This window comes from Oncorhynchus mykiss, chromosome 11 (assembly GCF_057628025.1).
Source record: "Oncorhynchus mykiss isolate SJ-2025 chromosome 11, ASM5762802v1, whole genome shotgun sequence".
NCBI classification, from domain to species: Eukaryota; Metazoa; Chordata; class Actinopteri; order Salmoniformes; family Salmonidae; genus Oncorhynchus; species Oncorhynchus mykiss.
Window position 1 is genome coordinate 41,402,941 of NC_143032.1, and position 130,539 is coordinate 41,533,479.

The 130,539-nt window shown below is 41.3% G+C and overlaps 2 protein-coding genes and 1 long non-coding RNA gene across 59 annotated transcripts; 2 read left to right on the forward strand and 1 right to left on the reverse strand.

Annotated features, from left to right (window-relative positions):
• Positions 1–4,668: 4,668 nt before the first annotated feature.
• On the forward strand, positions 4,669–14,574 carry LOC149979584 (uncharacterized). Of its 3 annotated transcripts, none has more exons than XR_016484301.1 (5): positions 4,669–8,113; positions 8,209–8,434; positions 8,608–8,752; positions 14,062–14,190; positions 14,343–14,574. It is a non-coding gene; the product is annotated as an uncharacterized LOC149979584 (long non-coding RNA). The 3 variants fall into 3 exon arrangements; XR_016484303.1 differs by having other exon boundaries at positions 8,321–8,434; XR_016484302.1 differs by lacking the exon at positions 8,608–8,752.
• A 9,055-nt stretch (positions 14,575–23,629) lies between these two features.
• LOC110535687 (ataxin-2) lies at positions 23,630–61,564 on the forward strand. 50 transcript variants are annotated; one of them, XM_090190106.1, is made up of 26 exons: positions 23,630–24,151; positions 34,938–34,971; positions 35,253–35,312; positions 40,108–40,179; positions 41,342–41,492; positions 42,705–42,719; positions 43,442–43,575; positions 43,718–43,809; positions 43,985–44,191; positions 45,823–45,989; positions 48,477–48,692; positions 50,201–50,380; positions 50,585–50,758; positions 50,968–51,075; positions 51,200–51,270; positions 54,756–55,063; positions 55,274–55,340; positions 55,472–55,618; positions 56,522–56,539; positions 57,116–57,188; positions 57,452–57,517; positions 59,444–59,637; positions 59,749–59,902; positions 60,176–60,510; positions 60,673–60,832; positions 61,411–61,564. In XM_090190106.1, exons 1-26 carry the CDS (start codon positions 24,072–24,074, stop codon positions 61,428–61,430), a joined length of 3,303 nt encoding a protein of 1,100 aa, XP_090046232.1. In that variant the 5' UTR covers positions 23,630–24,071; the 3' UTR covers positions 61,431–61,564. The 50 variants fall into 50 exon arrangements, 48 of the variants coding, with proteins under 48 accessions (XP_090046232.1, XP_090046240.1, XP_090046234.1 ...); XM_090190114.1 differs by having other exon boundaries at positions 59,776–59,902; XM_090190108.1 differs by having other exon boundaries at positions 57,452–57,511.
• Positions 61,565–61,566: 2 nt separating this feature from the next.
• LOC110535686 (SH2B adapter protein 3) lies at positions 61,567–121,553 on the reverse strand. Of its 6 annotated transcripts, none has more exons than XM_021620855.3 (8): positions 121,437–121,553; positions 105,512–106,495; positions 73,462–73,563; positions 73,148–73,239; positions 66,527–66,618; positions 65,815–66,029; positions 65,505–65,670; positions 61,567–65,237 (listed from the first exon to the last, which is right to left on the reverse strand). In XM_021620855.3, the coding sequence occupies exons 2-8, from the start codon at positions 106,466–106,468 to the stop codon at positions 64,909–64,911; spliced, it is 1,953 nt and encodes a 650-aa protein (XP_021476530.1). In that variant the 5' UTR covers positions 106,469–106,495; positions 121,437–121,553; the 3' UTR covers positions 61,567–64,908. The 6 variants fall into 6 exon arrangements, 4 of the variants coding, with proteins under 4 accessions (XP_021476530.1, XP_021476531.1, XP_090046282.1 ...); XM_021620856.3 differs by having other exon boundaries at positions 121,291–121,545; XR_016484479.1 differs by lacking the exon at positions 66,527–66,618 and having other exon boundaries at positions 121,437–121,545.
• Positions 121,554–130,539: the final 8,986 nt, after the last annotated feature.

Sequence of the window (130,539 nt, forward strand, 5' to 3'; positions counted from 1 at the left end):
GTGTGTGTGTGTGTGTGTGTGTGTGTGTGTGTGTGTGGGTATGAGAGAATGTGATGTTGTGGCTCTGGTTATCTCTTTTTATGTCCAGAGAGTGGTACCAGGATCTCTTAGATCATGAGAACACACCATGTGGCTGAGGACAGAGGAAGACACACACACAGATACACACGCACGCACACACACACTTCCTCAGAGACTTATGGAGTGTGTGGTCATTGACCAGTCGGAGCAGGTGGAGTCAGACCTGGACCACTGTAGACAGATCTCGGTGTGGCAGGAGTGACAGTATGGACACCAATACCTCACCAGGAAAAGACAGCCACTGTACACTGCCCCCTACAAGCTGGGGGCAGCGAGTGGACAATACAAATTATTGCACAACAGTCAGTGCACCACACTCAACTATCACAATACTCACATACATAACCACTGCTCAGCTGTTTGACTGTATAATGGTCAGAAATTAAATATGGTACTCTGAAGGATGCACTTTGAGACCCGCCGGCACAGGAATATTGTTTGCATTGGTATTCACCGCAGTGCCTGAAGATAAACAAAATTCTTTACATTAGACATGAGTGATAGAGACACAAAACATCAAAGCTTCACCATCATTGCACCATTTCTGCTTAATTTTTTACAAAAAAAAAAAAAAAAGCTGTGTGTGTGTGTGTGTAATGAACACGATGGGAGACAGAGAGCTGGTTTCAAGCGTAGGGCGCAGCAGGTCTAAAATCGGCTTCCAATTTCGCAACAAAGCATCCTTCACTCATGCTGCCAAATATACCCTCATAAAAATGACCATCCTACCGATCCTCGACTTCGGTGATGTCATCTATAAAATAGCCTCCAACACTCTACTCAACAAACTGGATGTAGTCTATCACAGTGCCATCCGTTTTGTCACCAAAGCCCCATACACTACCCACCATTGCGACCTGTACGCTCTCGTTGGTTGGCCCTCGCTTCATACTCATCGCCAAATCCACTGGCTACAGATTATCTACAAGTCTCTGCTAGGTAAAGCCTCGCCTTATCTCAGCTCACTGGTCACCATAGCAGCACCCACTCGTAGCACTCGCTCCAGCAGGTACATCTCACTGCTCACCCCCAAAGCCAATTCCTCCTTTGGTCGTCTTTCCTTCCAGTTCTCTGCTGCCCATGACTGGAACGAATTGCAAAAATCTCTGAAGCTGGAGACTCACATCTCCCTCACTAGCTTTAAGCACCAGCTGTCAGGGCAGCTTACAGATCACTGCACCTGTACATAGCCCATCTGTAAACAGCCCATCTATCTACCTACCTCATCCCCATAATGTATTTATTTATTTATTTTGCTCCTTTGCACCCCAGTATCTCTATCTGCACATTCATCTTCTGCCGATCTACCATTCCAGTGTTTAATTGCTATATTGTAATTACTTCGCCACCATGACCTATCTTCTGCCCATCTACTTGCACTCACTGTATATAGACTTTTTGTTTTCTTTTGTTCTACTGTATTATTGACTGGATGTTTTGTTTATTCCATGTGTAACTCTGTGTTGTTGTATGTGTCGAATTGCTGCGCTTTATCTTGGCCAGGTCGTAGTTGCAAATGAGAACTTGTTCTCAACTAGCCTACCTGGTTAAATAAAGGTGAAATTAAAAAAAATTAAAAAGGTGTTTATTTGTAAAGGACCACAGGAGGAGGCAGGTAGCTGGGTCCAGGGGCAGGCAGAAGGTCATACACAGGGGGTCCAAAAAGGCAACGGTACAGGCAGGGAAAAAGCTAATAACATTGTCCGGGAGATCAGGCAATAGGTTGATAACAGGAAACCCGATAGGCTAAAGTACAGGCAGGGAATAGGCATAAGGAGTCGTTAGTTTTTGCCTGCCTCACTATCATACACAGGAGGATTAAATTACAGGAAAAACAGCACTCCAGATAGAAGTGTGTCACAAAACAAACAATACCTCACATTGATGGGGTGCAAAGAACTGAACTAAATAGTGTGTGATAATGACATACAGGTGTGTGAACAGGTGATCAGAATTTGGGTGATTGGGATCTGGAAAGTGAGCTGCGTTCAGGGGATCTATGTGACTGAGAGTGTGAGCTGGAAAGTGGGCTGGAAAGTGAGCTGCGTTCAGGGGATTTACGTGTTTGAGAGTGTGAGTTGGAAGCAGACGTTACAGTGTGTGAGTGTGTGGGAGGGAGGGAGGGCGCAAGTGGGATCTCTTTCTGTCTTAATCCGGGAAGAGTCTTATGACTAGGTTGTGAGGGTCGAAATTAATTTCAAACCAAGATCTTGGGTTTTCCCAAAAACATAACATGTATTATTTGAGTTCTTCAACCTTTTTTGCACTGCATGACATTTTGTGCATGATTCTTGTATAACTTTACAATCTAAGGAACTGGATTCTGTAATGACTGGTGACTTTCACTTAAAGTTAGAACAAGAGTGGTTTATTTAACTTGTTAATGAATTACTGTGCTAGAAACTTTACACTCTATACTTCATAAAGGGTTTTAGAACTAGTTTATTGTTTATGAATCAGTGATTATTTAACTTGTGAGTCATCTATTAACTACTCAATAATAAAGTATCTATAAACTAAACGAACTACTATTTATTCTACAAAAATGTCTTATAAACCATTTACAAACTCTTTATAAAATATAACCTAATGTAAAGTATAACCGTTAAGATATATTCTTAAAATCACAAGTAGCCACCAACAAGTCACAAATCGTGACAATCCATCTCACAGGTTCCACATACAATTTAATTTGCATCAGTAATCTAGTGTAGGAGTTGTTCTCTGCTCACCCAGAGGGGGCTATGGGGTTGGTCTACATCTACAGCAGGAATGTTCAGGTAGGGACTTCCGTTTAGACACTACACCTGCTGAGTGGGGAGCTGGCAGCCAAAGGAGAAAATATGTCTGTCTACAGTATCTCTAGAGGTCAGGCCAGCAGTATATTCACTAGGAACCAAATGGAATCAAATGGGCCAAAACGGGCAGGGACTAACCTGAACTTGTCCAATAAGAAATGCCAGTTTTCACTGCAAAATGTTTTCTGTTGCAAAAATGTTTTGCTATGTGTAGCACAGGAGGTTGGTGGTACCTTAATTGGGGAGGATGGGCTTGTGATAACACATTCAAATGCCCCCCCCCCCCCCAAAAAAAAAGGTTGGCTTGGAACAACAAGCACCACCAGCGCCGGCACCGCAGCTGCCTGTTCTGGCTTATGATCTGTTAGACCGGCCAATTCCATTGAATCTCGGAGCAGCAGACATGTACATGGAAAATAAAATATGGATGGAATCTTATTTCTCTGAAATTGCCAGTGGAACCGGAGGAGCCACGAGCGCGGTAAGACAAGCTACATTGCTACGTTGTATTGGAGCACCAGTGCAGAGAATATTCGCCAATCTACCGGGAGAAAAGGTACAGACTGTAGCTGTGCTTGATGCCTACTTTACACCACAGAGAAATGTGGTGTTGGAAAGGCACAAGTTCAGACAAAGAGTACAGGCTCAAGACAAACTATTGATGCTTATGTGAATGCATTAAGAGAACTGGCTAAATCATGTGAGTTTGATGTACTGGAGTCAGATGTGTTGAGGGATCAGCTAGTGGAAAAATGTGCATACAAAAGACAGAGATAAATTGCTGCAGGAAGAAGAGTTAGCACTACAAAGAGCTCTCACCGTTGCTAGAATATTTGAAGCAGCACAGGCAGAATCAAAAGTGCCTTCTAATCATTTTGGCAGGCTAAAGACAGTCTTGTTTATTATATTTGAGGATGTGCAAATGCTAATAAACAGAGCGGTAGAGCACGAAATGGAAACAAAAGCACTGATACAGAGGAATGCAATAGCGGCACAAAATGTTTCAGATGTGGACTGACAACACACAAAGCAGTTGAATGTGGAGCTAATGCAACTAAATGCTTGTCTGTAAGAAAACAGACAATTTTGCCAGGGTCTGTAGAAAAAATAAATAGAACAAAAGAACAAAAGAAAGGTGACAAACATAAAGACAGAGACAAAGCTAAAACTGACAAACCAGTTAGAGCAGTGAATAAACCTGAATCCGACAAGTTTGTGTATTCAATCGGTCATGAGGGGAAAGAAACAGTGAAAGTCAATGGACAAAGCTGAACATGAGCATTGATACAAGCAGTGGAAGGAATTCCATCGGAGAAGCCCTGTTCAAGAGAATCGTTGCCACACAGGAATGAAACTTAAAGAGACTAAGAATAAGTTATGCTTATGCTCAGACTACACCACTACAGTGTGTAGGTTACTTCGATGCAGAGTTAGTGTGGAATAAAAGAGAAACAAAAGGCCAGAGCTTTGTGATCAGACAAAATGCAGAGGCATTGCTACTGTTGGATTTGAAATTTTGAACATTGAGATATTAAAAACATGATAGATCAGACCAGATCAGAGTGAGATCTGTAGAAAGACAGAGTGGCTGAGGAATGTGCTGGGTGGACGGGAGGATCCCAAAGGATTGCTATAGGGGAGACAGATGGACATCTGTGGACTAGGTGAAGGAGGGGTTGAGGTCAGGAGGTGAGGTCAGATCCCCTGAAGGGAGTAATAAAGGTGTACTACCCTTTTCCTGTGGAACTATAACATGTAAGGATTGGAGAGAAGGAGGAGTGTCTTAAGGGGAATATATATGTCTGTGATGGAAGAAATGTTGGGTTGTCTGAATTACAGCTGTACCGATCCTTTGGGAAGAATTATACTTGGTTAAAGCTTCTCTAGTGTCCGTGAGTTATTTACTCTGAAAAATAAGAACCTAACACTTGTAAAGGAAAACATGTTTGACTTGAAAATACTGAGCACAAGAGATAAAGTCAATTCAGTAGAGCAATCACCAGGCAGATTTCTGCAGCTAGCACAGGAATATGAGTAATTTTTCCAAGGACTTGGACATATCATTGGAAACAGTCACAAAGTTATGGTGAATAAGCAAATAGCCCTTGTAGCTCAAGGCCTGAGATGCGTTCCTTATCCAATGCTGGAAGCTGTCAATCAAGAACTAGACAAGTTGTTAGATGATGATATCATCGAAGAAGTGAATGAAGCATCAGAATGAATTTCCAATATTCTCCTCATTCCAAAGAAAGACACAAAATAAGTCAGAGTTTGTGCTGAGAACCGAACAAAGCTGTCATACGAGAACGACACCCAGTTCCCACAGTAGACAGTATACTGCAAGCAATGCAAGGAGCGAAAGTGTTTGCAAAACTGGGCGCGAGAAAAGGATTTTGGCAAATTGAACTAGAATCAAGAAACCCAACAACAGAGGATGCTACAGATTGAACAAAGTTCCTTTCAGATTATCAATCGCATCTGAGGCCTACCAGAAAGCCATGGACGTTATGCTATGTGGATTACAGTTGTAGTTTGCTACATGGACAATGTTGTTGTCTAGTGAACTGGAACAGAGACTGAGGAAAGTCTTCCAAGGATTCCAAGAGAGGACTGACACTTGTTGAAGACATTGTGTACAGTACATTGCAAGTATGGAGAATGGAAAGTTGTAAACCAAGTTCAGAGACAAACGCTATGTATTACTGGGACAAACCTCAGACAACTAATTTGAACTAGTGAGCACAGAATATAGCTCACTATGGCTAGACCCATAAGGAATGTCACCTTCGACACACTCCTTTCCGACTTGAGTTTAGCATTCCAGAACCTGCAAATGACTTACGTGTGAATAATGAATCTTTAGAAGCTGAGACATCTCAGTACAGCCCATCTGTGGAAGTATCTCATGGTTCTTTGGAAAACGTTGAATCACAAGTGACTACCAGAAGTGGTAGAGTTGTGAGACATGGACATTATCAAGGACATGGTAATGTAAAAATGTCTGAAATCAAAGAACTGATTAAAGATTAGTATCAAAAGAGTTACAGAAATGTTCAATTTGACTGTTAAATTTTATTCATATAGAATCACAGAAAAATTGCTGTTGAAACTTTAAAACCTCTTAACTTCTTATGGCTGGGGGGCAGTATTGAGTAGCTTGGATTAATAAATTGCCCAAAGTAAATGGCCTGCTCCTCAGTCTCAGTTGCTAATATATGCATATTATTATTAGTATTGGATAGAAAACACTAACGTTTCTAAAAACTGTTTGAATGATGTCTGTGAGCATAACAGAACTCATTTGGCAGGCAAAATCCTGAGTTGAAATCAAAACAGGAAGTCAGAAATCTGAGCTTGTATGTATTCACCACAGTTCCCAATGAAATCCCCTTGAGATATTAATGATATTGCACTGCCTAGGGGTTCCACTAGATGTCAACCATCTATAGAAATGTGAATGAGACTTCTACTGTGTTGTGGGAGTGAATGAGAGCAGAATCTATCAGGTGTCTGGCAGTCAGCCATTTTCTGATCACGCACATTCCTCATGGTATCCACTTGCGTTCCATTGCTCATCAAGACACAAAGGAATACTCCGGTTGGAACTTTATTGAAGCTATATGTTAAAAACATCCTAATGATTGATTCTGTACTTACAGTGTAGTTTGAAATGTTTCTTCGACCTGTAATATAACTTTTTGAAGTTTTTGTCTGACCTAACGCTGACCAGAATGAGCGTTTGGATATGTATACCAAACGCGCTAACAAAAGAAGGTATTTAGACATAAATAACGGACATTATCGAACAAAACAAACATTTATTGTGTACCTGGGATTCCTGGAGTGCTTTCTGATGTAGATCATCAAAGGTAAGGGAATATGTATCATGTAATTTCTTGTTTATGTTGACGCCAACATGGCGGCTATTGTGACTAATTCTTCTGAGCGTCGTCTCAGATTACTGCATGGTTCGCTTATTTCTTAAACTTTTTTTGAAATCAGACACAGCGGTTGCATTAAGGAGAGGTATATCTATAATTCCATGTGTATAACTTGTATTATCATCTACATTTATGATGAGTATTTCTGTTAAATGATGTGGCTATGCAAAATCACTGGATGTTTTTGGAACTAGTGTATGTAACGCGCCAATGTAAACTCATATTTTGATAAATAGGAACTTTATCAAACAAAACATACATGTATTGTGTAACATGAAGTCCTATGAGTGTCATCTGATGAAGATCATCAAAGGTTATTGATTAATTTTATCTCTATTTGTGGTTTTTGTGACTGTGTTTTTCTGTGGCTATGTGGTGACCTAACATAATCGTTTGTGGTGCTTTTGCTGTAAAGCATATTTTAAATCGGACACTATGGTGGGATTAACAACAAGATAAGCTTTAAAATGGTATGAGATACAGTACATGTATGTTTTAGGAATTTTAATTATGAGATTTTTGATGTTTTGAATGTGGCGCCCTGTACTTTCACTGGCTGTTGTCATATCATCCCGTTAACGGGATTGCAGCCCTTTTTTTTCAATTTTTGCCTAAATTTATATAAAATATAAGTAGTTATCTTTTGAATGTAAAAGAAAATTGCTATTGTAACATAAATGTTAGAAACAGGAATATAATTGTATTGTGAAAGTGGATTTTAAAGTGGATTTTCAATTTAACAAGGTAAGGGATGTAGTATAGTGATTGGACTATCGTGAGATTACCTACCTGTTATAGTGATGAAGATGTGACTAGAACGAGAGAATGAAAATGACTTTGAACTGTGAAACCTAGGAAAGTATGAGTTGTTATTAAAGCCAGTTAAACGAGAACCACAACTACTTCTTTAATTCAACAACACAACACTACAGTTTGCTATGTGGTGGTCTAATGGGGTGGCAGGTAGTCTAGTGGTTAGAGTGTTGGGCCAGTGACCTAAAGGTTGCTTGATTGAATCCCGAGCTGACAAAATAAAAATCTGTCATTATGAACAGCGTTGTTAACCTTGTTAGCCTTGTTAACCCACTGTTCCTAAGCCGTCATTGGAAATAAGAATTTGTTCTTAACTGACCTTCCTAGTTAAATTAAGGTTCAACTAAAAAAATACACCCCTGCTGCTGTCTTTCTGTGTAAAGGTGCTGTCCCGCTGACAGACTACAGAGGGCAGTGTAACTCCATGTGAGTGATACTCACCACATGGCTATCTCTCTTGCTCTTCGTGGAATCAAAAAGGTACCAATACTCACTTATATTTCACCATTCTTAATTTGATGTCATTGATTGCTATTAATACAAATCCAAGTAACAACCAATAACTTATTCCTCAGTTACACACAAACATATTGGTTGTTTGAGAGGATATTGACGTAAGTATGATAGATGTTACCGTGGTAGCACTTCTCAGTGAAGTATGACCAGGAGAGGCTTGACCTTTCCCAGAACCTCGAGGAACGACTGCAACCTTTGATACGAGCCTTAACCACAGACACCAAATTGACCTACGCTGCTCTTGGGCTGCAACACTGACCGAAGACAAAGAAAGAACAATATTATGTAAGTGCTCTATGTGCTGACTGTGTATGTCATCAGTAGGTAAAGTATGTGTTATGTATATAATGCATGTATAGGATAAGGATCCTTTATTAGACCCATACTTCTGCTGTTCTTCACTTCTGAATTCATGAATAACGCACTTCTCCCCTCATTGGGGATGTTCTGGTGGACAGGTTGCTCAGCGACCAGCAGCTCAGCAGGAGCCCTCACAGATCGTTTAGACATATCAGTCCTTTGGTCCGCAGGCAGGGTCATGACGTCAGCAGGTGCTTGGTTCTGCCCCTTTCTGAGGTGGTCCAAACAGGACACACACTGCAGGTACTCCTCATACACACTCATGTCCTCTGATACCTGGCCGCTGGCTCCCGAATCTAGACGTTCCCCTCTAGCATGACACTGGATGATCCATCAGGTATGATACTTCTAGTTCCCTCAAGGCCTTTTCTAGGGTCCTCATCCACCACAAAAAAATCTATCCTCTCTCTCTCCCCAGGCCCCTTCGCTTGTATCAGGTGAAAATATGAGGTCATGGACTCTGGATAAAGGATCATACCCAGGCAGCCGTAGGATAGTGTCTCTGTCCACTGAGGTGTTTCAGGTTCTGTCACTGCTGTCTGTCTTTCAAACTCTCACTGATGGAAGCACCATCTTTCCCCACAGGATGAGGAGGTATTGATAGTCTGTGCTGCCTGAAGGTTGTCAAGGCCAAGCAACTGTGTTTGGTCATTGGGATCCTCTTGTGGCTCAGGGGATAGCACCAGCTCCATGTGAAGGCAGGGCAGTGGGGTGATGTATGGAAGCCTGCTCAGAGGCTCTAGACAGGGTTCAGATCCAGAGACGTCCACCCAATAATACTCCCTGTTAGACCCTGCAGTACCACACACTTCTTTGACCCTCTGGTTACACCATCTGACTCTGTGGCCACATTCTGTGTCCTGTGAACTACAACCTCTGACCCTGTCTCCATTCCCCCTGTCCCATCCTTACTCTGCTCCTGTTTGGCACTGAAATCACACCCAATGCAGAAATCAAAATGCCAGAAAGTGAGATATGTACTGAATCCTAAATAGATTATACACATGGGCTATCATCCATGCAAGTCACAATGCACTGGTTTGTGATGCAATTAGTCATTCCTATCATAAACTAGCAGGAGGAAGGATATCCAACAATGGGAATATTTTATAAACCAGAACCTACACTAAGACTGACTGCTATGTTGACATTACCATCAATCAAGACTACCTAAACCATTTTAACTGGAACAACCATCTCAGTAGCGGGTGCAATAAATCCAACCCCTTGCAGATTGGATTAGTTTAAAATGTAAGTTCTTTATCATAGTATAGTATAAGATCAATTAATCAATCATTGTGCATGAGGAAACATAGATATTAAAACAAACTATTCAACACAAACCTACCTACAACAAAGCATGCTGAGAGATATAAGCTCCCTAAAAAGGCAGGAACCTAGGAAGAAACGCAGAGAGGAACCAGGGTCCTCTTCTGAGGTGGCCAGTCCTCTTCTGGCTGTACCTGGTGGAGATTATAAGAGTACATGGCCATTAACGCTATATCATAGACAGAACAATCAGCCAGATATTTCCCCGGATATATAAATGTGAAGCATCCGGTTGGCGTTTTCACTCACTACCAAATATGGTGATGAGAGGAAGCCCAGTGGCTGGCAGTGGGAGAAGATGGAGCGAGTGTCACGCCCTGACCATAGAGAGCCTTTTTATTCTCTATTTTGGTTAGGTTGGGGTGGGGTGTGACTAGGGTGGGTGATCTAGTGCATGTATTTCTATGTTGGCTTGGTATGGTTCCCAATCAGAGGCAGCTGTTTATTGTTGTCTCTGATTGGGGATCATATTTAGGCAGCCATTTCACCACTGTGTTTTGTGGGATCTTGTTTTTGTGTTAGTGCCTGTGAGGACTGCATTTGCGTCACGTTACTCTTTATTGTTTGTTTCATTTAATAAACATGTGGAACTCTACGTACGCTGCGCCTTGGTCCGACATTCATTATAACGATCGTGAAAGCGAGATGGATTTTGGCTGACATTCTGCAATTTTTCTCCCTGATGAAACATTTGATTTCAATAGAGCTTTCTGTTTCCAATACTAGAATCTGTAACAAAAAGAGTAACTACGTTTTGAAGACGTTACCCTTGTCAAGACCCGGTTACGAACTCGGGTCTCCGGTGTGAGAACCAGTCACGTAGCAAACTGAGCCACTAATAGTCAGCAGAACCCAGAAGATGAGGCAGACACAGCAGTACTTGAGACGGTGTTTTAATAAAGTAAAAAGGAAAGTTCTTCAGGCAAAAATATAAATCCACAAGGTCTCAAGTACAGCAGAAAAGGCCTCAAAAGATAATCAAAAAATAAATAAACAGGAACAAAAACAGAGTACCACAAGAGAGTCCAACTGGAGCAACAAATGTTCACAGCATCGCTGGGTGCTGACATTCAAACACAGAGCAAAGAACTGAGGAAAACTAAGGGTTTAAATACATTCAAGGGAAACGAGGCACAGGTGCAAATAATAACTGGGTACAAACGAAAACAAAAGGGTCAAAAAGCACAATGGGGGCATGTAGTGGCAAAAACCGGAACAACCCTGGCAAAATTGTGACAACCCTTTGCCAAAGTTTTTTTTAAATTGCGTTGTTTATAAGAAGTGCAAGGGCGAATTTAGTTATTGGACATGCACACTTCACAGTGTAGGCATTCCGTAACGCCAATAGGATCTTGCTAGATCGTGCTTGGCTCTGCCCACCTCCTTGCTTGTTCTGCCCACTATGATTAATTTGCTCCCATTGGAAACGACAGGCTCTGGTCTATCTTGGGTTAGTTATGAAAATCTTTGGCTAGATCGTTCTTCAAGATGTTCAAAGGTTCATAGACGACCAGCAGGGTCAAATAATAAGCACAATGGTTATAGAAGGGGCCACAGGTCAGCAGTGTGAGAGTGTGAGTGAAACAGCAGGTCTGGATAAGGTAGCACATCCATTGAAGTGAACTCAGTCAAGTAACAATAACACCATGCGATTGAATAGATTTTTACAATTAAATATCCTGTTCTGTTCAGTTGTGCTGAAATATAGGTAAGGTGTCAGACATTCCTAACACTTATCTGAATGAAAGGCATGGAAAGTCACATCTATTTCTAATGACTAAATGCACTATGAAAAGGATGATGGGAAAGTAAACACTAGTGTTAAATTAAGCCCCTAGAGTTGATGTCCATGAGGAAATCTAATTAGCATAATAAAAACATCCCCAAAAAATCTGTTTATTTAAGATAGAGATATGTTTTTCTTTGCATGGGCTGCATCTAAATCCACTCCATCCGCCCATAGCAGTGAAGCCAAATTTGATGTTTCTTCAAGTGTTTCACTCAAATCAAATGTATTTTTCACATGCTACGTAAACAACAGGTGTAGGCTAACAGTGAAATGCTTACTTAAGGGGCCATTCTCAACAATGTAGAGAAAGAGAAAATAGAGAAAGAGAAAGTAATACAACTTAAGTATGATTCTCAATCAGAGACAACTAACGACACCTGCCTCTGATTGAGAACCATACTAGGCCGAACATAGAAAACCAACCTAGAAACACAAAACCTAGAATGCCCACCCAACTCATGTCCTGACCAACTAAAACAAACAAATAATACAAGAACTAGGGTCAGAACATGACACAATACCCCATAATGACCGAGCAAAAAAAGGTTAAGACATTTTTGCTAATTTATTAAAAATAAAAAACAGAAATACCTTATTTTCATAAGTATTCAACCCTTTGCTATGAGACTCAAAATTGAGTTCAAGTGCATCCTGTTTCCATTGATCATCTTTGAGATGCTTCTACAACCTGATTGGAGTCCACCTCTGGCAAATTCAATTGATTGGACATGATTTGGAATGGCACATACCTGTATAAGGTCCCACAGTTGTATGCCAGAGCAAAAACCAAGCCACGAGGTCGAAAGAATTGTCTGTAGCGCTCCGAAATAGGATTGTGTTGAGGCACAGATCTGGGGAAGGGTCCCAAAACATTTATGCAGCATTGAAGTTCCCCAAGATCACAGGGGCCTCTATCATTCTTAAATGGAAGATGTTTGGAACCACCAAGACTCTTCCTAGAGCTGGTTTCCCCGAGATGAGATGACCCAATGGTCACTCTGACAGAGCTCCAGAGTTCCTCTGTGGAGATGGGAGAACCTTCCAGAAGGACAACCATCTCTGCAGCACCCCACCAATCAGGCCTTTATGGTAGAGTGGCCAGACAGAAGCCACTCCTCAGTAAAAGGCACATGACAGCCCACTTGGAGTTTGCCAAAAGTCAACTAAAGACTCAGACCATGAGGAACACGATTCTCTGGTCTGATGAAACCAAGATTGAACTCTTTGGCCTGAATGCCAAGCGTCACATTTGGAGGAAACCTGGCACCATCCCTATGGTGAAGCATGGTGGTGGCGGCCACATAATGCTGTGGGGATGTTTTTCAGAGGCAGGGACTGGAAGACTAGTCAGGACAGAGGCAAAGATGAAAGGAGCAAAGTACAGAGAGAGTGTAACTGGTACACTTTTTTTTTTTTTATGCCAATTTTATGCCAAAACTAACGTAAGTCATTTTGAGCCTACCCCAAAAAAAGGGTGAGATTTGTACATTTGAAGTCAGAAGTTTACATACACTTAGGTTGGAGTCATTAAAACTTGTTTTTCAACCACTCAACACATTTCTTGTTAACAAACTACAGTTTTGGCAAGTCGGTTAGGATATCTACTTTGTGCATGACACAAGTCATTTTTCCAACAAATGTTTACAGACAGATTACTTCACTTATAATTCACTGTATCACAATTCCAGTGGGTCAGAAGTTTAAACAGCTTGGAAAATTCCAGAAAATTATGTCATGGCTTTAGAAGCTTCTGATAGGCTAATTGACATAATTTGAGTCAATTGGAGGTGTACCTGTGGATGTATTTCAAGGCCTACCTTCAAACTCAGTGCCTCTTTGCTCGACTTCATGGGAAAATCGAAAGAAATCAGCCAAGACCTCAGAAAAAAAATTGCAGACCGCCACAAAATCGTATACCCTGTATATACAGTAATACATGTGGGGGGGTCAAACGACATCAGGAGGGCTAACTTGAAACATTTCAAAATTGGTTTTAAAGAACTGATTTCAGCATTAAAAGACTACAAACAACGGTCAATCATTATAGGTCCAGTACCATCGTTGGGCCGCAGTTGTGAAAGATTAATCAGACTGCTGGCATTACACATCTGGCTAAAGGACTACTGTAGCTCAATTAGAGTCACTTTTGTAGATAATTTTGACACCTTCTGGAAACAGAAGATACTCTACAAGAATGACGGAGTCCATCCAAATCATCTTGGCTCCTGGACTCTGTCCACGCATTTCAAGGGTGCGTTGAAACAATGACTGTTCAATGATCTAAGACCAGCTCAGTTAATCCCTACAATTGTGACAATGAGTCATCATAATGTTGCATCAAATGTACATGATCCTAGGGGCATTGGCAAACACAATGTAAATAACTCAATTTATGTACCCCTAATTGCACCAAATACTTCTGTTTTTCCTACAGCTATTGTATGCAGTAATCATGAGCCTATGATCCAGAGTTACACTGTTAGCACTGAGGCGGTGTGCCCTAGTAGGAAGACCACTTTGTGCAGCTCACCCTGCACAATCAGCTCCAATATAAATAACATGAGTAAGTCTACTTCTGATAATCTCCCCAGCAAAGCATTAAAAACAATCAAGCATCCCATAAAAGTGTTAAAAAGCACATATGCAGCCTGAGAAACAAGGTCCATGAAGTCAATAACTTGCTTGTGTCACGTGTGCTCCCTCTTCGGCCTCTAGGTCACCAGGCTGCTCATTATGGCACACACCTGTCACCATCGTTATGCCCACCTGCGCATCTTCTGACTCACCTGGACTCCATCACTTCCTTGATTACCTGCCCTATTTATGGCACTCCTTTTGGTTACTTCCCCTTCCTAATTGTTTCTTCTCCAGTGTCATGTCTGTGCGTTGTTTGTGTTTCTTGCTTTGTATTTAGTTGAGTTTATTAATAAAACACACACTCCCTGAACTTGCTTCCAGACTCTCAACGCACTCGTTACAGCTTGTAACAGATGACATTCATATTCTGATTCTCTGAAACTCAATTAGATAATACCTTTGATGATACAGTGGTAGCACTACATGGTTATAACATCTACCGAAAAGACAGAAATGCCAACAGGGGCGTTGTTGCGGTCTATATCCAGAACCACATTCCTGTAAAGCTTAGAGATGATCGATCTAATGTTAAATACTGTTGAAGTAATATGGCTACAGGTTCATCTGCCTCTGCTAAAGCCCATTCTTGTGGGAAGCTGCTATAGACCACCAAGTGCTAACAGTCAGTATCTGGATAATATGTGTGAAATGTTTGATAATGTATGTGATATCAACAGAGAATTATATTTTCTGTGTGATTTAAATATTGACGGTCTATCATCAAGCCGCCCACTCAAGATAAAAACAATGCCTGCAACCTGATTCAGGTTGTCAGTCAACCTACCAGGGTAGTTACAAACAGCACAGGAATTAAATCATCAACATGTATTGGTCACATCTTTACTAATACTGCAGAACTTTGCTTTAAAGCAGGATCCACATCCACAGGATGTAGTGATCACACTATAATACCCATATCTAGGGAAACCAAAGTTCCAAAGACTGGGCCTAATATAGTGTATAAGAGGTCATACAAAAATAAGTTTTGTAGTGATTCATATGTTGATGATGTGAAGAATATTTGCTGGTCTATGGTGTGTAATGAGGATCAACCAGACGCTGCACTTGACACCTTTATGAAATTGCTTTTTCCAGTTACTAATAAGCACACAACAATGAAGACAATTACTGTAGAAACTGTTAAATCCCCTTGGATTGATGAGGAATTGAAACATTTTATGGTTGAGAGGGATGAGGCAAAAGGTATGGCAATTCAGTTTGGCAGCCCAACTGATTGGCAAACGTACTGTAAATTAAGAAATCATGTGACTAAATTAAATAAAAATAAACTCTACTATGAAATAAAGATAAATTATATAAAGAATTATATAAAGAAATGTTGGGGGAAAATGCCATCATTCATTGAATCAGATCAAATCAAATCAAATCAAATTTATTTATATAGCCCTTCGTACATCAGCTGATATCTCAAAGTGCTGTACAGAAACCCAGCCTAAAACCCCAAACAGCAAGCAATGCAGGTGTAGAAGCACGGTGGCTAGGAAAAACTCCCTAGAAAGGCCAAAACCTAGGAAGAAACCTAGAGAGGAACCAGGCTATGTGGGGTGGCCAGTCCTCTTCTGGCTGTGCCGGGTGGAGATTATAACAGAACATGGCCAAGATGTTCAAATGTTCATAAATGACCAGCATGGTCGAATAATAATAAGGCAGAACAGTTGAAACTGGAGCAGCAGCACGGTCAGGTGGACTGGGGACAGCAAGGAGTCATCATGTCAGGTAGGAATCATAGATCATTCTTCACAAAGCCCACTGATATTGCCAAGTACTTTAATGACTTTTTCATTGGCAAGATGAGTAAACTTAGGGATGACATGCCAGCAACAAACGTTGACACTACACATCCAAGTATATCGGACCAAATTATGAAAGACAAGAATTGTACTTTTGAATTCCGTAAAGTCAGTGTGGAAGAGGTGAAAAAATGATTGTCTATCAACAATGACAAGCCACCAGGGTCTGACAATCTGGATGGAACATTTTTGAGGATAATAGCAGATGATGTTGCCACTCCTATTTGCCATATCTTCAATTTAAGTCTACTAGAAAGTGTGTTATCTCAGGCCTGGAGGGAAGCTAAAGTCATTCCGCTACTCAAGATTAGTAAAGCCACCTTTACTGGCTCAAATAGCCGACCAACCAGCCTGTTACCAACCCTTAGTAAACTTCTGGAAAAAATTGTGTTTGACCAGATGCAATGCTATTTCACAGTAAACAAATTGACAACAGACTTTCAGTAAGCTTATAGGGAAGGACACTTAACAAGCACATCACTCACACAAATGACTGATGATTGGCTGAGAGAAATGTATGATAAAATTTTTGTGGGTGCTGTCTTGTTAGACTTCAGTGCAGCTTTGACATTGTCGATCATAGTCTGCTGCTGGAAAAACATATGTGTTATGGCTTTACACCCCTTGCTATAATGTGGATAAAGAGTTACTTGTCTAACAGAACACAAATGGTGTTCTTTAATGGAAGCCTCTCAAACATAATCCGGGTAGAATCAGGAATTCCCAAAGGTAGCTGTTTCGGCCCCTTGTTTTTTTCATTTTTTTTTACTAACGATATGCCACTAACTTTGAGTAAAGCTAGAGTGTCTATGTATGCGGATGACTCAACACTATACATGTTAGCTACTAAAGTGACTGAAATGACTGCAACACTTAATTGAAATTAGTTTCAGAGTGGGTGGCAAGGAATAAGTTAGCCCTAAGTATTTCTAAAACTAAAAGCAGTGTATTTGGAACAAAACATTTACTAAACCCTAGACCTCAACTAAATCGTGTAATAAATAATATGGAAATTGAGCAAGTTGAGATGACTAAACTGCTTGGAGTATCCCTGGATTGTAAATAGTCCAGGCATTGTAAACTGTCATGGTCAAAACATACTGACACAATAGTAGCTAAGATGGGGAGAAGTATGTCCATAACAAAGTGCTGCTCTGCCTTCCTAAAAACACTATCAACAAGGCAGGTCCTAGTTTTGTCGCTATATTACATAAGGGTTGCGATACATAACTTTAACCCATTATACAAGAAATTCCCTAAAATGTAAATAGTCCAGGCATGTATATATATCTCCAGTGTATCATCCATGTAAAAAGGATGGTGCCCCATTAATTTATTAAGCAGACTGTCATTAGTCCAAATACAAGATGCTGAGCAACACCTCTGGCAATCTAGGGACGGGCTTACATTGGGCCAACGAAAACAAGAGAAATGTAAAGCTAACATTAGAATATATTTCAACGGTATTGTTATATTACTCTGACATTAAGTAATGATAGAGATGATTTGTGTTTATGTAGCACTCACCTCAAACACAAAGCACTTGTGTTGGAGTAATAACTGCCCGCTATAACCCCATTGTGTAGTACCCACCTGCAGTGTTGCTGCTAACTGAGCTTTGTCTCCTCCAGAGAGCACAAACTCTAGAGACGTACGGAGTGGACCCTCACCCCTGCAAGGTAACTCCCACCACCTCTCCCCCAAACGCTCACCTTTATTTTCAATGAGTCCCACCATAACGCTGGTATGTTTGAGCTACAGACTTCTGGGCTGTACCATTGGCTTTGTCTATGTCTTCTGCATCCGTAGATACCAATCAGTAGTCTGTTTGATTAATGGGAGCTGAGCTAGAGCTGCATTTGTGAGACAAGGGTGGATGGATCCTGAAAGGGCCCGGGGCTTAAAAAAACAAACATCTGTAGTCCGAATGGTTTGAGCTAAAACTATTAAAATCTATCTATGAAAAGCTGGACAATGGGTTCTTCTACATAGATAATAGGAATTCCCAGGACGTAAATGAAAAGCCCATTTTTGCTTGGGTCTTGGGACTGATAGGTTTAATGAGTAGAACGTGACAGTTGTGATGGAGACGGTGTTCCTCTGCTTCCCTCTCATCCTCTCTGTGACTCACTGTTTGAACGGGTAACAGCCAGGGTATCAAATCGACCTAAGCTGATTAAAGGAGATATTTAATTTATTATGTTTGATTATTCACTTATTTGTTCTGCTTGTGTCATAAAGACCTTTTAATTCAGGAATGAACTGCAGCTGTGGCTTAAGCCTGAGTCAGTGTGTCACCATGCATTTACAGTACACTGTACAGTACTGCAGAGTGAGATTGGATGTAATACAGTAGAGTCTTGGCAGGAGTCTACTGGATGAGCTGGTATGGACCATGAATATTGGCATTGGTTCATAATGTTGTCAAGAGGATTATCATACAGTCTGTCATCATGGTTTTGGATTAGCTGTATGTGTTACACAAATATGAATTTTGTTCCAGTAATTTGAAGTTTGAAGGGAAAACGTTCTATGTCATTGGAATTCAGAAAGAGGTAAATCACAAACTTGCTTTGTCTTTGCAAACACAAAAATACATTTTCAAGATACATTTTCAACAGGAGATTTTCTCAAACATAATTCCCAGCTCTCTGTTGAGACTGTGTTGTCCTATCTGTAGCAACCCTGTTGATGGGTTTCTGTAAGTATAGTTCATGCTTCATTACCTGCAGTGTTCTGTGTTAATCAAATTGTTCCTCTGACTCACCTAAGGGTCGTTCCATAGGACTTGTGTTGTGGCAGTGTTGTGCCTCAACCGATGACACAAGCCACTTTCTGACCACTTCCACCATGGGCAAACATGCATTTAAGGTTTTGTTTAAATCAAAAGGGTTGCAGTCAGAAAGTGATTGAAATCATGTGGAACAAACGCTCAAGCTAGTTTTCTATTACACTGTCAGTCTTTCCTTTGACTAGTAGAATATGAGTCACTTCCTGTGTCTCAATGTTCTACTCTGTGTGTATGTGTATGTATGTGTGGGTCCGTGCGTGCATGTGTATCCATGTCCGTGCAGTCGTCTGTTTCTGTATCAATGCTATGGGAGACATGAGTATGAGAGTAATTGTGCTGCACTGTTTGGGATTTCTCTCACGGGTAGGATGCACTGTAACACTATAGTGGGTGTGTAATGTCTAGCCCCTGACATCTCTCATCCAGGTAGCCTAGTGGTTAGAGTGTTGGGCCAGTAACCAAAAGGTTGCTAGATTAAATCCCTGAGCTGACAAGGTAAAGAACTGTCGTTTGTCCCCTGAATAAGGCAGTTAACCCACTGTTCCTAGACTGTCATTGAAAATAAGAATTTGATCTTATTTTATGCCCTGAAAAATCTAGTTCCTCCACATTAAAATGGATGGGGGCCAACTTGAAAATAGGCTGTTGTGACAGATTTGACATTAAATCTATAATGACTCTATGAAACTTTTCCAATGGGTCTCTGTGTTCTGTGGGAAGTTTGATGTAGATATCATCTATGGTACGATGTGATAATAAAGCACATCCCAATGCTGCCCATTCTGTCTCATCAATATACCCAAAAATGCACACAGGTATGACCTTTGATCCCCCAAGATGGACCCATGGAGATGTCATTAACATTCCAATTATGTTATACATTATTTCATACCTCAAGTTAATAACATATCAATTGCCTTATTTTGCTATGATTGTTCCCTTATAATACAACATTACATTGCATATCCTCAGTTATGTTGGTCCAAATAACCAATGCCAGTGAAAAACACTTTAGGTAGCTAAATGTGGTTATCAGACCAAAACATAACCCACAGACATGGGCCTTAATGAAAATTGTCATTAGATTTTTCCACGCCAAAATGTGAAAATGTGTGAAAATGTGAAATTTGGCCCTCTGGGCCATGGACTCATTTGGGATGCATACTGTGTCTTTAATCATTGTGTAATCCATATTTGGCTCTTTTTGTGTTTGTTTTTTTAATGCTATTTTTATTTTGTTAATTCAGAATGTATTATTAATATTTTTTATTGTGAGTAATAAAACCAAATTCTGTTGTCATTGACATCAGAAAAGGGTCCAACTGACAAACTGCGCTACAGGCTCCCTTTGATGACAAGTAAATGCCATTCTAGAGTTCAACGCCACGAATACAGTTGATCTTTTTTAATTTCTATACTTCAACAATTTTGCCTCTGAAGTTACAAGCTATAAGGCCATGTGAAAACAAATCCCTTCCATCGTTTATTCATTATTTTATAGAAACAATATGTTCCTCCAGCTTGAATAGTGATTTCCTACTCATTCTAATGACACTATACATCCACTAGATGGGGTTGTTTTGACTAAAGTACCTACTTTTCCAAAACCACATCTGTTTCATTATATTAATGTTTTAATAGTCACTACCCTTTCCAAGACACAAAGCCTGGATGAAAATATTGTTTTTACAAAGGAATTAATAAACTGTTGAGGAAGCTGCAGTGGAGGAAGAACTTGAACCAAAGCCCATTTATTCTGGAACAAAGTAATAAATCAAATCAGGCTTTATTTATAGAGCACATTTCAGACATGAATGCAACACAATTCACTTACTTCACAGGAAATAAATATGAAACTAAAAACAGAAATATTTACTACGCAAGAAACATAATAGGATAAAAACAACAAAAGAATAACCATTTAAAACTAAAAGACTAAAAAAACAACCTAAGGTAAATGCACACCTGTTCAGTGTTCATTTACAGGTGATTAGAACGTGTGTTAAGGGCACATTGTTACATGCATTCATTACACCTGTTCAGCTTATTGGGTAAGGAATGGTGTTTTAGGAGTTGTTTTTGGATAATTGCCGAGAACAACTTATTTGGTCGCTAACGTCACATTTTATGATAAAAACAAAATAATTATGTATTGAAAAAAGGCATATAAAGGCTTCATAATTCATAAAGGTATTTTCTTATTTTAATTATCTGTCCATCATTTTTCCTTGTCTGAAGTATCAAGCTCTAAGTCCATGTGTAGAAAAAAATTACACTTTACATCCACCAGATAGGATTGTTTTGAGAAAAGTACCTACTTTTCCAAAACCCCGTTTGTTTGATAAATAAATCAAAGCAATAATAGTCGCTACACTTTCCAAACCACAAAGGCTGGATTAAAAGGTTTTATAAAAATGTATAAACTGTTGAGGCAGCAGAGGAAGGATGCAACACTTGAGATAAAAAAAAATTGTGGATATGGAAATGTCTGGCATCTTTTACTTTGTTTAACTAGGCAAGTCAGTTATGAACAAATTCTTATTTTCAATTACAGTTTAGGAACAGTGAGTTGACTGTCTTGTTCAGGAATAGAACAACATATTTTTACCTTGTCGGCTCAGGGATTTGATCTTCCAATCTTTCAGTTACTAGTCCAACAGTCTAACCACTAGGCTACTTGCCTCAGCCAAAGAAACCAATACTTTACGTGATGCATTTATATTTTTGTTCAGTCTATATAAATGTGCTGCAAACTGAGACTTCACCGCTCAAATTGGTAATCCAATATTTTGAGAATAGCTGGCTAGCCGTCTGTCCGGTACGTAACATGCATATATCTTATGTTATTTTAAGGCTACCTCTGCACCGTTTCTTTTGGCATTGATAGGCTGTGAACAATTACATATACAAATCACAGCATCAGGACCACACAGTCCAGAAACTGGTCAATGGCTCTACCCCCGCACATTGACTCGGTACCGGTGTTGATTCTGTCAGGGGTAGATTTTCGGCACAACACCACACTCAACAACAACACAACACAACACTCGTATAGCCTGTCAGTATATAGCCTCGTTATTATTATTTTATTTTCTTAACTCTTTATTGAACTGCGCCGTTGGTTAAGGGCTTGTAAGTAAGCATTCCAAGGTAAGGTCTACACTTGTTGTATTCAGCGCATGTGACAAGTTAATAAAATAAAAACCTGATTTAATTATGTCAGTGAGTGGGCATCGGTACGAAGGTTCGCTCTATATCTACAGGCGTCCGTCACTGACAGACAGAAAACGCTGAAGCAACATCCTGGCCGAAAACAGGGAACACTGCAGCACCATCTCAAAGAATCCCCCCGTTCTTCATTGCTGCGACTTGCTTGCTAGTTGAGATTTCTGCTCTTCACCCCGTTGTCAGATTAGCCTACATTTCACTGATCTTAGTAGCAGAAAGCATTTTTGTCTGCAGTTTTCGTTTTCTATTTGTTTCAAGTGTATGTGGCGGTTCTAGCTTGCCTGGCGCCCTGGGCGAACCCCACCTCTTCAGCGCTCTCCCGCACCCGGGGTCACCCAGGTGCCGTCCCCGGCAAAGTGCCGCCCTACTCCCTCCTCTATGTTTAATATAACACACATACATTAATTATAAATATCGGTTCCCTATCCTGAAGTTTGTTCTTTATAAAGTATTTGACTCTGATGTGTGCCACACAAAGTATTTGAATAGCCACAAAATTAAGGAAATTAGATACTACTTCTGCTGCCTTGCTTCAGCCTTTTGGGTGTTGTGCCGAAAATCTCCCCTTGACAGAACCCCTTCTGTCAAGGGGAGATTTTCGGCACAACACCCAAAAGGCTGAAGCAAGGCAGCAGAAGTAGTAGCAGATATTTCAACCAATGCACAATCCAGGGGAATGTACAGATACATGTGACACAATAAGTAGCCATAGCTACGTCAGCTGTTGGTGGATAACAACGCGAATGTATGGTTTAATTTATTAAAATCAGCTCAAATGAAGGCCATGGATTGTCTTTCTTTTGTCTGAACTGTGTCCTGACAAGAGAGCACATTTTTTTCTGCCAGGCAAAGTCGCACATCATAAACTCATTGTTATGGATGTTTCCAAATAAATCTTAACTCGAAAACAGCTTAAAAAAATCAAATGCGCCTACTTTGCTGTTATTCTGGCTGCACTTTTTGACATGATTGTAAATTAGCCGTAGTTGGCTAGTTAGCAAGCAAGGGATAAGAACGTTGCCAGTCAGTCAGTATGGCAACGGAACAGTTAGAACGAACGACTGGGTCGCGTCTATAGATACAGAACAAAAATAACGAACGACTGCGTCGCGTCTCTTTTTATTTACCAAACCTTCATTTTTTTTAACTAGGCAAGCCAGTTAAGAACAAATTCTTATTTACAATGACGGCCTACGCCCCTAGATTTGTGTCGGGACTATATATTGTGGAAAGATGAACTAGTGCGAATAAATTGAGAAAAATAACGTTTAATGAAAATATGTCGATCATCATTTGAATATGTTGGTAACCCGTTGCATAAAAGTGATAATGCCCTTGAAGCCAGTGTTTGTTGGATATATTGTCACGGTTTGCCCTGTAACAATATATCCAACAAACACCTGCTTCGAGGGCATGATCAGAGTTAATCATGACATGCGCAAGCAAATGGCGTAGGTTGTGTTTGATTTAACAGGTTGTGCCTGGAAAGTAGGTGTATCACATCTTTTGTTTTTGGGGATGTTTTACAACCCCGTACAGTAGGTGGCGACAATACGCTGAGCGGAGTCTGCCAACAAACCTCAAAGAAGAAGAAGCCGGCGTACGTTATACCTGCTCCTTTCGCTGTTAGCAACGAAGAGAGAATCGGAGATAGCTGAAAATCCCGTTTGAGCAAATCGAAAAATAAATTGACCGGAGGTTCAAGTCATTTATTTTTAAAGAGGATAGCTAACTGTTCTATTTTAATAGGCATTACACATACGTTAGCTAGCCTGCTGTTTGCTAAATAAGCTAATAGCTAGCAAGGTCCTCTAAGGTTTTGAATCACATGCGCGAGTAGCTAAACTAGCAAGTTGACGTTAGCTTTTTTTAATGACCGCTATCTAGCTCGCTAACATTCTTTTCATAATTTGGTTACAGTGTATAGTGTTTTTGAGATATTAGGAACACACCGCAAACGTTGTCGTTTATGGGATAATGTCAATGAAGCAGGCCGGTGGTAATCGCAAACTCGGCGGTGGTGCTGCCGCTGGGGCCGGACGACAGAATTTGGGCAGGTCGGTGATTTATTGTCGACATTTTAGTTAGCAAATATAATGCCAACGTTTGAAAATGAACATAAGCTAATTATGCTCGTAGTTACAGGAGCTGACATTTCCGCGATAAACGTCAACGTGTGTTATGTGAATGCACATTTCAGTGGGGCCTGACTGCTTACTACGTCGTTGGTGGTGGTCAAGTTTTTAGCCAGCCAGCTAGCAAATTAGGCCTACGAATCATGCTGACACACAATCCAGCAGTATTGCGGTACTTAGTTATTTTGGTAGCTCCATCTGTTTGTTAGTAGCGAACGAGTATTGAGAACATTTAGTAAACTAGCAGTGGTTGCTGGTTTGTGTCCTGTGTCAAATGCTTCACAGAATAACCCTGTGACAAGACGTTGTATATACAGCAACTAATCAAACGTATATACTACATAACTAACTTCTTCACTAGATTTAGGCTACGTTAGCAGACTACCATTAATTCATGCCATTGTATCAGCATCAAATGGTATTATTGGATAAGTCGGCTATTTCAAGCTACAAATTTGTAAGCCAGGGGTGTAATTCATTACGGAAACTGTTTACCATTTCAGAACCATAAATAAAAGGAGCAAACGAAACTGGGAGGGACCTACCTGATTTTGTCCAATAGAAACTCTGAGTTTCCGTTTTGAGTAAATGGTTTGTTGCAAAACGTTTTGCAACAATCAGCAATGTGATAATTATACAGAACAAAAATATAAAATGCACATGTAGTGTTGGTGTCATGAGCTGAAATAAAGGGTCCCAGAAATGTTACATCTGCACAAAATATTTTCTAAAATTGTGCGCACAAATTAGTTTACATCCTTATTAGTGACATATCACCTTTGCCAAGATAATCCATCCACCTGGCATTATACACAATAAAAGGCCACAATGCCACAGATGTCTCAAGTTTGTCCACCAGAGCTGTTGGCGGATTAAATGTTCATTTCTCTACCATAAGCTGTCTCCAACATTGTTTTAGAGAATTTGGCAGTATGTCCAACCTGCCTCACAACTAAAGACCACGTGTAACCACGCCATCTTAAGACCTCCACATCTGGCTTCTTCACTTGTGGGATTGTTTGAGACCACCTGGTCAGCTGATGGAACAGGACTATTTCTGTCTGTAATAAAGCCCTTTTTTGGGGGAAAAACTCATTCCGATTGGCCTTGCCTGGCACCCAAGTGGTTGGGCCCTTGCCCAATCATGTGAAATCCATAGATTAGGGCATAATTGTTTTAATTTAAATTGACTGAATACCTTATTTTAACTCAGTAAAATTGTTGCATATTGGGTTTATATTTTTGTTCAGTATGTGTTTTCATACTGGGTGTTACAAGAAAGCCCTATACATACGCTGCCATAGATTTTAAAACTAATCTGTTCTTGGTGATGCCGCCTTTGTTCTCGATTTGGCAAAAAAAGTATCTTCGAAATGTCCTTGGTTCAACAAAAACACAAAGATATGAAATCCATGTTTTGTACAGAGTGAGATATGCTTCTTGCATGTGGGTAGATATGTTTTGTTTGCACTGTGTAACGTGCTGTCATCTACAGTGCCTTTGTAAAGTATTCAGACCCCTTGACTTTTTCAACATTTTGTTAGGTTACAGCCTTATTCTAAAATGGATAAGATAAAAAATTGTCAGCAATCTACACACAATACCCCATAATGACAAAGTGAAAACAGGTTTTTAGAAATGTTGGCAAATTTATAAAAACATTTAAACAGATACTTAAATAAGGTTCAGACCCTTTGCTATGAGAATCGAAATTCAGCTCAGGTGCATCCTGTTTCCATTGATCATCCTTGAGATGTTTCTACAGCTTGATTGGAGTCCACCTGTGGTAAATTCAATTGTCTATATAAGGTCCCACAGTTGACAGAGTAAAGACCAACCCATGAGGCCAAATAATTGTCCGTAGAGCTCTGAGACAGGATTGTGTCAAGGCACAGATCTGGGGAAGGGTACCAAACAATGTCTGCAGCATTGAAGGTCCCCAAGAACACAGTGGCCTCCATCATTCTTAAATGGAAGAAGTTGGAACCACCAAGACTTTCTAGAGCTGGCCTCCTGGCCAAACTGAGCAGTCGGGGGAGAAGGGCCTTGGTCAGGGAGGTGACCAAGAACCCGATGGTCACTGACAAAGTTCCTCAGTGGAGATGAGAGAACCTTCCAGAAAGACAACCATCTCTGCAGCACCACCAAATCAGGCCTTTATGGTAGAGTGGCCAGACATAAGCCACTCCTCAGTAAAAGGCACATGACAGCCTGCTTGGAGTTTGCCAAAAGTCACTTAAAGACTCAGACCATGAGAAACAAGATTCTCTGGTCTGATGAAACCAAGTGTCACGTCTGGAGGAAACCTGGCACCGTTCCTACGGTGAACCATGGTGGTGGCAACATCATGCTGGGGGATGTTTTTCAGCGGCAGGGACGGGGAGACTAGTCAGGATCAAGGGAAAGATGAATGGATTAAAGTACAGAGAGATCCTTGATGAAAACCTGCTCCAGAGCGCTCAGAACTTCAGACTTGGGCGAAGGTTCACCTTCCAACAGGGACAATGACCCTAAGCACTCAGTCAAAACAAGCAGGTGTGGCTTCAGGATAAGTCTCTGAATGCCCTTGATTAGCCCAGCCAGAGCCTGGACTTAAACCTGATCGAACATCGCTGGAGAGACCTGAAAATAGCTGTGCAGCAACGCTCCACATCCAACCTGATAGAGTTTGAGAGGATCTGCAGAGGTGAATAGGAGAAACTCCCCAAATACAGGTGTACCATGCTTGTAGCGTCATACCTAAGAAGACTCAAGGTTGCAACTGCTGCCAAAGGTGCTTCAACAAAGTACTAAGGGTCTAAATACTTATATAAATGTGTTTCAGTTTATAAGTAGGCCAGATCTAACTGCTATCACGTTGGTGTCTACTGAAGGGTTGGTTGGTTGTTTAACAAAACCGAAGCCTGCTAAACTATGGGGCAAAACAGACTGGGCTGGCTTAGATGGTTGCCAACATGTAAACTATATTTCTCCAATGTTTATTGAAAACATAAATACATTTTCACAATGAGAACGTCTCTCATACATTGTTAGCTAGTGATTTTAGCCATATTAGCATTGACATGAAATCAGTCAAAAACAAGATGAATCTAGCTGAAATGAGTCACTTAACAATTTTCCACGTGGCAGTTTGTCAATGTTGGTAGTTATCTGGCCATCCAGAATAACATCAACTCATGGACTAATGCCCCATTGAAGCTTGCGCATAATTTATGACGTCACCTAACCCATCTATGGAATAGCCAACGTTAAGCAGACAGCCGGAGTGTGCCAAGATGGCTGCTTGAACAGACGCTTTTTTTACCGAGCTCCGTACCAAACTTCAGAAAGATTGTGAAAAAAAAAGTTTAGTCATTATTATTTTTATTTGTTCAAGATATAAGACTTTTCCTGTGACTGGAATGATAATTGGATCATTTATTTCAGCATGCCCAAGCAAAGTCGTGACAAAAAAAGAAAGGAAGAAGTTAGCCGTTCTATTGCTAATCAACAAGAGAGAAACGTGCTTATAGACAACTGCCATAACTACGCTTCGCCTATGGATAATAGCATGCTTTCGAATGCTGAAGATGACGAATTCTCCTCTTCACCGGTTACTCCGTGCAAACCTCCACCCTCCAAAAAACCCAACATGAACTCTGACATCATGGCTACCCTCTCCTTACTCGTCAACTCCAGGTGTGACGCCATTGAGAAAATGGTAAGCGCGAACACCATGGTTATCGAAGGCTTGAAAAAGACTGTGGAGTTTGCATGTGGTGAAATTAATGATGTGAAAACGAGAGTGGCAAAAGTTGAAAAAAATGTGGAAAGGGTGGAAAAGAATAACAATGTCTACCATAGACGTCTCACTGATCTGGAACAATACACAAGAAAATGGAACCTGAGACTCTATGGCTTGCCAGAGGTGGAGAATGAAGATGTGCGAGGAGAGGCTATCCGTATCTGCCAAGAAGTTTTGCCTGCAGAAAAGAACAAAGTTGGTGATACCATCGACGTTGTACATTGCCTCGGCAAGAAGCAACAGCAAAACGATTCAAGACCCAGGGGTATCATCATCCTATTCACTACCAGATTCTACAGGGATGCTGTCTGGAAAGCTGCTAGGAAGAACGCCTTCCTTCAGAGCCATGGTATGCGTTCCGACGAGCATCTCAGCCCGGAAGAAGGAACAAGTTGTGGCCAACGATCAAGATAGCACGAAGTGAGGGGAAGGCTGCTTACTTCGTCGGAGGACGAGGTTTCATCAACGGTTCAGAAATCCATATTCCTCCCTAAAATATCACCAGAAGGAACAGGTTGATGGTTTCAGCCATGGTATTCTCATTTTCCTTATGTGGTTTACCTAACAAGCATCAGGTGACTATTTTACAGGAATACTCAGGAATTTCATTTCATTAGTTTGTTCTTGTATGACCAGAAGACCTATTTTGTTTACAAAATTACGAAGAAGATTGAAAGCTGAATTTATGTTTTATGTATACAGTAACCAAGATACTGTTTTAAATGGCATACAGGTCTGCTCTGGCTTTACACGGTTATTGTTCTATTTAGTTATTAATACTTATTTCCAAAAAAGGTCTTAGGAACGTTTATATGTAAAACATTTTGTTATTCAATTATTTTATGATCAGTTTTCATATGTACTTAAAATAGTAGGTACCCTTTTATTTAAATTATTATTTGTTTTATTTCTCAGAATAGTTCCTGATTACACTAAAGAGGGTTTTTAGTCTCTCTTACTACAAGAACCCATGGTTTGGTCTTGAACATAATTTCCAGTTGAGTTGAATTTCAAAGGTTATGGAATAAGCTATTTTCACTTTAAATTGACTTAAATGGTGCAGATCTCGGTTCCTTATCGTTTACGTTCACTGCTCCTGCGTCTTTGACTCATCCTACTACAGTTTGTACTTTTATATCATCTTTGCTGTTTTGTCTTTGTCTATATTATCTCTTAATGCTAGGGGGTTACGAAACAGTGTGAAGCGCAAGGCCTTATTTTTATTTGCTAAACAATTTCGAACAGATTTTTGCTTTTTTCAAGAGTCTCACTCAATTTTGGCTGATGCCAACTTCTGGAGGTCACAGTGGGGCAATGATATTTGGCTTTCCCATGGATCTGAACGCTCTGCTGGTGTCACTACAATGAAAAATACCTTTGGTGGTAATATTCTACACTCGGAATGTGACCCCTTTGGTCACTTTATTTGTCTTGTGATCAGTTACGTTACATTACACTCATTACTGTAACTTCTACGGGTACAACACCAAACATGAGAATGATGAGTTGCTTGAATCTATAGAGAAACATATACTTCATTGGTTATCTAAATTTCCCAATTCGTTATTACTGATAGGAGGGGACTTTAACATTACAATAGATAATTCAACTGATAGATGGCCCCCAGGTAGGCCAACCAATCAGAATTTGGGTTTAATACTTTTTATGGAAAATTTTGATCTGGAGAGAGAGGTTTCCGGCCGAAAGATCATTCACTCGGAGTAACAAAACAGGCTCCAGACAATCCAGAATAGATTTTTGGCTTATATCCAAATGTATTGATAGTGAGTGTGTTACTACAAATATTTGTACTACTCCCCTCACAGACCATAAGGCTAAGGCTTACATTGATATCAAAATATTTACCCCTGATACGAACCTTGGTAGAGCATCCTACTGGAAGCTAAATAGCTCATTATTAAATAATGATATAGTTACATTTGAGGTTAAAGATCTACTCTCACACTTTTGGGAAAAGGCTTGTGAAGAAAAATCTTATTGCAAGAACTGGGAGCTCTTTAAATTTGAGGTGTCCAAATACCTTAGAAAATATGGTAGTAATCTTGCTAAGACCAGAAGAGCTGAGGAGGAAAAGGTGATCATTAAGATAACTTTCCTTTCTCAGAGGTCCCCAGCCGACCTCTCGGGGGAGGAGAAGATGAAACCAATTGAGTTACAAAATAAACGGGATAATATATATAAATTAAAAGCAGAAGGAGCCTTTATTAGATCTAGGAAAAAATGGATTGGGGGAGAACAGAATTCATCCTATTTCTTTAGACTTGAGAAATTTCACAAAATAACACTATCCATAAGTTAAACATTGATGGTGTTATTACAGATGACCAAAAATTAATCACTAAATAGTGTAACAATTTTTACAGAAAATTGTATAGCTCTACGTATTGTCAGGATTCCACAGATATGTTTTTTAATGTTCACTCTCTCAGTGATATAGAATCTAAACAGTGTGGTGAATCCATCAAAGTTGAAGAGATTATAGTCTATCAAACATCTAAAGAACAATAAATCACCAGGTGTTGATGGAATTACATCAGAATTTTACAAATTATTTTCTGAACAAGTAGCTCCCTTCCTATTTGAAGTCTTTTTAGAGAGTATTAAAAACAATGTTCTCCCTCCTACAATGAGTCAGGGGTTAATAACACTGATACCTAAGCCTAAAAAATAAGTGCTGCTCATCGATAACTGGCATCCAATTTGTCTTCTTAATAATGACTATAGGATAATAGCCTTACTACTTGCAAAAATAATTAAATAATTCCTGGATGCAATCATTGATGAAACACAGTCTGGCTTCATGAGGAACAGACATATTTCTAACAATTTCAGACTAGTATTAGACATACTTGACTACTCAGACCTAATAACTGAGGATAGCTTCATATTATTTTTTAGATTTTTATAAAGCATTTGACACAGTAGAGCATCAGTTTCTCTTCCACTCCCTTGAGAGACTTGGCTTTGTGGATTTTTTCTGTAAGGCTATTAACACTCTATGCAAATGGTAACAGCTCTATCAAATTGAAATATGGCACCTCACCTAGATTTGAGTTAAAGAGAGGAATTAGGCAAGGTTGCCCTATCTCTCCGTACCTGTTTTTATTAATCACCCAACTTCTTGCAAATTCTTTAAATAATAGTCCTGTACAAGGTATCTCCATAGCTGGTAAAGAAATTATTATAAGCCAGCTGGCTGACGATACTACACTTTTTCTGAAAGACGCTAACCAAATTCCCATATCGATCAATGTGATACAATCCTTTTCCAAAGCGTCTGGTCTATATCTTAACATTAAGAAATGTAAACTCATGGCTGTCAAAGATTGTGCGACACCTTCATATTATGGTATTCCAGTAAAAGAAGAACTTACATATTTAGGCATAACCATTACAAAGGATCAGAAGTCTAGAGGCTTACTAAATTTTAACCCTCTTATTAAAAAAACACAGAAGAAACTAAATCAATGGCTACAGAGGGACCTATCTTTAAAAGGTAGAGTCCTAATAACCAAGGCTGAAGGTATCTCTAGACTAACATATGGTGCGCTATCTTTATATCTTGACCGTAAAATAAGCAAGGAGATAGACCAGATGCTTTTCAACTTTCTTTGGAGAAACCATACCCATTACATTAGGAAAACTGTTGTAATGAACACTTATGAGAATGGAGGACTGAATTTTCTGGATTTTACTACTTTAAATAATACTTTTAAGATCAATTGGATAAAACAATTTCTAAGAAGACCCACTTCTATCTGGAATTGTATTCCTCATCATGTCTTCTCTACTTTTGGTGGCCTTAACTTCATGTTGTTTTGCAATTATAATATTGACAAAGTTCCAGTGAAACTTTCTGCTTTTCATCGGCAGGTTTTCTTGTCATGGTCCTTAATTTATAAACACAATTTTTCTCCACACAGATATTATATATGGAATAATCGGGATATATTGTATAAAAATACCTCTCTGTTTTTAGAATATTGGTTCCGAAATAATATCCTATTGGTGAGCCAACTGGTAAATGCAGAGGGTCTTTTACTCAGTTATAAAGAATTTTTATCACTTTACAAGGTCCCTGTAACACCTAAAGATTTTGCAATTGTTTTAGATGCCATTCCCTCAGGTGTTGCTATGTTATTCAGGAACCTGTCAAGACCTGACCCTCAGAGCCTACCTTCTGTTGACCCTGTTTACTCATCAGTAGGAAAGATTTGTTTCTCTTTTGGTCCATTCAACAACAGAGCTATACGAACCTTGTTTCAGCAGGATGTTGTATGACCTTATGTCATGCCTTATTGGAATGGATTTATTGAGAATATCTGTTTGAAAAAAGTTTGGATGTTGCCACACACATACCTACTTGTTAACAAAATTAAGGAAGTTTCCTTTAAAGTTATTCATAAATATTATCCTGCCAACCACTATATGAAGAAGTTTAAGGAAAACATCAACTCAAATTGCTCCTTTTGTAATGACCACCCAGAAACAGTTGTGCATCTTTTTTGGCATTGTATGCATGTAAGAAAACTGTGGCAAGACATCAGTAGGTTTATAATTGAACACATTTATGAAGATTTTACACTATTGTGGAGAGATGTACTGTTTGGATTCTTTACATACAATAGAAATAAGCGGAATAATTTTTATGTAATTAATTTCATTATTCTTTTGGCCAAATTTCATATACACAAATGTAAATTTACAAACAGAAAACCACATTTTCGTACCCTACAAAAATAAATTGAACTGTATTTTAATACAGTTAAATGCTCTACTAACAAAAAAGCTGTTAGAATTGTAAGTATATGCATGTCCCTTAAGGTCCTTGTGTAATTGTAATGTGATATTGTACCCCCTAGCTTGATTGTCTATTGTTTGTAGTCTATGTATGCTTGTGTTCCCTCATGTGCTTTATGTATTGATTTGAAATAAAAAAAACCAAAAAAAAAAAACCGTTAAGCAGACAGTAACTGACCATTTTTTTTCAATGGTTATTGGCCTGAGTGAACTGTCTTCATTTATCCACCATCTTTGGCGCAACATCGCAATACTTTCAGGGACATGTCACGAGAAGCGCACTCAACAGACCAGACGGGTTTGGAAAGTAAATGGGAGAAGTAAAAATTAGTCTCTAGTTCATATTTTCTCTAATTCAATAGGCAAAACCTAGATTCGAGTAAATGTCTTAAGTAACTGAACCTGTCAATACAACGACCTTGTGAAAGTGACAAACGCATGTTTTCATTTTTTTGTCAAACTCATTTATATTGAAAGAGTGCCTTTCATTTGATGGCCTGCACATGCGCAGCTCAGCACGAAATGACCGCAAGACCCGTTGATGTGTTTTTGCCTATGCGCCATGCTTGCTAACGTTGCCATGACATCGCTTCTATTGAAGAAGCAGTTTCGTGATGTCTTCATACTGTACTGCAGGGATCATCAACTAGATTCAGCCGCTGGCCGATTTAAAAAAATAAATAATAATCTTATTTTTCCTGGAGAGGATAGTCAGGGGGTCCGGAACATGATTACAAATAATATGTAGACTGCAAATTGAACGTAAAAATTCCCAAACAAAAAACAATCATTTCAAACCTTGCTTACATTTGTATACAAGCACATATGTCTCTATTATGCATGGGAATACGTTGGAACAGATTTCCAAAATTCTTATCACTTCGAGTTGATTTGCTGGTGTTTTTACACTCTTATGTCCAATAGAAAACTTGAGGGGCCTAATAAAATGTGGCCCGCCAGTTGGGGAACCCTGCTGTATCGTCTTTGATGTGTCCACATCATCTGGAAATGACTAGTTCCTGCAAATATGTTGGGAAATGCAAGTTGTCTGGCAGCTAAAATGGTGAGGGAACTTCACTCTGTGCAAAATGTGGATTTAATATCTTGCTGAGTTTTCACTGGATTTTGTAAAACCAACTGCAACTGGTCACCGAATCGGGAACAAAGAAAGTATCGCCAATAACAGTTGGAAAACAGTTGCGAGGCTTTTCATTAGTGAACCTCTAACACGGGTGTCAATCTTGTCCCACGGAGGGCTTACTGTCTGTGGGTTTTTGTTTTTAAGACCTTGACAACCAGGTGAGGGGAGTTCCTTTACGAATTAGTGACCTTAATTCATCAAGTACAAGGTTGGAGCAAAAAGCAGTGGACACTCGGCCTCTGTGAAATGAGTTTGACACGTGCTCTAACGGGTATGGAGAATCACAAGTCCCGTTACCAATTATGTAGCAAGGCTATGTCTGGATACCACCACCTTTCTAAGCAATGTTTTTCTTTTACATCTTGTTGCAAGATGGAGGCTTTGGCACCGACAATTGCAGGAAAAAAATTGCCTTCAATAGCTTGCTACCTTTTTTGTTGTGAAGCCACAATCACAGCAATAGTGTTGCAATCATTCTGAAGTTGTAATATAAGTGGGTGCGTGCGTGTGAGATGGGGGTTTTGGGTCAAAGATAATTTAGAGTCTGACGACGGGCTTTCAACCTTGGCGTTGTCGCTGCTGCTTATGTACAATTGTGCCCTTGAAAGATGACATTTGTAAGAACTACCGTTAACCCGATGGGCTTGATTTCAGCAGCATTTCAGTCTATTTTGACTGAACTATTGGCAGGACTACAGTACGTCCCAGCGATGCTTGTGTTTTTGGTCATGTTTCACTTTGGAGTCCAGACCCATGCATATAATATACAATGAAGCTCTCATCATATGCGGGGGTCTAGTATGAATGTAATTCAAGTCACATATTTCCTAATCCAAAAGGAAATGATTGTGTGTTTGTTCTAAAGTGAAGTAACCACTGCACACCTAGTGAGCAGGCCATATTTCTAGTAAAACTTGCCCTAATGACAAATTATATTGACCATTATGTTTTTCTTTATTCAGGGGACGGCATAGTACCAAAGGTACTTCGGCAGCAGTAAGTTAAGTTTAATAATTTATTACATTTTTCAATCCCATTTATTTGTATTGGGCAGGTGAAGTTGGGGGAGAGCCTAGATTGTGAAATTGAACGGTATCTTATTTACTATTGGTTTCTTTCCTAATGAGAGAAAAAATAACAGCACAGTGGTACGTACTCGGTTGCTCGGTTTGTCACAGGCTTTGTCCACAATGAGTGCAGATGTTTTCTTTGGAGTTATTTTGTTTTGGACTCTCAGGTTTGAATTCTATGATAAAAAAAAAAAAAATGTCTTTCAGGTTGTCTTCAACGGTGTATATGCAAACATGAGGATGGTCCATGTCTTGACATCAGTAGTGGTATGTACCCTCCTGTTCTTCTTATTCTTAGCTACCCCCCATCACTTTATACATGATCAAGGCTGGCAAAACCAAACTGAGGACACATTTCCATAGACAGAGGAGGCAGAGCAAGCTATATATGGAAGTTGTCCCCACTCCTCAGCGCAGGGGAAATACTGGACATAGTTTTAGTTAATGGTTGCTGGAATCCTGATGACAGAACGCTACAAGAGCTGTCGAGTCACTGAAGGGGTCACATGCATTGTATTGCATATCAAGCAAGAAATAGTCACATGTTTGTCCACCAAATCTGCACTTGCGATAATTACGCCATGTGTGATTACTCATTGTTTTAAAATGATTCTCTGGTACTTTTGTATAGTTTTTAGTCAGTAGTTCTGAAAGTAACGCTCATGAAACAAAAGGGTCCTCGAAAATTGCGTACTACATCACATACAGTTGAAGTCGGAAGTTTACATACACCTTAGCCAAACACATTAACTCAGTTTCACAATTCCTGACAATTAATCCTAGTAAAACCCCCTGTCTTAGGTCAGTTAGGATCACCACTTTATTTTCAGAATGTACTATTATTCTGACATTTCAGTGATTTCAGCTTTTTTATCTTTCATCACATTCCCAGTGGGTCAGAAGTTTGCATACACTCAATTAGTATTTGGTAGCATTGCCTTTAAATGGTTTAACTTGGGTCAAATGTTTCGGTTAGCCTTCCACAAGCTTCCCAGAATAAGTTGGGTGAATTTTGGCCCATTCCTCCTGACAGTGCTGGTGTAACTGAGTCAGGTTTGTAAGGCCTCCTTGCTCGCACACGCTTTTTCAATTCTTCCCACAAATGTTCTATAGGATTGAGGTCAGGGCTTTGTGATGGCCACTCTAGTACCTTGACTTTGTTGTCCTTAAGCCATTTTGCCACAACTTTGGAAGTATGCTTGGGGTCATTGTCCATTTGGAAGACCCATTTGTGACCAAGCTTTATCTTCCTGATGTCTTGAGATGCTGCTTCAATATATCCACATTTTTCCTATATCATAATGCCATCTGTTTTGTGAAATGCACCAGTCCCTTCTGCAGCAAAGCACCCACACAACATGATGCTGCCACCCCGTGCTTCACTGTTGGGATGGTGTCCTTCGGCTTGCAAGCCTCCCCCTTTTCCCTCCAAACATAACAATGGTCATTATGGCCAAACAGTTGTATTTTTATTTCATCAGACCAGAGGACATTTCTACAAAAAGTACAATCTTTGTCCCCATGTGCAGTTGCAAACCGTAGTCTGGCTTTTTTTATGGCGGTTTTGGAGCAGTTGCTTCTTCCTTGCTGAGCGGCCTTTCAAGTTATGTCGACATAGGACTTGTTTTACTTTGGCTATAGATACTTTAGTACCCGTTTCTTCCAGCATCTTCACAAGGTCCTTTGCTGTTGTTCTGGGATTGATTTGTACTTTTCTTACTTTGGTGCGAAAAGTACAAATCAATCCCAGAACAACAGCACTTCAACTATGACAGACAAAATTAGAAAAAAAAATCCAGAAAATCACATTGTAGGATTTTTTATGAATTTATTTGCAAATTATGGTGGGAAACTTTTGTTATTGACCAAATACTTATTTATCTCAATACTTTGTTATATACCCTTTGTTGGCAATGACAGAGGTCAAATGTTTTCTGTAAGTCTTCAAAGTTTTCACACACTGTTGCTGGTATTTTGGCCCATTCCTCCATGCAGATCTCCTCTAGAGCAGTGATGTTTTGGGGCTGTTGCTGGGCAACACAGACTTTCAACTCCCTCCAAAGATTTTCTATGGGTTTGAGATCTGGAGACTGGCTAGGCCACTCCAGGACCTTGAAATGCTTCTTACGAAGCCACTCCTTCGTTGCCCGGGCAGTGTGTTTGGGATCATTGCCATGCTGAAAGACCCAGCCATGTTTCATCTTCAGTGCCCTTGCTGATGGAAGGAGGATTTCACTCAAAATCTCACGATACATGGCCCATTCATTCTTTCCTTTACACGGATCAGTCGTCCTGGTCCCTTTGCAGAAAAACAGCCCTGAAGCATGATATTTCCACCCCCATGCTTCACAGTAGGTATGGTCTTCTTTGGATGCAACTCAGCATTCTTTGTCCTCCAAACACAACGAGTTGAGTTTTTACCAAAAAGTTATATTTTGGTTTCATCTGACCATATGACATTCTGCCAATCTTCTTCTGGATCATCCAAATGCTCTCTAGCAAACTTCAGACAGGCTGTACTGGCTTAAGCAGGGGGACACGTCTGGCACTGCAGGATTTGAGTCCCTGGCGGCGTAGTGTGTTACTGATGGTAGGCTTTGTTACTTTGGTCCCAGCTCTCTGCAGGTCATTCACTAGCTCCCCCCGTGTGGTTCTGGGATTTTTGCTCACCGTTCTTGTGATCATTTTGACCCCACGGGGTGAGATCTTGCGTGGAGCCCCAGATCGATCCGTGGTCTTGTATGTCTTCCATTTCCTAATAATTGCTGCCACAGTTGATTTCTTCAAACCAAGCTGCTTACCTATTGCAGATGCAGTCTTCCCAGCCTGGTGCAGGTCTACAATTTTGTTTCTGGTGTCCTTTGACAGCTCTTTGGTCTTGGCCATAGTGGAGTTTGGAGTGTGACTGTTTGAGGTTGTGGACAGGTGTCTTTTATACTGATAACTAGTTCAAACAGGTGCCATTAATACAGGTAACGAGTGGAGGACAGAGGAGCCTCTTAAAGAAGAAGTTACAGGTCTGTGAGGGCCAGAAATCCTGCTTGTTTGTAGGTGACCAAATACTTATTTTCCACCATAATTTTCAAATAAATTCATAAAAAATCCTACATTGTGATTTTCTGGATTTTTTTTTCCCATTTTGTCTGTCATAGTTGAAGTGTACCTATGATGAAAATAACAGGCCTCATCTTTTTAAGTGGGAGAACTTGTACAATTGGTGGCTGACTAAACTTTTTTGCCCCACTGTATATATAAACCCAGGATTGTTGATGCTATGTTTTGGCCAATGAGGCTTTGAAGCCACCGGTTGGCCATATTGGCTCTCCTCAGAAAAACAATATGGAATTCTACAGTATTTCATGGACAAAATTAAATGTTTCCCTAAGTATTTCTTTGTGGTAGTGGTGACAGTAACTTCTAAAAAAATATATACTTTAAAAGAAATGTGTTTGTTGCTCACATAATGTAATTTAAAAGTATGCTTTAATGTGTCTAATGTAATAGACATGGGAAAAAAACAAGTGGACATGAGTAAATTCATTTCTATATCTTCCAAAATATTTTTTACAAGGGTGGGGGTGTGCCAAGATGGAGGTGCGGTGGCTTCAAAATAGTACCCCCCTTCAGTAGGGTAGCCTAGTGGTTAGAGCATTGGACTAGTAACCGGAAGGTTGCAAGTTCAAATCCCCGAGCTGACAAGGTACAAATCTGTCGTTCTGCCCCTGAAAAGGCAGTTAACACACTGTTCCTAGGCCGTCATTGAAAATAAGAATTTGTTCTTAACTGACTTGCCTAGTAAAATATATAAAACAATTGTATATATAAATCATTGGTGGCAACAAATACAGTCAAAGGGTTTTTAATTAGGCTTTTTCCATTCTAATTGTTAAATACTGTTCAATGAAACTTTAACCAAAATTTGGAATATAGTGGACACTGAATATAGTGTTTGACATGACATAAAATGAAAAAGCCAAGGAGAGGCTATTGTGACAGGGTAGGAACCAAAGTGTTGGTCAGTGTTTCCCAGTGGACACTAATGTTACATTAAATGTCTCATATTGTTGCTAAAATATTAATGCTTTGCCTATTCCTCTTCGATTTAGAATGTACCGTTTCACAAACTGATCTAGGCATACACCAGTACTGGTATCGGGATGTATTAGCTAGCTAGCTACCTTTGCTCTGACTAAGTACATTTAGCTAGCTAGCCAGCTAACTAGCGATTAGCATTAGTGGCTAACAATATTTATTTTAGACAATTCGCTAAGAAAAGACAAACTAGCTGTTCACAGACAGTAACAAACAAATATTGTGCTTACAGAATGCTTGTGGATTTATATTAAGATGCAAAGTGGAAAGCAGCATTGTCACCATCTGCAGCATTGCATCTTCACTGCATTCATTGACCATGCAGACTCACTGTGTGTGGTTGTTGTGACTCGGTGTGGTAGCAAAGATGGTGGACAAATGAAGATAATTCACTCAGGTTGTTTACCATTGAGAGCAAAAGGTCAGTTCCGGTCTACTTAACGGGGTGGGTCTCCCATAGACGCCAATGCTATAACAGCAGGTCTACTTACTTCATTTACTTTCATTGAACCAGAAAAAAACAGCGAGTGGGATGTCTTGCTTTCTCTTCCATCTCTGGTGGTAGCGCAATAAACAGCTCTCCTTGAGTGACATGCGGCGGGGCTTGGTGTTTGGAAGGAGAGAGGGAAATGGACGTTATTGTACAGGACGGAGTGGCATAAGACATTTAACAAACCAAACATTGAAATACCGTTATACAAGGTCAAGTAAAAACCCAATCCAGCCCGTGCATCAATACGGTATATGGTATACTGCCCAGCCCTAGTATGAACTACACATTGGCACATCCAGCCCAAAGCGGGAAGTTTAAAAACATGCTCCATAACTTTGACTAGTAAGTATGTCTTTAAAATGTGTTGTTCAGACTGCCAATGGAGTTATTCATAATGTCATGGCAAAGGTCATAGTTGAGTTAAACAAAACAGTATAACTCATGTGTATGAAAATAAAATGTTTTTCTAATTTTCAGGGATCCAAATGCGAACTGAAGGTTAAAAATGGATTGGTTTATGATGGAGTGTTCAAAACATATGGCCCAGAGGTAAGGAGGAGGATCACATAAAACAATGGCAACTCTTCAACATTCACCACAGTGGAATACATACTGCTCCCTCCTTTTCCCTATTAGGTGTCAAGTCAATTCATTGTTGTGGCTGGAGCAGTGTTCTATAACCTGAGGTCCAGCATATTCAATCTTTCTTGGTAATAAAAAAGGAGGCTTACACACAAAAAAAACTGGACCTTAAGCCCTATTCGGATGGGATAAGTTTTACTGGGGGAGCTCAAGTAATGTAATTATGTGCACAAGCACAAATCACCACAACTGTCATTTTTGTCCTGTTCGAATCTGCCATGTCAGTAATTTTTACTTGGCAGGAAGGTTATCACAGCCCTAAACCTACTGTTTTTCAGCAAACTCTAGAGTTCTCTGATAACACGTACAGTATCCTATGCGAATTGTCATACCTGTGTTTTGAGGGATATTTAGAGTTTAACAAGTGCAGCACCCAGTTTGGGTAAGAACATGGGAACAAATTGATGCTTAAAACAAATTGCTACATAGCCTACAGATAAATTATCTGTTTTGTCATTAACATTCCTAGTGCTCTTTTATTCCTAGTGCTCTTTTATTCCTAGTTCTCTTTTAAAAGATGAAGGGTACGATATTGTGCCAATTAATTAATTAATTGCCAAATACATCAGGTAATATCTGTATAGGTTACAGTTCATGGTTCTTATTGATATACATTATTATTTAGACTTTCTGAAGGTCATTAGGCCTATATTTGAAATATCTTCACGCCTAGAAGAGCCTCCAGGCTTCTGTCAAAATGGTCAATTGTGAAGGGGGGGGGGAAAGAATTACAGGGGTAGTTTGGTTAAAACAAATCCTGTCTGAATCATCCACTGGAGAAACTGATATGCTGGGGTAATTATTACATAACCAACGTTCTATAGTAATTAGTCCCGTGCGAATAGGGCTTTAGCCTACATTAGGTTCAAGTTTAACAGCATTGTCATTAATTCATTCAGAATAAATGCATTGCATGGCTCAGTTACGGACAGTGGTCATAATCTCACGTCAAGCACACAAAACCAAAATAAAATGTAAAACATAACCATGCATTTGCTCCAGGAAGTAGGCGAACGCAAGCGTTTACAACCGTAAGTGATTTAGCTCTCACCACTCTTTGTCCACCCAGTGTGACCTGGTCCTCGATGCAGCCCACAGGAAGATCCCTAAACCCAGCGAGGGCCCGCGACAGGAAGACATTGTGGAAAGCATCATCTTCAAGGCTTCTGACGTGGTGGTGGTGCACTTCAGAGACGTGGACCTCAATTTTGCCAGTAAAAGTAAGGCCTACTGTCAAGACCTTTACACTCCAGGTTGTCACTGTCCCTAAAGTTGACTGGATGCACAAATAGATGTTTTATTTGTTGGCCAATACAAAGATTGTGCTTAGGGTTGTTGTCCTGTTGGAAGGTGAACCTTCGCCCCAGTTTGAGGTCCTGAGCTCTCTGGAGTAGGTTTTCAACAAGGATCATCTCACTCTACTTTGCTCCGGTCATCTTTCCCTTGATCCTGACTAGTCTCCCAGTCCCTGCCTCTGAAAAACATTCCCACAGCATGATGTTGCTTCGACACAATCCTGTCTCTGAGCTCTACGGACAATTCCTTCAATCTCATGCCTTGTTTTTTGTTGTTGTTTTTTTTGCTCTGTGTGGGACCTTAAATAGACAGGTGTGTCCCTTTACAAATCATGTCCAATCAATTGAATTTACCAAAGGTGGACTCCAATCAAGTTGTAGAAACATCTCAAGGATGATCAATGGAAAAAACATGCGCCTAAGCTCAATTTTGAGTCTCATAGCAAAGGGCCTGAATATTTCAGTTTTATTTTTAATAAATTAACCAACATTTCTAAAATCCTGTTTTCACTTTGTCATAATGGGGCTATTGTGTGTAGATTGATGAGGAAGAAAATAATTGGACCTTTTTTACTTTTTCTAAAATGGATTGTCTGAATACTTTCTGACTACACCATAAATCACCTCTAAACCTGTCAGGGCCCATACACTTCACAGTGAACTATGATACTCTTTCTGGGAGTTAGCATTGTAATCAAATCAACTAGTGACGTGGCACTGTGTGAAGTAAAGATGGGTTAGATCAGGGCTTCCCCACTTCCAATTCTGAAGCATTCCTGAGTGTCTAGGGATATGATCTTGAATCAGTGTTCTTGTTCTAGCCGACCGTTTCCAGCTGACAAACAGGAAATGCCACATGTTAAGGCTTGCACACGTCTGCCAATCATTGTAGATGCATACAATATCTCCAAAACGTGATGGCCATGTGCCATATTGAACAGCTAACCCGTAACCTTATCAGTAACCCATTTGGTTTGAAAATGAAAGAAACATAACTAAGTGGTTGGAATGGAAACCTCAACATACAGTGGTGCTTTAGGAAAAAGGTTGGGAACCCTAGGGGTAGGCTAGGTTTAGGCTACCTGTCTTCTCTCCACTGACCTTCTCTTCCATGTCTCTCTCTTCAAATGGGTGTAGTCTCTACCGACACAGGTAATATGTCTGTTTTCTGCTCTTGCACTTTTGTTTGTTGACACATTATCATTTTGAAAGGGACTAAGCTGTCATATCTCTAAAGCGTTGCGGAAATGCAAACTCTGCTAATGGACAATCCTCATATTGAACTTGTTTCAGTCAGACTGTATTTCAATGGAGGACCCACCAGTACCCCACCCGAGTCTCGTTATTCTCTAAAGAGCTTTATTCTTCGAAGTAAAGCCAGAGGGGTGATTTTAGAAAAACAAAGCGTGATTTGGACGAATCTAATGAATAAATGCAACTGAAACATCAAAGTATTTACACCAGTGTACAACGCAAAGATTTGTGCTGAAATATGGCACTTTTCTCTTCTGATCTCAATTATAAGAGTCTGGCTTGTGCATTCTAACATTCATTTTGCTTAGTCATTCAATTCTGCCTTATCCCATTTCCAGGCAGGCCATAAGTCAAATATTTCATCCTACATGACTGCAATCTAAGTGCATGCTTTTTGTTGTTGCTTACCCTCATTGATTTCTGTACTCATTCTCCCTAATGTCAACCCTTTGATTTTGCTACCTCTGGGTTGTGACTGGCTAACCTGACATGGTCACTGCCAAAGCAGAGAGTGCACTTGCGCTTTGCGTGTATGTGGTTCCCCTCCGCTGTTTGGCCCCTCTGTTTGCATGCGTGTCTGTCTACTGTATATAAATGTGAATGTGTGATGTAACATGTAGACAACTTCACGGATACGGCGGTGAGCGGCAGAATCAACGGGGAGCACAAGGAGAAGGACCTGGAGCCGTGGGATGGAGGGGAGCAGCAGCAGCACGTTGTCTCAGGCAGCCTGGAGTCCCTGGACACAGATGTGGTATTGCTTTCCATTTAGTGCTCTGCATGTACTGGGGTGTGTTCATTACTGCACACCGTAGCAAAACGCTGTTACTCCCTACTCACCATCAGTTTACGCCATCTGACCAAAAACCTCTGCTCTCTTTTTCTTCTCTCTCCAGTCTAATGGATGGGACCCGAATGACATGTTCAAGTACAACGAAGAGCAGTATGGCATCATGTCGACCTACGACAGCAGCCTGTCTAGCTACACGTAAGCAGCACTTGCTTCTCTCATTCCACTCATGCGTCATACAGGCACAGTCAAGTGTATCAAGGTGGAACTCGCCTCATCCACTACCAGTGTGAAGCACCCACCTAGCTTTGTTTGTGTGTTTGGGGACGGGTGTGTGTCTATGGTTTGCCCTGTGCTGTGTTGCCCCATGCAGTGTTGCCCTGGAGCGGGATAACTCAGAGGAGTACCTGAAGCGGGAGGCACGGGCAGCCCAGCTGGCACAGGAGATTGAGGCCAGCGCCACCTACAAGGCCCGCGTGGCCCTGGAGAACGACGAGCGCACCGAGGAGGAGAAGTACTCAGCTGTGGTGCGCGGAGAGAAGGGAGAGCGTGGAGAGCGGGAGCCACACACACTCAACAGGTGGGTCTCTCTGAGGTAGGGGAGTTCAACATAGTTATACTGAACAAAAATATAAACACAACAATTTTACTGAGTTACAGTTCATATTTTTTATTTTATTTCACCTTTATTTAACCAGGTAGGCTAGTTGAGAACAAGTTCTCATTTACAACTGCGACCTGGCCAATTTAAAGCAAAGCAGTGTGACACAGACAACACGGAGTTACACATGGAATAAACAATAAACAAGTCAATGACCCAGTAGGAAAAAAAGAAAGTCCATATACAGTGTTTGCAAAAGGCATGAGGAGGTAGGCAATAAATAGGCCATAGAAGTGAAGAATTACAATTTAGCAGATTAACACTGGAGTGATAAATGAGCAGATGATGATGTGCAAGTAGGATATAAGGAAATAAATAAATTAAGCCCTAATCTATGGATTTCACATGAGTGGAAATGCATGTTGGTCACAGATACCTTAAAAAAAGGTAGGTGTATGGATCAGAAACCAGTCCGTGCAGCGCAACAAATTCCTTTGCATAATTGATCAGGCTGATTGTGGAATGTTGTCCCACTCCTCTTCAATGGCTGTGTGAAGTTGCTGGATATTGGCGGGAACTGGAACACGCTGTCGTACATGTCGATGCAGAGCATCCAAAACATGCTCAATCGGTGACATGTAAGTATGCAAGCCAGAACCTGGACATTTTCAGCTTCCAGGAATTGTTTACAGATCTTTGCGATGGGCCGTGCATTGTCATGCTCAAACATGAGGTAATGGCGGCGGATGAATGGCAGGGCAATGGGCCTCAGGGTCTCGTCACTCTATCTCTGTGCATTCAAATTGCCATCGATAAAATGCAATTGTGTTGTCCGTAGCCCATACCATAATCCCATCGCCACCATAAGGACACTTTATTCACAACGTTGACATCAGTAAACCGCTCGCCCACACAACGCCATACACGTCTGCGGTTGTGAGGCCGGTTGGACGTACTGCCAAATCCTCCAACAAAGTTGTAGGCGGTTTATGGTAGAGAAAGGAACATTCAATTCTCTGCATTGTATACACATTTGTGAACCAAATTTGAGAGAAATGTGGATATGGAACATTTCTGGGACATTTTATTTCAGCTCATGAAATATGGAACCAACACTTTAGGGAAAGGGGGAAACCTAGTTAATTGTACAACTGAATGCATTCAACTGAAATGTGTCTTCCCGCATTTAACCCAACCCCTCTCAATCAGAGAGGTGCGGGGGGCTGCCATAATTGACATCCACGTCTTCGGCACCCGGGAACAGTGGGTTAAATACCTTGCTTGGGCAGAACAACAGATTTTTACCTTGTCAGCTCGATGATTCAATCCAGCAACATTTCAGTTACTGGCCCAACACTCTAACCACTAGGATAAATGCCGATTGTAAGGGTTTCTACAGCCATGTTCAGACAGTCACTCGTAACTCGTCCCTTTAGTCATGAAGGGTTAGCATACTGGCATACTGCAGTGTCTTCAAGCTCTTGTTCCATTGTGGACATTTCAGAAGAGAGCTTGTAGGTTTATTGCAGGATTCCACCAATTCACAACTATGCTTTGACATTGTGGCAATTGCATTAGTTTGTCCACCTGGGTCTCTGATCTCTTCATAGAGAAAACAAGTACATTCCCCCGGGCCAGAGGAACAGAGAGGGGATGTCATGGGGAGTGGGTCGTCAGAACTCCCCCAAGTTGGTCCAGAGCAGCAGCGGATCTCCGCGGCCAGGTCCCCATGACTACAGCCCCGACCAGCGAGCCGACCAGCGGGTTGTCAACGGAGGTAAGGACCCCCTGTACCCTAGAGCACAGAACAATAATGATACCACAATGACTGAGAATGAGATGGCACTATTGTCAAAGCTAGAGGAAGTATGCGTGTCAGGTCAACCTGGGAGAACCACAATTGCATTTTTTGTATTTTTACCATTTACTAGAAAAGTCAGTTAAGAACAAATTCTTATTTATAATGACGGCCAAACACGGATGACGCTGGGCCAATTCTGCGCCGCCCTATGGGACTCCCAAATATGGCCGGATGTGATGCAGCCTGGATTCGAACCAGGGACTGCAGTGACGCACACCTCCTGCACTGAGATGCAGTGCCTTAGACCGCTGCACCACTCGGGAGCCATTTCCTTGATTCCTTGTCATCTCGCCTCCTCATTAGATGAGGTCAGAGGGGAGGGACCTCTGACCTTCTCATTCAACTGAAAGCGCGAACCACTGATTTTAACCAGGGCAAGGTGACCGGAAACATGACCGAATACAAACAGTGTAGCTATTCCCTCCGCAAGGCAATCAAACAAGCTAAGCGTCAGTATAGAGACAAAGTAGACTCACAATTCAACGGCTCAGACACAAGAGGTATGTGGCAGGGTCTACAGTCAATCACGGATTACAAAAAGAAAACCAGCCCTGTTGCGGACCAGGATGTCTTGAGGGCCCTCGGATTGTGGTGTCAGGAAAATAACCTCACACTCAACATCAACAAAACAATGGAGATGATTGTGGACTTCAGAAAACAGCAGAGGGAGCACCCCCCCTATCCACATCGACGGGACAGTAGTGAAGAGGGTAGTAAGTTTTAAGTTCCTCGGCGTACACATCACGGACAAACTGAATTGGTCCACCCACACAGACAACTTTGTGAAGAAGGCGCAGCAGTGCCTCTTCAACCTCAGGAGGCTGAACAAATTTGGCTTGTCACCAAAAGCACTCCCAAACTTTTACAGATGCACAATCAAGAGCATCCAGTCGGGCTGTATCACCGCCTGGTACGGCAACTGCTCCGCCCACAACCGTAAGGCTCTCCAGAGGGTAGTGAGGTCTGCACAACGCATCACCGGGGGAAAACTACCTGCTCTACAGGACACCTACACCACCCGATGTCACAAAGGCCAGAAAGATCATCAAGGACAACAACCACCCGAGCCACTGCCTGTTCACCCCGCTATCATCCAGAAGGTGAGGTCAGTACAGGTGCATCAAAGCAGGGACCGAGAGACTGAAAAAGAGCTTCTATCTCAAGGCCATCAGACTGTTAAACAGCCACCACTAACATTGTGTGGCTGCTGCCAACACACTGATTCAACTCCAGCCACTTTAATAATGGAAATTGATGTAAAAATATATCACTAGCCACTTTAAACAATGCTACTTAATAATGTTTACATACCCTACATTACTCATCTCACATGTATATACTGTACTCTATATCATCTACTGCATCTTTATGTAATACATGTATCACTAGCCACTTTAAACTATGCCACTTTGTTTACATACCCCACATTACTCATCTCATATGTATATACTGTACTCGATACCATCTACTGCAATTACTCGTTGGTTATTACTGCATTGTCGGAACTAGAAGCACAAGCATTTCGCTACACTCGCATTAACGTCTGCCTTAATGTGTATGTGACCAATACAATTTGATATGATTTGAGAAGGAGGTGAGGAGAGAGAACATGAAGAATCAAGGAAATGCAATTGAGATTCTCACCCTGAGTGGGTTGTTATAGGCATCTTATAGTTAGAGGGCAGTTGTGTGGACATCGCTTTGGCTGTCCCTGCATGCGTCCATCTCAGACTCTTGAATCTACCCAATCGCTAGTTTTCAGCGTTCCTTGTTTTCAGTTCACCGGTATGCTTACCAGTCTTCAGAACAGTTTTTCTTGAATATAAATCCTTTCCTTTTCCCGAAATGCAACATTTTATTTAAGACTTTCACCTGTAGGATTCAGGTTATGCTGACACTGTAATCCTCATTTAATCCTGCAGTGTGATTTGTTTAAAAATGTGAAACCTTCCTTTGACAATGAATATCTCCATGGAACGTGCTTGTTAGTCCAGGCCTATGTTTAATCTGTGTCTGCGAAACTGGCCCATATGGGTTTGGCCTCGCGTTTCAGGGACAAGGGTCATCCTCTTGTCAAAAAAACCTTCATTACTTACATGCATGTCGTCCCACATTAACAATTTGAATGTCAATTGAGTTTCGCTTCCTGAACCTTCTTTTTCTGCACCTGCTTAAGTTTCTTTGACCATTTAAGTTTATACCGTTTTCATCAGAAAATCAGGAGTTCTTTCTTCTTTGCTACGCTGTTTCTATCTCTACCTAAACCATTCTCCGCCTTTCCTTGAATCACCCTCCTTTTCCTCATAGACCTCATCCCTCCTATTTACCACTTCTCCCTATTATTTGTCATTATTTAATATTTTGTCTTCTTTCTTTCTTTGCTTTCTCAATTGTCCTTATTAGGTACCACCTCGTGGCCATCTCCCTGCCCATCTCCCTCCTTACGTCCTCCTTTTTGCTACCAGTCAGGGCCCTCCTCTCTCCCAACCAGGGTGGCCACACCCACCCGGCCTCCCTCCAGACCTCCCTTGCGGGCTTCCCGGCCCTCGTCTCACCCCTCCGCTCACGGCACTCCAGCTCTCGTCTCCACTATGCCCAATAGACGCATGTCCTCCGAAGGTAGCTACCTCCCTCCCAACAGAGTGGCGAACACAGAGCCACATGCACCGCTGGGCTCACTGAACTAAGTTGACACTGGGCTACCTGTGCTACTCTCGTAGTGTTTCGCTCACTAATCTCCTGACACTGCTTTTGAGTCACAGCTTTGGACTTTGAGATGTTTTGTTGTTGTTGTGTGTTTTTGTCTTCACCCTACCTCTACATTTCTTCCTCTCACTCACTGTTTCTCTCTCGTGCTCTCTTTCTCTCTCTCTCCCTCTCCTCAACTCACACAGATTGCATTGTAGTGTAAATTGTGTGTGGTGTTGGTCACTCATGGCAGTCTCCCAGGGGGCTGGGTCTCTGTGTGTCTCACTCACCGGTAATACCTCCATGTGTGGCATTGAAACCGCCAGAAACTAGTGAAAGTCTTGCTGTCAGGCAGACTGGTGAGTGCTTATATCCACTGGGTGAATTGATGGCCATTGTATTGTTGAATGTAAATATGGTGTATGTATTCATGATCAGTGTTTCCCCTAGCACTTTTTTTCAGCAGTGGTGACAGTTATTGTTGGGTGGGGGGGGGGTGTTTGGGCATGGCCAATGGTGCGGTCTCCAACCGAAAAATTTGAGGCCCTCTTGTGTGCAGAGACAAATGTATATGTTTTAAAGCAAATTTCATGCAATTCTACACATTCTGTCTGGGTCTGAGAGAAGAAATTTTAGTTTAAAAGCAATTTTCCTGGAATTCTACACATTTTGCCATGGCTTATGCCTTGCTATCTGAGTGACTCAAATATTGTAACAAAATCAATGGGGACCTGATTCCACAACATTTTGGGAATTTTAGATTCTCTTTGACTGTCTAGTTTTTATACTGGTGGTTGTTTGTTCTCAAAGATGTTTTTATAGAAAAATAAATAGGTTTACACTAAAGTTTACACTGAAAACGTTTTACCATCGTGAAAATGTTAGAAAATACATTTAATACTGTGCATTCGGAAAGTATTCTGACCCCTTCCCTTTTGCCCTTTTTTTATTTTACGTTACAGCCTTATTCTAAAAATAATTTAAAAAAAATTCCTCATCAATCTACACACACTACCCCATAATGACAAAGTGAAAATAGGTTTTTATACAATTTTGCAAATTTACATAAGTATTCAGACCCTTTGCTATGAGATTACTACAGCGCGATGGGAAAAGGACATCCCAGCCGGCCAAACCCTCCCCTAACCCGGATGAAGCTGGACCAATTGTGCACCGCCTCATGGTTCTCCCGGTCACGGCCGGCTGCGACACAGCCAGGGATCGAACCTGGGTCAGTAGTGACGTCTTTAGCACTGCAAAGCAGTGCCTTAGACTGCTGCGCCACTTGGGAGGCCCACAGCTAATTTAATTTAACCTGTTCCTTTGGCTATCCCTGGTCCAACAGACGGAGCACTACTGGTACTAATGGATGATTGCAGTCCCTACCTCCGCTTCTATCTAAATGATGTGATGTCTCACGACAATCTCTCTCCCTCCAGGCCCTCCCAGGATGTCACCGAAGACACAGCGCACCCCACGCACCCACAGAGTTCCCCCTGGGGGTAGAGTCCCTCCGGGAGTAGACTTCATGCCCCACAATGCTCCAGGAGAGGTGCCTGTGCCCCCTCCAACCCGCAGCACCTCTTCCGGTGGCACCTGGTCTTCCGTGGTCAGCGGAGGTAAGAGACCACTCTGTCTCTCAGGATTGGGATGGGAATGGTACCCCCTGACAAAATAGCTTGGATTGTACAGAAATGTTACTCAAATAGCCACTGCATGGTCATACTAGGTGTGTGTGTATTGTAGCTGTGAAGGCTATGTAGTGCAAGGGATGTAGTTCTGTGTGACTTTCAGTTAACAGCGTTCGTTACTCTCTCCTAAAGCACACAGGCCTCGCTCCCCTCGGCAGAACAGCATGGGCGGGGCCTCCCCTGGCTCTTCCTCCCTCCCCTTGGCCCAGACTGGGACCACCCCCGTAGAACCTGCTACCACGCAGTCAGCCCCATTACCCACTGCTGCTAGCCCTGCCCGGGATATGGCCGCCACTCCCTCAGAGGGTAAGTCTGTTTTCCACATCCATGCAGACTGTTCTTAAACATTTTTATTACGTAGAACATTTTGGGAAGAGTTGATACACAATGGTGAAATTGTGACTCCCCTTTGCTGTGATTAAGTAGCTCAGGCTAAACCGTCCGAAGCAAAGCAGCCGCACTCGACGATAGAACTGAGGATGACTCTTTTCCTCTCTTTCTTCCCTCGATTTTAGCAAAAGAGTCTCGGGTCCAGGAGACGAGACAGAACTCCCCTACGGCCAACAAGGAGAACATGAAGCCCCTGGAGAGTCCCCCTAGTATCAGCAGACCCCTCTCTAAAGGTCTGCAGCGTGGACACAGCTCACTTTTTAGGAAGATTAGATTTCAAAGTCTCAAATGAAATTGTAGCGGGGAAATGATCGATGTCTCCTCTCTCTCTCTCTCTTTATTTCTCTTTCGCTGCAGGACCCCCCTCCATGGCACCAGACCACAGAAAACAAATAGACAACTTAAAGAAATTTAGTGTTGATTTTAGGGTAAGTTAAGTGTCCTCACTATCAGGCATTTATTGTAGTGTCACTTTCCTTCATTAAGAAGTATTGACAGTAAAATACAGAAGTTGTCACAAAGAATCTTACGGTGTTTCTCAATATACATACTACTGTCTCCCCTCATGTTCTGAGTGCATTCTCAGCAGACGTTCTCTTGAGAATGTTCTTATGTGGAGAATGCATCAAATATTACATTTAGGATAGGGTGTCCAATCAAAAGTGTCTATTTTTACCAATGGGTAAAATAATGTTAATTTTGTAGATAATCCTCTAAGAAAACAAATGGTCCAAACCTCATGTCTCTTTCATAATCTGTTCAAAAGTTTTTACCCTTGTAGGATGGCAAGAGTTTGGGTGACTAAATCAATGGAGGCCAGAGAAAAAGTGGTTAAAAATATCAGCTAGGCTGGATTCTGTGCAATAATTAATGCTACTGACTACCTGACAGGCTCACTTTCCTGTTGAACTCGTCATCTTCTCCGCAGGACATAAAACAATATAGCGGTAAGATGGATATCAATTTTGAGAGACGATGTAGTATTTTAGTATATGCTTTTCATATTTTAAAATTCCATTAAAAATATATATTTCTCAGAAAAACAAGCTGATCTCTGTGAGATGTCAACGGAATGCTGAGCATACGACAAGTTTTTTATTTTCAAAGCCTTTTCTATTGAATTCAGCTCGTGTTATGCTAATTTTTATTTTTGTAACCTGTTGAAACAACTTTTTAAAGACGACAACCACCACAACATGTAAAATTCTCAAGTTGTTCGCCGAAACCTGCACAGATATGGCAACAGAGCTCGGTGCTTATTATCGGATATATTAGGTTATGAAGTACGTTTTTTCTGATATACAAATGTTTGGGGTCACTTAGAAATGTCCTTGTTTTTGAAAGAAAAGCACATGTTTTGTTCATTAAAATAACATCAAACTGATCAGAAATACAGTGTAGACATTGTTAATGTTGTAAATGACTATTGTAGCTGGAAACGGAAGATTTTTGTTATGGAATATCTACATAGGCGTACAGAGGCCCATTATCCGCAACCATCACTCCTGTGTTCCAATGGCACATTGTGTTAGCTAATCAAAGTTTATCATTTTAAAAGGCTAATTGATCATTAGAAAATCCTTGTGCAATTATGTTAGCACCGCTGAAAACTGTTGCGCTCATTAAAGAAGCAATAAAACTGGCCTTCTTTAGACTAGTTGTGTATCTAGAACATCAGCATTTGTGGGTTCGATTACAGGCTCAAAATTGCCAGAAACAGAACTTTCTTCTGGAACTCGTCAGTCTATTCTTGTTCTGAGAAATGAAGGCTATTCCATGCGAGAAATTGCCAAGAAACTGAAGATCTCGTACAACGCTGTGTACTACTCCCTTCACAGAACAGCGCAAACTGGTTCTTAATGAAAGACCCCACTAAACGATTCAGAACATGGTTAATCATATTTGTCTTGGTAAAATGTATTTTAGAACATAAGGATGTTAAATTTAATCACCATAATCACCATCAGAGTGGGCAGAGTGGGTGGACAACCTACATTTGAGAGGCACTCGCACTCCTCCCTGCTGTATTACCTCTCGCTGGCTGCACCTCACCATTTACTGAACCTTTTTCCTGCCAGGACAATGGCAATAGAAACTTTACAAGATACAGTGGGGCAAAAAAGTATTGTCAGCCACCAATTGTGCAAGTTCTCCCACTTAAAAAGATGAGGCCTGTAATTTTCACCATAGGTACACTTCAACTATGACAGACAAAATGAGAAAAATAATCCAGAAAATCACATTGTGGGATTTTTAATGAATTTATTTGCAAATTATGGTGGAAAATAAGTATTTGGTCACCTACAAACAAGTAAGATTTCTGGCTCTCACAGACCTGTAACTTCTTCTTTAAGAGGCTCCTCTGTCCTCCACTCGTTACCTGTATTAATGGCATCTGTTTGAACTTGTTATCAGTATAAAAGACACCTGTCCACAACCTCAAACAGTCACACTCCAAACTCCACTATGGGCAAGACCAAAGAGCTGTCAAAGGACACCAGAAACAAAATTGTAGACCTGCACCAGGCTGGGAAGACTGAATCTGCAATAGGTAAGCAGCTTGGTTTGAAGAAATCAACTGTGGGAGCAATTATTAGGAAATGGAAGACATACAAGACCACTGATAATTTCCCTCGATCTGGGGCTCCACGCAAGATCTCACCCCGTGTGGTCAAAATGATCACAAGAACGATGAGCAAAAATCCCAGAACCACACGGGGGGACCTAGTGAATGACCTGCAGAGAGCTGGGACCAAAGTAACAAAGCCTACCATCAGTAACACACTACACCGCCAGGGACTCAAATCCCGCAGTGCCAGACGTGTCCCCCTGCTTAACCCAGTACATGTCCAGGCCCGTCTGAAGAATGCTAGAGAGCATTTGGATGATCCAGAAGAAGATTGGGAGAATGTCATATGGTCAGATGAAACCAAAATATAACTTTTTGGTAAAAACTCGTTGTGTTTGGAGGACAAAGAATGCTGAGTTGCATCCAAAGAACACCATACCTACTGTGAAGCATGGGGGTGGAAACATCATGCTTTGGGGCTGTTTTTTTGCAAAGGGACCAGGACGACTGATCCGTGTAAAGGAAAGAATGAATGGGGCCATGTATCGTGAGATTTTGAGTGAAAACCTCCTTCCATCAGCAAGGGCATTGAAGATGAAATGTGGCTGGGTCTTTCAGCATGATAATGATCCCAAACACACCGCCCGGGCAACGAAGGAGTGGCTTCGTAAAGGAGCATTTCAAGGTCCTGGAGTGGCCTAGCCAGTCTCCAGATCTCAACCCCGTAGAAAATCTTTGGAGGGAGTTGAAATTCTGTGTTGCCCAGCAACAGCCCCAAAACATCACTGCTCTAGAGGAGATCTGCATGGAGGAATGGGCCAAAATACCAGCAACAGTGTGTGAAAACCTTGTGAAGACTTACAGAAAACATTTGACCTCTGTCACTACCAACAAAGGGTATATAACAAAGTATTGAGAAACTTTTGTTATTGACCAAATACTTATTTTCCACCATAATTTGCAAATAAATTCATAAAAAATCCTACAATGTGATTTTCTGGATTTTTTTTCTAATTTTGTCTGTCATAGATGAAGTGTACCTATGATGAAAATTACAGGCCTCTCTCATCTTTTTAAGTCGGAGAACTTGCACAATTGGTGGCTGACTAAATACTTTTTTTGCCCCACTGTATATACACAAAGAAAATGTTTTACTTCATAATTATCTGCTAGCTGTTTGTGAATCGTAATAATATATCTAGCCAGCTAGTTGGGGGGGAAAACCCAACCTAAAACTAATATTATGCTGTCAATTCTTCGTGGATAGCTAACTACCAATTCTTCATTGCTAGTCGTATTGACTTACTATCGGCTTGCGATCAAAACGCTCTTTCTCTCGCTCAGTTGCAGTCCAGCTCGAACCCAGATCCACAGTTTGAGCAGATGACCAAGCCTCCACCAGATGCCGCGGGAGAGAAGCCCAAGGAGCTTCCTCTGGACAAGGGTTTGGAGGGGTCTGAGGAGGGCAACGTGGCCCCCACCGGGAGCAGCAAGGCAGGCAGCCCTGGAGCACCATCCTCCTCTACCCTCTGTCCTGCCCCGGAGCAGAAGAAGGGGCCTGACGTGACCTCGCAGGGTGTCCAGACGTCTGCACCCACCTTCAGCGGAGGGGCCAAGCCTGAGGACAAAGAAGAAAAGGAGCCAATCAAAGAGTGAGTGTCATGGCCACGTATTTGCTCCCATTATTTCTATTTGAGTTGGTGTTTTAGAATGGGCCTCTTTGAGGGTAAGCACAAATAACGGAACGTGGCTCAAAAAGACAACTGACCAGCGAAAAATGTATCATCCTTGAACTCAAGGGATTGCTCACGTTGAGGGAAAAAATGATTTTCTCTTAACTGTTCTTTTTTCCCGGTCCGCAGTCAAATCATAAAGTCGACTCTCAATCCTAATGCCCATGAGTTCAAACCCAGGGTGTTCAATACTCAGGTTAGTTGTCTGACTGCCCGAGTAACTATTCTCATCCTGCTTTTTGACTTTGCCACTTGACAGACATTCCTTTTTAAGCTGTAGTGACTTTTATAGAGTTTCCCTGTCGTGTGTGTGTGTGTGGCCTGCAGCACAAACCGGCCACCACTCCAACCCCCCCGCGGCCACAGGGCCAGCCCAGCCCCTCCATCGTGGTGCAGCAGCCCCAACAAGTCTACAGCCAGACGGTCTGCTTCCCCCAGATGTACCCTCTGACCCCAGTCAGCCCTGGAGTTCAGGTGAGACACATGCACACACTCTCCATCCCACCTGCATGCCTCTGCAGCTCAGAAGAGTACTTGTGGAAGCTCAGACATACCCTTGAATGATAATTGGTTCATGATTGGCATGCAGAGTTCCTAAGCAGCAAGGAAAATGTATGAGTGTTCTAAAATATTTAGTTGGCCTCCTTTCCCGTCATATCTCTCACTGTTGTCCTCTCCTCTCTGTTGCATCTCTCTCCTTGCAAGGAATGTATCATGCAACAGGAGGGGGGGGGGGGGGGGGGGGGGGTGTATTTGTGTGGTCCAGCTGAATTTGGATATGCAGTTGTGGCATGCACTTGTTAGAGGCTCTCTCCTCTCACTTTGGCCTGTCTGGTCACCGTTTCACCATTCCACACTTTGGCCTGTCTGGTCACCGTTTCACCATTCCCCACTTTGAGCGGTCTTCACCATTCCACAGCCATAAACTCATCGTCATGTACAGTAGCCTATTGCTTGTTTATATTGGTTTGTGACATTTCCAGAGTCTTTAGGTTGGTTCAAGTCGAGGTTGAATTAATGTTTTCTCTGACTTGAATGTCTCATTCTTAAACTTTTGTGTAGCCTTGAAGATAAGTGTTTTGTTATAGGGTAGTTGGAAGTAATATAGAGCTCTGAGTGAATGCAGTTTGTGAGACAAGTTAATCTGTTGTGAAATAATATAATGGTGTGATTGTGATTTCTCTGGAGTCGCTGTCGCTAAGTGATTTATTGTTCTAAAATATATTTTGGTTTTGAATTTGCTATAAGAAATTGTTGGTAATCCAACATCATCGGTCATTTGAGTTCAGAGTAATTTCCTGGTTAAAGAAAAAAAAACGAGCAACTAAAGAATGGTTCTTTTTTTTTTCTTTTCTCCCTTTCCTCTCTCTCCATTAGAAAAGCATTATCTGGAAGGTTCGTGCATTTCTTAAGCTATCTACTTGTTTCTTACCTTTTTTGCCAAAATCCGTATGAGATGTTTTGCTTGCTTGAATATGTCTCATCAGATGTTGGTTTGCCAATTTGTTATTGCAATTGGCAATAGTTATCAAGAACTTAACCTCATTCTTGTTTTAACAGCTTTCTTAAGTGACATTCTTACTCTTTCTCCCAGGCCTAGAATAATATGACTAGTATTATGCCATTCTTGCTCAGAGTTTACAAACACTGACGCAATGCAGAGCAATTCTCACGTCTTTATTTGATAAGCCTTCATTAATGTTTGCAGATAGATATAGAATAAGAAGTGCATGGTCATCCAGGTTAGTAAATGGGCTATGTTGGAACCCATTGGTGGACAGCTGCACTGTATCCATGTGGCCTAAGGTAATTACCCAGCCAACCTTTCTTCTCACTTCAAGTCCACACGGCATGCTGTGAACAAGGAGTGAGGGTGGATGAGAAGGGAGTCAAAAGTTGAAAGGGTGGGGGTCGGAGAATCAATGGAAGGTTTCAGTTAGCTAAACGTTTGCTTCTGATCTCATCTCTCAGTCTCCAGCCATGTACCATGTCCAGATGCCTCATATGACGGTGAGCCAGTCCAAGCCCTACAGACCAGGTAAAGGTGAGAATGCTCACTGCCAACTCTGTCTGTCCCTGTCTTCACTAATTGCACAGTTCAGCATCTGGGTATGTCCGACACACAAATACGTATGGAGTCGAATGGATGGAGTCAAAAGAGAATAAGATCACGTGTGCAGGTACATTAGATATTGCTGTCTAGTCTGCTGGGAAGCGAACTGCTGGGGAGCTGCTCTGATTAACAGTGCTTTTGGAGACCATGTCATAGGGTAAATTCAGTACTGTAGACTAATATTGAATCTCCAGCCATGTACCATGTCCAGATGCCTCATATGACGGTGAGCCAGTCCAAGCCCTACAGACCAGGTAAAGGTGAGAATGCTCACTGCCAACTCTGTCTGTCCCTGTCTTCACTAATTGCACAGTTCAGCATCTGGGTATGTCCGACACACAAATACGTATGGAGTCGAATGGATGGAGTCAAAAGAGAATAAGATCACGTGTGCAGGTACATTAGATATTGCTGTCTAGTCTGCTGGGAAGCGAACTGCTGGGGAGCTGCTCTGATTAACAGTGCTTTTGGAGACCATGTCATAGGGTAAATTCAGTACTGTAGACTAATATTGAATTTAAGAAGGCTGTGGACCCCCCCCCCCCCGTGCACATACAGTTGAAGTCGGAAGTTTACTTACACCTTAGCCAAATGCATTTAAACTCAGTTTTTCACAATTCCTGACATTTAATCCTCGTAAAAATTCCCTGTCTTAGGTCAGTTAGGTCACCACTTTATTTTAAGAATATGAAATATCAGAATAATAGTAGAGTGATTTATTTCAGCTTTTATTTCTTTCATCACATTCCCAGTGGGTCAGAAGTTTACTTGCACTCAATTAGTATTTGGTAGCATTGCCTTCTAAATTGTTTAACTTGGGTCAAACGTTTCGGGTTGCCTTCCACAAGCTTCCCACAGTGCGTTTGGCCCATTCCTCCTGACAGAGCTGGTGTAATTGAGTCAGGTTTGTAGGCCTCCTTGCTCATACATGCTTTTTCAGTTCTGCCCACAAATTCTCTATGGGATTGAGGTTAGGGCTTTGTGATGGCCACTCCAATACCTTGACTTTGTTGTCCTTAAGCCATTTTGCCACAACTTTGGAAGTATGCTTGGGGTCATTGTCCATTTGGAAGAGGCATTTGTGAGCAAGCTGTAACTTCCTAACTGATGTCGCTTCAATATATCCACATAATCTTCCCTCCTCATGAAGCCATCTATTTTGTGAAGTGCACCAGTCCCTCCTGCAGCAAAGCGCCCACACAACATGATGCTTCCACCCCTGGGATGGTGTTCTTCGGCTTGCAAGCATCCCCCTTTTTCCTCCAAACATAACGATGGTCATTATGGCCAAACAGTTCTATTTCTGTTTCATCAGACCAGAGGACATTTCTCCAAAACGTACGATCCTTGTCCCCATGTGCAGTTGTAATCCATAGTCTGGATTTTTTTTATGGCGGTTTTGAAGTAGTTGCTTCTTCCTTGTTGAGCGGCCTTTCAGGTTATGTGGATATAGGACTAGTTTTACTGTGGCTATAGATAGTTTTGTACCTGTTTCCTCCAGCATCTTCACATCGTCCTTTGCTGTTCTTCTGGGATTGATTTTAACTTTTTCCACCAAAGTAAGTTCATCTCTAGTAGACAGAACACGTCTCCTTCCTAAGCAGTATGACGGCTGCGTGGTTCCATGGTGTTTATACTTGCGTACTATTGTTTGTACAGATGAACGTGGTATCTTCAGGCGTTTGGAAGTTTCTCCCAAGGATGAACCAGACTTGTGGAGGTCTATAAATGTTTTTTTCTGAGGTCTTGGCTGATTTCTTTTGATTTTCCCATGATGTCGAGCAAAGAGGCACTGAGTTTGAAGGTAGGCCTTGAAATACATCCACAGGTACACCTCCAATTGACTCAAATAATATGAATTAGCCAGAACCTTCTAAAGCCATGATATCATGTTCTGGAATTTTCCAAGCTGTTTCAAGGCACAGTCAACTTCGTGTATGTAAACCCCTGACTCACTGGAATTGTGATACAATGAAATAATCTGTCTGTAAACAATTGTTGGAAAAATTACGTGTGTCATGCACAAAGTAGATGTCCTAACTGACTTGCCAAGACTATAGTTTGTTAACAAGACATTTGTGGAATGGTTGAAAAATGAGTGTTAATGACTCCAACCTAACTGTATGTAAACTTCCAACTTCAACTTTCCTGTAATCCTGGATGTTGTGTTCCACTGGCTGTTGCAGTAGCCAACATGCCCCAGCAGAGGTCAGACCAGCACCACCCCCAGGGCACACCCACAATGATGCACCCAGCCCAAGCCGCGGGGCCGCCCATTGTGGCCCAAAGCCCCACCTATTCAGCCCAGTACTTCACCTGCAGCCCACAGCAGTTTACCAGCCAGCAACTGATGCAGCAGATGCCCCACTACCAGTCACAGGTAACAATCTGCCAAAATTACAACTCGACTCACAGCTTTCCACGGTCCATAAAGGTATCACAAAAGATTGGCATGTATGCCTTTAAGTCATTAGCAGTGTATTGTGAATAGGGCACAAGCAATGTGTGCCCCCCCCAGGCCCAGCATGTGTTCAGCCCGGTGATGCAGAGTCAGGCCAGGATGATGGCCCCTCCCAACCACGGCCAGCCCGGCCATCTGGTCTCCTCCACCACCCAGTATGGCGAGCAGACTCACACCATGTATGGTAAGCAACGCCCCCCACCACCCTCTGTGTGTCACTCTATTGTCACTTTGTTTAGTCTTCTGTCTTTGTGTACTTTATCTTGGCACACAGAACAAAATTAACTACATAATTTATGTTCTGGGACCGGAAGTTGAGAGATTTGTAATAGCGTTGCATACTCACCCCAGTTAAAAAAAAAATATGTACGTTTAGATAACTTTCTTGTGGTAAAGCAAACACTCTACATTCAATCTGGTCCATGCCAATAACCCAGTCTTTGTTTTGTGCTTCCAGTGTCACAAGGCCCCATGCCGCAGCAGTACCAGCACCCCCAACCCTCGGCCACGCCCACAGGCCAGGCCCAGCAGGGCGGGCAGCATGGGGGAAACCACCCGGCTCCCAGCCCCGTCCAACAGCACCAGGCTGCAGCCGCCCAGGCCCTGCACATGGGCAACCAGCCCCAGCAGCAGATGTACCAGGCCCTGGCCCCTACCCCGCCCTCCATGACCTCGGGGACCAACCCCCAGTCCCCCCAGGGCAGCTTCCCCTCGGCCCAGCAGGCCGTCTACCTCCACCCCCAGCAGATGCAGCACGGCTACAACCCCTCCCACATGGCCCACATGCAGCAGGTGAGCTCCACCTTCAGAAGCCCTTCACTTCACTCTGAGTACATACTATATGAACAGGTTAGTGGTCCCAGGAACAAAAACACAAAACCTTTTTATGGAGTCAGTAACAGTTGTATGTATCTCTTTCTACTAATGTTCTCTCTCGCTTTCTCTTCCTCCTAGGCCCATATGCAGTCTGGGATGGTTCCCTCCCACCCTGGCCACCCTCAGATGATGCTGATGGCCACCCAGCAGCCAGGCGGCCCCCAACTCCCCCAGAATGCCCTCAACCCCATCCCAGTGTCCTCCACTACACACTTCTCTTACTTGGCACACCCCCAAGGTACATCACCCCATCCCTATATGCCTCAGGGGTGGGACTATTCTAATCACCTGACATATGTCTCTGTACTGCTTGTTCAACTAAACACACTTCCAAGTATTAAATTGGGGCAAATATGTTTGTTCATCACGTCAATGTTTGATCTAATTTTCCCCAGCCTTATCGTTAATGATACATTTAGCTCCTTAACAGCTTCTACCCCCAAGCCATAAGACTGCTGAACAACTGATGAAATGGCCATCCGGACTATTTACACTGCCCCCCCTTGTTTTTACACTGCTGCTACTCGCTGTTTATTATCTATGCATAGTCACTTTACAAATTACCTCGACTAAACTGTACCCCCACACATTGACTCAGTACCGGTACCCCCGGTATATTGTCTCGTTATTGTTATGTACATTGTTACTTTTTGATTGATTAGAATTTTTTACTTCATTTAGTAAATATTTTAACGCTCTTTCTTGAACTGCATTGTTGGTTAAGGGCTTGTAAAGTAAGCATTTCACATTTGATGATAAATATTCTAACCACGACTGGCCAATTTCACTGATTTCCTCCGTTTTGTGTCCCTCCAGTGCAACAGCACCATCAGTAGCAGCTGTGGAGGGTGCTACTGAGAACATGGACCCCTTATCCAGCCCTCGCTCTCTTCAAGGGTCTTGACGCAGATCTCTCGTCATGCTACTACACATTCTTTCCTCTCCCAGTCATAAAGAATGTTCCACAGGTTGTTGCATTGGAGAGGTTTTATTAATAACAAAGGATACCCTTTCTCTTCCCCCCACACACACCTTTTTAAGAAACCTGCAGAGGGTCCCTAATGAAACTTGATTCAGCTTGCCAATTGAGAGAAAGATAAAATGATCTGCACCTTGATATGGAAATTCTTCCTACTTAAACAGTGTTACTGTTTAACAGCTGCTGCATTCAAGACTTCAGAACAGGTTTTAGCCAAACTAAAACTAATTAAAATCTTCCTGTAATTAATAACAAGTTTGGCCTAAAGGACAAACATTATTAATTGTGATCCCACTTCTCACCTGACCATTATGTAACTTTTACTTTGTAGATAATATAAATAATTTAAAACATTTGGGGGAAAAATAAACTTAAAAAAAAAAAAAACAGCTGTATTGGCAGTCGTGTTTTTTTGCGTTCTATGTATAATCAAGTGTTAATTTTGTAATGCCACTCATTGATGTCTAAAGAAAATTAGGGATAGGTTTGTCAGACTGTTACGAATTACAATTAAATTCCAGTAAATATGCATTGTAGTTAAATTGGTCCAAAGTCAGTTGCAAATGGCCAAGCAAGGTTCACACGTAAGAACGGGCATCGGCAAGAATTTGTGACCATCTGGTCCCTATCCCGTTGATTTTAGAGGGTGGTATATGACCATCCTTAAAAAAATATCTGCGAGGTTAGAACCTGTGACCTAGCCTAGTACACTGCACCAGCATAGATAAGGCTGCTCAGTAAGTCATTTAGAATAATTATCGCCCTCCAACCTACCATCCTTAAAGGCCTTTATTTGACGCTCACCTGTAAACTCCACCCCCTGACCTGTCACTAAGCTCTGTCCACTGCTTTCATTTAACAAATCAATGTATCCCTGACTACTTCTGGAGGTGAGTCTATACTGGTCTTAATGTCAGCAGAATGTGAATGAGATCAGGATGCAGGTTGCCACCAGGTATAAACAACGCTCATGGTTCACTCACTTTCACATCCCAGTTCTATTTGAACCCCAGCCCCCTCTGTTCACAGATCTGAAAGGACTAGACCGGTGAAAGCATTATAGGGCTATGTGCAGGAGCCATACAATGCTGTTTTATACGTCAGAGACCTGTCAAAGTAATATTTGCAGAAAAACAAGCTTTTTCATAGTCACAAAAATGCTGTTGTAGGTACATTTTTTGGGGGTTAGCTTTTATATTTTCAAAAGTCAAATATACAGTTGATATAATTTAGAATGCTTATAACTTAGGGAAATGTAACAATTGATCAAAGATTGACAGATGGAAAGCTTTGGTTTAATGGAATGTTTAGTGCTAATACATAACATAACAGTATTGAGAAGACACATTTAAATCAGTTGAACTTGAACAATGTCAGATTGCTTGACTGACCGGGCAAAATAAATGCATGTCAGCAAATGTTCTAATACATGGGCCTGAGGTACGTTGGGGCCATTTTGGAGTATAAAACTAACCTGATATGTGCAGACAGACTGGTGTTGCTCACTCTTCAACACCTGTCTACAGTAGTGGAATGCACTAAGCTTGCCAGAACTCTTGGTGTGATTTGTTTTCCCAATATGATTGAGTGCAAAGACAATGTACAGGTTAATTAAGCTATAATATAAAGCGTTCAATGTGCCATAGGCTAAATTATTGGAAATACCTAATTTATTGCACTAAGTTCAAACACATCACGCCCTGAGGTTCAAAGCAACAGCAGTTTTCAGGCAAGGCACAGCCTTTCTGGCTACAGGTCAAAGGGACTGATAAGTCAATGATACCGTTGCTTTCCTTACGCATTTGCAGAACAGATTGGGGTTTGGGATTAGTTTCAATTTAAGCACAGGAAACAAACCATACTTGTCTGCAATTGTCTAACCTTTGACAAAGTCAGTTTCAATATCGGAAGGTACCTGATTAAAAACTATTGTAAAATTCCTTGATAGATTTTTAGCTGGGTCATGCAATGAAAAAGACATCTCCTTTTAGGGCAAGTTGATGTCCTGGTCATTTAAAAAGGAAATCAACATGCCTTTGTGCATTTCTATGATAAGAAATAAACATGACCATAAATACTGTAGGACTTCTAGGGGGTAAGCTGTACAACTCAATGATTAAGGTTTCACTGCTAAGTTAGTGTTAGGCAAGGGAAAGATGTCCATACAGGAAAAGTGATGGGTACTGGTATGTTAAAGAAAGTTTAATTAATAAACAAAAATGTACACCAGAACGGTTGCTTACATAAAATGTGTTAAGGGGCCATTCACACGAGGGTTCTTAGTAAAAGCTAGGGAGTGCAGTCTTTTCCTCACACTTTCTTTGGTGACGTTTGTCTCTTTCAAGAACTCGCTGATTAAGAAGCCATAGAGGGGAAACATTTAACTAGCAGAAAATAAATGCCTTCAGAAAGGTCCAGCTTTGTCCTTGAGTCGTAGAGCTGGAGAGAACAATGTTAAGATGAAAGAAGTTAATGCTATGAAGGTAAGGACTTTAATGCTAACAGGAAATTAACATGCTAATATTTTGCCCCATACACATTCAAGTTGTACAATACAGGTACAATGCTTGTGATACAACAGAGTTTTGCACAATGGTTGTGTAAACATGTTTGGGCAGACAAAGTGTTGTATCACGAACATTTCACACAATGTGTTATATAAGAGTTGTGCACAGGGCTTGAGAGTCGAGGCTGTGGAGGGGAACAGGGATTCTAGAATAGGGTGTGTCCCCTCCCGACCTCTTTCTTTATGGGGTTAACTCCCTTGTTCAGTCCCGTCTCGGGAGGTTTAACGTCAATACATACCCCAACAGTGAGACTGGACCAAACCTACGTGGAAGGCTCCACACAGTTTGTTAGGTTCCTTTTTCAACACCTTCGGTTTTCCCCAAAAAATAGTCAGCGAATTAAAATACACAATGTACAGAATGTGTGCATTTCAAATACACAGGGTATCATTAGAATACACTATAAAATGGAGTGTGTGTGTGGAGGGGAGGAAGTGTTGCCCAACGCTTCAGGGCCCTTAAACAGACCCCTATTAAAGGGGAGGGAGAGGCAGTGAGGGTGCCCCGCTCCCCTGCCTGAGGGAAGACCTTCCACATCAGTGCCACTCACTCCCATGTAGCAACATCCCTTAAAACAACGACATCTGCTTTATAAAATGAGAATAATCATATAACAATATTAAACACTTTCCTAAAAATACATTCATAATGAACTCTGTCGACCTCAACTTGGGCATACACGTTCACTCATGAGTCCATCTGGCACTTGCTTGGAGTTTTGCGGTGACCTCTGGGCCAGCTGTGACAGGGAGAAAGGGAGTCGGCCGGTCAGAGGAACATGTACTGGTTGTCGATGGCCCGCTTGCGGCCCCTGTCTGGCTCCAGTTCGTAGTCGGAGTCTCGCTGAGTAAAGGGTGGGTGGGGGTTGGGGTGACGCAGTAGGGGTCTGCGGCCCACCGACTCGCTCCGACGCAGGGGACCCGAGGTGGGGAGGTCTGGGAGGGGAGCGGTGTATAGATGAGGGTGTCCGGGCTGGGGCAGGGGGCCTGCTGAGGGGAGCAGGCTGGGGCAGATGGCAGGGCTGCAATGGGCCAGGCTGGGCTCGGAGCTCCAGCAGTTCAGGGAGAAGGGAACCAGAACAGCCGCTGAAATCTGACCTGAGAGAGAGGACACAATGACATAACATTATTTATGCTGACATAAAGGATTTCACTTGTAACATCCTGTGCGGATTCCCATATACTTTATATCCAAGTAGTTGTTTACGGCACATCTATAATAAAATTGTATTTTCTTTGTGTGCAATTTAAACAAAAATACATTTATGTAAAGTTAAGTGTTAGCAGTAGCCCTAAGTTCAAAAGTATTGGTGGGGGTGGGTGTTTGTGTCCAGTGTAGGTCAGGGGTCAGTGACGAGGGCTCACCTTGGGAGTTAGCCACCACGAAGCTTGAGAGGGTGACGTCACAGGCAGTGCCACACTCCAGGGGTATGGGGTAGAGGCGAAAGTGACTGAGCATGTCCATGACGGATGGGAAGCGCAGGTGCTGCACCCTACACTGACCCCACTCTGTTAGAGACAGACGCAGGTGCTGCAGAAAGAGAGAGGCGGAGGGAGATACAGCGACATGAACAACAATGTCAATTATGCTTTTATTCAGATATCTTCATGATATCAAAAACTAAGAAGGTATTCTTCTAGAACCTATGGTAGATCCAAGGTGTGTGCACCCCACCTTGGCCTTGCTCTGGTAGTTGAAGGTGAGGACGTAGTCTCCGCGGCGAGTCTCACTCTGCCTCACTAGGAACACTCCATGGCCCTCCAGGCCCAAGTTCTGGACCAGGTGGGCTGCCTTGACCCGCGAGATGGGCCCGTGGAACCAGGGGTATGAACACAGGAAGTGGTCAGTCTTATGGAACACCTGCTCCGAGAGGGCAAAGGTCGCAGTTCCTAGTGGGGGGACAACAAGGGAAGTGTAAGAATAGAATGTAACATGGTCATTTAGCAGACCCTTTGACCCACAAATAGCTCATCTTTTGGGGGGGTACACCCACTGGATAGTTGCAGTGAAATTTGTTATTTAACAGGGTCAGCCATAGTAGTATGGTGTAGTATAGTCGTATAGAGCAAAATTGGGATTAATTGCCTTGTTCAAGGGAAAATCGACAAAATACTGATTACCTTGTTGACTCGGGTATTCAAACCACCAACCTTTCTGTTACTGGTCCAACACTAACCCCTAGGCTACCTGTCGCCCTGCCGGAATGTTCATAAGATATACATGTAGCCCATGCAGGAATCATACCCACAACTCTACAAACAGTTACAAGTGACTGGGCCAACCACTACAGCATCATTTCAAACATAAAGATACAATATCATCCTGAGATATTAATTGTTACACACTTCCAGGTTGGGGTCCGACCCTTCCTGTCCCTGACACCCACCCTGACTCCCTGACTCGGAGTTCCCTCTCCGTTTGGCCATCGCAGCATTGTCCACAGGGTAGGTTAGGAGCTCCAAATCCACACTGCCAGACCTGTGTAATAAACAATGACTTCAGTTAGCAGCAGCCAATCCAGACTGGGCTAAAATGTTAGCCCATCCTTCTTGACATGACGCTGCCATCAACTGCACAAGGCTGAAATGTACTATGTAAATAAATAATTAGATTTTTCCATTGCGTTAATGATGGCGGACTGATTGATACATCTTTTCAAGATGAGTGACGAGAAGAGAATCGTCTAGCCCAGGGGTGGGCAATTCCAGTCCTCGAGTGCCTGATTGGTGTCACAGTTTTGCCTCAGCCCCAGCTAACACACTTGACTCCAATAATCACCTAATCATGATCTTCAGTATAGAATGCAATTTGATTAATCACCTGTGTTTGCTAGGGATTTAGCCCATTGGGTATCTCACGACAACCCCATATGCCATGTCTTGAAATATGCAGACAGATGGATTAAAAGTAAGTGTACATTGTATACTGAACAAAAATATAAATGCAATATGTAAAGTGCTGGTCCCATGTTTCATGAGCTGAAATAAAATATCCCAGACATTTCTCACACTCACATAAAAAGCTTATTTCTCTCAAATGTTGTGCACAATTGTGGTTACATCCGTGTTAGTGTCCGATTCTCATTTGCCAAGATAATCCATCCACCTGAAAGGTGTGGCATATCAGGAAGTTGATTAACCTGCATGATCATTACACAGGTGCATCTTGTACTGGGCACAGTAAAAGGCCACTCTAAAATGTGCAGTTTTGTCACACAACACAATGCGACAGATGTCTCAAGTTGACGGAGTGTGCAATTGGCATGCTGACTGCAGGAATGTCCACCAGAGCAGTTGCCAGAGAATGTTAATTTCTCTATCATAAGCCGCCGCCAACATTGTTTTAGAGAATTTGGCAGTATGTCCAACCGGCCTCAAAACCACAGACCACGTGTATGGCATCGTGTGGGTAAGCGGTTTGCTGATGTCAACATTGTAAACAGAGTGGTATGGGCAGTTATAAGATACGGACAATGAACACAACTGCATTTTATCGATGGCAGTTTGAATGCACAAAAATACTGTGACGAGAACCTGAAGCCCATTGTGAGGCCCATTTTTTTTTTTTAAAGGTATCTGTTTTCCCAGTCATGTGAAATCCATAGATTAGGGTCTAATTTATTTATTTCAATTTACTGATTTCCTCATATGAACTGCAACTCTGTAAAATTAAATTGTTAAATGTTGCATTTACATTTTTGTTCAGCTAACTTTCTAGGTCCGACCATAACTTTTGGACTTCATACCATTCCCAAGTATTCTCATTTATCAGGATGCATACACCACTACTGTTACTACAGTAGGTGGCAGCATGGGCCTCTCCAATCCAGCTCCTCTTTAAATAATACATTTCTCTCTTTTTTTAAAATGTAACTCTTGCAAGAAAAAGAGATTGTCAGCAGATGTGGTTAAGTGTTCGACAACCATATGCTTTCCCCCCCCATCATGGAGCCCTATTTATATATTTATCTATTTATATAGCCCTATTTGATAAAAGACCAAAGACCATATTATGGTAAGAACAGCTCAAATAAGCAAAAAGAAACGACAGTCCATCATTACTTTAAGACATGAAGAGTTACCTCTGCTGCAGAGGATAAGTTCATTAGAGTTACCAGCCTCAGAAATTGCAGACCAAATAAATGCTTCAGAGTTCAAGTAACAGACACATCTCAACATCAACTGTTTAGAAGAGTGTGTGAATCAGGCCTTCATGGTCAAATTGCTGCAAAGAAACCACTACTAAAGGACACCAATAATAAGAAGAGACTTGTTTGGGCCAAGAAACACAAGCAATGGACATTAGACCAGTGGAAATTTGTCCTTTGGTCTGGAGTTCAAACCGGAGATTTTTGGTTCTAACTGCAGTGTCTTTGTGAGACACATGTAGGTGAACGGATGATCTCCGCATGTGTATTTCCCCCCGTAAAGCATGGAGGAGGAGCTGTTATGGTGTGGGGGTGCTTTGCTGGTGTCACTGTCTGTGATTTATTTAGAATTTAAGGCACACTTAACCAGCATGGCTACCACAGCATTCTGCAGCGATACACCATCCCATCTGGTTTGTTTTTCAACAGGACAATGACCCAACACACCTCCAGGCTGTGTAAGGGCTATTTGTCCATGAAGGAGAGTGATGGAGTGCTGCATCAGATGACCTGGCCTCCATAATCACCCGACCGCAACCCAATTGAGATGGTTAAAGGATCAGTTGGACCGCAGAGTGAAGGAAAAGCATCCAACAGTTGCTCAGCATATGTGGGAACTCCTTCAAGACTGTTGGAAAATAATTCCAGGTTAAACTGGTTGAGAGAATGCCAAGAGTGTGCAAAGCTGTCATCAAGGCAAAGGGTGGCTACTTTGAAGAATCTCAAATGTAAAATATATTTTGATTTGTTTAACACCTTTTTAGTTACTACGTGATTCCATATGTCTTATTTCATAGTTTTGACGTCTTCACTATTATTCTACAATGTAGAAAATAGTAAAACATAAAGAAAAATCCTGGAATGAGTAGGTATGCAGACTTTTGACTGGTACTGTACATGCTATATTTAAGCAATGAGGCCCGATGAGGTGTGGTATTTGGGTTGTTCTTATGCCCGGCGCAACGCGGAGTGCCTGGGTACATACCTTAGCCATGGTATATTGGCCATATATCACAAACACCAGAGGTGCCTTATTGCCATTATAAACTGGTTACTAGCGTAATTAGACCAGTAACACGATTTGCTTTGTCATACAGTGCCTTGCGAAAGTATTCGGCTCCCTTGAACTTTGCGACCTTTTGCCACATTTCAGGCTTCAAACAAAGATATAAAACTGTATTTTTTTGTGAAGAATCAACAACAAGTGGGTCACAATCATGAAGTGGAACGACATTTATTGGATATTTCAAACTTTTTTAACAAATCAAAAACTGAAAAATTGGGTGTGCAAAATTATTCAGCCCCCTTAAGTTAATACTTTGTAGCGCCACCTTTTGCTGCGATTACAGCTGTAAGTCGCTTGGGGTATGTCTCTATCAGTTTTGCACATCGAGAGACTGAAATTTTTTCCCATTCCTCCTTGCAAAACAGCTCGAGCTCAGTGAGGTTGGATGGAGAGCATTTGTGAACAGCAGTTTTCAGTTCTTTCCACAGATTCTCGATTGGATTCAGGTCTGGACTTTGACTTGGCCATTCTAACACCTGGATATTTTTGAACCATTCCATTGTAGATTTTGCTTTATGTTTTGGATCATTGTCTTGTTGGAAGACAAATCTCCGTCCCAGTCTCAGGTCTTTTGCAGACTCCATCAGGTTTTCTTCCAGAATGGTCCTGTATTTGGCTCCATCCATCTTCCCATCAATTTTAACCATTTTCCCTGTCCCTGCTGAAGAAAAGCAGGCCCAAACCATGATGCTGCCACCACCATGTTTGACAGTGGGTATGGTGTGTTCAGGGTGATGAGCTGTGTTGCTTTTACGCCAAACATAACGTTTTGCATTGTTGCCAAAAAGTTAAATGTTGGTTTCATCTGACCAGAGCACCTTCTTCCACATGTTTGGTGTGTCTCCCAGGTGGCTTGTGGCAAACTTTAAACAACACTTTTTATGGATATCTTTAAGAAATGGCTTTCTTCTTGCCACTCTTCCATAAAGGCCAGATTTGTGCAATATACGACTGATTGTTGTCCTATGGACAGAGTCTTCCACCTCAGCTGTAGATCTCTGCAGTTCATCCAGAGTGATCATGGGCCTCTTGGCTGCATCTCTGATCAGTCTTCTCCTTGTATGAGCTGAAAGTTTAGAGGGACGGCCAGGTCTTGGTAGATTTGCAGTGGTCTGATACTCCTTCCATTTCAATATTATCGCTTGCACAGTGCTCCTTGGGATGTTTAAAGCTTGGGAAATCTTTTTGTATCCAAATCGGGCTTTAAAACTTCTTCACAACAGTATCTCGGACCTGCCTGGTGTGTTCCTTGTTCTTCATGATGCTCTCTGCGCTTTTAACGGACCTCTGAGACTATCACAGTGCAGGTGCATTTATACGGAGACTTGATTACACACAGGTGGATTGTATTTATCATCATTAGTCATTTAGGTCAACATTGGATCATTCAGAGATCCTCACTGAACTTCTGGAGAGAGTTTGCTGCACTGAAAGTAAAGGGGCTGAATAATTTTGCATGCCCAATTTTTCAGTTTTTGATTTGTTAAAAAAGTTTGAAATATCCAATAAATGTCCTTCCACTTCATGATTGTGTCCCACTTGTTGTTGATTCTTCACAAAAAAATACAGTTTTATATATTTATGTTTGAAGCCTGAAATGTGGCAAAAGGTCGCAAAGTTCAAGGGGGCCGAATACTTTCGCAAGGCACTGTACCCATTGTATACGGTCTGATGTACCATGTCTTTCAGCCAATCCAGATTCAGGGCTCGAAGCACCCGGTTTACAATTCCTTTTTTATATTGTCTTTTCATGTCTTTTCAACGACCATGTATCTCATTGGCATTGACTAATTATATTGTTACTTCCTAGATAAGAACAGTTACTTGGAGACAATGGAGTCTAGATTGTATGGGGGGGGAGAGAGGGAAATAATATTTTCTCAACTTACGATAAGATGGTCGTGGGCATCATTGTTTGTAGCCTAGTGTGCTTATCACTTTTTTCTGCTTCTTCCTCCTCAGGGCATTGGGCTCTCTTTCAACTGGAAAGGCTTACTGCAGCCTGTTCAGGGCTTCATCAGCACTTGTGAACGCCATCCTCTGTGTTCCCATACCATGTGAAGATATTTAGAGTTCTTCTGTTTCCAGAAGGCCATTTTTGTTGTCCTAGTCGTCCACGCTCCTCCTGCATATGCATATCTGACGATAGACTCTACTTTCCTTTTGAGTAAATCTACTTCTTTAACAACAGATTGTAAGAGTTTGCTTGTTTTGGGGAGTGTTGAGAGCATTTCAGCTATGTTTTCTAACGGAAGCCATGGCTTGTTGGCGTCGCTTAACACAGATTGGTTCGTGGCTGTATATAACCGACCGCTCACTCTCCTCCAGTTGCTTGGGCATATATTGATCTTTTGACTTTAGAGGCTTAATTTAAACAATATTGTCTAACTTCTACATAGAATCACAGTTTTGAGGGTACAAAACGGAGCTACTCACTCCCCATGCAATTGTATCAGTATGTGCATTGGCCTCTCCTAAAGATACTGCATTACTCACAAGAAAGTAAACATTTATATCACACTAGGTCAATATTAATCCAACAATTTGCTTATTCCATCATATAAACCACAAACGGGAGCTTTGGAGTTGTGGTTACACTAGGGGAGAAGTGAAAGAATGAAAGAAAGAAAGAAAGAAAGAAAGAAAGAAAGAGGAAGCGGGAGAGAGGGATGGGGGCCATCAAGTCTACAGGAAGCAGCAGGACGGAGGCACACAAAAGCGTCGGGGCTCGGTCAGGAAGGATGTCTTGTTACAGTAAATCTTGAAAATGCTAGTGTTATTGTACGTGATACCTCCACTCCACCCCCAATATCACACACACTGTCTGTCTGTGAAAGAGAGTAAGAATGAGAGAGATGGAGTTTTTCCTCCTCATACATATTCACAGGTCCTCCACCCAGAAGGAGAAAGACGAAGCCTCTATATATTTCTCTAAGACACACACACACACACACACAATATTGAGTACAATCTTGTGTACTGTGACTAACTGCCTGATTTGGAACAGCATGATAACATACATGTTGAAAGCGCAGCTATGCCATGGATAGAGAGCACAATCCCATCATCCGAAATAGAAAATGACAGCACTATCAGGGTCAATAGCTCACCATTCCCTGCACACTTCAACCATTTTACAGGGTGTCCATTTTGATGACAAAGGTGTTACCATACTGTGCCAGTACTGCATAAGAGAAATGCATGAGACTGACATAAGTATTGTACCTCTGACGCATTCATTAGCCTTTGTCAGCAATTCCGACAGCTACAGTAGCTAGCTTGTGATAGTCTAGCAAATACAGCACTGCCTTCTGAGATAGAAGTTTAATGTTTGGCGCCCCAATAAAAGGGGGTCCAACCATTAGCAAGAAGATTAGCGTTTTAAATCTGTGTGTGTGTGTGTGTGTGTGTGTTGAAGGCCTTGGGGCATGGGGGCTGCAGAGCTGAAGCCGTGCTGGACTGAAAACCAGAGTCTGGGGAGGGGAAGCGAGATGGAGAATTCCAGACATCTGCAGAAATGAGAAAGGTCCTGAGATTCCCCCACTGAGACTCAGACCTCCCCCACACTTCCTCTTTCACACGGCTGCGCCTGACACATACCTCCCCACATACACACACACACACACACACACACACACACACACACACACACACACAGAGAGAAACACGCTCCCACACACACACACACACACGGAATAAAGCTAGATGAAGAAAATACAAAATAGATGGGGAGGGAGAGTAGCATGTTAAATAACTAGTGTACTGATAACATTACAGTGTGCCGTGTCCCTCACCTGTTGATACATTCTTTAATTTCTGTTGTCCAGGAGCTGACTTGCTGGTTATTTTCCGTCTCAAATATGAGACTACCTGGATAGTGATTAACCTGGAGAGGAGACAAAACTAGTGGTAAAGGAGATTGTATGCACACACACACACAGAAATATGAACACACCTTCAAGAACAGGAATGGAAAGAAACAGACAAGTTTGGCAGAGGGTGTGTGTGTGTGCTTGCTTGCGTGTATACACTTTTCTTGTGGCGAGGGACACGACACAAGGCAGGAAGATGGATCAGCATCACTAGCAGGGGAGAGTCTCCTCCTCACCTTTAAAACAAACGTGTTCATGTTGTCGGGCATCTCCAGGCGGTTGCAGCGGCGGATCTCCAGGATGTCTGCACAATGAACTGTCAGTTTGGGACTAGAGCCCTGGAAGATGGACACACCCACAGAGAGAGAGAGACAGAGAGAGAGAAGACATTGAAACAGCATGTCATGTTCTAGACCCCTCAAACAACACTCTGTTCCAGTAACACACCACATTGACGGAACTCCCTTTAAAACGCCACATAAGTCATACCGGTGTGTTTGTGCCACATTAAGAGAAGTTTCAAGCTAGAGTTTGCCTCTGCTTTACGTACATCTTCGTTCGTCAGGACCATTTTAGTCAGTGTTTGTGGTGAGGAGGTTAAGTTTGTGTTGGTTTGGAGAGTAGAAGTATTAGGTTGCATGAATTGTATCTATTGCTGTTTTGATGTTTTCCTTTTGCTCTACAGATCTCTCTGACAAGAGCTCCAGAACTGGATGGAGAGGGGTACCAGATGGTGGAGGAACTAGTGGGAAACGCACATTCACTGGGACATGCAGGTTGTGTGTGCGTGCCTCTCCTTCTCAGTTTCAGTGTGTGTCTAAAGTATGTGTGCCTGTGTGTATGAGTCTTTGCTGTTGAAAATCCAGCTTGGCTCTTACCCTGGAGCGTCCCTCAGTGGAGCTCTCTGGGCTGAGCACCAGGCCCTGTTCAGACTGGAGAGACCGAGAGAGTGGGCTGGAGGAAGGCTACTGCTCACGAAACACACACTCTCCAGCCCAGCTCAGAAGGAGGAAAGGAGACGAGAGGAGGAGAGTTCACCATTTTCCAAATTGAATCTCATCGCTTTCTTTCCAGAGCAAATGGGTGGAGGGAAAGAAAGCAGAAGGTGCTCATTGTGTGCTGATGATAGCTAGGCTTTTGTGTGTGTCATGTGTGAGCTGTTCCACGTGCTGGCTGCCGGGATGGATGGAGTGCATGTGATATCAACCCCAGTCACCTCGTTATGAGGAATCCTTATGCTATGTGAAGGCAGGTGTACCATGGAGAGAGTGGGTGGGTGGAAACAATATGTACTGGATTTGCATATGGTGTAGTCAGAACGGCATAACCCAAAATGTACATCTCCTCACTCTACAGACAATTACTAAGCCTAGATCTCCATTATTTTTTGTAGATAATCCCTAAAATCCCTCCTTTACAATAAATCCTAGAAATGGGGATCAAACAGCAGAGCATAACAAAGCACAGTTGGCGCAACACTCAGGTCCTAAGAGGTGTATTCCAGAAGGCTGACTCAGATGAGTGTGACCCTATGCAAATGTGACAGTGTGTGAGCGGGAGGAATGTCTATGGATGCATCCCAAATGGCACCCTATCCACTATATAGTGAATTAATTTTGGGACGTGGCCTATGGGCCCTGATCAAAAGTAGTGCACTACATATGGAATAGTGTGCCATTTGGAATAATCACAGACAGGTTGGGCACATCAAAAGGAGATTCCTTTCCCCCTCGTTTCCTTTCCTCATGAGTCTTAGTATAAATTAATAACACAGAGCCATTGTTCATCCAAACAGCTTTAGGGAGAAATTAAAAGTATTCTGAGAAGGCATCTGAGAAGAAATGATTAACATTGCGCACGGTGATCTTAGGCTTGTGCTCGGTCATGGAAACTCATTTCATGAAGCTCCCGACAAACAGTTATTGTGATGACATTGCTTCCAGAGGCAGTTTGGAACTCGGTAGTGAGTGCTGCAACCGAGGACAGGCGATTTTGTACGCGCTGCACGCGTTCAGCACACGGCGGTCCCATTCTCTGAGCTTGTGTGCTTCGTGGTTGAGCCGTTGTTGCTCCTAGACTTTTCCACTTTACAATAACAGCACTTACAGCTGTGTGCTCGATTTTATACACCTGTCAGCAACAGCTGCGGCTGAAATAGCCGAATGCACTTATTTGAAGGGGTGTCCAAATACTTATGTATACATAGTGTTTGTTGATTGATAAGAGCAAGAAAGATCAATAGCTATTGACACTGTCAAACAAGTGGAACAGACTGGCAAAAAAAAAGGTAGGAATATCCAACCCTCACCATCTCAGATTGCACCAAAAAAATGTGTAGTTAGAAATATAAGAGAAATTAAGATAATTGATTCCACAGGATTCAAAACATAATTCTTCCTAACAATGAGTAAGACCTCAGGAATCCAATAAAATGAATCAAAAGCCATCCACACACAGCTGCCCCACACCCCATGCCAATCCCACCCCGAAAACCAGTGTACTGTATATCCACTATCATCAGTTCAGTATACTTTATGTCTGACAAGAAGTACAGGGCTGCAGCTTCTTCATCCTGTGCAATGTATTCCCTGTAAATCTGGTTAGGGCTGTTGCTGTGATCATATTATCACCACACCAGCAGTCATGAGTCATGAATGCAGTAAAATTCCACGTGACTTTTGAGTTACATAATCTCCTTTTGTGCACTCTGGACATGCTTTGGTAGTACTCAACTTGCTAACTATCATCATGCCCTGGTACTCAGGGCTCAATTCTCCCTCTAACTACTCTGACATCAATGCAAATTATATCGAAAATCACATCAAACACGTATCAAAACAGTAGGCCTATCATACTTATAAAACTCACCTCACTGTGATCATCAATTTGAAGAAATAAGTTCAACAGCAGGTTGAAACAATGTAAAACATGGTTGTTGTGGATGTTGTTTCAAAGCCTAACATGACGAAATGGACAGTGCTTTCTAAGGTGAAGATCAATTAAAAACACACATAAGCATTAAACCTAAAATAAAAAACAACCTGAATAAAAATGATGATTGTGCAGTTACATGATACATAGCCTACCGCATATTACGCATGGCCAGTGGCGACCCGTCATTCAGGGCACACCTGTTTTGAGCTCCACATTTTCTGCCTGTTTTGCATATTATGTTGGCATTAGTACGTGTCACATTTCAGTTTGCAAACAATGTATAAAAAAATATCATTTGGTTAATAAAGCCGCATACAAACATGGTCTCTTTTTTGTTTCCTTGATTAAGGAAGCTCCAAAATGAAGATGTTTCAGCCTATTTCAGTGCTTTCTGTGGTGGTGGGGCAAGCCAGCAGAAAATACGGTGCGGCGTGATTGGCTCAGTGTTCTGTAACTCATGGGTACACTACATCCCTGCCAAGTCTAAGGATAGACCTCAAAAAATTCTAGCCCCTTGGGTGCTGCCATAGAGTTACATTAGAAGTGCCCATCCAAGAAGGCTCAAAGTCATTGGCCACTGAAAAAATACATCATATCACATTATATGTACAGTAGCTTTGATTGGACTGATCATGTCAACATCATACTTTCAAAATCTTAGCTTAGTCATCGTCATGAATCAAGTTGACAATCTACTGATAAATCCTTTTTAAATTGCAGATAAAACGGATTGGTGCTCATTGGCCATTGGACATCAACATTACACAATAAGTTGGAAATTGCAAATTCAACAATAATTGGTTTGGAAGGAATCAGTGAAAGTGGCTGTCTGGTCCCAAATCTGGGATTAAGGGGCTCTTTTCCAAGTTTTTAAAATGATAAACATTCAACATTGGCCATGCTGTCAATGAAGCATGATTTGGGCTGTGCTCAAAACAACTGTTAACTTGGAACTTCCGAAAACTTGACTTCATTGAGTTCAAGAAAACTGGAAAGTAAGGAATACACGAGCTCTGACTGGGAAAATACATTTTGAACAGTCATCCAACTCGGAATTGTAAATCTGGCCTCTTTCTGGAGCTACAACCTGAAGATCAATGACATCATCATGACTCGAACTTGTTTTTTTCCCCCCAGAGTTCCCAGTTGTTTTGAAAGCGGCATAAATCCAGAGAATGCCAGACTGTCGCACCACATAGCCCATATAGTTTGTTGATTTCTACGACATTCCAAGGTTGAAATCATTCACAACTAAAATAGCCAAATAACTAAATCTAGCATATAGGACCGGTTTCAAATTATCAATTTTACGTTCAATATGCGCACTTGCTACATAACGGGAAACACATCATTTATATTTTATTCAGTTAAGTTCAATTATATTCCTCTTTAAAATCATTAAAATAAAACAATTGCACAGGTTTTAGAAGCATACAGCCTATGGCATGGTGCATAGCCAGATTCCATAAGCCTACAGTAGGCCAACTCATATTCTATTCACCTGAAATACAATTTCTTTGCATCATGTGGTTACTTTAGACCTGACTAAAATAAAGGATTTATTGTGATGGTGTACATTAAAATTGGTTGTAGATGTTCAAAAAAGCCACATCAGCAGCTTATGTGTGTGGAGGCCTATTTATGCTAAAGGTATTTGTTAATTAACGGTCAATTACCGTGAGACCAGTGGACTTTTGCATGACAATAACCTGCTGGGAAAAAAAATCACGACAGCCACAGCCCTAAATCTGGTGATGTTTTGTTTGTTTTGACCACTAGAGAGTGAATTCCTTTCATGGAGGACTGGCTTGACTTGTGAAGATCACCACACAATTGCTTTTCATCATGAGCAAAAGCTTTTGGTTTTTAATCCAAAATTGCAAAGAAAATATTGTGATCCATAATTTAATCAACACAAGAGACCAGCAAAATGTATAAAAGGATGTGGCAGTAGCAGGAACAGCGGCATCTAGTGTGAAAGTTCCCAGTAATTCATGGTATATAAAGCAAGCAACTTCAACAGCTCATTTCTCTCAACAGGGGGAAAAAAGCATCACCAGTACAGTACAGTACAGTACACCAATACATTACAAAGGATGAAGAAGCAATACTTCAATCCGCAGATCCATAACAAGGCCTTGTCAGACATACTGAACTGAATACTGTGTAGTGGTTGATGGGGTAGGATGTGTGGGTGGCTTTTTACTATTTTATTGGATTCCTCATGTCTTATGCAAATCAGATGTTTGCTACTATATTTTTTTAATATTATGTTAATCCTATAAATTAAAAGGGCTAATTTGGGTGCAATCATGAAGCTTAATTTCTCAGATATCTAAATTAATGTTCAATAAAACAATTTAGCAGGAATGCTAATATTATCGGTTTCTAAATACAGAAACGATTTCAGAACAATCAGAGATGGTAGGGGTCATGGCATGCTGGCGTAAAGAAAAACTCCAGAACTCTTCAACCTTTAATACAAACAGGAAAGAACACCAGAGAGGCTACATGTGACTGATGTATTAAGAGTACGTGACAGGAAGGCTTTGTGAGGGTGATGACATTAGAAGCCTGTGAGCACTTGAAAACTAATGTCTATGCACAAGGACTACTCTCAACAATTTCCACTGAACAGCATCACTCTGTTACCGTGGAATTGCCCTTACTGTAGCTGTCTACTTTGAAATGCCAGACACCATCTCCTCAATTGTAAACACGACGCATCGAAACTGTTTGTCCGTTTCCAAGCTTGTTTAGTAAATTTTTGTGTACTTCATAAGGTATGCTCTGAGCCTGTGAAGCCACAAGTGATGAGGAAATAGAACATGGTGTAGGCAGTAAGAGATGTGACACAAATCAAGAGTTTGATGCGAAGCAGAAATTACTGGGTGACAACAGCGAACAGCACACATGCAGAACGGGGGTCTCATGCTACTCAGTCAGCGCCCATCCCAACCACATTGCACATCAGAGATCAGCTGCGTAAAAAAAAACAGTGGTGGGGTGCCTTTAATTGTTGTTTGAACTGCAGAAACCCACTCAATATGACACGGAGAGACAAGTGAGTGCACGTCGGCCTTTCACATCTGTCTTTCAGCTTCAGTCACACACAAACATTACATTTGATATTGTGGTTTGAGGAAATTGCCAATTTAACCCAGACACGTGGCAAAGCAAATACTCACACGATCACATTCACAAACCCAAACATGCGTGACTTAGACTACATAATAAGCCTATGCCTACATAGTAAGCCTATAGGCCTACTTCATCTACACATTCACAAACAAACTTAGGCTACACATACTGTATGTACAGGCTTCAACTTACAAGACAACACAAAAAAGTGTTGGTGTCAGCCTTAACCTTAACATTGTTCACCCAAATTACAAACCGACAGAAACTGCTTACGGCGTAAGGAAACCAACGTACAAGGTACGACAGTAATCCATGCTTTGGTTTAGTTTCCCTGGCGGTGGCTGGCACTGTTTCTAAACACCAACATTTTAGCACAAATCCCACTCAAGTCATGGGACCAATATTTGAAATCTAAAAAAAAATAACAATATTCAAATCATCTATAAGTGACTTTGGTGAGCTTCACAATAAATTCGAGATACTTTCTGATGATTTGGACATGCGCAGAAAATGCTTATATTGGTCCCATGACTCGTATGGGATTTGTGTTACAAATGCTAAAACGTTAGCATTTAGAAACAGTGGCAGCAAGGAAACTAAACTAAAGCACATATTGCTGTCATCACACCTTGTCCATAGACTAAGATTCTTGTTTGTAATGAAAATCACTATATTAAATAAATGTAATGTAATGTAATGTAAATGTAATTTTGTAATTTGGGTGAACTATCCCTTTAAACAAAGACATATTGGTTGTTCAGACCCACCCCCACAGTCATACTGAACCAGAGAGGAGACACAGGAAGTTTGGGGTCCCCTAGCGCCTCCCAGGGTCCCATTCTCAGGCCGTCTCCATGACAACACCCCCCTCACCCAGAATTCCGCTATCCCCTAAGATGCTCAAGACCGCTGTCACTGTCCACCCAGGGCAGGACTCCAAGCCTGCTTTGCTCTAACATTCCGCTGACTCTGGGGTTGTCGTCATCATCAGAACTGTCTCTAGAGACTTTCCAAATGTTCCCCTCCGCTATTAGTACACACACAATACAAGGGGATTTGATTTTCATTTGCCACATTTGATTTAGATTTAATTTGGTTGACAAACTCATTAGGTTAGGTTATTGAGAATTTGGTAGTTCACGTTTAGAATAGGTCCTTTACCACATCCACCCATGGCCTCCGGTACACTAAGCTATGTGCTTGCTAATCAGCTTCAGCATGGATGCTTTGCATTCTTCATGGTGAAGCAGGTTTTCAAACCCTACATCCTCAGAAGTGTCACAGAAAAGAGTGCTGTTCTCTGGAGTCTCTAAAGGGAACAGCAGCGAATAGAATGGTGATAAAGCTCTCAATCAGATCTAGCGAGATATGACATCAGCAAGGATGTGGGGACAGCGGGGCCGAGGTAAAACTGAGAAATGACAGGTTTCTAGGAAACATTTCAGAGACACCGACTTTCAATGTGTGCCAGGGAAACAAAGTGACAGAGGTCAACAGAAATGAATAGACCCTATTTAGAATTTGTGTCAAGTATCTTCAAATTAAATGGTAATAATAGATATTACAGCGCATTAAAAGGTTCTACACATAGGATTTTCTAAAATTTTTGCATTGTAATTTCAGAAAATGTCCAGAATATATCTGTCGCTAATAGTGGAATGATAGTGTATCACCGTGCTACTTACCCACCAGTGTTGTGATTGGCTATGATATTCGCCTATTGATTTCTCACGCAGGACCGGAATCTGTTGTCAAACTGGGAAACCTGTTGTGACTTTGTGGCTACGTATCTAGTGGAAAACGCTCTGTCATTTCCTGGTTGCTAAAATTCTACACTGCTCGCTCAATTTCAGTTTATGTGAGAAAACAAGCTCTTTATTATGTAGGAAATCATTGTGCCATCTAAATTGCTGTGAAATATTGTTTAATACGATGAAATACAATTTCTACACCAGTTTCAAACAGAGGTTTTGGTCCACCAGCTTCAAACAGTTGTAAAAACTATATTTTTTGTTGTGTTACTGTGTAGAAAGAAGAACATTTATGAATTCAGTGTATTGCTAGTAGTTTTGAATATTGTCCAGGTTTATATGATCAGGACTATTTTCTAAGTAAGAGAACATAAAAAATTGAACCTGTCTTCTCTTGAGATTAAAGCCTTATTTATAGTTATACTGCAAGATATGAAGTGCCACAATGATGTTTGTTTTTCAAATTATGCATTTTATTGAAACAGAAATATGAGGTAAATAGCCCACATTATTATGAAAAATAAGTACCTTTTTTGTGATTTTATAAACAGAACATTGCATTTGGTTGTTTTTTAAAGTCCACAACAATGCTTAAACCCCATCAGGAGAAAACTGGGAAATATCTGAGAAATTTTGATTTTTGGGTGTAGTTACCCTTTAATTCAAGTGCACACCTAGCCAGAGGTTGTTTTTTAGCAGTGTTTTTGTAGCACCCTTGATCGTAGAGTTTGCAAAACAAGTACCCACTGGATTGATGAAAATAATCATAATATTCTGCCAGGTAACCATAGGCTACTTGGTAGTTACCATTTAATTGAGAAGGTTTTTGTGAAAGCCTTTCCATCTACCAGAAGACTGTTTGACTTAGCATCATCGCTACACAAAGTGATAGACGCTCGCACCGCACACAGACGGGCATTCTCGTTGTCTCTTCAGGAAATATCTATCTTGGGCAAATTAAATAATTTTCAATACATTTAGTTGTTCCTAGTGATTATTCACCATCTTCATTAGGTGTTTTCATAATTTATCTACAGATAATCACCAAAAAGTTGAGGCCTAACAGTAGCCTATACAATTTAAGGAGACAAATTAACGGCTTTCTCACCGATGCGATAGTCTACGCTGATTGACGAGAAGTGTCACTCACTTTAGCGTCACGGTCTGGCAAGCCCCAACATCCTAGGAAAGGAAACCTGGGAAATCCTTTGTGGATTTCGACTCATCGTTACCACTTACATTACTTACATGGGGCGAGCAAATTCACGAGGACCATGCTCTCTCCATCAGTGTAAAGAAATTTGACTGCACAGTATAGCTAGCTACACAGTATAATGACGAGATACTCATGTCGCCGCCCTAACAATAGGAGTTGTTGTCCCAAAGGCGGGAAGGCAGGTGAGAAATCTAGGTCCAAAATAAGCCCATAGAAACACTTGGGCTTATTTTGGACAGATTTTGGCGAGAGTGAAACCTTCCTCTCTGCAGAGTTTCCCTGTCATTGCTCACTTTAATAGATCACCAGAAGATGCATTTCGTTCATTCTAGCGGGAGAGGACTCGACGTACTAGTGAATTTAAACTTTTAAATGAAAAGTAGCCTGAAGTGGTAAATGAAGCCAGCTGAAAATGAGTCTGTAACAGATGGATTTGAAAAACAGTGTGTGTGTATGTGTGTGTGTGTGTGTGTATATATCAAGGTTATTATTAGTAAACAAAAACTTAAAATAAAATCTAAGATTGGAAAAACAATTTAGTAAACTGAAATAAAAACTATAGGCTACTGAAACTGACTGCAAAACTAATTTTATTTTTTTATTTTCTATGTGGCAAAAATCTAAATGGGTTTAATCAAGCTTTTTTTCAAATGGGCTTTTCTAGCATCTGAATCTGACATGTAAAATGCTGCCAGTAGACGGCAATGTTTCAAATAGGCCTATCTTGTGCAATATTATCATTAGCTATCAGAAGCTAACAGGGAATAAGCCTTATATGGGATTATTTTGAGTGATACAGCTATTATTTTATTTTTACAATTCGGTCAGGATTCGCCTCCTGGTATCATATGAACACACATAAGACTTGGAACATTTTTAGAATTACAGGAAATGTGCTTTGAAAATGCACATTTTTCTCTCTGCCAACAAGAAGGGTGTTTGGGGTCTCATGGGTTGCGAAGGTGGGCGTTTGTTACTATGCTGATACATAACAATGCATCCGGACTTTTGTCACATAGGAAATTTGTATTACAGGACCATCTGAAATTGTATATGAGTACCCCTGCTATAGGCCTAGAACACATAAATAGCTCCTAGCCTCCCATGCATAAGGCTACTTTCTGCTGTCAGACTCTGCATGCTCATGGGGCTGACATCGCTGGTCCAAATGGAAGCTAATAGCAGTAGCTCATGGATGTGCATTTCAACAATACTGTGTAACTCCGGTAATGGATTTCGCCTTTTAGTTGTCTCGCTGAAATTGTCTTACTCTTTCAAATCACTGCTTGACTTATTGTCTTGTTGCTCGGTCCACACAGCAGACATTGTGGGCTAGGTTAGGAATGCTGTGTTGCACGTGTAGAGCTATATTTTTTGTGGCGTCATTACTACATCTACCTACGTTATGTAGGTATGCACGTCAGCTTTGACATCGGTTTTGCACATCGGCTTTAAACTAGACAGACATCGGGCCGATGCTAAATGTTGGCATTTTTAGCTAATCTCGTCCGATTCCGATATGCTTACTGATATATTGTGCATCCCTAATTACCATGGGCTGCTCATTTCTATTTCTCAATGGTACCAGTATCCAGGGTAGATAAAGCACAGTTCTATTGGGCCTCCCGAGTGGCGCAGCGGTCTAAGGCATTACTACAGACCCGGGTTCATTCCCGGGCTGTGCCACAACCGGCCGTGGCCAGGAAGTCCAACAGGACGGCGCACAATTGGCCCAGTGTCATCCAGGTTAGGGGAGGGTTTAAAATTCAATTTAAAAAAGCACAAAGTATTTCTTTAAAGACGTTGCTGCTAGTGATGCGATTTAGAAAATGTTTTATACTTGCTTTTAAAACAGCCTAGTTTGGGTTGTAAATAACTCTTTATTATGCGCAACTTGTTTAAAATCCTTCACTATTTCAGCAGGGTTCTCTACTCGTTAGGTTTAGTGTTCTCCACTACAAGCACATCATGTGTGGATATCTTTGCGTGGGGATTAGCAGTTTCCTTGTTCTATAAGGAGACCAGGGTGGGTTTTCTTTTTCATACCAGGCTTCAGAGTATTGTTTTGTTTTTGTTTTTAATTCTTCAACTTTTATTTTTTTAATTTGCTATTTTTGGAAACATTTTTATTGGATCAGTTATTCTTGTATTATGGCATCTATCCTTTCCCCACCTGACTCTACATGGCCAGGCCTAACCTCATGAGGGACAACTGGAGGGACACTTTTGCTAGCTGGAATGTTCAATCTTTAAAATCACATAGTGAAACGTAAAAGGGTTCTTTCTCAATCATATCACCTTAAAGTAGATATCATCTTTCTTCAGGAGACATCTCTGCACTTTCGACCACTCTCTTTTAAAAGGAGGGTGGATCGGTCAATCATATCATTCCAATTTTCATTCTAAAACTAGAGGAGTCATCATTTTAATTAGTAAAAACATACCATTCGTAATGTCAAGTGTAGAGGCAGACTCAGCAGGCCGTCTCATTATTGTAGTAGGAAGACTGTATAATACACCTGTTATCTTAGCTAACATTTATGCACCAAATTAGGATAACAGTTAATTCGGCACAAATGCATTTTCTCGATTACCAAATATGGACACACACCACCTAATACTGGGTGGTGATATGAATTGTCGCCCAATCTGGATCATAGCTCTCCTAAGGTATCATCTTCATCAAACACAGTATCCACAAATTAGCCATTTCTTATGACACGGCATATCTGATGCTTAGCGTTTCCACAATCCCATAGCAAGGGAGTATTATTTTTTCTCACCAGTTCATAAGACCTTTCATGTATAGACTACTTTTTCCTAGACAATAGATTTCTGCCACTTACCACTGAGTGTGATTACCAAGCTATAGTCATTTCGGATCATTCTCCCCTTACTATGAAACTACTTCTACTTAACTCACTCCTGCAATCAGAAGAAACCTTGGTTGCTTTTATTTCATCTTAAATTGAGCTATTTCTCAAGCTTAATCAAACCCATGGAATGTCTCCTACAACAGTATGGGAAGCAATGAAGGCTTATCTAAGGGGACAAATTATTTCGTACAGTGCGATTAAGGAAGTGCAATATTCAACACCTAGGAGAATTGACAAAAAAAATATTGGATTTGGATATGGCATATTCCCACTCTCCATCTGCAGATTTACTAAAACAATGTTTGACAGAGTTGGATCTTCTTTCAACTCGACAAGCTGAAAATCAAATTAGTAAATCTCAATACAAAACTTATGAACATGGAGAGAAATCAGGGAAAATGCTCGCACACCAGCTGCAAATCAAACCATACCTGAGATAACTGACAAGCTGGGTAACAAATGTATTGATCATTTAGAGGTCAATTCATGCTTTCATAAATTTTACTCACAATTGTACACTTCGGAATCAGCTGGTAATGCCACCTTACTCGACACCTTTGAGAACCTAGATATTCCTACAGTTGAACCTGAAATAACTATTCTTCTAATTCAGCAGCTATCTGTAGAAGAGATTGTGTTGGTAATTAAATCTATGCAGTGTGGTAAATCCCCTGGATCTGACAGATTTCCGAGTGAAGTATGTTTTTTTTTAAATTCTCAGATCAACTCTCCTCTTGCTTTCCGTACTTGAGGAATCGTTCTCCTCAAACTCTTTACCCTCAACAATGAGAAGCATGTATTTCACTTATTCTGAAAAAGGGAAAAAACTATTGAGTGTGGTTCATTTAGGTCAACTTCTTTACTGCATTGTGATGTAAAGATACTTTCTAAGATGATTACCTCCCGTTTTGAGTCAGTACTTACCTCCATTATAGATTTCATTTAAAAAAAAATCATCATTATTTTTTCAACATCAGACATCTTTACAATATACTTCATAATCCCTCTTCATCTGACACTCCAGAGATGTTATCACTTGATGCCTTCAAATACCTTTGATTAAGTGGAGTGGGATTATCGATTATATACTCTCAAACAATTTGGATTCGGTCCCAATTTTATGTCCTGAATCAAAATTCTTTACCCCTCCCATGGCTGCAGTGCGCACAAATAACAATAATAATATTTCAAACTTCAACGTGGAACAAGACAGGGTTGTCCTCTATCCCCGAGCCTTTAACCATAGCAATACGTAATAACACCACTATCAAAAGTATATGAAGAGGGGGCTTAGAGCATAAAGTCTCACTCTATGCAGATAACATGCTATTATATATGTCTGACCCTTTAACTGGTCTTCCAGACATCCAGATTCTACTAAAGACATTTGATAAAATATCCGGGTATAAGGTTAATCTACAAAGAAGTGAATTGATGCCTATTAATACTTATGCCATGAAAACTTATTTTAGTCATGTGCCCTCAGAGTCACTACACAGAAATTTCAATAATTAGGAATTTGAGTCACACACAATTTCAAAGATCTCTATAAAGCCAATTTCCCTTGATACCAGGCTGTATGACATCGGCCATGATTGGGAGTCCCATAGGGCGACGCACAATTGGCCCACCATCGTCCAGGTTTGGCCGTCATTGTAAATAAGAATTTGAACTTGCGTAGTTAAAAGGTTAAAATAAAAAATACATTTAAAAAACACTCAGCCTGAAACAGAAACTTGAACACTTCTTTGGGCGGAAGAATTAACAATTAAAATGAATGTATTACCTACATTTTTATACTTATTTCAATGTATTCCTATCTTTCTGACAATTTTTTTTTATCTCCATAGATAAACTGATATCTGCTTTTATCTGGAACAAGAAAAACCCTTGGATACGTAAGAGCGTATTGCAGAGATCTCGCTCTCAGGGTGGTCTAGCACCTCTGAACTTTCAATACTATTGCTGGGCAGCTAATATTAGAATCATTCTATATTGGCTGACATAAATCCCAGATGTTACAGGCCTGAAATGAATGACCTTGGAAATCTCATCATGTGGCCCTGCTGCCTTACTCTGCTCAAAACTTGCATTAGCTGAGCCTGTTTCCAAATACACTAAAAACCCTATTGTGAAACATTCTCAAAATAATCTGGAAACAGTTCAGGCGATTGTTTGGTCACAGGGAATTTTTTAAAAATCTGCTCCATTATTAAAGAACCATATGTTCTCTCCATCATTATTAGACCGGTCATTTCATATCTGGGCTGGGAAAGGGATCTCCTCACTGAACAACTTGTTCATTGATATGACTTTTGCATCTTTTGATAAGTTACTACAAAAGTTTGATATTCCTAGATCCCATTTCTTTAGATACAAAACTACGCAATTGTAGGCCTCTTCACACTCTAGTCACTTCCCTTCACACCCACCTATCTCCCTTCTAGATTCTGTTTAAAGTGAACCATTATATCTACACATTATTAATGTTGCACAATCTGGATTCCCTTAACTCTCCCGAGCCCTCTCTCGGCTAGGGAGCAGTATTTTCACATTTGGTTGAAAAGCGTGCCCAGAGTAAACTGCTACTCAGGCCCAGGAGCTAAGACATGCATAGTATTAGTAGATTTGAATAGAAAACACTGAAGTTTCTAAAACTGTTTGAATGATGTCTGTGAGTATAACAGAACTCATATGGCAGGTGAAAACATGAGAAAAATCCAACCAGGAAGTGGGAAATCTGAGGTTTGTAATTTTTCAAATGATTGCCTATCCAATATACAGTGTAAATTGTCAGATTGCACTTCCTAAGGCTTCCACTAGATGTCAGTCTTTAGAACACTGTTTCAGGCTTCTATTGTGAAAGGGGAGAGAATAGGACCACTCACAGTAGGTGCCTCAGCTGAAAGCCTTTAGTTGTTGATCGCGCAAACGCCCCCCCCCCCCACAGTCGGAGACAATGTCCACTGGAAGGCCATAATGCCAGAAGACCTGCTGGAACAATATCTCAGCAACCTGAATAGCAGTAGGAAGACCGGAGAGAGGGATGAAACGACAGGATTTAGAAAATCTATCCACCAAAATGAGGGGAGATCCGTGACAAATTCAATGGATAGGTGAGACCAATAATGCTGAGGCATGGGAAAGAGTTTCCCTGCTGGAGCGGGGGGGGGGGGGTTGGTTGAAGCACATACGGAACAGGAGGCTGTGAATTGACGCTGTGAATAATGTCCTGCGCCAAGATAGGCCACCAGTACTTCTCGGAAATAGAAATACCTGGATGTCCAGCGACGACAGCTGTGTGCACCCAGGTCAGCAGCCGATCCCTTATCCCCGTAGGAACGTAGATGCGCCCATGAGGACAGGTAATGGGTGCGGGCTCTCTCTCCAGAGCCTGGCAAATGTGCACATCTACATCTCAGACCACAGGGGCTACGACTCGAGAGGAAGGGATTATGGGTTAATTCAGGACAGGACCCTCTCCCGAGTCGTAGAGACAGGACAAGGCATCAGCTTTGGTGTTCTTTGAACCTGGGGGAATAGGTCAGCGTGAAGTCAAATCTCGTAACGAAAAGGGCCCACCTTGCTTGGCGCGGACTCAGCCTCCTCGTTGTCCGTATGTACTCCAGGTTCTGATGGTCAGTGAGGATGACGTCCTCAAGCCAGTGTCTCCACTTCTCTAATGTCAACTTCACCACCAAGAGCACTCGATCACCAACGTCGTAATTCCTCTCGGCAGGGGACAGATTCTTAGAGTAATCCGCACACGGATACAATTTTTGTGATAACCTTGTCATTCAAACAAAACTGACCCCACTCCCACCACAGAAGCATCCACCTCCACCACAAAGGGTATCGTGGGATCTGTACGTTTCAGCAACGGAGCAGATGTGAAATGTCCCTTCAATAGGAGGAATGCCTCGTCAGCAGATTGATTCCACACCAACCTACAGGGACCACTCGAGGAGAGAGGAGCGGCGATGGAGAAAGTTCCTGATGAAACGACAGTAGAAGTTGGCAAACCCCAAAAACCGTTGTAACCCCTTTATGGTGGTTGGGACTGGTCATGACCTGACTGCATCTACCTTCTTGATGTCCATCTTCACCCCCAGCGGGCTGATTTGGTAGCCTAGGAAGGAGACAGCCTCCAGATGAAACTGGCACTTCTCAGTCTTGACAAACGGTAGTTAGCCAGGAGGCGTTCCAGGACTATTCGGACGTGAGCGATGTGATCCTCCAAGGTAGCCAAGTAGACCAGGATGTCTTCAATATGCACAACCACCTGGAGTCCAAGAATGTACCGGGAACACCTTGTTGACGAATGCCTGGAACACTGACGGAGCATTGGCTAAGTAAAATGGCATCACCAAGTACTGATAGTGACCAGACATCATGCTAAAAGCTTTCTTCCATTCATCCCCCTCCCAGATGCGGATGACAGGCCCCGATGAACTGTTCGATGGCTGCCGTCACCAACGGGCGAGGGTAGCGGTACTTGGTGGTGATATCATTGAGTCCTCTGTAGTCAATAAATAGGTGTAACACTCCATCCTTCTCAGTCACGAAGAAGAAGCCTGCAGACGCAGTGGACGTGCAGATGAATCATTGTTGGAGTGCATCATGGATCATGGAACACAGAAGCAATACTGCCTGGGGAATGAACCTAATGGCGTTCCATATAAAGGAGAGGTAATGAGTGAGATAATGTCCAGGTGTGCCTCATGATGAACCACAGGTGCCTGTAATGTTTGATACCATGTACACGTGATTATGGTTGTTAGGGTAGCGGTCCCAGTTACATCACAAATGGTCCTTTTGTTCGATAAAGTCGTTCTTTATATCCATAAAACTCAGTTTAGCTGCGTAATTCATTACCAATAAAACTTAGCCGGTTAGTAAACCGGCTATGTCGAATGCCGGAGGGGAGGAGCGGGAGTACATGACAGCAGGCCCCTTCTACTTTATTGCATGTTTTGAACCCAAAATGGACAGATTTCTGGATATCGATTTGAGACCTTTTCTAAGATACTGGAGAGACCTATAGAACGTTCTGCCTTTATTGTATTATTCAGTGTGGCACCACAGGAGGCCCCTTACACTTATTATGGGCAGGTGGGACAATAGCGTCCCACCTGGCCAACATCCGGTGAAATTGCAGAGCACGAATTTCAAATTACGGAAATATAAATATTTAACATTAATGAAAATACAAGTATTATATATCAAAATAAGGCTTAACTTCCTGTTAATCCAGCCGCTGTGTCAGATTTCAAAAAGGCTTTATGGCGAAAGCACACCATGCGATTATCTGATAATACAAAAACCTTTAAAACATTTTTTCAACCAGGCAGGAGCGACACGAAAGTCAGAAATAGCTAAATAATAAATGCCTTACCTTTGAAGATCTTCGTCTGTTGGCACTCAAAAAAGTCCCAGTTACATCACAAATTGTCCTTTTGATTTGATACAATTTAAGACGGAGAATAGTATGTTCATTACCGGAGATAAATAACAAAGAATGTGCTTTCACTCACGCGCATGGAAACACTACAGCCAAAATGGGAGCCACTTAGAAAAACTACAACTTCTATCTAATTTTTCCAAAAACCAGCCTGAAACTCTTTAAAGACTGTTGACATCTAGTGGAAGCCCTAGGAGTTTGCCTCATAATAAACATGAAAGCCATTGGAAACAGTGGAAGGCAGATTTTTTTTGTGGGATGGTTTGTCCTCAGGGTTTCGCCTGCCATATCAGTTCTGTTATACTCGCACACATAATTTTAACAGTTTTAGAAACTTTAGAGTGGTTTCTACCATATATGCATATCCTAGCTTCTGGGCCTGAGTAACAGGCAGTTTACTTTGTGCATGCTTTTCATCCGGACGTGAAAATACTGACCCCTACCCAAGAGAGGTTAAACAGTTCTATGGGCAACATGCTGGCATTTAAGTGGAAGGATGGTTTCTTCCTACTTTTAACCATTTGAAAAGTAAGCTATGCAACATCTCAAGCTAGAGAAAATACACTACTCCATCCTATCCTTTGTAGAAGACATGGACCCAGCTAATTTCACAACTCCATAAACCAACCCAAATTAGAATGTATCATTTTTTAACTTTTTTGAATAATATTATTTTTACTATTTGATAATATTGCTCATTGTATACATGCCTCATTTAAGTCTGATGTTGGGTTGGTGCTCTGTTAGAGCATGGGAGGGGGTTGGGGTGGGTTTGATTTGGTAGAAGATCAGTGTGTTTTGATTTAATATGCACTCAAATAGCGAATGGAGACCACTTTAGCGCATGTTCATTTTTCACTCATGTTGGGTAGGCTACTCCGGTTATTTCGCTACGTGACATTACTCCCAACCTCTGTATGCCATGGGCTCTCCAACCCTGTTCCTGCAGCCACAAGTGTTTGGGCAAGTGAAATCTGTTCGGGAACATCAAAAGTAACATGTTTTCACAACTAAACATATTTCAACTGTTGAAAGCCCCTCTCTCTGCGCACTGGAAAAAGGAAAGGAGAGAGGGGAGAAGATGGAAATACATGGTGGTAAGATATTCTGTAGCTAAAGCTAATATGTCAGCCTATTAACTATGTTACTATTCTATTCAAAAAGCAAATACAAATTCACTATAATTATAGGCTAACTGTACCAAAAACTATCAATTAAAGAAAATGTTTCTGCCATGTGTAATATGCGGTAGGCTGTGCTTTGTATAACGGGACAATCATTTTTAATTACGTTTTTTGGGGCTTGGACTTATATAGGCCTATGCATATACAGTGCATTGAAACAAAGTACTGAGTAAAGAGTCTGAATACATATGTAAATATGATTTCAGTTTTTTACTTTTAATACATTTGCTAAAATAAAAACTGTTTTTGCTTTGTTATTATGGGATATTGTGTGTAGATTGATGAGGGGAAAAACATTTAAATCAATAAAATAAAATAAAATAAGGCTGTAACGTAACAAAATCTGGAAAGTAAAGGGGTCTGAATACTTTCCGAATGCACTTTAGCGTATGCATAAGCTCTAATATGCATATGTGTTAGGTTTTGAAACATCCAAAATGACCATGTTGAACATCTTTCTTCAAATTGATCACTCACAGTGATGTGAGTTTTAACCGTTTTTATGTGATTTTCAACTGCATTTGGATTTATGACAGAGTGGTTAGAGGGATAATAAAGCCCTGAGTACCAGGCCATTAGAGAACTGATGATCGTTAGAGGTGTCCAGAGTGCACAAGAGTAGATTATCGTGACTCAACACGTAGAACATGATGGGAGCTAACATGATGCAGCCCGACTCCCAGGGCAGGCTAGCTTGCTTCACGAGCCATTGTTTACAGATGGCTCGTTGCGAAAGCTTCTGTAGCCTGGCGTCCTTGATCAATGAAATCTAAACTATTCGATTTCACCAAAATAAAGTTTCCAGTACTACGGAGGCATAATCAGTATCTTTTAGGAAAAATACTTACGATTCTACGTGTTGAATGTGTCCTTCACTGTTAAATAAGCATCTAAACCCCATTTTCTGTCTGTAGAAGTGGGAGATTACCTTGTACCTTACTCTCGCATGACTGGGTGGTCTAGAAGGGACTACAAAGGCAACCCACAGGCATAAAATGGGAGACCCTGGATAAAAACATGTTTTAAAATGTTCGTTTGATAGTGAAGGACACATTCAACATGTCAAATCTTTCCTAGAGATATGGGATATGCCTCTGTTGACTGGAAACTATATTTTGGTGAAAGCGAATAGTTTTGATTTTGTTGCTCAAGGACACCAGCCTACGGAAGCTTCCGCAACAAGCCGTCTAAACAATGGCGCAACAGGCTAGCATGTGTAAGTGGAGCAGGCACAGTGCGCATTATAACAAGGAACAAGTGGTCGGCTGCACTGATATAGACTGTCTGGATCCGTGAGACACATTTGACATAAGTAAAGAAATCGACACAAATTCTAGTACAAGACCATTTATGTTCTAGTATCGAAAAAATACAGACGTTTTGGTATACCGTGCAACACTAGTTCGCTGATGTGTGTGTGTTGTGGGCAACAATGCTCATCGCTCTGTGATGGACCTGTAACCACAGTGCTAGTGCACGTGATCTTGCAGAGTTGCCTGTGGAAAGCCCCTAAGGGGAGCTTTGTCTCTCATCTAGCCTACCTCTGTCTCTGCAACCCCTTTCCTCTGCTCCCTCAGTCTCTGGTCATTTTCTCTCTTTTAAATTACCTTTCCCCTATCACTCTGTCTATGCCTCCCCTCTCTTTGGCTGTGTGCCCCTACCCCCCTGTGTGTGTGAGACATGGTACTGTGTGTTGGTTTACAGTCTTTAGCCTGTACACAAGATGAGTGGACCCGTGTGATTGACTGATCTGCCTGAATAGCTTTTTACAGAGCCAGGGCCAGTGTACACAGACCAACTGACAGACAGAACCAGACACCACCACTAAGCCCCTGAGCCACGAAGGCAGCTTTATCGGTGCTGCACCTCTGGGCCTGTTTTGCCGGGGACAGTCCCTGTTATTTTAGGAGCCCCGGTCAGAGGCCAAAACTGCAGAGCTGTACATGTTTCATTCTGTGCCCAGCAGTGGACAAAGACAAGGGAGAGCAAATGTCTGGAGTGTACACTCACAGTCTCCCACTTTTACCAGTCCTCCTTACCTCTGATTGTTTGCTTCTGTGCTCGCATGTGCACGCACACACGCACAAACTTAAACGTATGCACGTGCATACACAAAATGTTGAAAAAGTCAAGGGATCTGAATACTTTCCGAATGTACTGTATAGACCTATAGTAAGATTATTGGTAAGAGAGCAGCGTTTTGGTCCAGAGGTCAGCGCATGGAGAATGGACTGATTTGACCATTTTGGGAAATGGTTTAGCCTGAAAGTGAGACTAACTAAACAAAACAAAAACCTCCACTCACAGTAAGTGTTAAAATGTAATGTATTTTTTAAAAGAGCAGAGGTCAATCAAATACACATTGTTTTGACATCCAGCATCAGCATTGCCCGTTTACTTGACCGCTGCTGCTAAAAGACATTTAAATACTATTTCTGTGACAGCAGGTTTTCCTAGTTTAAAATCACAAAAACATACATTATCAAAATGGCAGCTTGGGTGTTATGTGCAAAATTATCAGGATAATTTTACTGCGCTACAATTCTGATAGAAACATGGCACGTTACATTCAGATCTATTTCCACCGGAGGACACTTGCCAGTCTACACTTAAGGAGGCCACTGACACATTTTAAAATGGCAGAAAGCTATACATCTCAATAAGCACATTTAAAAGCAACATTAATTAACCACACATTGCCCTTTGCACACAGTCACTGTCGGTGTGTTAACTGTTTCTCTCTCACATGTGGACATACACAATAATATGCGTAGTGTCAACTCCCATACAATGGTTAGCCTATGATTACTTACTAAGCTTGAACAAAAAAATATGTAATTATAGCACATACAATGAAAATGGTGGCATTTTAATGAATTCAGGTCTAGTAGGCATATTACGTAGCAGATAATACCTTGGCAATGCCTTTATGCCTACCTGGAACAAGCAAACTAAATGTATAGATTATTTTTGCCTACATAATTCTACCATTTCATGGTTGCCAAATTGCTTAGGGTTTTTGAGAAACAGGACACTGGTAAGAGAAAAACAGTTGGTTTGATATTGAGACCCGAGTGATGAAAACTGAAACTGCAGTGTCTAGTCACCTCTTTGGATGATTATGAACTCTGTACTAGAGCCAGTTGAGTTGGTTTTCATTTGTCTGTGTGCAGTAGGCTAGTAGCAGGTGTTCTGATTTATACATTCCAGAAAATATGGTGTTTGGTTTAGGGATGTTAATGGTTAACAATTAATCAGTTAGCCGCTGAAAATACATTGGAATGGTCATGCTTATCGGTCTATAGGTTACTTTGCATAATTTAGTGGAATTAAATTGGCGCATGTGTATTTTCGTTCGTCGCCGTATCTTAATCACATGGTGCACAGCACACAGAGTCTAGTTTGGGGAGCGGAATGGCCTATCACCTATCAGACAGCGCAAGAGCTGCTCCTCAAAAAGCTGGTACTGGAGTGAAACCTGCTTTTATAAACCCAGTCATTGCGCAACAAATAACAATTCTAAACGCAATTGCGTGTTCAAACTGTTTTGATGGATACGATTAAAAATACATTATTTTTATTTCTCCATCTCAACACGTAAATAAAAGTGCGCCTCCCATTCGAGTGCATAGGCTATAGTCAACAGTAAACAGGCAATCAGCGCGTCACCCACCAATACAATGTGAGCTTGAGGCAGTATACTTGTTTGAAACCTGAACGTTTTACTTTACCTCAAATAACGAGGAATGTCTTACCTTGCTTGAAATTAGCCGTGCCAAAATCCAACCATAGAAATGTCGCGGCAATTATTTTATAGACTTCCTCATGCCGTTAACCTCTCTAGGGTACATGAGACGCTCGTCAACAGCCAGTGAAACCGCAGGGTGCCAAATTCAAAACAGAAATCCCATAATTAAAATTCCTCAAACATAAAAGTATTTTACACCCTTTTAAAGATACACTTGTTGTGAATCCAGCCACAGGGTCCGATTTCAAAAAGGCTTTACGACGAAAGCACACCAAACGATTATGTTAGGTCAGAGCCAAGTCACAGAAAAACACAGACATTTTTCCAGCCAAAGAGAGGAGTCACAAAAAGCAGAAATAGAGATACAATGAATCACTAACCTTTGATGATCTTCATCAGATGACACTCATAGGACTTCATGTTACACAATACATGTATGTTTTGTTCCGTAAAGTTCATATTTATATAAAAAAATCTGAGTTTACATTGGCGGCGTTATGTTCAGTAGTTCCAAAACATTCGATGATTTTGCAGAGAGCCACATCAATTTACAGAAATAATCATAATAAACATTGCTGAAAGATACAACTGTTATGCATGGAATTTTAGATCCACTTCTCCTTAATGCAACCACTGTGTCAGATTTTTAAAAAACTAGACGGAAAAAGCACATCATGCAATAATCTGAGTACAGCGCTCAGAGACCAAAACAACCCAAAGGAGATATCCTCCATGTTGTGGAGTCAACATTAGTCAGAAATAGCATTATAAATATTCACTTACCTTTGATGATCTTCATCAGAATGCACTCCCAGGAATCCCAGTTCCACAATAAATGTTTGTTTTGTTTGATAATGTCCATCATATGTCCAAATACCTCCTTTTTGTTCGCGCGTTTAGCCCAGTAATCCAAATTCATGATGCGCGATCACTAGGTGCAGACAAAAAGTCAAAAAGTTCCGTTACAGTTCGTAGAAACATGTCAAACAATGTATAGAATCAATCTTTAGGATGTTTTTAACATAGATCTTCAATAATGTTCCAACCGGAGAATTCCTGTCTTCAGAAATGCAATGGAACTCAAGCTAACTATCGCGTGAACGCGCATGGCTCGCTGGCAGACCTCTGACTCATTCCCTCCTCATTCGCCCCCACTTCACAGTAGAAGCATCAAACAAGGTTCTAAAGACTGTTGACATCTAGTGGTAGCCTTAGGAAGTGCAATGTGACCCCATAGACACTGTGTATTCGATAGGTGAAGAGTTGAAAAACTACAAACCTCAGATTTCCCACTTCCTGGTTGGATTTCTTCTCAGGTTTTTGCCTGCCATATGAGTTCTGGTATACTCACGGACATCATTCAAACATTTTTACAAACTTCAGAAGATTTTCTATCCAAATCTACTAATTATATGCATATTCTAGCTTTTATGGCTGAGTAGCAGGCAGTTTAATTTGGGCATGCTTTTCATCCAAAATTCCCAATGCTCCCCTGTTCTATTGGTTTTCATATCAACGTTCTTTCGTTGTCCAAAAGCCAACAGGCACAATCCTAATCATATTAGCAACCCATCCTGGTTGTTGCTATTAGATTCCCCCTCTAAGTTTCTAACTGCAATTTTTGCCATTTCTCTGTCACATATGGAACCGCTCGCATGAGGGGTGCTGTTTAGAAAGGTGTTTTCCCGCGAATTGCATTTTGGCAAGTGCTTGAAAATGACATTTTATTAGCTACTTCATTAAATCAAATCTGATTTGGCACATGCGCCAAATACAACAGCTGTATGTATTCCTTACTTTACCACCCCTTAACCAACAATGCAGTAAGAAAAATACCCCCCCAAAAAACATAATAAAGTCAGTGTGCGGGGCACCAGTTAGTCGAGGTAATTGAGGTAATATGTACACTACCGTTCAAAAGTTTGGGGTCACTTAGAAATGTCCTTGTTTTTGAAAAAAATTATAATAATTGAATGGAAAAAAAAAGCTTAACTAGGCAGAACAAATTCTTATTTACAATGACGGCCTAGGAACCATGGGTTAATGGCCTTGTTCAGGGGCAGAATGACAGATTTTTACCTTGTCAGCTCAGAGATTCCATCCACCAACCTTTCGGTTACTGGCACAACGCTCTAACTACTAGGCTACCTGCCGCCCCAAAATAACATCAAATTTATCAAAAATACAGTGTAAACATTGTTAATGTTGTAAATGACTATTGTAGCTGGAAACGGCAGATTTTTAATGGAATATCTACATAGGCGTATAGAGGCCCATTATCAGAAACCATCACTCCTGTGTTCCAATGGCACGTTGTGTTAGCTAATCTAAGTTTATAATTTAAAAAATGCTAATTGTTCATTAGAACACCCTTTTGAAATTATGTTATTACAGCTGAAAACTGTTGTACTGATTAAAGAAGCAATAAAACTGGCCTTCTTTAGACTCGTTGAGTATCTGGAGCATCAGCATTTGTGGGTTCGATTACAGGCTCAAAATGGCCAGAAACAAAGTACTTTCTTCTGAAACTCGTCAGTCTATTCTTGTTCTGAGAAATGAAGGCTATTCCATGTGAGAAACTGCCAAGAAACTGAAGATCTTGTACAACACTGTGTACTACTCCCTTCACGAAACAGAGCAAACTGGCTCTAATTAGAATAGAAAGAGGAGTGGAAGGCCCCGGTGCACAACTGAGCAAGATGACAAATACATTGGAATGTCTGGTTTGAGAAACAGACACCTCACAAGTCCTCAACTGGCAGCTTCATTAAATAGTACCAGCAAAACATCCGTCAAAAGTGAAGAGGTGACTCCGAGATGCTGGCCTTCTAGGCAGAGTTGCAAAGAAAAAGCCATATCTCAGACTGGCCAATAAAAAGAAAAGATTAAGATGGGCAAAAGAACACTGACACTGGACAGAGGAAGAGTGGAAAGAAGTGTTATGGACAGACAAAGCTAAGTTTGAGGTGTTCGGATCACAAAGAACAACATTCGTGAGACGCAGAAAAAATGAAGATGCTGGAGGAGTGCTTGACGCCATCTGTCAAGCATGGTCGAGGCAATGGGGTGCTTTGGTGGTGATAAAGTGGAAGATTTGTACAGGGTAAAAGGGATCTTGAAAAAGGAAGGCCATCACTCACAGGCATACCATGTGTCCAACAACAGGACCCAAATCACAGCTCCTAACTATGCAATAACTATTTAGGGAAGAAGCCGTCAGCTGGTATTCTGTCTATAATGGAGTGGCCATCGCAGTCACTGGATCTCAACCCTATTGAGCTGTTGTGGGAGCAGCTAGACAGTATGGTACGTAGACGTGCTCATCAAGCCAATCCAACAAGCATGGGGTGTAATCTTCAGAATACCTCAACAAATTGACAACTAGAATGCCAAAGGTCTGCAAGGCTGTAATTGCTGCAAATGGAGGATACTTTGACAAAAGCAAAGTTTGAAGGACACAATTATAATTTCAATAAAAAATAAAAAAACATTTATTACATTGTTAATATCGTGACTATAATTCCTATTCATTTTGCAACTCATTTTATGTATGTTTTCATGGAAAACAAGGACATTTCTAAGTGACCCCAAAGTTTTGAACGGAAGTGTACATGTAGGTAGAGTTATTAAAGTGACTATGCATAGATAATAACAGAGTAGCAGCAGCAGCTTAAAGGGTGGGGGGGGGGGGGGGCAATGCAAATAGTGTGGGTAGCCATTTAATTAGATGTTCAGGAGTCATGGCTTGGAGGTAGAATCTGTTTGGAAGCCTCTTGGACCTAGACTTGGTGCTCCGGGAACCGCAAGCCTTGCGGTAGCAGAGAGAACAGTCTATGACTAGGGTGGCTGGACAATTTGACAATTTTTAGGGCCTTCCTCTGACACCACCTGGTATAGAGGTCCTGGATGGCAGGAAGTTTGGCCCCAGTGATGTACTGGAGCCGTACGCACTACCCTCTGTAGTGTCTTGAGATCGGAAGCAGAATAGTTACCATACCAGGCAGGGATGCAACCCGTCAGGATGCTCTCGATGGTGCAGCTGTAGAACCTTTTGAGGATCTGAGGACCCATGCCAAGTCTCCTGAGGGGGAATAGGTTTCGCCATGCCCTCTTCACGACTTTCTTGGTGTGCTTGGACCATGTTAGTTTGTTGGTGATGTGGACACCAAGGAACTTTAAGCTTTCAACCTGCTCCACTACAGCCCCGTCGATGAGATTTCATTACAGCATTTGCACGTTCAATAATAGGCTATAGCCTTTAAGACAATAGGCTTGCCATTATTCCATGTTTTCATTAAGCTCTTAATGAAAAATGTCAGTTCCTTGTATGTATGCATAGCATGTTTTTTTATTTTACTGTTTGAGGGGGAAAAAAATACAGTTTATTGATCAGTTAATGAGGGTTGGTTCGTCGGAACCAACATTGACAGACATTTGCATCCCTAGTTTGGTTATCTATTCTCTTCAAATTGATATTGTTTTTTTTTACCAAATAGTCTAGGCCTAGATTGCAATATCAGTTCATATAATATCATAAGGACATAAGCATTTGGAAATAGGCCTATATTACATTACATCCCAATAATGGATCATTGTAACATTATATAAAGACTATATTAAAAAGCAGAAAAACATTTCCCCAATAGCAAATTGTGGAACAATTCCCACAATTTCATGCAAGGTTTGAGTCACTTCACATTCCTGGTTCCATAACGATGTAGTGACTAGGCCTAAACAAGAAACTCACTGGTGTGCATACTGATAGCCTAAGAGAAGACAGTAACAAATTTGCGTAGCTTTAACTTTGATTAAAAAGAACAAGGCAGAGAGGGTTATTCTGAGTGCTAAAGCATGTCTTTTTCATCACTCATTACGTTTCCTGTAACTCTTGAGGGAGTCTAATTGAGTAACTGTTTTCACTGGCTTAGGCTACATTTTCAGATGCTTAGTTGTGGTATGCAGTGTGACTGAAATTAACGCTGCATGTTGCTTTGTGAGTTTGAAGTATAGGCCCTAACAAAAAACAGATGGCCGATGAGGTTTGGTAGTTTAAAAAGTATTTTCCATTGTGGCAATTCCGTGGGAAAGTCAACCTGAGCATCCACAAATAAAGTTAGTCATTTTCGAATGAAACCATGGTCAAATGTATCTTTTTAAAAAAAAATGTATTTTTGTTAGAGTTCAGACTTCATTTGAAATGTTCAGTTGGGAAATTGTATGAATTTAGACCATTACAGAGTAGGATGTCAAGTCTCAAAAAAGTATTTGTCAATCAATCACATTTCATGGCTTTTAGAAAGGGCTCACAGAACTCGTTTTTCCACACTGTCCCCCAGTGTTAGTTATGAAGATGAGATGTTATTGAAACAAATGGGACAAGCAATGTAACATTCATAAAGTATTTTTAGGAAAATGTTTTGTCAAAAATGCACCTTACATCAGAACATCTTGAAACTTTCTCTGTAATTCTAACCTTCTATCAAGGTTTTATATGGTCTATAATTGGTTTCTCTTTTCATTATCAGTATCCTTTTTTGGCGTATTGATATCCGTAACATCCATAAAATCTGGATGTGATGGCTATAGATGCACCGTATATTCGCTTCAGAAGATAGTGAATTTACCACATTGTGTGATTGTTCTGAGATGTATTCTTCAGACTTTCCCTGAAGCAATTGTTGACATCTTGAAAATGATGTGTTGTAGCGAAGATTCTCTTGGAAACTATATACTGAAATGCGTTTCTCATACATGGCAGTAATATTTCTTTTGATTTTCCCATGATGTCAATTGAAGAGGGGCCGAGTTTGAAGAAGGGCCTTGAAATACATCCGCAGGTATACCTCCAATTGACTCAAATTATGTCAATTAGCCTATCAGAAGCTTCTAAGGCCATGACATCATGTTCTGGAATTTTCCAAGCTGTTTAAAGGCAAAGTCAACTTAGTGTATGTAAACTTCTGACCCAATGGAATAGTGATACAGTGAATTAAAAGTTAAATAATCTGTCTTTCGAAGCACTGTATGTCAATCTACTATCCCCCATAGTACAAAAGGTAAACCTATTCTATCCTAAATATTCCAAACATAGTCTGGGACAGTTGTGGGATGCGATAGATCCATAGATCCCAAATTAATACAACCACTAGCATCAAAAAAACTTTTTTAAGCATTGTGGCTGACACAACAGATCAGAATGTTTAGCTTAAAATGTTTATAAACTATTAGGCTATTTATTCACATTATAATCACAGAAAAGTTCAAAAGTTCCATTAGCACAAAACAACATTGTCAAAAGTGACCGCAAATGCAATTATGCATGTAATGCTTTTAGTTTAAAGATGCATTTATATGGTGAAAATTATCTTCCACAAACTTGAAACTCACGCACTGCGTATGCATGCCACTTGGGCACCCCTTGTAAACTCATTAATCCGCTTTACATTTCAATCAGTTATTTGGACCCCTTTTGTTTAAATAATATTTGTATCAAAAGCTACATAGGGTGTGCGACTATGATTAGAAAAAGTCGCAGAAAAAGGCTTTGTTTCTTATGCTGGGCATCATTCACAAGTGATAATATGTATTTCACAACTGATAGGCTAATATTGTCACCCATTAGACTATTCGTGATTTAATCTTGTCTTTACATATACTAAATAATATAAACTCATAAAAAAAAAGAAACGTCCCTTTTCAGGAACCTCTCAAAGATCATTCGTAAATATCCAAATAACTTCTCAGATCTTCATTGTATTAATGAACATGTACCTGTGGAACGGTCGTTAAGACACTAAGGTCACAGTTATGGAAACTTCTACTGACTCTGACAAACACCAAAAGAAAGATGCCCAGGGTCCCTGCTCATCTGCGTGAACGTGCTTTAGGCATGCTGCAAGGAAGCATGAGGACTGCAGACATGGCCAGGGCAATAAATTGCAGTGTCCGTACTGTGAGACACCTAAGACAGCACTACAGGGAGACAGGACGGACAGCTGATCGTCCTTGCAGTGGCAGACCACATGTAACAACACCTGCACAGGATCAGTACATCCGAACATCATACATGCGGGACAGGATGGCAACAACAACTGCCCGAGTTCTTCACTGACGAGTCACGGTTTTGTCTCACCAGGGGTGATGGTTGGATTTGCGTTTATCGTCAAAGGAATGAGAGTTACACCGAGGTCTGTACTCTGAAGCAGGATCGATTTGGAGGTGGAGGGTCCGTCATGGTCTGGGGCGGTGTGTCACAGCATCATCGGACTGAGTTTGCTGTCATTGCAGGCAATCTCACCGCTGTGCGTTACAGGGAAGACATCCTCCTCCCACATATGGTACCCTTCCTGTCAGGCTCATCCTGACATGACCCTCCAGCATGACAATGCCACCAGCCATACTACTCGTTCTGTGCGTGCATGTCAGTGCTCTACCATGGCCAGCGAAGAGCCCGGATCTCAATCCCATTGAGCACGTCTGAGACCTGTTGGATCGGAGGGTGAGGGCTAGAGCCATTCCCCCCAGAAATTTCCGGGAACTTGCAGGTGCCTTGGTGGAAGAGTGGGGTAACATCTCACAGCAAGAACTGGCAAATCTGGTACAGTCCATGAGGAGGAGATGCACTGCAGTACTTAATGCAGCTGGTGGCCATACCAGATATTGACTGTTACTTTTGATTTTGACCCTTTGTTCAGGGACACATTATTCAATTTCAGTTAGTCACGTGTCTGTGGAACTTGTTCAGTTTATGCATCTTGTTATGTTCATACAAATACAGTGCCTTGCGAAAGTATTCGGCCCCCTTGAACTTTGCGACCTTTTGCCACATTTCAGGCTTCAAACATAAAGATATAAAACTATTTTTTTGTGAAGAATCAACAACAAGTGGGACACAATCATGAAGTGGAACGACATTTATTGGATATTTCAAACTTTTTTAACAAATCAAAAACTGAAGAATTGGGCGTGCAAAATGATTCAGCCCCCTTAAGTTAATACTTTGTAGCGCCACCTTTTGCTGCGATTACAGCTGTAAGTCGCTTGGGGTATGTCTCTATCAGTTTTGCACATCGAGAGACTGACATTTTTTCCCATTCCTCCTTGCAAAACAGCTCGAGCTCAGTGAGGTTGGATGGAGAGCATTTGTAAACAGCAGTTTTCAGTTCTTTCCACAGATTCTCGATTGGATTCAGGTCTGGACTTTGACTTGGCCATTCTAACACCTGGATATGTTTATTTTTGAACCATTCCATTGTAGATTTTGCTTTATGTTTTGGATCATTGTCTTGTTGGTAGACAAATCTCCGTCCCAGTCTCAGGTCTTTTGCAGACTCCATCAGGTTTTCTTCCAGAATGGTCCTGTATTTGGCTCCATCCATCTTCCCATCAATTTTAACCATCTTCCCTGTCCCTGCTGAAGAAAAGCAGGCCCAAACCATGATGCTGCCACCACCATGTTTGACAGTGGGGATGGTGTGTTCAGCTGTGTTGCTTTTACGCCAAACATAACGTTTTGCATTGTTGCCAAAAAGTTCAATTTTGGTTTCATCTGACCAGAGCACCTTCTTCCACATGTTTGGTGTGTCTCCCAGGTGGCTTGTGGCAAACTTTAAACGACACTTTTTATGGATATCTTTAAGAAATAGCTTTCTTGCCACTCTTCCATAAAGGCCAGATTTGTGCAATATACGACTGATTGTTGTCCTATGGACAGAGTCTCCCACCTCAGCTGTAGATCTCTGCAGTTCATCCAGAGTGATCATGGGCCTCTTGGCTGCATCTCTGATCAGTCTTCTCCTTGTATGAGCTGAAAGTTTAGAGGGACGGCCAGGTCTTGGTAGATTTGCAGTGGTCTGATACTCCTTCCATTTCAATATTATCGCTTGCACAGTGCTCCTTGGGATGTTTAAAGCTTGGGAAATCTTTTTGTATCCAAATCGGGCTTTAAAACTTCTTCACAACAGTATCTCGGACCTGCCTGGTGTGTTCCTTGTTCTTCATGATGCTCTCTGCGCTTTTAACGGACCTCTGAGACTATCACAGTGCAGGTGCATTTATACGGAGACTTGATTACACACAGGTGGATTGTATTTATCATCATTAGTCATTTAGGTCAACATTGGATCATTCAGAGATCCTCACTGAACTTCTGGAGAGAGTTTGCTGCACTGAAAGTAAAGGGGCTGAATAATTTTGCATGCCCAATTTTTCAGTTTTTGATTTGTTAAAAAAGTTTGAAATATCCAATAAATGTCCTTCCACTTCATGATTGTGTCCCACTTGTTGTTGATTCTTCACAAAAAAATACAGTTTTATATCTTTATGTTTGAAGCCTATAATGTGGCAAAAGGTCGCAAAGTTCAAGGGGGCCGAATACTTTTGCAAGGCACTGTATTTACACATGTTAAGTGTAAGTTGAAAATAAACGCAGTTGACAGTGAGGGCGTTTATTTTTTTTGCTGAGTTTATGTGTGAAAGTTGTTTTGATTTAGAATGGACCATTATCATGCACCTGTATCGAAACCAGGTCAGCGGGATGTCATCTATGCACTTAAATAGCGAATGGAGGACACTTTTCCCCGCGGTTTATTTTCATGCCAGCTAGGTAGGCTATACTGCTGTTGTAAATATAAGGAATGTGCTTAATGTGTGTGTCTATAGTACCCCTTAGGGTGCTACATCTATTGTAGTTAAAGTTAACACTCGATGAGAGCCCAATATGGTTACTGCTCAGAGAAGGACCATGCCAGCTGAACTGAAATGTTTATGTCAAGCTTTAGATCACCTGTATTTGACAGCGAGTTTAGGTAGAGCAACCTAAACGTCACTTCCAAATTATCAGTGCTCTTGCAGCAGCAATTGCCAATAATAGGTGAAGCCCAGTTTAATGAAATAAAATCCCATCAGAAAGAGCCAGATTAATGTGATAGTAGAAGGGGAGAGCCCAGTTCATCAGCTGGGACCAGGGGTCTTTACCTTGGGGGGGTCATAGAGCTCCAGCTGGAACCTCTCTCCTGCTAGGCCGTCTCTGATCTTCCTCACCAGTAGGCGGCAGCGCTCCCAGCGATGCTGCATGTCCGAGATAGTGTCGTCAACCACCAGGTACCTCAGCTGCCCCTCTTTGCAGCTGCCCGCAGCCTGCGGCCCGCGCTTCACACTCTGCCTACTGCCAAACCTGCTGGCCAGACGGTCTAGGAGGTGGACCGCCATGGACGAGGCAGAGGCAGTGGTCTCGGGGGAAGGGTTCACAGTCAACGCTGACAACGATAAGGCCGCCACTTCGTCCAGAGTCCCTCCTATTCCCCTGTCCCCCGTCCCTCTCGACAGCAGGTCTTGAGGTGGGGGCAGGGGCTCCTTAAGAAGACAGCGCACGCTCTGCCTGATCTGGCTGACAGAGAAGTGTGTGACATCAGCAGCAGCGCAGGAGGGTGAGGTGGGGGTGTACCATTCAGACACAGGCCGCCGCTCCGACACAGACACCTCCTCCTGGCTGTGGCTCCGGGCGGGTGCTCGAGCTCGCACCCCTGGGTTGGCTGATGAGCACTGGAGGGGCTGCTCCACCACCCCGTGCTTCGGCTTTTGGTCCAGCACGGTGAACAGGGCCGGGGCGCCAGGCTGGCCCGCCTCCCGGTAGTCTTGCACCCCGGAGGAGGAGGTGATGCGGAGCTGGCCCATCATGTGTGAAGGGGCCAATGTAGGGATCTTTTCGGCCACCTCGCTGTGGAAGTGCTGCTGGAACAGCTCGCTGAACTGCTTGGAGAAGCTGTCCGGTGGGATGACATCATGCTCTGGCCGCTCCCTGGCAAAGTTACGGTAGTGGTTGGCTAGTTCCCGGGCCGTGGCTATGGCATGCAACTCGCAGAATTCCCTCCAGCCACACGGTGCTGCAATGGAAGCTGTGGTTGTCGCCTGATGGATAGTGTCACCATTCATTGCAGTAACCAGCACAGCTGAGAATCACTACAAATTAAAAAGGTGTTGGGGGGACAGGGGAGGGAAGAGATGTATTATTAATAGGGGCCATTTTAATACATTCACTTACATTTGAAAAAAATCTATTGATATAGATCCAAGGCCTATTCAAATCAAACTTAAAACCTTCAACTATCATTAAGGACCTCTGTGCACCCAAAATCCAAGACCTTTGGAAGTCTAAGGGAAGAGTATGATACACAACACGTAGTCGGACATTTGGAAAGGAGAGCAGATTTCTGATTTTATATACCATAAAACAAATTCAATTTATTTACAGATTAAGTATCTGCTGCACCCAAAAATGTCATTGATTCATTGGGAAAACACACACACACACACACACACACACTTTCATAAAGAGGAAAAAGTTACTGGATGATTATAGTAGCCTCAGTCAAACTATTAAAGCATATATCCTTAAAAAAAAAAATTTTTAAAGTGTGTGCTTGCTAGTCTTGAAGTAATTGTTGTAGCAAAGTAAGTCTATTTACTTCTATGACCATTGAAATGCAAATAATAAAAGAGGGTGAGATGTCTAGTGTTCTTGCTTTCAGCAAGCATAATAAGGAAAAAGTATCCTTAGACGTTAGTATCCTCTCTCAAGTATCCTTGGGAACAACTTCATTACACCTCAACTCTCGAGTGGCGCAGCGGTCTAAGGCACTGCATCTCAGTGTTAGAGGGGTCACTACAGACACCCTGGTTCGATTCCAGGCTGTATCACAACCGGCTGTGATTGGGAGTATCATAGGGCGGTGCACAATTGGCCCAGCGTCGTCCGAGTTTGGCCGGTGTAGGCCGTCATTTTAAATAAGAATTTGTTCTTAACTGGCTTGCCTAGTTAAATAAAAGGTTCAATAAAAAATATAAACCTGAGTTACTAAAAAGGCGGGACAATAAAACCTGATTAGATTAAGTCCAAATCAGTTTCATATGCTTTACAGAGGAAGAAGGCCACATGAATGGAGCCAATACAGTAATGTGACAGTGAATGAAGTGCAGATAGAGGAAGTTGGCTTTAGCATTTCTCAATAGATGCTGCAAACAACTGAGGCTTCTCCTTTTTCAAGACGAGAGCCCATGTTGTAGACTACTGTTGCCAATACACACACACACACACTAGGCAGTCATCTGTGGCCTCTCCCTCGAGACAGAAGACCAAGGCCTATGAAACGCCAACATTCTGAGCTTAATTGTGATATTGTATAAACCTTACGGTTTTAGTCAGAATTCATTGCTTTTGTGGAAAAAAGTCTAACGTCAAAGTCTCCAACTGCCTTCAATAACCGAAAGGTCACATGCTGTGGCATTTTTTCAATCAAATGAGATAACGTACCAGTTGCCTTACCAATGGGTGCAGTGATCAAACCTCAGCTTTCTACTCTCATACACATTTTAACCGGAATAAGGAAATTAAACAAATCACTGGACGCTTCCTTTAAGTAATGGGTCAATGGGACTGATGCATCCATCTCACCAAAATAGAGACATTCAATGACCCTTCTGAGAACGGAATTTTTTTCAAAAGACAATCTCTGCCTAGGGTTTGTTTTTCAACATGGCTCCCAACATCAAAAAGCAACACAACCCAATGCTGGAGTTACGCACTTTCATGGTGTATTAAACAATAATTTCCTCGTTACATACTTTCGCAGCAGAGTAAGGTCTACTAGAGGAAGTGGGGGCGAACCTTTCTCAACAGATCACAGAAACCACAGAATCAGGGGGAGTGGCCCAGCCATGCATGGAGGGGGGGGGGGGAAAACAGTGCGGTCTCTTGGACTGAAATCTCTAACCTAAATTTGACTGAGTGCCCCACTTTTTTCTGTTTTGGCTTACTAACAAACCATGTTTTTTTATATAATGTATAGGAGTCTGAGGCGTCACTTCAATGTGTGTCAGAGGCATAGGTAGCATCCAGATATATTGCGTCACTAACCATCAATGCCCCACTACCCTTCCTCCCCACCCAAAACCCCTGTACGCATGCTCCCGCTGGCACTCCCACCCCTGTCGCTGGCCCCTAGATCACTGTTTCTATCAGCGTAGCCAGCTCAGTCATGACTCAGCAGCCTCCAGCACTGCAAAAAACACTTCCTCTCCTCCAGTGTGCCTGCCTTGCCCTGGCCTAGGCGGTCTCAGTCCCCCACATTCTCTTTGGGCTCAGCTGTGTGCCCAGTGACACTACCCAAACCCTCCTGCCTGGGTCACCAACAGTCCATACTCACTGTGCCATCATGTTTTACTAGAGGCAGAGCAGAGACAACCCTACACATACACAGCAGTGTCATCATGTGATATTATCAGCCCTAGTGGATGCCCTCTTGCAGCGTGGACCTATTTAGATATCTGAGGTCATATCTGTGCTCACACACACACACACACACACACACTACACAGTGTTTCTTGTTAGCCCCGGTGGGAACGGCAGTTACTTTAGGGCATGGAGAAGACAAAAGAGCCCTCACTGACTTGTTTACATCCTCAAGCCTGCTGCAGTGGGCCCAGTAAAGAGCTTATCCCGGGCAGATGACAAACACTCACCTTGAACATACCATGACACAGGGATAAAGTTGACTGTTTTACTAAGGCTGTTTTTAGCAAGAGAAACCTCCCTCTATTCTTTGGCTACATAAGTAACTGTTAAAGTAGTCAATCCCCCGTTATCACACAAGGAGTTTTCAGGAAAGAAGAAAACACTGACAAGCTGGGCACACAGAGAAGTATGTAAAAGCCACAAAATGGCCTGGGTCTCTGAGGGAGGGAGGGAACGAACCCAGGTGGCAGACTCACTGAGACAAAAGATAACTCTAGCGGCCAGACTGCTTGGGCAGCAATCTCAGGAACAGGAAACCCTGCCCTGCCCTGGCAACCAGCTCCAACAGAAACCCTACCCCTAGACTAGCCTGGAAACTGTGGGAGCCAGCTCCCATACAGTTCAATACCCTGAGCCAGAGAGGAAGCTGAAGTGCACACCAGCCAGCTTGAAGTCCACATACAGCAACGACATCATATTGGTGTAGGCTATGTGGGAAAGGGATGGGATATGTAGGCTGTGTTCAGTTCTCTGTGTCAACTTTGTCCATACAAAGCAACAATCTAAAGTGGTCGTAAACTATAGTATAGGCTACTAGTGGAGTATATTGTATTGGCAACTGGAGCATTTCTTTACCTCTCTAGTAGCTTCTGGGTACATTACCAGTATAGTTGATTCCTCTTTGGCAGAGGAGCCATAAAGTCTACTCTTTGTTTTAATCCCCAGTCCTTCAACATGCTTTACACACAACAATGCAAGCTCAGACCAACACAATGTAGCTATACTTTAGACGCACAGAAGGAACTCAAACAATTTCCTGGATTTACACTGAAATATAAACGCAAACAAAATAAAAACGCAACATGCAACAATTTCAAAGATTTTACCAAGTTACAGTTCATAAGGAAATCAGTCAATTGAAATAAATAAATTAAGCCCTAATCTATGGATTTCACATTACAAGGAATACAGATATGCACCTGTTGGTCACAGATAGCTTTTAAAAAAGTAGGGGCGTGGATAAGAAAACCAGTCAGTATCTGGTGTGACCACCATTTGTCTCATGCAGCGTGACACATCTCCTTCGCATATAGTTGATCTGGCTGTTGATTGTGGCCTGTGGAATGTTATCCCACTCCTCTTCAATCGATGTGCAAAGTTGTTGAATATTGTCGGGAACTGGAACACGCTGTAGAGCATCTAAAACATGCTTAAATGGGTGACATGTCTGGTGAGTATGCAGACCATGGAAGAACTGGGACATTTTCAGCTTCCAGGAATTGTGTACAGATCCATGTGAGAGGGGCCGTGCATTATCTTTGTGAAACATGAGGTGATGGAGGCGGATGAATGGCACAACAATGGGCCTCATGATCTCATCACAGTATCTCTCTGCATTCAAATTGCCATCGAATGCAATTTGTTCGTTGCCTATAGCTTATGCCTGCTCATAACCACAGCGCAACTACGGGGCACTCTGTTCACAAAATTGAAATCAGCAAATCGCTGGCCCACACGACGGCATACAAAGCTGTCTGCCATCTGCCCAGTACAGATGAAACCGGGATTAATCCCTGAAGAGCACATTTCTCCAGCGTGCCAGTGGCCATCGAAGGTGAGCAATTGCCCACTGAAATCGGATACAACGCCAAACTGCAGTCAGGTCAAGACCCTGGTGAGGACAACAAGCAGCCATATTAGCTTCCCTGAGACGGTTTCTGACAATTTGTGCAGAAATTATTTGGTTGTGCAAATTATTTGGTTGAGTTTCATCAGCTGTCAGGGTGGCTGGTCTCAGATGATCCCGCAGGTGAAGAAGCCGGATGTAGAGGTCCTGGGCTGGCGTGGTAACACTTGGTCTGCGGTTGTGAGAACAGTACTGACAAATTCTCCAAAATAAGGAATTAACATTCAATTATCTGACAACAGCTCTGGTGGACATTCCAACAGTCAACAACCAACTGCACACTCATTTAAAACTTAACATCTGTGGCATTGTGTTTCATGACAAAACTGCACATTTTAGAGTGGTCTTTTATTGTCCCCAGCACAAGGTTTACCTGTGTAATGATCCTGTTGTTTAATCAGCTTCTTGATATGCCACACCTGTCAGGTGGATGGATTATCTTGATATAACCATTGATATTTAAATGTACATTTTTACTTCTAATTACTACCACAAAGATGACTGCCGGTCCACCTACCATTGAATGTCAAGTTAAACTGTCATGTATATTCTATTATCTATATTTCCATAGGTTTCCTATGGAGGATTGACAGTATAATTTAAAAACAGATATTCCATTCAAGAAAACATTATCCGAAGTGTGGCCCTCCAACCATCTTGAATTTTGACATTTTTTACATTTATTAAACATGAGCATGTTGTCTCAACCGATGGCGGGTACAACACAAAAACCTTAGATGATGTAAAATAGGCACTAATTGACAAATTACATACTTTTTTTACGTGGAAAATTATACAATAGTTTGACAAGCCTGTTTATAAGCTTTTAAATGATATCAACTCTCAACCGTTTATCTTTTCCATTGATGATTATATGGATGTCTCATAGTACAGTGGGGTACGTAAAATGGGTCAACATTGAGGACCGCGAATGTTCTGGCATTCAGGTCCAAAAAGTCACTTTCTGAGCACTTCTACAATGGGCATATAGGTACAGATGGTTTTGTTCAAATCAAAAAAGTGATAGAACTAAAATGGATTTACCCATAGCAGCGTGAAGTAGGGGTCTTGGGGCTAATGAAAATTAAAATAATTTGGGCAAAATTAGACCAAAAAAATATTTCCCACAAAATTATATTACTCGTTTCTAAACAGAAATAAATAACATAATTCAAATTACTACACCAGAGAGCATAATTTAGCAACAGAGGATCAATAGCTTCTCAAAAACTGGCTGTGGATTAAGTTTTATAACAAGCACTTAAAGTCGGGAAGGCCGCAATTCGGGAAGCACTCGCACCTAATATAGAACAGCTTGATGCATTGTGGCCATAGAATACAGTTGAAGTCGGAAGTTTACATACACTTAGGTTGGAGTCATTAAAACTCGTTTTTCAACCACTCCACAAATTTATGGTTAACAAACTATAGTTTTGGCAAGTCGGTTAGGACATTACTTTGTGCATGACACAAGTAATTTTTCCACATGACATCATAGGAAAATCAAAAGAAATCAGCCAAGACCTCAGAAAAAAAAATCTGGTTCATCCTTGGGAGCAATTTCCAAACGCCTGAAGGTTATTCTGTAGAAACAATAGTACGCAAGTATAAATACCATGGGACCACGCAGCCGTCATACCACTCAGGAAGGAGATGCATTCGGTCTCCTAGAGATGAACGTACTTTGGTGGGAAAAGTGCAAATCAATCCCAGGTCAACAGTTAAGGACCTTGTGAAGATGCTGGAGGAAACAGGTACAAAAATATCTGTATCCACAGTAAAAACAAGTCCTATATCCACATAACCTGAAAGGCCACTCAGCAAGGAAGAAGCCACTGCTCCAAAACCACCATAAAAAAGCCAGACTACGGTTTGCAACTGCACATGGGGACAAAGATCGTACTTTTTGGAGAAATGTCCTCTGGTCTGACGAAACAAAACTAGAACTGTTTGGCCATCAGGACAACAAAGTCAAGGTATTGGAGTGGCCATCACAAATCCCTGACCTCAATCCCATAGAAAATGTGTGGGCAGAACTGAAAAAGTGTGTGCGAGCAAGGTCAACAAACCTGACTCAGTTACACCAGCTCTGTCAGGAGGAATGGGCCAAAATTCACACAACTTATTGTGGGAAGCTTGTGGAAGGCTACCCGAAACGTTTGACCCAAGTTAAACAATTTGAAGGCAATGCTACCAAATAGTAATTGAGTGTATGTAAACTTCTAACCCACTGGGAATGTGATGAAAGAAATAAAAGCTGAAATAAATCATGCCCTCTACTATTATTCTGACATTTCACATTCTTAAAATAAAAAGTGGTGACCCTAACTGACCTAAGACAAGGAATTTTTATCAGGATTAAATTGTCAGGAATTGTGAAAAACTGAGTTTAAATATATTTGGCTAAGGTGTATGTAAACTTCCAACTTCAACTGTATAATCCATAGAAGGATTTTGGAACCTCTAACCCTGACATGGACTGTTAAACTCATGGGTACACTGGCAATGGCTGCCAGACCTGAATTGAATGGGGACTGCCATCTAGGGTTTATATTTTTATGGTTGATTGCAGCTGTCAGTTTGCCTTTCACAAATTTCAAAATACAATCGCAATTGGGAATGCAAATGCCTACTGCTGAAAAGAGAAGATTAATCAAAAACAAACATTGTAAGCACTGTTTTTCAAAGTAACTTATCTTGAGATATTGGCACAAGCACATCGGCCATCACCGGTGAGTAGCCTATGCTTCATCTTCATCATTGGGCGGGTCCCACGGAAACCAAATCGGCAGCGCGCGTGCACCATCATGCACCATCATGAATACATTTATTTTGTCCCCCTACGCCAAATGCGATCACAACATGCAGGTTAAAATATCAAAACAAACTCTGAACCAATGTCATTAATTTGGGGACAGGTCGAAAAGCATTAAACATTTATGGCAATTTAGCTAGTTAGCTTACACTTGCTAGCTAATTTGTCCTATTTAGCTAGCTTGCTGTTGCTAGCTAATTTGTCCTGGGATATAAACATTGAGTTGTTATCTTACCTGAAATGCACAAGGTCCTCTACTCCGACAATTAATCCACACATAAAACAGTCAACCTAATAATTTCTAGTCATCGCTCCTCCTTCAAGGCTTTTTCATCTTTGAACTTATATGGTAATTGGCATCTAAACTTTCATAGTATTAATACACCGACTGGCAACACAGTTCATCTTTCAATCATCCACGTGGGTATAACCAATGAGGAGATGGCACGTGGGTACCTGCTTCTATAAAAACCAATGAGGAGATGGGAGAGGCAGGACTTGGAGAGCGATCTGCGTCAGAAATAGGAATAACTTCTATTTTAGCCCTTGGCAACGCAGACGCGCACGAGCAGTGTGGGTGCAATAATTGAATAACAGATTCCTAGATTTATTTTGCAACGCGAGCGGTGTGGTCAGCCTGTTTGCTGGAATGTTTATTTTGTAGCCTATACTATATCTTCAGTGCCTTCAGAAAGTATTCACACCCTCTAACTTTTTCCACATTTTGCTGTGTTACAGACAGAATTCATAGTGGATTAAACTGATGTTTTGTCACTGGCCTACACACACACACAATACCCCATAATGTCAAAGAGGAACGTTTTTTTAATTTTGTACAAATTAAAAATGAAAAGCTGAAATGTCCTGAGTCAATAAGTATTCAACCCCTTTGTTATGGCAAGTCTAAATAAATTCAGGAGTAAAAATGTGCTTATGTCACATGTTGCATTATTTTTAATGACTGCCTCATCTCTGCATCCCACACACACAATTATCTAGAAGATCCCTCAGTCGAGCAGTGAATTTCAAACACAGGTTCAACAGCAAAGACCAGCAAGGTTTTCCAATACCTCGCAAAGAAGGATACCCATTGGTAGATGGGTAAAAATAGACAAAGCAGACTTTTAATCTCCCTTTGAGCATGTTGAAGTTATTAATGACACTTTAGATGGTGTATCAATACACCCAGTCATTACAAAGGGTACAGATGTCCTTCCTAAATCAGTTGTCGGAGAGGAAGGAAACCATTCAGGGATTTCACGATAGAGATACAGAGTTTAATGGCTGTGATAGGAGAAAACTGAGGATGGATTAACAACATTGTAGTTACTCAACAATACTAACCTAATTGACAGAGTGAATGAAGCATACAGAATACAAATATTCCAAAACATGCATCCTGTTTGCAACAAGGCACTAAAGTAATGAAGGAAAAAAATGTAGTAAAGCAATTAACTTTTTGTCCTGATACAAAATGCTAATTTGGGGCATATTCAATACAACACATTACGGAGTACCACTCCTCATATTTTCAAGCATAGTGGTTGCTGCATCATGTTATAGGTATGCTTGTAATTGTTTTGGACAGGAGAGTTTTCCCAGGATAAAAAAGAAACAGAATGGCGCTAAGCACAGGCAAAATCCTAGAGGGAAAATTTGCTTCACAAGACACTGAAGATTAGTTTACCTTTCAGCAGGACATTAACCCGAAAACACAATGCCAAATCTGTACTGGAGTTGCTTGGAGTTGACTTATAGTCTGCTTGAAATCTATGGCAATACTTGAAAAGGGTTGTCTAGTAATGATCAACATCCAATTTGACAAGGCTAGAAGAAGTTAAAGAATAATTGGCAAACAGTACACAATCCAGGAGTGCAATCTTAGACTTACGCAAAAAGAAACATACACTACATGAACAAAAGTATGTGGACGCCTGCTTGTCGAACATCAATTCCAAAATCATGAGAAATTCATATGGAATTGGTTCCCCCTTTGCTGCTATAACAACCTCCACTCTGCTGGAAAGGCTTTTCACTAGATTTTGAAACATTGCTGTGGGGGACTTGCTTCCATTCAGCCACAAGAGCATTATTGAGGTTGGGCACTGTTGTTGGGCGATTAGGCCTGGCTCACAGTCGGCGGTCCAATTCATCCCAAAGGTGTTTGATAGGGTTGGGGTCAGTGCTCAGTCAAGTTCTTCCATACAGATCTCAACAAACCATTTCTATTTGTGCACATGGGCATTGTCATGAGAAAACAGGAAAGGACCTTCCCAGCACAGAATTGTCTAGAATGTCTTTGTTTGCTGTAGCATTAAGATTTCCCCTCTCTGAAATTAAGGGTCCAAGCCCAAACCATGAAAAACAGCCCCAGGCCATTATTCCTCCTCCACCAAACTTTAAAGTTGGCACTATGCATTCAGGCAGGTAGCGTTCCCCTGGCATCCGCCAAACCCAAATGAGTCCATTGGACTGCCAATTGGTGAAGGGCGCGTCATCACTCCAGAGAATGCATTTCCAATGCTCCAGAGTCCAATGGCAGCGAGCTTTACATCACTCCAGCTGATGCTTGGCATTACGCATGGTGATATAAGGCTTGTGTGCAGCTGCCGGGCTATTTCATGAAGCAAACAGTTATTGTGCTTACATTGCTTCCAGAGGCAGTTTGGAACTCGGTATTGAGTGTTGCAACCAAGGACAGACGATTTTTACGCGCTACACGCTTTACAGAACAGGACCGCCGAGTGCTGAGCTTGTGTGGCCTACCACTTCGCGGCTGAGCCGTTGTTGCACCTAGTCGTTTCCACTTCACAATAACAGCACTTACAGTTGACCGGGGAAGCTCTCGCAGGGACGAAATTTGACGAACTGACTTGTTGGAAAGGTGGTATCCTATGGTGGTGCCACGTTTAAAGTCACAGCTCTTCAGTAAGAAGAGCTGTGACTTCCATTCTACTGCCAATGTTTGTCTATGGAGATTGCATGGTTGTGTGCTCAAATTTATACACCTGCCAACAACAGGTGTGGCTGAAATAGCCAAATCCACAAATTTGAAGGGGTGTCCACCTACTTTTGTATATATAGTGTAGCTGTGATTGCTGCCAAAAGGTTATTCGAACATGTATTGACTCGGGTGTGAATACTTAACGAAAATATAAAACGCAACATGTAAAGTGTTGGTCCCATGTTTCATAATAAAATGATCCCAGAAATAAGCACAAAAAAGCCCCTAGACCACTGCGCCACCCGGGAGGCCCTTACACATTATTTTTACGATGCATCGTTAACAGTCAATGTCTGACGATGTCACACCCATTTCCCAAAACACCACACAGTGTACTTGTTACAAAGTGGAACTTAACTGTCATTACAGGAGCTGTCCCGTGCTGAAAATTATTACAGAAAATAAGCTAAAAAGAGTTCACTGTAGCTCAAATCTATTGTAATCAGGGTTTTTTTTAAATACAGATTTCCCATCAAGAGAATAAATGCTATGTAGCCTAGTATATATTTAAGTGTTTGTATTATGTTTGCATTATGTTAATTGTTTTCTTGTTATTTTGTATGAAACGTTTGTCAGTTCTGCATTTCTTCAGTTTGCTCACAGTTTACGCAAAAATGAATAAAGCCAATGTCAGTTGCTATTTAGAAAATATCAACTTGACCTAAAAATAGGATATGATGATATTGCTTTTTGTAATTGCTCAACAAGCCTAAAAGGTAGGCAGAAATTGTGCTTCAAGTAGGCCTACAGATATTCTATAATTAAACATGAAGCAGCCCGGCCTAGGCTACAAGTTAAGCAACATTTCCATAGAAGAAATATGTTGACCTTTAGGTTATTGGTTAGGCTACAGTGAAATGTGTGAGCTTTCAGATGAGTAGCCTATAGGCCTAATAGATACAAATACTGCTCTGCTTGGAGAAGAGGGGGAGGGGAGGAGCAGACACGGAAGAAGAAAAAAAACACAAGGAAATCAAGATAGCAGTGGCAGCTGTACAGAACTCATCCAAAGGACATTGACTTCTCAAACACTGCAGAAAGCTAACCCAATACGATGCCCTGTACACCATATTAATATGATGCCCTGTCCAACTTATTAATTCAGCCACTTACTTAGATAACTAGCAAGATCAAATTAGGAGTTGCGCTAACATAGAATTCAGAAAGAAAATTGTCACTTAGCCTAATGCAGCATTCACGTCATGTCAGTTCACCTTCAACCAATCAGATGACCAAATGTAATCCAAAGGGTAGCATTTGACACCTTGAGTTTTCTAGCTAAGATCGGGGTTCCTATGCTTAAATGTTGCTGATGCCAGACAGATCTTACAACACCTAAATAGGTATTTTAAGTATCAGCTAACTGCATAATATGTTATAGAAATGTGTCAGTCGATGATGTGGCATGCAAACATTGGTAGCCTAGTGGTGTTGGGCCAGTAACCCGAAAGTTCCCCGTTTCGAATTCCTGAGCCGACAGAGGTGAAAAACCTGTCGATGAGCAAGGCATTTAACCCCCATTTGCTCAAGGGGCACCGTACTTTATGGCTGACCCTGTAAAACAACACTTTCCACTTTTCTTTGAGGTGAAACTAAGAGTTCTCCTTAGTGTAACATCACTGTTGATTGCATAATAAGGCCTACAAATTCTGCCATGCATTGAAATCTCCATGTGGAGCCCTCTGTGCAGTGTGGTGAATTCACAAAGAGGTTGTGGAGCCTATACAGAGTAGTCTACTTTTAGTTGAGTGCAAATCCAGCCTTAGCCCATCCATAGTTTTTGAGAGAACACTGATTTGCCAGTCCAAGCCAACCCAAGGGATATTCAGATTAGATACCAAGTGTGGAGGGGTGTGACCACTGATCTTTACTTTTAGAGGCCCACCTCTTCAAATCAAATCACATTTTTTATTTGTCACATGAGCCAAATGTTATGTTATTTAACTAGGCAAGTCAGAAGGCCTCCTGCGGGGATCGGGACAATTTATATTAGGACAAAACACACATCACGACAAGAGAGACAACACTACATAAAAAGAGACCTAAGACAACACAGCATGTCAGCAACACATGAAAACACAGCATGGTAGAAACAACATGACAACATGGTAGAAACGCAACATGGCACCTATAAAACATGGTACAAACATTACTGGGCACAGACAACAGCACAACCGGCAACAAGGTAGAGACAACAATACATCACACAAAGCAGCCACAACTGTCAGTAAGAGAGTCCGTGATTGAGTCTTTGAATAAAGAGATTAAGATAAAACTGTCCAGTTGTTTGTTGCAGCTCCATCCAGCCGCTAGCTGCAGCGAACTGAAAAGAGGAGCGACCCAGGGATGTGTGTGCTTTGGGAACCTTTAACAGAGTGTGACTGGCAGAACAGTGTTGTATGTGGAGGATGAGGGCTGCAGTAGATCTCTCAGATAGGGGGAGTGAGACTAAGAGGGTTTTATAAATAAGCATCAACCAGTGGGTCTTGCGACAGGTATACAGAGATGACCAGTTTACAACAGGTGTACTGTAGACCTTATAGTGAAATGCTTACTTACACGCCCTTAATCAACCAACAATGCAGTTCTAAGAAAAATAAGTGTGAAGTAAAAAAATAGTAAGTAATAAATAAGAAACAAAAGGAACAAAAAATGTAAAAGCAGCAGTAAAAGAACAATAGCAAGGTTATATACAGAGGGTACCGATACAGAGTCAATGTGCAGGGGCACCGATTAGTCGAGGTAATATGTACATATAGGTAGAGTTAAAGTGACTCTGCATAGATAATAAACAGAGAGTAGCAGCAGCTTAAAAGGTGCTTCAACAAAGTATTGAGTAGTGTCTGAATATTTATGTAAATGTTATCTTTTTTTGTTGCTAAAATTTCAAAAAAACGGTTTTTGCTTTGTCGTTAATGGGGTATTGTGGGTAGATGGAGGAGGTAAAAAACAATTTAATGCATTTTAGAATAAGGCTGTAACGTAACAAAATGTGGAAAAAGTCAAGGGGTCTAAATACTTTCCAAATGCACTGTATATTTGCTCATGTTTGGTGGGTCTGGTATAGCCTGGTATCCAAACTGATTATCGCTCAGATTTTTTACAAAAATAGTCAGTTAGTTTAATGTCGCGTTCATGTCATGTCAGTTCACCTTCAACCAATCAGAAGACCAAATGTAATCCAAAGTGTAGCATTTGCCAACTTGAGTTTTCTAGCTAAGACTGGGGTTCCTATGCTTAAACGTTGCTGACGCCAGACAGATCTTACAACACCTAAATAGGTATTTTAAGTACCAACTAACTGCATAATGTTATAGAAATGTGTCAGTCGATGATGTGGCATGCAACCATTGATAGCCTAGTGGTGTTGGGCTAGTATCCCGAAACGTGGTTTCGAATTCCCGAGCCAACAAAGGTGAAAAACCTGTCAATGAGCAAGCATTTAACCCCCATTTGCTCAAGGGGCACTGTACTTCTATGGCTGACCCTGTAAAACAACATATTCCACTGTACTTATCCAGTGTATGTGACAAAAAAAAAAAAATGGGTTGCACTCCACCAAGCGTTCTCCTTAGTGAAATATCACTGTTGCTTGCATAATTAGGCCTAGAAATTCCGCATTTCATCAAAGCAGAGGAGCCCTCTGCGCAGTGTGTGGTGAATTCACAGAGGCTGTGGAGCCTCTACGGAGTAGTCTACTTCTAGTGGAGAGAAAATCCAGCCTTAGCCCACCCATAGTTTTTGGGAGGACGCTGATTAGCCAGTCCAAGCCAACCCAAGGGATATTAAGTTTGGATCAGATACCAAGTGTGATCTTTGTGTGTCACTGATCTTTGTATGTGACCCCAAGCAGCAAGTGACCTATTTTAAGAAATTGACAGGCTTGTGCAGTAGCACAGTATACAACCACCCTCTGAGCAACCGGAGGATGGGTGTAGGCTATTTTGTGCTGCTTGGTTATCTTCAGTAGGTTTCACCGTTGCAAAATTTTGTTCAACAGGGCAACATTTTGTAGAGCGTTCAGATAAACATAATGTAGAAGAAAATGCATTTCTAGCAAGCAAATGTATGCCTGACAAGTAAGAATTGTGCCAGCTGAGTTTTTTTTAAATGCCATGTCTATCTGCATAGTTCACTACATTTCACCCTTCTGAATGCGACCCTGGAGTTCAGACAGCACCATTTCCATTTACCCAAACGACATGTTCATTAGGCAAATGTTACAAATCGACATGATTCCTTATTGAACATGTCAGAGGGATGTGAGTTCTACATAACTATAACGTTACAGAACTGCACTGAACGTGCCCTGGTGTAATGTTTCTGGTATTGTGTTTCAGTAAAAACAGTATTACATCACCATTCAGCAAGGTTGGCTGTTTTACTAACTAAATAAATAAATCCAGTTCGTGGTCTAACGTGGTAGTCTTTCTGAGAACAAGTATGCTAGTTAGCTATCAAAATGCTTTGCAAGAAACTACCCAAAGTAGTGGCAACAAGTCCTCGCCTCAGTGATGGAGAGGACAGCTCTTTAAATGTCATCCAGAAAAGTACACTAGATAGCTATCAACAGTAAAACACATTTGGAGTTCGTTATCAACCTTTCCCGAAAATACTTTCGGAACAACTAACTACAAGCAAGCCACCATATTCTTTATGACACTTATTCTAACGATTTATGTTTTGAGCACTACAGAAACAAGACCAAATTTGACACGGCTCTTGACAACATACTTACGTTCTCTGTTATTTTGTTGGATGAGCACACGTAGCACGACGACGTACCAAAAATGTGACGTAGCATAACCCATATGCGTTGAGAAACATTTATAATAACTAAAACCAACCTCGGTAAATAATAATAAATATGTATTTAAAATGTACCTGCATGCCCAAAAGCCCGTTGCTTTCTCTCTCATTTTGAATGCGTGCAACAGGCTACATACAAACTTTCAGGAAGGAAATTGACTGATGTGACACCAGCAACATTAGCAATATCGTGGTGATCAGTTCCGGGTGACGTTCCAGCAACACCTTCAAAATAAAGGTACGGACCTAAATCAAATCAAAATCAAATCAAATGTATTTATATAGCCCTTCGTACATCAGCTGATATCAGACAGAAAAAAAAGAAAAAAGAAAGAAAAAGTACAAACGGCAGTGAAATTAATTGTGAATTCTTAACGATTCATTAATGACATTTCAGCCATTCTTATAAATTGTTGGTGAAATAATTGCTGGTGAAATAGTTATTTTATTTACTATTGCATAATCAGTATCTAACTCAGAGGAGGCTGGTGGCTGAAATGGAATAAATGGAAAGGATTCAAAAATATTGTCAAACAAATCCATATGTTTGATGTGTTTGATAACGTTCAATTTATTCCATTCCAGCCAATACAATGATCCCGCCTTCCTATAGCTACTACCACCAGCCTCCACTGAAAACTCAATAGAGAACGAAAATTATATCTGTGTCAAGCCCATGGAAAAATCCAGGGCCGGATAATCTGGGGCCATTTCAGAGCCCCCCCCCCCCCCCCCCCCCCTCAAATCAATTTTTTTTAAAACATTGTCACATGGGCCAAATGTTATTTTATTTTATTTGACTAGGCAAGTCAGTTAAGAACAAATTCTTATTTACAATGACGGCCTACCAAAAGGCAAAAGGCCTCCTGCGGGGACGGGGGCTGGGATTAAAAATATACTTTTTAATAAAATAGAGAACAAAACACACATCACGACAAGAAAGACAACACTACATAAAGAGAGACCTAAGACAAGAACATAGCATGGCAGCAACACATGAAAACACAGCATGGTAGCATCACAACATGACAACACCATGGTAGAAACACAACATGGTAGCAGCACAAAACATGGTACAAACATTATTGGGCAGAGACAACAGCACAAAGGGCATGAAGGTAGAAACAACAATACATCGCGCAAAGCAGCCACAACTGTCAGCATTTTGACATGTCCCTCCAGTTTTTCCGACTTCTAGGTAGATTTTAAACCACTTAACCAAAAAATGGCCCCAAGCTTTCACTATAATTGTAAAGCCCTAGTTAGTTACTTTGTTGCTTTGACATTACTGAAGATTATTTGTTTCACATGATTAGTGATTAATTTAGGTTTGTCGCTCATTTTAAAGTCAACCCTCATTTTAATATGGTGGGGGAAAAAAATCATAATTCGTTTTTTTCAAAAGAAACATTGAACATTAATTAATAAGTAGTCAAATCATAGTGTGAAAGCAGGTGAGCTGGTTCTACTCCTTTTGGCCATTTTTGTGTGTTTTGTGGTGGAAAACTGAGCAGGTCGGGCATAAACATGTCAAACCTGATACCCATAGATAGATAGGCTAGACATGTTTTAACAATTCCACATTTTTTTTGTGAAGCTTGCATTCACAAATAGCCCATTATGTTGAAGAAGCGTCCATTCCACCTGTCAGAAGGGGAGTTATGGCTGATTTAGGATGAAAACTTTACTTTAATTGACACTTACTATAGTAATTGTTCTTAATTTGAAACCTCTTGAGATGGGAAGAAATGCTTTTTTATGAATTTCAACATGTGCTCTTTATGACAATGCTGTGACATCGGCTGATGTAAAAAGGGCTTAATAAATACATTTGATTGATTGACAATGTTAAAATTAGGTAAAATAAAATGTTTTGACCAAATTACACTACCCAAAAGGCATCTTGTTGGTGAAATGACCCGTATAGCCTATATATAATCATGTTTAATGAGAATGTAACATAAAATACTCCAATACTATGACGTTCGTATGCCGTTTATTCGCAGGACTTTTATTTTGCATATCACAGAGATAAGGGCATGTTTGTAGCCAGCTGTTGGTTGGCTTTTCTGGCTTCACATAGATGAAACTCTACATGGAAAAAAGTTGACCTCATTTCCGCTGTCAAAATTGCTGTGGTCTGAGTGCATGTTTTCAGGTTTCACCAATGCTTGACTTGGGCAGGAGGACACTGGAGCTGAGTACCGGCACCTAAAATGTTCTACTGCTTGAGCTCCTGTCCCACTTACAGAATATTAGCTCAAACGTATTGTGGCTCTCCTGCACCTTAGTATAAACAGTGCTGGCACCCAAAATTAGTACCAGCACCCAAGGGCACAACTTTCACTGGGGACGTGGGGATCCCCTCTCACTTCTAAAACCAAAGTTGTGCCCCTGCCAGCACTTATTTCAGACCAAGTCAAGCACTGGGTTTCACCCCCAGTAGATTAGGCTAGCTTATGCATTTAATATAAATGTAATTATTTAAAGTAGCTCATAAAACAAGTTAATTTCCTTATTGATATGTTGGGGAAACAGAACAAGTGAAATGTGCAAGAATAAAGTTAAATAAATAATTCAATGCTGTATGTTAAGTTATTTGAATTATTATTTAGACTATCATGTTAGACTTAAAGTTTAGTGTTAAAAAACAACACATTACATCCTTATAACACTAATAAATAAAAACATGAATTGTCTTGTTGTAGATTTGGCCATACAGTTTATAATATTCACCCATTCCATACAGCTTTCATACCCCAATTTAGGAATTCACCTAGGTATTTCTCTGAAGCGACATCTGGTGGAGTAAAATATTTTGATTTCCTAATGTCCCCTCTGGACTTGTCACCAGATCTTGATTCAAGCTGTGCATTTATGTTTCCTAACTCACATTAATTTATTCTCAATTTCCGCCTGACTGATGTGCCCAAAGTAAACTGCCTGTTGCGCAAGCCCTGAAGCCAGGATATGCATATAATTGGTACCATTGGAAAGAAGACACTTTGAAGTTTGTAGAAATGTTAAAATAATGTAGGAGACTATAACCTAATTTATATGGTAGGAGAAAAACCAAACTGACATTTTTATTTTGAGAGCCCATGCTCTTACAATGGAAAGTAAAGGGACATTCTGAAATCTAGCAGGATGCAATTCCTATGGCTTCCACTGTGTTTCAGCACTCAATGTTCAAGGTTTCAGGCTTGTTTCTCCCAAAATGAGAAAGAATAATAAGTTTTACCACAGGGATACCACAGGGATACAGACTTGGAAATTCGCGCGCGCGAGGAAGAGGACCTGCTAATATCATTTTCCTGTTGAACATACTTCTTTCCGTATGAAATATTATAGTTTAATTACATTTTAGGGTACCTGAGGATTAAATAGAACCATATTTTGACTTGTTGAAACAAAGTTTAGGGGAAGATTTTTGCATTCCTATCTTGGCATGTTGAACGAGTGGATTACTCAAATCAACGACGCCAACTAAACAGACTTTTTGGGGTATCAAGAAGATTTTACATAACAAAACTACATGTTATAGCTGGGACCCTTTGGATAAATCAGAGGATTTTTTTCAAAAAGTAAGTGAATATTTAATCGCTATTTGTGAATTCATGAAACCTGTGCTGGTGGAAAATTACTTTGATGTGGGGCGCCATCCTCAAACAATCACATGGCATGCTTTCGCTGTAAAGCCTATTGTAAATCGGACAGTGCAGTTAGATTAACAAGAATTTAAGCTTTTAACCGATATAAGACACTTGACTGTTCCTAAATGTTTAATATCCATAATTTTAATGATTACTCATTTGAATTGCGCGCCCTCCAGATTCACAGGAAGTTGTCCCGCTAGCGGGACACCCATCTTTATTCACAAACATTCTACAGACATGCCAATGCCAACACAGATAAACTGGCATCAGTGTACCCTCAAAAAGGTATTCCAGCCAACAGAGAATCTGTCCAACATAAATGTATTCATTTAAACACTGGAATCGAGGACAAACAATTGGATAAAATAAGGTATTTTTTAAATTTGTTTAAGTGACTTATAGGTTCCTCTGTATCTCCTGCTCATATCATGTTAGCTAATTTATTGAAAATGAAATACAGAAATTTCTCATTTACGTAAGTATTAACAGTATACGTCAAGACAGCCATTTTGAAGTCTTTCCATAGATTTTCAAGCTGATTTGAATCAGAACTGTAACTAGGCCATTCGGGACCATTCAATGTCGTCTTGGTAAGCAACTCCAGTGTAGATTTGGCCTTGTGTTTTAGGTTAATGTCCTGCTGAAATGTGAATTTGTCTCCCAGTGTCTATTGGAAGGCAGACAACATTTTGTCTGTGCTTATTGCTGTATTCCTTTCCTTTTTATCCCCCCAAAAACCTAGTTCTTGCCAATGACAAGCATATCCATAACATGATGCAGCCACCACCATACTTGAAAATATGATGAGTGATACTGAGTGATGTATTGTATTGGATTTGCCCCAAACATAACCTTTTGTATCCAGGACAAAAAGTGCATATCCTTGCTCCATTTTATGCAGTATTACCTAAGTGCCTGGTTACAAACAGGATTTTGGAATATATGTATTCTATACAGGCTTCCTTCTTTTCACTCTGTTGGTTAGTTTTGTGGAGTAACTACAATACTGTTGATCCATCCTCAGTTCTCATATCACAACCATGAAACTATTTAACTGTTTTAAAATCCCGATTGGCTTCATTGTGAAGTCCCTGAGCAGTTTTCTTCCTCTCCAGCAACTGAGTTAGGAAGGATGCCTGTATCTTTGTAGTGACTGGGTGTAATTAATAACTTCCCCATGTTCAAATGGACATTCAGCATCTGTTTTTTTTTTTTTTTTTTTACACATATACCAATCGGTGCAATTCTTTGCGAGTCATTGAAAAACCGCCCTGGTCTTTGTGGTTGAATTTGTGCTTGAAATGTACTACTCGATTGAGGGACCTTAACAGATATTTGCAATGTCTCATCCGATAATTTGACATACTCCAAATATCATGTAATTAAAAAGGGAAATCTAACTAGGTATATAATCAGTAAGTACAAAAATGATCTCCTAGTGCCAGAGAAATTAATGTAATAATAATTTAAAAAATTGTAAATTACAACTGATCATCTTTCACCCAGCAACAATGAGGGTTAGTCATAATCACATCTGTATCACCACCTTCAGCCTCACAGTCCATCCTTCTCTAGAAGAAATCAATACAAGAGTATTGTTTAGCAGGTCACAAATCTTTTCGTTATTCCTTGTCCTACATGACAAAAAAACAAAAAAAAGTATTTACTCAGCCACCAATTGTGCAAGTTCTCCCACTTAAAAATGAGATGAGAGAGGCCTGTAATTTTCATCATAGGTACACTTCAACTATGTCAGACAAAATTAGAAAAAAAAATGCAGAAAATCCCATTGTAGGATTTTTAATGAATTTATTTGCAAATTATGGTGGAAAATAAGTATTTGGTCACCTACAAACAAGCAAGATTTCTGGCTCTGACAGACCTGTAACTTCTTCTTTAAGAGGCTCCTCTGTCCTCCACTCGTTACCTGTATTAATGGCACCTGTTTGAACTTGTTCTCAGTATAAAAGACACCTGTCCACAACCTCAAACAGTCACACTCCAAACTCCACTATGGCCAAGACCAAAGAGCTGTCAAAGGACACCAGAAACAAAATTGTAGACCTGCACCAGACTGGGAAGACTGAATCTGCAATAGGTAAGCAGCTTGGTTTGAAGAAATCAACTGTGGGAGCAATTATTAGGAAATGGAAGACATACAAGACCACTGATAATCTCCCTCGATCTGGGGCTCCACGCAAGATCTCACCCCGTGGGGTCAAAATGATCACAAGAATGGTGAGCAAAAAATCCCAGAACCACACGGGGGGACCTAGTGAATGACCTGCAGAGAGTTGGAACCAAAGTAACAAAGCCTACCATCAGTAACACACTACGCCGCCAGGGACTCAAATCCTGCAGTGCCAGACGTGTCCCCCTGCTTAAGCCAGTGCATGTCCAGGCCCGTCTGAAGTTTGCTAGAGAGCATTTGGATGACCCAGAAGAAGATTGGGAGAATGTCATATGGTCAGATGAAACCAAAATATTACTTTTTGGTAAAAACTCAACTCGTTGTGTTTAGAGGACAAAGAATGCTGAGTTGCATCCAAACAACACCATACCTACTGTGAAGCATGGGGGTGGAAACATCATGCTTTGGGGCTGTTTTTCTGCAAAGGGTCCAGGACGACTGATCCGTGTAAAGGAAAGAATGAATGGGGCCATGTATCGTGAGATTTTGAGTGAAAACCTCCTTCCATCAGCAAGGTCATTGAAGATGAAACGTGGCTGGGTCTTTCAGCATGACAATGATCCCAAACACACTGCCCGGGCAACAAGGAGTGGCTTCGTAAGAAGCATTTCAAGGTCCTGGAGTGGCCTAAGCCAGTCTCCAGATCTCAACCCCATAGAAAATCTTTGGAGGGAGTTGAAAGTCCGTGTTGCCCAGCAACAGCCCCAAAACATCACTGCTCTAGAGGAGGTCTGCATGGAGGAATGGGCCAAAATACCAGCAACAGTGTGTGAAAACCTTGTGAAGACTTACAGAAAACGTTTGACCTCTGTCATTGCCAACAAAGGGTATACAACAAAGAATTGAGAAACTTTTGTTATTGACCAAATACTTATTTTCCACCATAATTTGCAAATAAATTCAGTAAACATCCTACAATGTGATTTTCTGGATTTTTTTTTCTCTCATTTTGTCTGTCATAGTTGAAGTGTACCTATGATGAAAATTACAGGCCTCTCTCATCTTTTGAAGTGGGAGAACTTGCACAATTGGTGGCTTACTAAGTACTTTTTTTTGCCCCACTGTATGTATTTTTTAAAGGTACTAATGATAACACTTTGCGTTAAATCTGGCTAAATGTCACAAATTAACAAAATTGCACTGGGATGTGGCTTTGGCAAAAACAGAGATGAAGGCAGAGGGTACACTGTCATTATTAGACGGACCAATATTGTGTGTCGAATTGTCAATGTTTGGGAGGAAAATCATAAGGCACAGACAAGCAAGCAGAGAGAGAACAATTTCCAAAATATATAATCCATAACATGAGCATAATCATTGTGGTTTAAAGAATTAATGAAACCGTGTTCATTCTTCAATGGTCCCCGTTTCAAGACTTCTGGTAAAACATCATAATATGCATATTTTCAACATAGTACAGTACCAGTCATAAGTTTGGACACACCTACGAATTCCAGGGTTTTTCTTAATTTTTTTAACTATTTTGTACATTGTAGAATAATAGTGAAGACATCAAAACTATGAAAACTACATGGTAACCCAAAAAATGTGAAGCAAATCATGCAGTCCTCTGAACTGTTGATGTTGAGATGTGTCTGTTACTTGAACTCTGTGAAGCATTTATTTGGGCTGCAATCTGAGGTGCAGTTAACTCTAATGAATTTATCCTTTGCAGCAGCGGTAACTCTGGGTCTTCCTTTCCTGTTGCGGTCCTCAGAAGATTCAGTTTCATCATAGCGCTTGATAGTTTTTGCGACTGCACATGAAGAAACTTTCAAAGTGCTTGAAATGTTCTGGATTGACTGACCTTCATGTCTTCAAGTAATGATGGACTGTCGTTTCTCTTTGCTTATTTGAGCTGTTCTTGCCATAATACGGACTTGGTCTTTTACCAAATTGTGCTATCTTCTCAATACCACCCCTACCATGTCACAACACAACTGATTGGCTCAAACGCAATAAGGAAAGAAATTCCACAAATTAACTTTTAACAAGGCACACCTGTTCATTGACATGCATTCCAGGTGACTACCTCATGAATGCCAACAGTGTGCAAAGATGTCATCAAGGCAAAGGGTGAATCTCAAATATAAAATATATTTTGTAGAAAATAGTGAAATAAAGAAAAACCCTTGATGTGTGTGTGTCCAAACTTTTGACTGGTACTGTACATACCGATATACTGATTTCTATCATCTGTCGGATATACTCAATTCAGTAACATTCAGGAGTCATCCTTTGTGTTTAGAGAAATGGTAGAAAACAATTATATAAAACGTGATAAAATAGTTGATTCTATTGTAGTTTAAGATAAAAAAAATACAAAATAACTAGAAATGTGTAAATACAAAGCTTTTCTTTGAAATACAATAGTCTTATATAAAATTAAGTGACAGTAAAGTCCTATGACAACACATCATATTACAGATGGCCCATGACAGCTAAAACTACCAGGAAAGTGCTGCTTTTAGCAAGCCAGCCAGCTTCCCAGACTGCCCCAAGACAGTGTTTGGAATTACAAGGACATACTCTCTGACATTAAAATCAAGGTATTTTGGGGTGAAACAATTTGTGCGAGGTGACAAGTACCCTTTCTAATGTTGGGCTGTGAGGTGGGAGGGAGGGGCGCCTAACTAGCTCTGAAGCCACTCCACCCTCAGTTCAGCAACCTATTTTCTGTACCAGTCCTGAAATGTGGAGAAGCAAAACTCAGGAGAGAGACGCACCCGCACTGCGCGGCGGCCTGACCACATCGCTCCACCCCCCCTGTTCCCATTTCTGTTCCCCTTGATGGTGAAGGTGAGCTCTTCAGCTGACTTGCAGAGCATCACGGTGCAGCACTCCAACACGATGACACCGATGGGTTCCTGGCTCTCACACTCCTCAAGGTAGAACAGCATGTTGCCCTTCCGGATGAACCAGCGCCTGTGGTAGGCTGTGTTCCACTCCCCCTTCTTGAACAGAAAGCCCATCATGTCTGGCGGCGACGCAGGTGGCATAGTGAGCCACACTACATTCGTTCAGCTTCATTACTCTTCCTCCACAGGGGAGTACATAATAAAAATGTAAAAAGTACAATACAGCATCTGGTTACTAGTCAAACTCGCCAATAAGATTATGTATTAGTTATTTAGGTGAACATCTTTCACAATACGGTTTAGAGGCGTCTAGGATTAGACTACTGTAAACAAACACCCTATCTACCCATTTGTAGGTTTCAAGTAGTGTAGTGCAACGTCTTGAATTATTTGGATTTGTTTACGAGATGCCTGGGGTCATGCAAGAGGTGACTGTAACGGTCTCTGCTAGCTAGAGCCACTTAGACTAATGG

What these genes read in the sequence shown, in the direction of transcription:
- LOC110535687 (XM_090190106.1), top strand. Translation starts at nt 24,072, where the DNA reads ATGTCAATGAAGCAGGCCGGTGGTAATCGCAAACTCGGCGGTGGTGCT. An exon ending in GAAAAGGAGCCAATCAAAGA is followed by an intron (nt 55,064 to 55,273) that starts GTGAGTGTCATG and finishes CCCGGTCCGCAG; the next exon opens with TCAAATCATAAAGTCGACTC. An exon ending in TGCCCCACTACCAGTCACAG is followed by an intron (nt 59,638 to 59,748) that starts GTAACAATCTGC and finishes TATTGTGAATAG; the next exon opens with GGCACAAGCAATGTGTGCCC.
- LOC110535686 (XM_021620855.3), bottom strand. Translation starts at nt 106,468, where the DNA reads ATGAATGGTGACACTATCCATCAGGCGACAACCACAGCTTCCATTGCA. An exon ending in CTCCGAGTCAGGGAGTCAGG is followed by an intron (nt 66,030 to 66,526) that starts GTGGGTGTCAGG and finishes TCCCCCCACTAG; the next exon opens with GAACTGCGACCTTTGCCCTC. An exon ending in ACTACCAGAGCAAGGCCAAG is followed by an intron (nt 65,671 to 65,814) that starts GTGGGGTGCACA and finishes CTCTTTCTGCAG; the next exon opens with CACCTGCGTCTGTCTCTAAC.